General features: G+C 40.9%; 8 protein-coding genes and 1 long non-coding RNA gene across 15 annotated transcripts; 5 read left to right on the forward strand and 4 right to left on the reverse strand.

Annotated features, from left to right (window-relative positions):
* Positions 1–5,255: 5,255 nt before the first annotated feature.
* Positions 5,256–16,797, reverse strand: drap1 (DR1-associated protein 1 (negative cofactor 2 alpha)). Its single transcript, XM_031279515.2, has 7 exons — positions 16,457–16,797; positions 15,711–15,783; positions 15,135–15,228; positions 14,465–14,590; positions 11,895–11,985; positions 10,358–10,446; positions 5,256–6,744 (listed from the first exon to the last, which is right to left on the reverse strand). Exons 1-7 carry the CDS (start codon positions 16,496–16,498, stop codon positions 6,576–6,578), a joined length of 684 nt encoding a protein of 227 aa, XP_031135375.1. The 5' UTR covers positions 16,499–16,797; the 3' UTR covers positions 5,256–6,575.
* Positions 16,798–17,060: 263 nt separating this feature from the next.
* Positions 17,061–19,666, forward strand: c17h11orf68 (chromosome 17 C11orf68 homolog). The gene is made up of 2 exons (XM_031279509.2): positions 17,061–17,326; positions 18,467–19,666. The coding sequence occupies exon 2, from the start codon at positions 18,499–18,501 to the stop codon at positions 19,240–19,242; it is 744 nt and encodes a 247-aa protein (XP_031135369.1). The 5' UTR covers positions 17,061–17,326; positions 18,467–18,498; the 3' UTR covers positions 19,243–19,666.
* Positions 19,667–20,830: 1,164 nt separating this feature from the next.
* Positions 20,831–37,094, reverse strand: rela (v-rel avian reticuloendotheliosis viral oncogene homolog A). Of its 4 annotated transcripts, none has more exons than XM_031279491.2 (11): positions 36,845–37,094; positions 35,070–35,105; positions 34,324–34,469; positions 33,081–33,226; positions 31,237–31,328; positions 29,755–29,889; positions 26,798–26,902; positions 23,975–24,190; positions 23,775–23,855; positions 22,240–22,311; positions 20,831–21,932 (listed from the first exon to the last, which is right to left on the reverse strand). In XM_031279491.2, exons 1-11 carry the CDS (start codon positions 36,849–36,851, stop codon positions 21,079–21,081), a joined length of 1,890 nt encoding a protein of 629 aa, XP_031135351.1. In that variant the 5' UTR covers positions 36,852–37,094; the 3' UTR covers positions 20,831–21,078. The 4 variants fall into 4 exon arrangements, with proteins under 4 accessions (XP_031135351.1, XP_031135350.1, XP_031135349.1 ...); XM_031279490.2 differs by having other exon boundaries at positions 20,831–21,935; XM_031279489.2 differs by having other exon boundaries at positions 22,237–22,311.
* On the reverse strand, positions 31,446–33,074 carry LOC118493547. Its single transcript, XR_004895499.1, has 2 exons — positions 32,452–33,074; positions 31,446–32,408 (listed from the first exon to the last, which is right to left on the reverse strand). It is a non-coding gene; the product is annotated as an uncharacterized LOC118493547 (long non-coding RNA).
* A 2,292-nt stretch (positions 37,095–39,386) lies between the features above and the next one.
* LOC116036060 (serine/threonine-protein phosphatase PP1-beta catalytic subunit) lies at positions 39,387–61,766 on the forward strand. The gene is made up of 8 exons (XM_031279500.2): positions 39,387–39,613; positions 54,491–54,622; positions 54,731–54,961; positions 55,074–55,178; positions 56,390–56,461; positions 59,360–59,511; positions 60,058–60,192; positions 61,195–61,766. Exons 1-8 carry the CDS (start codon positions 39,562–39,564, stop codon positions 61,297–61,299), a joined length of 984 nt encoding a protein of 327 aa, XP_031135360.1. The 5' UTR covers positions 39,387–39,561; the 3' UTR covers positions 61,300–61,766.
* LOC116036058 (equilibrative nucleoside transporter 2) lies at positions 50,905–99,603 on the reverse strand. Of its 3 annotated transcripts, none has more exons than XM_035993752.1 (14): positions 99,336–99,603; positions 86,529–86,585; positions 85,847–85,928; positions 81,284–81,429; positions 77,752–77,891; positions 77,092–77,226; positions 76,722–76,819; positions 76,276–76,345; positions 74,070–74,263; positions 72,304–72,406; positions 72,083–72,168; positions 71,081–71,280; positions 68,237–68,348; positions 50,905–50,955 (listed from the first exon to the last, which is right to left on the reverse strand). In XM_035993752.1, the coding sequence occupies exons 2-13, from the start codon at positions 86,558–86,560 to the stop codon at positions 68,237–68,239; spliced, it is 1,398 nt and encodes a 465-aa protein (XP_035849645.1). In that variant the 5' UTR covers positions 86,561–86,585; positions 99,336–99,603; the 3' UTR covers positions 50,905–50,955. The 3 variants fall into 3 exon arrangements, with proteins under 3 accessions (XP_035849645.1, XP_035849646.1, XP_031135357.1); XM_035993753.1 differs by lacking the exon at positions 50,905–50,955 and adding an exon at positions 52,495–52,513; XM_031279497.2 differs by lacking the exon at positions 50,905–50,955 and having other exon boundaries at positions 67,657–68,348.
* A 6,017-nt stretch (positions 99,604–105,620) lies between these two features.
* LOC116036069 lies at positions 105,621–109,359 on the forward strand. Its single transcript, XM_031279516.2, has 4 exons — positions 105,621–105,753; positions 108,044–108,427; positions 108,508–108,636; positions 109,081–109,359. The coding sequence occupies exons 1-4, from the start codon at positions 105,678–105,680 to the stop codon at positions 109,155–109,157; spliced, it is 666 nt and encodes a 221-aa protein (XP_031135376.1). The 5' UTR covers positions 105,621–105,677; the 3' UTR covers positions 109,158–109,359.
* Positions 109,360–113,216: 3,857 nt separating this feature from the next.
* LOC116036066 lies at positions 113,217–119,044 on the forward strand. Of its 2 annotated transcripts, none has more exons than XM_031279510.2 (5): positions 113,217–113,367; positions 114,412–114,795; positions 115,035–115,139; positions 115,965–116,068; positions 118,798–119,044. In XM_031279510.2, exons 1-5 carry the CDS (start codon positions 113,310–113,312, stop codon positions 118,861–118,863), a joined length of 717 nt encoding a protein of 238 aa, XP_031135370.1. In that variant the 5' UTR covers positions 113,217–113,309; the 3' UTR covers positions 118,864–119,044. The 2 variants fall into 2 exon arrangements, with proteins under 2 accessions (XP_031135370.1, XP_031135371.1); XM_031279511.2 differs by having other exon boundaries at positions 115,044–115,139.
* Positions 119,045–121,749: 2,705 nt separating this feature from the next.
* Positions 121,750–122,839, forward strand: LOC116036071 (protein S100-P). The gene is made up of 2 exons (XM_031279519.2): positions 121,750–122,011; positions 122,589–122,839. The coding sequence occupies exons 1-2, from the start codon at positions 121,874–121,876 to the stop codon at positions 122,727–122,729; spliced, it is 279 nt and encodes a 92-aa protein (XP_031135379.1). The 5' UTR covers positions 121,750–121,873; the 3' UTR covers positions 122,730–122,839.
* The last annotated feature ends 11,271 nt before the right edge of the window (positions 122,840–134,110 follow it).

The raw sequence follows: 134,110 nt of genomic DNA on the forward strand, positions 1-134,110 counted from the left end.
TAGCTCATCCCACTTTGGTGACAGCTAATGGGGATCCTTTTAACAATAAACAATAAACTGGCAACTTGCAATTATTTTATTTTTTTTAAAGAATTTTTTGGGGCTTTTTCACTTTATTAGATAGTGACAGTGGATAGACAGCAAAGTGGAGATGACACGCAGCAAAGGGCCGCAAACTTTTTTTTACAGTACCGTCCCCACAGTAGCTGCTTTGAGCAGTTTTTCAACTACCACGGCAAGTTACTTTATAAGTTATGTTGACATGGTACAGGATAAAGTCTATTCCACGCCAGTTGCTGCCTCATTATGGTGTCACTGGTTTGACGCACCTAATGTGTGGTCAGGATAACACACAGCGACAGTTGCTCAGTAATCACAATACATTAGGGCTGTGGGGACATAGGGCTGTGGGAACATAGGGCTGTGGGGACATAGGGCTGTGGGAACATAGGGCTGTGGGGACATAGGGCTGTGGGAACATAGGGCTGTGGGGACATAGGGCTGTGGGGACATAGGGCTGTGGGAACATAGGGCTGTGGGGACATAGGGCTGTGGGGACATAGGCACGCTCCCATCTAAAGCCCCTGACACACCAAGCCGACCGTTGGTCAATTCATCTGATTGGCTGTTCAGCTTGAAAACGAGGCTCTTGTAACAAGCTTGTAACCCCCCCCCCCCCTAAATTACGCCTATGCTTCCTGTTGAATCAGTTGAGATATTATGCTTTAGTGACATTCGGTCCAAATACTCAAGGACAGTATTCATTAAAGGATGTCCCCATAGTCCAGGAAAGAATGATAACGTGCTGCTGCTAGGTTTCTTTTGTCTGGTGTTACTTTGAACAAAAAAGGAGTTCCAAGTCTCTCCTCCAGCAACACATTTAAAAGCCTTTGGCATGTGGCTGGTTTGATGTTCTTTGTGCAGTTTGATGGGCTACTTACCCGAGTGAGGTGGAAGAGCTGTTGCTGAAATTTCACTGAAGTGGAGTTGGATTCACTGCATACGGATGTACTTAAGATAAGTCAAATGAAGGTCATTTAAAAGTTCCATTCCAAGGAGAATAATTCCACTTTTGAGAATCATATTTCCATTATAAAATCACTAGTTAAGGAGAGTAGTTCTGCAGGTTATCATAATACAAATATACAAACTATTGCTATTCTGTAATGCAGTGTTAATGAAAAGCCCACAAATTTGTCTTCTACTGATATGACTTAGTATAGCCAATACTGCAGCCTATGGAAGTACACAGTACTCATAGAGTCAAAATTATGAGATGACTAGTCCATGTTTTGACTCATTGACATTATTGAGTATTTCATAATTTGGATTAAGTAGGCTAAGAAACAAATGTGGATGTACCATATGCATAGGCATAAAGTACGGGGTACTACGTTCTCAATCTTCAGAAAGTTTTGAACAACACAGCAGATTAAATCATTAAATTATAATAATATTTATATGAATAAAGACATTTGCATGCAGAAAAGGCACAAATTGTTGCAGACAAATTCACCAGAATGCAAGAAAATGCAGCGTTTGATGCTCAACATTTCCTGGGGGGACGACCCAGACACCCCGGTTATAATTTTTGAAATTTTTTTTAATTGGTGGTGAATGGTTTATTTTTCTCTTTTCTTGGTGGAAATGGGCTTCCATACCAGCCATATCCTTCTCAAGTAAAAGATGATTTCAAAGAAAGCCACTCATATTCCAACAGAAACGTGGCGCGCTCATCATAAGCTTGAGCAAATGAGGCCAATAGGCTAATTGATACCCAAATTTATTTTTATTTCCACATCTATCTTGATCTTAAAAGCATTCCTACTGAAGATGTAAATCTTTAAAAACATTCATCATTTCAAAAAGAAAGGCTCAGTCATTAGTCAAACAGGATGACATAGTGCATTTGTTTTTGGACTACTTTCAGCGGCGGATTAATCCACCTTTGGCGCTCTAGTGAGTATGTGTAGCAGCAGGAAGGTGTATGTGGGATTGGGTCAAGCGTGTGTTCATGGCAATACAGGAACATGTCACCCAGGGCAACAGTGGCTCACTGATGCGTTTTCAAAGTTTTTAATTGTATGTTATTACACCGTTTAAACAGGTGATATGAAATACTTGACTATGAAAATACAATCCTTTATTACAGGTAATAGTGACTGTAAGTAAGTTCTCTGTTTCACAGTGAAACTTGAGATAGTGTTAACAGGTGACAATATGAATTTTACAATATTCATTACAGTATTTTTTGAAAAGGCATTAAACAGCTTTGACAAGCATTTCACAGCATAAGTAAGGCAGAAATTGTCTGATAAGTAAAAACTTTTTAAGTAAAAAAGATCCACGTTACACTGTAAAAAGTGCTTAGTTGTATCAACTTAAAATAATGAGTGAACTAGTTGCATGAATTATTTTGAACTCTTTCTGGATTGTTAACGTAAGGATAATAGTTGGGGGTACAAAAATAATTTGTCCCTCCAACTAATTTCCAAGATTTTATAACAACTAATATCAACTGGTAACTTGCAGGACCCCAGGAAGACTAGCTCATCCCACTTTGGTGACAGCTAATGGGGATCCTTTTAACAATAAACAATAAACTGGCAACTTGCAATTATTTTATTTTTTTTAAAGAATTTTTTGGGGCTTTTTCACTTTATTAGATAGTGACAGTGGATAGACAGCAAAGTGGAGATGACACGCAGCAAAGGGCCGCAAACTTTTTTTTACAGTACCGTCCCCACAGTAGCTGCTTTGAGCAGTTTTTCAACTACCACGGCAAGTTACTTTATAAGTTATGTTGACATGGTACAGGATAAAGTCTATTCCACGCCAGTTGCTGCCTCATTATGGTGTCACTGGTTTGACGCACCTAATGTGTGGTCAGGATAACACACAGCGACAGTTGCTCAGTAATCACAATACATTATACCCTTTTTCCACCAAAATTAGAGTGAGTTTTTTAACGCGCGTAAACCAACTAAATAGACGATAGACTCCTTTCCCATTGCCAGTAGACAAGTATGCCTTTTTTTTTTTTTTTTAAGTACACAGTAGAAAGCAGCACAGTGGTTGCTTCTTTAATTTTTTTATTTTTTTTTTTTTTAATATCTGTTACTTATTCAGTCTCTCTTTCAAACTTGGTGCAGACTAATTTGGATCGATGTCCGAGCACTGCTTGGGCGGAAACGGATGAAATTTGTGGCCGAGATGAATTTACCAATGGAGGCGACGCGCAGGAGAAGGGGCGAAAAATGACTGTTTCCACCTGGGGGTCATGTTTCCATCACTGCTGATTAAAGTGGGAGCTGATAAGTACCAAAGAGTACTGCAGTCTTTTGTCCTGGGACTGCATGCTGATTGTAACCTTTCCCACTAAAGACAAAAGCCAGAGGTTAGTGGGTGTAAGTTTTTTTTTTATTGTATTACTTTGATTACGTATACAGTTGAAGTGCAGCTAAACTTGATTACAGTGGTTCCCTGGCTGCAATGGCGCCGACAGAGCATGTGGGGAAGACCAAAAACACTGACCAATCAGAGCAGCCTGGGATTTTCCTGATGGGGGTCTTAAAGAGAAAGGCGCTAAAACGGAGCGTTTCAGACAGAGGGTAAATGTAGGTGCTACTGCAATGGTCAGGAGGAGAGAAAAAAAATTTGTTTTTTGAACATTAAAACATGTAAACATGTTCTAGGATACTCCTGAAATAAAAGTATGAACCTTAAAATGAGCCTAATATGTGATCTTTAATACTGCTTTTACATTGTATTATTGTATATTGTACCGAGGGCCAATTCAAAGTGTGGTGAAGCTGCCTTTAGTTTTTAGTGTGGCTTTAGGAATGTCGGCCCATAAATCAACCACTGTGGTCCACACTAAAATATCTCAACTCTATTGGATGGATTGTCACAAAATCTGTCTGCCGCAGGATGAATTGTGAGGACTTCGGTGATCCCTAACTTTTCATTTAGCACCATCAACAGGTCGAAAAAGCTACTGACATTCCCATCAGCCTCAGCTGTACTTTGTGTTTAGTGCCAATTGACAAACGCTAGAATGCTAACACACTAAGTTAAAACGGTGATGCTGACGTTAACATTCAGCTCAAAGCACAGCCTAGGTACAGCATGGCCATAGACCTAGTTTTTTTTTTTTTTTTTTATTTCTGTTGCCTTTCACTAATGAGGAATGTATCTTAGACACTGAATAATGTGATGTGCTTTTCAAGTAGCCATAGAATGAAAGGCTATTATTCTTGAAAAAGGTCAGGGAATTCCTTTTTTGCCACATTTTTTTTCCAGGTTTCCAAAAGTGCAGAGCGCTTTCAAGTCAGTAGCTTCATGGGAGTGGATGGGAATCAGAGGGCCACCTTTGGCCCCACTGGCAGCTGTGTGGAAACAGTGTGCTTCCTTCTGTTAGCCCTTTGATGGCTGCCCCTACCCTTCCTCCTTCCACGGCCCCATGGCTGCCGTTTGTTTGGACACCAACCTCCTAAAGTCAACCACCTACAACTGCCTCCCACATACACACACACACACACACACACACACACACACACACACACACACACAGAGCTAACCCCACTCTCCCCACAGTCCGCTGAGTCAACGCTTGTGCAGGAAGGATGCAGTTGTTTTTGCGGCCCCGGCTCAGGGTTGCTTGGTCGGTAGGGTGGGGGAGCGTAGATGAGGCGGCTGCATTCACACGACAAAGTGGACTGTTTGAAAAATAAAGAAGGCAGGAGGAAGAGGAAAGGGGGTAGACTCAGGGCCAAGTGTGCCGGCTACTTAGAAAGTAGTGAGTATGATGGTAACAATCGCCCCTCTGTGAAACCTGTACCGTCTTGTACGTCTTGTATCTGATTTAAATGCCAGGAGGAGGCTGCAATGTTGAGGATAAATACCAGCCCTTGTCTTTCAGGTTGCATGAGTCATTGGCCAGCAAGATCCACTCAACGCAAGATGCATCCATGGGAAACTTTTTTTCTATTGCCAAACAGTGTAAGGGGCACAGCATCGAGAGAGGACTACAAAGGGTGTGTTCCGCACCTTTGAAATTGAAAAATGAAAGGGGGAAGAACTTTAAAAATATTTTTGCTTGATGATGCCGCAAGAGTCCGATTTCGTCCTTCCTGCTGGTAAACAAAGAACTGTCTTAAAGGTGAAGAGTGTGGATTCTCTTGATGCGGATAGCATTTCAGGCTGTTCATCTCGGATATGGAAAACACAACAAACCCAAACAAGGGTTGCTTTTAATTGAAATATGAACTTTATTTCACCCATACAAAATAAAAAGAATGTTAAAAGTTTACAATACAGTGTCAACTTCAACTGCCCATTTGGAAACATTTCATACTAAGACTGACACATAAATGGGAGCCCCATCTCTGTTTTGAATTGGATACATTTAAAACAATCTAAAAGGGGGGGGAAGGGGGGTGTTAAAGATAAAGGAGAAAGTTGCTCAAAATTGGAGGGGTGGCCAGAATCGAAACGAGAGGACAAAGGAGATAAACAACTTTAAAAACAAAGTTATGGTCCAAGAGTCACAGTATTCTTCTGATTGGCAATTCAGGGGAAATTTAATGGTCGTAAATCAAAATAAAATAACGTCCAAGGTCCAACTGCCAGTGCGCCTAACCTCTGACAGCGTGAAAAACAACAACAACAAAAAAAAACTAATCGTTAACCTGCTGATATGGTTGACTTTTTCATAGTTCTCTTGATAAAAACGTGAATTAAAAATAGAAATAATTCAAAAAAGCTGTGGCTGGCTAACCTATAGTAAAAATACACCTGCTTCCTTGTTTATGTTACAGCCTGACAATTGGACTGATGAGCAAGTTGTGACAAAGCCGGGAAGTAGGGCTCACATCTTAACAGCAGTATTTCATAGCCAATCAATAACATAGTAATAAAACACTTCATGGGTGAGACAATGACCTCCTTTCCCTTCCACAAGTGCTGATCACCTTCCAAATACTTTTCTGTTGCCCTGAGCTCATCAGTTGTTGTTTTTTTTGCCTGTGTATGAGCATCAAAGGCTATAATAAGGCTTTAACTACCACTTATAGATTTTTTTTTTTCCACAGCCAACATTGAGTGACTAATTGGTTCACTTCATAATTTCTACTACAGAGGATTGAGGAAGTAAAGAAAAGTGCCAAAAGAAAAAGCTACAAGGCAACACAAACCACACCTATCCTGTCTGCGGGAGCTCATGGCAATACACAGCGACGACTGCCATTTTTAATAGTCAAAATAAAACGACTGACTTTTTAAAAAACATCCTTCTTGGATTCTTCTCTACAATAAAAATAAAACCTTAAAAAAAAAAAAACAAAGAAAAAAAAAAACATGTAATATACAACCAGTTTTCTGTGTCCTGCGGCGGTGTGTCTTCCAGGGCTTTGCTGCCAGAAGGCTGCGCCGAAGAGTCTTTCCCTCCTCTGCTCAGAGCAGCTGCAGCGACAACAACTCAAGAAACCGAAAATAATGTTGAAAGAGTGTATGTGTGTGTGTGTGTGTGTGTGTGTGTGTGTGTGTGTGTGTGTGAGTGGCGGAGGAGGAGGGAGCTAGGAGTCATAGTCTTCGTCGTCGTCGTCCTCGTTTCGGTGCGGCTCGGGGGCGGGGGGAGGTGGTGCGACGCTAATCATGGAGGGGTGGGGGGCGAAGGCCATGCCGCCCTGGGGCTGTGCGGGAGCCATGCTGCCCATGTGCATGTACTGGGGGGGCGCGTTTGAGCTGTGGGGGTACGGGCAGAGGTGTAAAACCAGGTGTTAGGGAGTCAATCAAATCCAAATCATTTCTTTATCACTGTCGCTACTGCTAAAAGCTCTCAAGCCTTGGAACAAATGTGACACTGTGACGTTTTTTAATAAAGAAAAAATAATAATACAACATTTTTAACCATTATTATTACCATAGCTTGGTCTCAAATATTGGAAAAGCTAGAGCAGATGACTCAAAAGGCTTGCTAAAGAAGTCCACAAATGTAGTGAAGTTTTGATGCTCCCATTGATTTGACATTCATTCAGCGTAGGGGCTGCCCAAAACGGCTTGGGTGCAGCGCCATTTGGTCGTTATCAAGACCCGTGGTGAGTCCGAGTCTGCTGGGAAACGTAGTTTCTGTTGTGTTTATCTATGACCTCAGAGACCTGGGTGCCGAGTAGTAGAGAGTGCACTCGAGGCAAAGTACGTCCTGAGTTTTCATCTTAGTAATTCAAATCTCCACCACTAATAGTGAAAATATTATTTCATTATTATTCACTGGGTTTTACATTCCATCTCGTGTTATGCATTCGATATTCATCTTTCCTTTATTTATTTTTCATTAAACATTGATTATAGCATTCTGTCGGGTTTTTTTGTGGTGAAGCACTATGTAAAGCTATTATTATCATTAGTATTAATTATATAGAGTATGTAGTATACAAAATAATATCTAGATTTCATTTTATACCAACAGAAAATGATACAATATGTGTGCAAGTGCATGTCAGTCAAACTTTAAAATGTCACTGCCAATATAACACATTTTTTTCAAGGACCCAACAGCTATTTTTTAGGAGTGTTTACAAAGCTGCGGTTTGTTTGTTTTTTCCAGTAGTGAGAGGCTGCTCCATGTCCAGCAGCAACAGCATATAGATTTTATTTCTTGCATATACTATATTTTGCCCCTTTTCCAGTGTCAACAACACTATATACTTAAAACCTGTGGGGAATGCAAAAGAAGTGTGGATTTGGCACAAATCAGACGGTTTTTTTTTAACATTGTTTCTAGTGGGAGAACAGCTCCCTCTCCCTGTTTTCAGCTGTAAGGTAATCCACCAGATTTCTCTATCTGAACAGGTGGCACACCTTTTTTTTTTTAATTCTTAATAGGAGCAGTGGGCTTCCAGTGGCCATACAAACAACTTATTAATCGTGTAAATCTGGCATTATTTGCCATTTGCTATAAAGTGAGACTATTTACATTTTAAAAGAAGAAATAACACATGGAAAGTGGAGATGATAAGCAATAAAAAGGCACTGTTCCTCGCTTCAATCCACTCAGAGGTTTGGCCTATAGAACCTTTCTTGGTCTGGTATGATGGGTAGCTTATGGTCATCTTAGCAGCCTTTTGACAGTTATTATTTTGTAACTCACATATATGCGTTCCATTTAACAAGTCGAGCTTTCATTGTTATCATTAGCTCTAGCCAGGTTAGCCATTGTTAGCAATGCCAGTTCATAGACAAACACATTACATTAGTTTTTTTGTGCGTACAAACAGCGTAGCAACATGTCCACAGATAGAAGATGGACAGGACTGTGTGTATGACTGACTTAGTGAGGCACAGATAAGACAGAGGTGCTTATATCTGTATGTTACTACAGCTTTCACAACTGCACGGGGCAGCCATGTTGGATTTTTAGCTCAGGGTACTCTGAGGGTTGTCCGAGTTCCCGAGCTTGGAAATCCGAGGTCAGGGGGCGTGTTTCCCAACTTTGACCTGGGAAAATCTGACTTCCGAGTACAAATGGAACACACTGATAGCATTTAGCATTTTCTTGCAATGACATGTTTTCTATTCTCTCACAGGCTGCACTAGTGATGGATCTGAAAACTTATTTTGCAGTTTAAAAAGTTAAATATATCAAGGACAAGAAATCTGGTTGGATTATGGTTGGGATATTTTGAAAACTCTTTTCACTCTTTTGCCCTCACAATGTAAATTGGGCTCATACAAAGTGTTTAGTGCTTTATTAAAATACTTTTCCTTTTGGTTCGAGAATAGGGGATGATACTTCCATGAGAAGTTAATTATTGATCTAAACAATGTGCTTTAAATCGCCCTCTCTGTACTGCTGCAGTTTATCTGAGGACATTTCATTCAGACGTGTGCCATGTTGAAAGTGATACCAAAATGTCAGTAGGCGCGACCTGGAAACATTGCTTAATAAAGATTGTAATACTCTAAACTAATTTAAGAAACAATTAAAACTCAACCCAGTATTATCAAACATTATACCATCTTTTCTTATTTTATAACAGTTTTGCAGGAGTTCATTTTTAATTTCAGATTGACCGTTTTTTAAGCATTTCACAAATTGTTGATTAATTTCCGTATTTTACAGTTTATTCATATCATGATTGATTTCCTAATTATTAGTCTTATCCATTTATTCAACATTGAACACTTTACGGGAGTTTATCAGAGTTTCTACAGGTTTCACCAAGACAAATTTAGGACTTTTAAAGACCTTTTTTAAGACCATTATGAATGATATTTACGACCTTTATCACAACATCAACTAAGCCCTTAAGTCAGGTTTAATCAAGCCAAGTATCGCTAAACTTGTACTTTCTCATAGCTGAAGAATAAAATCAGTTTCATGTCTGTGGTACAATCAGAGAGAGACTCGCCAAGAACACGAAAGCTGATTGGCTGCTATATAAGTAGCATGTTGGTCTCATTTGTAGTCGTAATACAGCGAAATTATATTTGGACTAGCTACAGAAAGAACTACAACACCACGGAATTAATAAAAAAACTGAGCATTAGAGATAGCGTTGCGTGGACGTAGGAAAACTAAGACCTGTTTCAAATTATGTAAGACCTAGAACACAATACTACGAACTTAAGACTTTTTAAAAGGACTAAAATTTAATTTTTTAATTTTAGTCCTTTTAAGACCCCACGGAAACCCTGTCAAATGTGTCCCTGATGTTATGTTTTTAAATGAATTGAAAAGGCCTATCTGCTAAATGAATTGTCACAAAGCAGAAAACAGGGCTTTTTTTCTCCGCTCAATTGAAGTTGAGGTTTTGGAGATACGTGGTTTTCACAGGACAGCGACGACAGCATGTACATGCAACAAAGCAAACCTAATCCCCTCCCTTGTCTATGCGTCCTGAAAGGACAAATACAACAACTCGAGACGCACATTGTGAACTGGGAACGGTCTTGAGTGGATCTGGACCAGGGCTGCAAAATATATTGTTTTTTTAATCATCGCGTTATCTACTGGCGCAATAACCACATTGCAAAAGGGTGCGACATGTCGCGAAAGACACTCAGATTTTTTTTGTGTTAGTTGAAAGAAAATATCAGCAGAAAACTGCACTTCAAAATGTAACTGTCATTCTTTTTCTAGTGGAGCCTTTCATATTCAATTCAATGTTCAATTTGTTCAATAAAAGAATGTTGGAAATTAATTCCTTTCATTTGTCTTAAATTCAACAAGCAAGTTGTTGTATTTTAGCAGAATACTGAAAGCAGCAGAAATGCAGAACTGAGAACATTTTAACATCTCTTTACGAATTGCAAGTAATATTGTTATCGCGATATTCAACAACGTTATACGTCATACCTGTGAAACCTGGATGCAGCCTGCTGATTTGTGCTTGACTGAGAGCCGTCCTCCTCGTCCCCGTCTGTCTCGCTGTCTTCAGAGTCATCCTGTTTCCATCACAAGAGACATACCAGTAAGCCTTCTTACCTCCAACACACAAATCATTTAGAAACTGTAGCGAGGTCAATTAGATTATTGGGGCGGAGCTAAGTGCCGTGCCGTGGGAAAATAGCTTCGGGAAGGAACTTGTTTTGGTGGAACGTGTACGTTCAAAGCTTGTTTTAGTCAAACAGAAAACTCAGATTGGAAAGATAGCCCAGTGATTTTCCTGCATAGAGAAGGTTTTGGCACCCCCCAAAAGAGGTTTATGGCCAGCGCCAAAGAAAAATCACCAGCGCCAAAACGTCTGACTTTCAGCAGCCAGCCTCCTTCTCATCCACAGCTGATATATTTTACACATGCGGCTGGCGCTGATAACACCACTAAACTGCATCATTTTGAATGGAACTGAACGCTCCGTTGTGAAGCTAGCGCTAATGGGCTCTCCGCAGAGTTCAGGCTGTACCGGACTCTCCCGGTGATCATGCTGCTCTCGGGGACCAGCTGCGTAGCGAGAAGCCGCTGCTGACGGGCGGTTCACATGCATGCACAAACTGTGGTGGTCCGTTACACTGTAGGCTCAACATCACTGAACTTTTGATCAATGTAATGTAGAAAACATTACACTTCACAACCTTTTGTATTCATAACATGACTGTATTATTGTACAAATTAGCAGTAAAAGCAGTAGATTATGTAAGTCAATCTTACATTTTTCAACTTGGGAGCAAAACGTGCTCTTTGGGGGGAAAAAGTGACCATAAGACTTTGAGGTCAAGTGGAGTCTATCCGGACCCATGTCCCGGATGTGGAAGCCCCTTTACTGGAATACTGAATATAATGACATTCCATTATATTTTGTATTTTGAATTGTTACCTGCCACCAGAATATTGTTATTTCCTTGCCATAAATATAGCCGTTTTACAATAAATTGGTGCTTAAAAATGTATCAGAATGCAGGAATTGAAGTCTTTTACGCTCAAAATTTCCTGGGGGAGGAACCCCAAACCCCCCCCTGCTTAATGTGTCCCCCCCCCCAAACCCCCCCTGCTTAATGTGTCCCCCCCCAAAGGCCCATTCTGAGCCAGGAGAAACACCGTAGTCTAGCTAGCTGTCTGGATTTACCCTGCAGAGATCTGAGGAGCAGTTAACCATAGTCCTCAGAAATCCACCGCAGGTTAGCGCGCAAATGCAAAGAAAGAGTTTGGTGACAGACATCCGGCTGAAAAGACGGACATCCGGCGGAATTTCCGGCGGCACTTGAACAATCCCGGAAGTGGAAGGTCGTGGATATAGACTATTGTTTGTGTGATCATAATTTCTTTTCAAAATAAAATGTACATGCTTTCAAAAAATATTTTTCTGGGCTCAAAATGTCCCATTGTGAGCTCAGGAAAATATAACTCTTTAGAACTGTAGATAGAAATGTGCCTGTGCAGGCAAATAAACTCCCACCTCTTGCTCTGATTCTGTGCCAGACAACTTCTTGTCCTTGCCTTTGGAGCCAGCCCCCCCATTCTTGCGGCCAGACCCTGGTTTTCTACCCCTGGGGGAGAGAAACAAAAAAGGAACAAAACGTTACGTGCATCATTTAGATAAACAGAGACAATTCTGACGCAGGGAATAATGTGTCCAATACTGCTGGTAGAGTTTACTTTAAGTTTACATATACATATACATACATATACACACACATATATACATATACACAGACATATACACACACACACACATATATACATACATACATACATATACATATATATATATATATATATATATATATATAGTTCTGCTCATAAGTATTCATACCCATGATACAGTTGACTAAAAAAAGGAATAAAAAAATCATCTTTTGGAAAATGATCTTAATGCCTTAATTTAAAAAATGAGGAAAGATCCGACCTTTTAAGGACACCAATTTGTTTTGTGAATGAATAATGTATTGTAAATAAATAAATGTTCTTCCTTAAAATACAGGGGCCATAATTATACATACCCCTATGTTAAATTCAAGATCAATTTCCAAAAAATGATTTTTTCCCCCCTCTTTTTAGTCAACTTGACCTTGACCATGGGTATGAATACTTATGAGCAGCACTGTGTGTGTGTGTGTGTGTGTGTGTGTGTGTGTGTGTGTGTGTGTGTATGTGTATGTGTGTATATATATATATATATATATATATATATATATATATATATATATATATATATATATATATACACACACACACACACACACACACACAATACATTAGGAATGTCAAACGATTAATTTTTTTTTAATCTCGATTTTCACTGAATTTCTATAGTTAAGCGTGATTAATCGCATATTTTATCACATGATTAAAATTGTATTATTTTGCATTTCAGAACTGTTTTTAAGTACATATTAACAATGGAAAGCAATTCTTACCAGGGTATCTTGATTGGGAATCAAATGAATGCAAAGAAAGTGACTTTATGAACTTGATTTTAAGATCTGTAATTATTTATTTACTGTAAACAAAAGACAAATGTGTGAAGCGGTCATTATTGCACAATTCCTCCAAGTACCTAACTAAAACACTAAAAATCCCTATCCTTACCAGAGTCAATATAGTGTTTAGTAACTCCTAAATAATGTTGATTACTCACTGACGTCCAGTGATCACCAGTTAATGAGACAGCGTTTGCAGCACTTGCAGCTGTTCCAGTTTGGCTGCTTTCTCCGTGTGGTACAGACTGTGTATGGGTGAAAACTAAACTACTGTCCCCCTCGACGGCAACGAGACCGGTCAACCGTAGTACGTCTTTAAGACCCGAGTCCTCTACGATGCTGACAGTTCTGCAGTTAGTTGCCACCCATTTCGCAAGTGCTGTAGTCATTTTTTTGGATCTGGTTTCATCCACAGGTCGCCAAGTAGCACTCTCCAAAATAGTGCTTTGCCTGAGTGGGTAGCATGCTAGCTGGTAGCATCCCGTTAACTGTACTACTATGCTTAGCTCCGTAGGTGGTAGCTCAAGCTTGACGTGCTTGGATGATATTTTTATTTGGCTTTACACAATGTGCATATGGCTTTCGACTCGTATACGTGCCGTCCGGGAGTTTTGGAAAATAAAAAGCACCATTCAGGATTTCATTACTGCTGTTTATATATATATATATATATATATATATATATATATCTTTAGTCAATTTAAATTTACAGTAGCAGCTGTTCCAGGAAAAGGCAAAGGTAACCTTGCTTGTGTCGATATAAGGACTGTCGTCTTGTTGAGTGATTAATTTCTTCCATGTAATAGTGTGGGTGCATGCACTTATCAGCAATGACTAAGTGTTGAATGGACTAATCAAACTATAAACCAGATTAACGAGTCAAACATAGCTGCGGTACTTGGAGGAATTGTGCAATAATGACAGATTCACACATTTTTCTTTTGTTTACAGTAAATAAATAATTACAAATCTTAAAATCAAGTTCATAAAGTCACTTTCTTTGCATTCATTTGATTCCCAATCAAGATACACTGGTAAGAATTGCTTTCCATTGTTAATATGTACTTAAAAACTGTTCTGAAATGCAAAATAATATAATTTTAATCATGTGATAAAACATGTGATTAAGAAAATGTGTATGTGTGTGTGTATATATATATATATATATATATATATATATAGCTTTAGTTAATTTAAATTTACAGTAGCAGCTGTTCCAGGAAAAGGCAAAGGTAACCTTGCTTGTGTCGATATAAGGACTGTCGTCTTGTTGAGTGATTAATTTCTTCCATGTAATAGTGTGGGTGCATGCACTTATCAGCAATGACTAAGTGTTGAATGGACTAATCAAACTATAAACCAGATTAACGAGTCAAACATAGCTGCATGACACACATCATATTATCCTGGACTAGCCGTTATGTGGAACAGGATCTTGCAGATCTGAGTTTCCTAGAGTCAACTTTTAAGTGTTGACTCTTTAATTCCTTGTAGTCATGGTGCTATACATGGTGTGTGTGTGTGTGTGTGTGTGATAGAGACATACCTGCGTGGGACTTTTTCTCCTCCCCCCTCAGTGTGGTTCTCTTCCCCCTCGCCCTGCATGTCCGGCACCGTTGCCACCAGGTCCTTTAAGAAATCAAACTGTTGCTCCAGCTCAATACACTGCTTTCTGTGGACACACAATTTTAAATCAGTACATTGCGTTCACTGCAGACTTGCGTGCATTCTGAGTAAAAATGCGTGACCTAAGATCAAACAGACAAATAAAGATACATAGGGATGATATGGTCATTTCAACAACATACAGAATCTGTGTGAGTCTGTCTGTGACACAGTATGATTCTCCTGGCGCCTGTGTTTTACTTACAGACAGAAGTACTTTCAGATACAAGGGATTTGGTCATGTGCTGAAAATCCACTCAGCATCACTATGAAACTAATAACACTCACAGGAGTACTCACCACAATATACCTAACGGTATAATAGGGTGCTTTAAACTGGAAATGAATATATAACCTTTCCAGCTACATGTATCCAAAATCAAATGACAACTTTAATATGATTTCCTCTTATTATCCTGCTGCTTGAATTCACATCCGTGGTATGTCAGTGAGAATGAACGGAGCAGAGTGTGACTCCCACACAAGTCCAACTCCAACACAGTGCAATACAGATCAGGGTCCTTATCAAGACAAAAACACAGAAAACTTACAGATGCGATGTTGTCATTGTCTTTGCATTCCTAGACTGGGTGACATGACAGGCCTTTGTAAGCAATGATTCCAAAAAAAGCTCCAGGGCTCTCGCTGACGTCTTGGCTAAGGAAATTATGATGCAGCAGGTCTGTGTCCTTTATTTGAAATACTACCTGATAGAGTGCCAATCCACAACTTGTACACAGAGTCAGGCTTGGGTTGACTAATGCTGTTTGTATTATTATTATTAATGATTCATCTGTCATTATTACTTTTTGATTATTAGTCGAGAAAATGTCAACAAACAATACAAAATGCCCATTCAGCATAAGCGGCTAATCTCCATATTGGAGAAGCCTGAACCAGCAAAGGTTTCACTGATTTTAACGATAACTAACTAAACTCTTGATTTCTGTTGATCGAATCAAGCAATTGTTTCAGCTTTCAGTCAGGCCATTAGTTTCAGGTCCCTTGACTTAATGAATGGTACATTTTAGATCAATTCAACATCATTCTGTGCATTCAAAACAGACAGACAGATGGTCGAAACCTTGGAACTTGTGCACAGTGGAGATATTTGGCAGGAAGGATACAAATGATAACAGGTACTGCTGCAGCCACTTTGCCTATTTCTTCATCTGTCTGCATAATCTTCTTAATCCTTGCCTGTAAGTAGAAAAGCTTTAGCATTTGTGTGTGTGTACAAGTGAGAATTCGTGTGAATACATTGACACAATAGACTTCAAGATAGCTTTATGTGTATCAAAACCCACCGCTCGTTAACCAAATTAACTTGTTACCAAAATACAGTAACGCTGAACTTACAAGACATTTTTGAATCGTCGGTCGCCGGTATCATAAGAGGAGCTTCATAGCATGCATTTTTAAAAACCATTCATTCCCGTTATGTTGATCGGATTTACTATGGCGTGTGCACTGTTAAAACCTCAAAAGTTCGCTAAATGTGCACCCACAAACAACAGGTTTGCTGTTTTTAACGTTCAGCTTCCCTTAGCCTGGCATGCTAAAAACAACGATAATTGGTGGACTCGCTAGCTAGCTAGCTAGCTAACTAACTTATCTCGCACGCTTTAAATGTACCATAGCAAACACTAGGATGCAAAGTAAGTTCGCCAATTAATTTAAACCAACGAGGTTGGTATATTGGTAATACTGTAATTTACATTTTAGAGGCAAAAGGCTTGCGTTTGTTAAGTTAGCTCTCTCGGCTACAAAACAGGCCGAATACCAGTCAAGCTAGCTTGGCAAGTTAGCTTTCCGTCATACAGCTTGCTAACGTTGCTAGTCTCAACACCGGTTCAGCGAAGTTTAAACTTACCGGAGGGAATCTGGCGTTGTATTTCTTCTTTTTGCTGGGCATAATTTAATTACTTGGGTGGCTTACCTAAAATACAATGGGATATTTTCTAGAGTATTATTCTATATCATATATAAACCACCTCCACCGCGCACACACAAGATAGCGATAGCTACCCTGCTAACTCGTTAGCATGTCGTCACTCGTTGTCAGCAGGTCCGCTTGGTTCCGCAGGGTCACAGCGCCGTCAAATTGGAGCAACTTTGTAACGTTACAGAAATATAATGTGAAAATTACGTTAATTTTGATCTAATAATTGTAAGACTATTGCACTTCATAACTACAGAAAATGAGAACAAACCAATTATTAATGCGTGCTTGTATATTTGTGGATACACACCCCGAGGTTCAAGGTATATGCACATTTAAGAATCGTTAAATGCAGAAACGAACGTTAACTTAGCTACACAAATAAACAATGAACCTCATTCTACAGCCGGAATTTACTCCGTGTGCGTCGAATTTATCAAAAGAACAAGTTTAATTTCCTAGGTAACGTTATTACGAGATTTAGCATTATTCTATAGGCAAAGCAATAACGTTACAGTCACACTGTCGGACATTTGAATGGAGTTTGTTATGTCGCTCTTTGATACAGCTTATTTGTGCAATGTGAAAATTCATCACGTCAGTTTTGGCCGCTCTAAGCACCGGTATGAATGGGCTTGGTGGGTACGATGTGTTGTTAACACTCCTGTACAGTAGGTGGCGGTATGCACTTCAAACAGTTTGGAATCCGCCATTCAGACCAAAAGAAGAAGAAGAAAGAACAGGCCTCCCGTCAGGCTGTGCGAAAAAACAACACTGGACAAGAAATCCCAACATCTGCAGGTAACTAAGTCTCAACGTCAGTAGTTTGAGATCAATTTGCGATTATTCCTATCGTCCACATGCCAAAGTATGCATATTATAACGTCAGGTGTGGGTGTGATCAACAGCTGGCTGTAAATAACTGTCTCAAAATGTGTGAAGAAGACGAAAATGAACGAAAGCTAGTCGCTACAATTAAACTGGAGCCAAGCAAGCAAGCAAGCGCGCTTTCTTCGTGTTTAGCGTTAGTGACATGCCAACTGTAAACGATAACGTGCACAAACGACATGGATAGCAACTTTTTTATTGTAAAATATTCGTTGGTAGACGAACGTTAGTTATTGAACAAGCGTCGCTAATGTGGCTTGCACGTTAGTAAACATCCGCAAACGACCCATTTGTCCACTTTCGCCTGGATTTGGAATGACCATGCAGACTAACATGAAGGCTGCACCTTGTTTAAATACACTCAGGGTTCAACGTTAAGGGGTTTTCCCATAGACAGTATATAAGAAGGTTTTTCCACTTGTCCGGTCGCGACATTTTTTTTTGCAGGATGGTAGGGGAAGAACCCGCCCTACTCTCCCTCTGAATGGCTAGTACTCGTTGCCTGCTCTGGTGGGATTGGTTATGTTTAGGCAAGAGGAGTGGGATTGGTTATGGTTAGGGTAACAGGGTTAGCCAATCAGGGATGAGTTCCCTAACGAATATTCATGAGTCTTCCCCTACCATCCTGCAAAAAAAAAAAAAAAAAACTCGCTGTCCGGTCGGGCAATTAAAAATCAATTCTACTTCCCCGAAGTCTATTTTTACTGGCCCCTATAGAAATTGTTTTTTTTTTTTGGAAAAAAACCCGTCAAAAATAGCGTAACTCGCCCCCTCCCCTCTCCTCTACTTTTTTAAAAAGAATCGAAAAAATGTCAAACTTCCGGGGGAAAAGCATCAAAAAACTTAAACAAAAACGTCAAAAAAGCGTTACATTTTTGAAAAAAAAAAAAAACTTTAAAAGACAAGCAACAAGCGTTCTCCGATGGGCGGGGCAAGTGGGTTGTTATATTTACTTGCCTAACGTTGTGTTTTACTTGCCCTGGGCCATTGGGCAACCTTTACTGTTGAACCCTGTACACACTTTAATGCAGAACTCCTTCCTTCTTTCAACAGGATAAGTTCAGTAGCCTCACGCTGACAGCATCATGGAGGAGGAAGGGCCCCCTGCAGAAGGCGCGGTGGAGACCCCCTTTAACGCAGAGACCTACGCCGCCGAGGCCATGGCTGCAGACATGGACCCCTGGATTGTGTTTGACTCGAGAAGAACTCCCAGATCCGAGTTCGATGCCTGGCTGGAGAGCAACTGGCCCTCACGAGTGAACAGATTCGGTGATGAGGAAAATGGTGTTAGCCCTGTGGGCTGGATCGCCGTGCTGGGCCTGAACCACTGCCCCAGCACTGGGGATGTTACGGGTCTCCAGGAGAGCTGGGAGAAACTGTTGGCCAGCGGCCGGCCTGTCAGCTTCCAGACAGTAAAGGAGCTGGCCCTGAACCACGGGGTGCTCACGGGCAAATGGCTGATGCACTTGGACTCTGGTTTCAAGTTGGACCGCGCCTGGGAGTGCGTTGCCAGAGCAGCCCTGGATGGCAAGATCTCCCTCGCTAAAGTCAGTCCCCATAATCCAAAGGGAGAGGGCAAGCAGGTCATCTGTGTCTACAACCAGAACTTCACTGACGAGAGCGAGGTTCTGAGGCTGGACTCCATCATCCGTGCCACAGGAGTCAAATGCCCTCTCACCTACAAGCCCGACGTGTACACATACCTGGGAATCTACCGAAACAACCGCTGGAAACTTGGTCCAACCATATATGAGAGCAAATTTGACCTGGAGTCTGTGCCCCGGCGTTCCCACATTATCAACAAAGTCACCAATCTTGAAGTAACTTAAGCCCGTCAGAACAAGAGGGTAGTTTTGCAGAACGGGTAAATGAAGAGGCACTCGGTGCGGTGATGCCACGAGCCATGTTGTGCTAAAGTGGTTTCAAAGGTTAACTGGTTGAAATTTGACTTCAAAGTTCTTCCGTTTTGGCATAAAAGCACTAAATCTCATTTCAGTTTTGTATTCTCATGCTGTAATATTTCCTAAGTGACTTTTTTTTTTTATTAATTACAATGCATTCATAAGAGTATTTGTATTCTTGATGTTCTGTTCCTGATGGACAGGGTGGCTGAAGAAATCCTTGATTTGTATGCACAGAAGAAAATTTGCATCCAACAAAGAATTTGTTTGGCTTCATTTTTTTTGTGTGTGGTTTATACTGAACCACGCTAAGAGTTGTCAAATAAAATCAACTTTTGAAGACCCATCTTAATATGTTGTGGTTTTTATTGACAAGAAAAGTGTTTTGGAATTTTTTTTGACAGAATGAATCATTTATTACAGCAAAAAGGCATATAGCATAATCTGCTTCCATCACACAAGTATAAAACGGCATCTTTTCATCTCAAAGCATCTTTTACTACAGAGTAAAGCAAGTTGACTTACAGGTCTGAAATGAGTTAAACTGCAGCCATTATTCTATAAAATAACTATAGAAAAACTGATTACAGACCAGAGGAAATTACACAAAAACGAGATATGATACAGCTCCATGAGTGTGAGCTTCTCTGCTATAAGCATGTACTTCTAAATGTTGCTTGTTTGATAATTATATGTAGACCTTCATTTGGTTCATTACTACATTTTGTTGAGACTCAACAAAGGAACCTGCGTAAGAGTCAGTTACTGCTGACCTTCACAACACATTCAAAAAAGTTTCAAAGTAATACACGGGGATATGTAATTACAAGGACGATGGACATCATTTGCATAGACTTACCTCCACATCTTGATTAACACCTACCACTTTGTTTAAAAATCAAAAGGCAGACCAAACGTACATTTCTGAGTGACAATCACAAAAACACTGACCAGAGCTGTTATGAAAGATTTTCAGTGGAGGGAATTACGTTCTCAACAAGCCGTATTACGTTTGTGGGCTTGTTGAGCCGTGCGTTGCCAATGCCGCACGTCGGTTTGAATTATGTTTTTATATTTTTTTATTTGCTCTCACGATCGCTTCCGCTGCCAGGGTTGCAACTGACATAATAGGCTAAAACAACGGCAGTTTATGGAAAGCACAAGTGTAATTATGGTCAGATCTTGGTCCTGACTGATGGGGAAGAGATATTGATAAGCGTTGTGATTTACGCATTCACGGCGTCGGCTATTTTATTTTTTTTTGCCAGCGTTACTTCCTGTGTTAGGAAGCAGCGACTGTATTGCGTTTTTCCTGTAAAACCGTGTCTGTGTTTTTCATATTTATGTAGAATTCTAGTTTGCTCTTCTTACGTAAAGTACGCGAGTACAGGCCTCGGACGTCTTCAGCAATCTGATCAGATTGTCTGTATACTACAAAGTTAATGATTGATGCTAAACAAGGGGTTTAACAAGTGCGACAAAAACAAAATCGGGATATGTTAAGTCCTGTCTTTTATATCATTTGTCGGTCAAACTGTATCTAAAGGCTGGCAAAACCCTCTAATACAATTCCATAAGAGTCTTTGCTGGTGTTTCCACAGTGAGCAGTTTTGCCACATTCTGTCTCTTACAACCCTATTATATCCACCTTTTGTTTCCTTTTTTGTCTTTTATAACAACAAAGGACTTTTAGTTCAGGAGGTAAAAAGGGGCAGATACAAGTGGTCTATGTAAATAAGTCAAAAAAATTCACGTGGATAAGCTTTAAGTCGGGTGTCCCGACACAAACCCAGCTTGGCTTCCACTGTTAAAAATGGAAATTAGACGATCCTCGTCAGCGGACATCAACTCATCAAACTCGTCCAGCACGACGGGCTGCTGTCTGTTGTTGTTGGACGCCATGTCGATCATGCCCTCGTTCTGGAGCAAGTTGACGATGCTGTTGGGGTAATTCATCCAGGTGCTTCCTGGGATGCCGGCGGGGTCAGAAGTGTTGTGGGATGCCACGCTGTGGGCCGCAGTGGAAGAGCTGGGAGGGGCAGCCTGTTGGCACGAAGCCTGAGCCAACATGGAGCTGCCGTTTCCACTCTCGCTCATGAGGGCGGGGTTCAGAAGGTCCTCAAAGTCGTCCATGTTTAGGTTGTCCAGAGCGCCTGGGGCCTGGGCTTCGGAGAAGCTCGGGAACTCTGGGATGTCGTCGTCCGCGAGTGCTGCGTCCACCCGGAACTGAGAGCCGTGCATGGTGAAGGAGCTGCTGGGCTGTGAGGAGGCCGTGCTCCCCTGAGAAGTTGCAGGCTCCTGGGCCATGGCTGAGGACATGTTGGGGAAGAACTCATGAAGGTCTGACAGGTTGACGGTGGAGAAGTCTTGGTTGGCGGTGGGAGCGGCGGTAGAAGAGCAGGAGGGTGCTGCCTGGCTCAGTGTAAAGTTGGACACTGGAGTGGCTTTGGGCTGGGAGCCCAGGTTCAGGCTCTCCATGATCCTCCATGTTTGGTTTGAGGCTGCAGCAGAGCTGGAGGGGGAGGCCTCCATCTTGGGCTGGACTGAGAAGAGCTGGCCTGGTTGATAGGAGTAGGAAGGCTGGCCTTTTGCTCCACTGGCACCAGGGGGCAGCACAGGTGCTGGACACACACACACACACACACACACACACACACACACACACACACACACACACACAAAAACAAGGACATTGAGCTCCGCTACTGAAAATCTTGTAACAATCTTTATGCAGAAAACTACCTACATCATCAGTTTAAGGTTGATTTTAAATAAGATTCATTGAGTACACTCTGCTCTCCCATTCTTTCACCGGCTGTTGGAGGTTATTTTCCTATTATTATAAAAAATTATAATAATAGGAAAATAAGCTTTGTTACTTCACCTCTATATATAAATGTAAGACTATTTAAACAGACTCACCACCTTGGGACGGAGCCTTGGCTGTGACTGTTCTCCTTGCCGGGCTTATGTGCCGTCTATCTTGTGGAATGGACACTGAAATTCAAAACAGACGTGATTATAATACATAGCAACTATAAATCCCTATTACCTGGTTATTAGTCTGGATCAACGGCAGTTCATTCACCGGATAATCGCTGGTTGTCCCTCGCAAAACTCTGTGTATTTCGGGGAACAACAACAAACTTGGAGCTAGGCTACGCGCTGAAAACGGCGAGTTTTGAAAGAAGATGTGGACGGTGCAACAAGGCAGGACTGCTCGGTTCTTTCAGGGAATGACTGTAAAGGTTTACAAGGGATATGTTTAATCTTACGGTAAGGCTGCTCGATTATGGGAAAAAAAAATAAAATCATAATCACGATTACTTACTGACTTTTGGAAAGATGTTGCATTTATTGAACTTAAAAAAAACAGTTAAATACAAAACAGTGAGAAGACCTTGAACTGTGAAATGTTCTTAATACTTTTCCCGTTGAACTTCTTTTGTTTCATTCAATACACAGAACAAAATAAGAGTTTACTTGCAAAATAATCCTTTTTATAAATCATTAGAAGCCAAAATCGTAATTGCGCTTAAAATTTCGATTAATTGCACAGCCCTGTGTTATGTCATGTTATGTTATTTACTCTCTAACTGGGACGTTTACGGACCGACTGACGGGATTGAAGTCATGTTACACACGGTGATACACTGGTGAGAGCAAATGAGGTTTAACCGTGTATCCAGCTAATTTAAATAGCTCACGTTACTGTACTGTGTTAACAGTTCCCTTCATTAAATATTGTTAGGTGGCGTTTTCTTTTATCGGGCTGCAAGTGTTCCACCAAAACAAGTTCCTTCCTGAGACTTTGCAGAGCGACCGTGGCTGTGTCCGGAGCTTAGCGCCGCCCAAGACGATTGTGATTGGTTTAAAGAAATGCAGACAACTCAGAGCGTTTTTTTTCTCCCATCTTGGAGCGTATATTCGGTAGGGTTTCTCCATATGAGGAAAATATGCTTTATGTGATAACGTTGAATATTGCGATAATGATATTACTTGCTATAAATAAACAGATAATAAAGTGTCTTCAGTTCTGCATTTCTGCTGCTTTCAGTATTCTGCTACAATACAACAAATTGCTTGTTGAATTTAAAACAAATGAAAGGAAATCTATCTTTTACGGAACAAATTGAACATTGAATTGAACAAACAGTAAAAGGCACCACTAGTTTAAGCATGTCAGTTGCACATTAAAGTGTAGTTTTCTACTGATACTCTCTTTCAACTAACACAAAAAAAATACTCTACACTGAGTGTCTTTAGCGATGTATCCCAGCCTTTCACGATGTGTTTACTGTGCCAGCTGATATTGTGATGACGATTAAAAAAACAATATATTGTGCAACCCTTAATGCATGGTGTAGTCAGACCTTACTCTGCAGCGCTGTGGAGATAGATCTGGCAATGCGAGACTACCTTATTATACATACTGTATAGCAGTGAGCTTATCAACGTACCACTAGACAGCATGGGCCCCAGCTTCAGGCTCTGGAACATGTCCCCTGTACGCTTCCTCTTCTCACTCAGCCTGTATTCATCTACAAGGGGGCGTTTTTAAAGAAGCAGTTAGAAGGTCTAGTATTTTGAGAGATCTATCAATTTTCTCAGGAAAAGCTTACATGAGTCACTTAGGCGAAATGGGGACATTGCCTCTTACCTGGGTCAGCGGGCAGGTACTGGAAGTCCATTGGCTCGCTGACCTCGCGGTCAGAGGGCCGGCGGAGCTGCATCTTGACTCTAACTGGCTCGGAGAGGTTAGTGTCGCGGTACGGCGGCGTGCGGAACACAATGGCCACCTGCCTGTGGACATCAGCCTGGGAGAAAGTGCCCTTCCCCTCCCAGGAGTCCTGGAAGAAACGCACCTCGATGTCTTCTACAGGGGAACAGACAACGGGACATCTGAGAATGTAAACTCCACTCGGTTACCAGCACAACAACTGAGGGACAAAGCTGCATTTTAATTAAAAAAAATATGTGTGATTAGATCAGATTAGATCGGATAAGAACAAATTGGGAAATTCAAGTGCTACATCAGCAAATATAAGACACACAGCACACATACACAACATACAAGAAATAATAAATAGGATAGAATATAACTATTCAACATAAAAAAAAGAAACAAGAAAGAATGTACAAACGTATGTAAAAGTGGCAAATAAAAATGTACAACCTACTTAAACAGTATTTATAAAGATGTAAGTAAAGCTATCTTTGTGCAAGTTGCACTATTAGAACAGGCATTATGCAACATGACCTCACACAAATTGCAACAGAAACTCTTCCCACTGATTTAGTCTCCGATTTAGATTTATTAAACATTTGTCAGATTTTCTGATACAATTTGTGTGAGACTCATCCCTTTTTTCTCACGAAATGCTAGTACTACATCGGGATGTATATGAATCTCATCTAACAAACAGTGTTCAAAAGTTTAACATTATCTTTGATAGTGAGCATATATTTTTGCCATCTTTGCTTTGCTAAGGGGTTAATTAGAAAGCGATAATGCAGAGAAATTAAAGCAAAAGAAAGAAACTTGAAGTTCACGAGGCGCCGGGCCGGAAAGTGTTGGACTTTATATCAGCATCACAGCCCCCACACAGGAAATCCTTCTGATGAGTATCTCATGATTATCTCACATTTAGAAGTTTGCAGACACAGAAACACAGTGGGAAGCAGTTCATTGTCATTAGACAAATATGGCGTATTAGTATAATATTAGAAAATAGGTCAACTGAGAAGTGGACGCTGGAATACAGGATGAAAGCTTCTGGTTCGGTCAATCAGAGATAATACCACTGCTTTGCATTACACAAAGCAGATATGGTGACAGGCAAGGAAACGTCGCGTGCAACAATGGCGGTGTACAGAAATATCAGTTCAGGCCAGGGTGGTTGATGGAGTGCAGATGGTGTGTTATCTGAGAGCAGAGGTTTTTGAAATGTATTCTTAAAGCTGCATTCTTCTTGTTTTTGACCACAGGACCAAGCTGAAATGATAACTGTATGAAGTGATTGGGGAACATGTTAGCAGACACAGAGCAACATTAGCATTCATTTAGAACACATGTTTCTGGCCACCAGAAGTCCAATATTTACTCGCCTCCTTTTAGCTCTGTTTTGGTATCTACTAGCTTCAGTTGTAACGAAAGAAACTCACCATGACGCACGGTTATTATAGTAAACTAAAACTAAAATAAGCAGTGAAAAATATTTATTAATTTTTTTTTTTTTTTAAGCTGTAGAAAGGAAAGGGGGTAGAGATGGGGGGGGGGAGGACATGCAGAAAAAGGGTTGGAATCTAACCCGGGCAATTGCGGTAAGGACTGAGCCTTGGTAGGCGGGGCACACGCTTAACCAGCTGAGTTACCAAGGCGCCGCATTTAATTTAAATAGAAATTAAAAGCTCCACAGGGTTTCTGCAGGTTTCACCAAGTCAAATTTAAGACTTTTTAAGACCTTTATGAATGATATTTAAGACCTTTATCACAACACCAGCTGAGTCCTAAATTCAGGTTTTTCAAGCCAAGTATCACTAAACTTGCACTTCCTCATAGCTGAAGAATAAAATCAGTTTCATGTCTGCGGTACAATCAGAGACAGACTCAAGAACTCAAGAACACGAAAGCTGATTGGCTGCTATATAAGTTGCATGTTGGTCTCATTTGTAGCGAAATTATATTTGGACTAGCTACAGAAAGAACTACAACACCACGGAATTTAAAAAGAAAGAGCATTAGAGGTAGAACACAATACTTCAGCAAATTTAAGACTTTTTAAGGCCTAATATTTAGATATTGAAACGTTAAGAGTTTTCTAACAGGAGCAGGAAACCCTGCTCCAAGAAGAACTAAACTGAAACTATATTTACTGGTTAAAAACTGATGCAAATCACGTAAATCATCTCAGTTTTAGTTCATGAGCTATAATATGTCTCCACTGAAAAAAGGAGACGGCATGAATTTCTGTCAACTATCGTGACACTGAACCAGAGAAATCGTAACTAACTTAAACTAAAATGATACTGAAAAGTCAAAAATTTAATAAAAAGCAATTGACTGTGTTAGCATAATTTATGAGTTTGGCTATTTCATAATCTCCACTGAGTGAACATAGAAACCCACTGTGTCTGTGAACATAAACGTACACTTTATTGTGAGAGTCTGGGTTCTATTTCTAAAGAGAGAGATATTTTTTTTTAGGGATTTTTCTTTATACAGAACAGCTGAAGAGAGACAGGAGATCGGGGTCGAGAGAGAGGGGATGACATGCAGCAAAGGGCCTCGGGCCGACTCCAACCCGGGCCGCTGGCCAGGACTGAGCCTACATAGTGCGCGCGCTCTACCAGGGAAGCTAGAGGCCGCCTTGGAGCCGGGGCTCTATTTCACTGCACACAATGAATACTTAGTATCAGTATTTCTTCCTAAAACAATGAACCATCAACTTAGGAAGGGACATACTGTACAGGCTTATTGTACCTTTTTGCACTTTGTCACACAGCAGAAAGATTTCATCCCCTCCTTTGCAGCTTCCAGAGTTGCGGTTGACTCGGCAGATCTTTAGCTCAGCTGTGTTTGGGGCCCCTTTAAGACAAAAAAACAAAACAAAAAAACAGCATGTATGAATACATATAAATACAAATAAGTACAACAGCAAGGCTACGGATTAACACCAGACACCTTTTAAATAAGATAATCCTTTATTAGTCCCACAGCAGGGACATTTGCAGCGTTACAGCAGCAAAGGGGAGAGTGCAATAACACAAAGCATCAGTGGAAAAAGCAAGATATAACAAATAACCAGTAGAAAAGCTCAATATAATAAGTAGACAGACATAACGGTTGTATTCACAGCACATTGGAAATGCGGAGGAAATGCGGAGAATGACAAGTCCATATTACGCACAATAAGCAGCCTAAAATTCAATTATTTCCTCTGTATAATTCCCTTTTTCTGGTCTTCTGTTTTATTTATAAATGCACTGGAAGCAGTTCCTTTTTTTTCAGGACTTTTCTGTTGTAACATTTTTATAAAAAGCACTGGAAGCGGATCCTTTTTATTTTTTTTTTTTTAATGGAGGTGCGTTTATGTAGCTTCTGCATTTTCCCCAATTTCACCGCAGTGAAGCAGAAGGCAAAGTGTATCATTTGTGTACTGTATACTAGGGCTGGGATGATATGCTTTAGTCCCTATTGTATTCTTTCACCATACATGGGTGCCGATTCGATTTGTATTGCATTTTTCATTTACTGCGATTCTAGAAGTATTGCGATTCGATAGTATTCAATTTTGCGATTTTTTTTCCTTCTTTAACAAAAACAAAAGTTGAATAATACACTTCTAGAGACAATATATCGTGAGACATTTCTAAAAACTAATTGTTTTCTAAGAAAGAATACACATCACATGCCAGTCAGTCAGTCTGACATTTATTTCATTCATAAAGAAGAACGTCACACAGATTTTCCGTTTTTTTCTGCTTACACTCTGTTTAGCTGGAAACGGATATGATGTAGTCAGGGTTACCGTATAAAAAGAAAATATTAGGGTGAATCATTGGTAAAAAAAAATCCATGAATTAAAATATTCTCGATACATACATACATACATACACAGACCCCACTGTATATTATTCAAAAGTATAATAATTGCATTTATAATGACTGCTGCTCATAAAAAAAAAGTCAACCTGGCTTTAATTTAAGTAGTGGATATCACATTTCAAAAGTGAAACAAAACCAAAATGGAAACAATTATTCACAATAACGACTATTCAAAATAACGACTAATAACGAGCAACTGACAGATCTACCTATTGGATCCTCAACTGAGATACAGCAGAGTGGAGACTCCTGACCTTACACACAACCCTACTAATGTGAATCACCTTCTACCAGAGACAATTGTCTTGATTCTCACACTCAACACGTTTCAACTGCCTGAGAACATACAATAGGGTTGGGCAGTAATACGCTATACCACAGATTCTAAAAATAGCAACGGTATCAGTTTCAATACCGTCATTAAAAAAAATGCAATGCACTTATATAGGAGACAGTGATTAAATATTATATTGTGGTGACCCACAAGTAAGACTGAAAGAGACATTCACCAAGGTACTGTACCTTAATTATGTCAAATGACGACGGTGGTGAAAATGCTGTTGCTGCGGCGGCGCCGGCCGCTGCTGGCAACGCAACTAATGCCGGTGCTATCGTCGCGGCCACCATCAAGTTACCGGACTTTTGGCAGCACAACCTACTTAGTGGTCCCTAATACTGTATCTGAAGTCTCTTTATATATACCTTAGTGGTCCCCTAATACTGTATCTGAAGTCTCTTTTATATAGACCTTAGTGGTCCCCTAATACTGTATCTGAAGTCTCTTTTATATAGACCTTAGTGGTCCCCTAATACTGTATCTGAAGTCTCTTTTATATAGACCTTAGTGGTCCCCTAATACTGTATCTGAAGTCTCTTTTATATAGACCTTAGTGGTCCCCTAATACTGTATCTGAAGTCTCTTTTATATAGACCTTAGTGGTCCCCTAATACTGTATCTGAAGTCTCTTTTATATAGGCCTTAGTGGTCCCCTAATACTGTATCTGAAGTCTCTTTATATAGACCTTAGTGGTCTCCTAATACTGTATCTGAAGTCTCTTTTATATAGACCTTAGTGGTCCCCTAATACTGTATCTGAAGTCTCTTTTATATAGGCCTTAGTGGTCTCCTAATACTGTATCTGAAGTCTCTTTCCTGAAATTCAGCCTTGGTGCAGAATTACAGCCACTAGAGCCAGTCTCACAATGAGCTTTCCTTAGGATGTGCCATTTCTGTGTCTGTAGCTTTAAATGCTATTGAGGAGGAGAGAGGGGGGAGCAAGGTGGAGGTTGGGGGTGTGGCCTTGACCAACTGCCATGCTGGCTCATTTGAAAGCCAAGATGTCTCTCTCTAATGGGCCAAATTCTCTGAGTGGTCAAAGCAGAGAAAGGGGAGGTAACCTTTCCCCTTATGACATCATAAAGGGAAGATTCCAGCTCGGCCCATCTGAGCTTTCATTTTCTCAAAGACAGAGCAGGATACCCAGGGCTCGGTTTACACCTATCGCCATTTCTAGCCACTGGGGGACCATAGGCAGGCTGGGGGAACGCATATTAATGTTAAAAAAAAAACTCATAAAGTGACATTTCCAAGCCATGGGACCTTTAATCTTTTACCATCTTAACATTCTCTGATCCAAGTTCTTAGTCTAATGTGTGTGTGTTTATGTTTGCACCATAGAGTAGCACTTTTACTTACTTAGTACTTATGACAATAAAGTCCATTCTGATTCCGATTCCAATATTAGCATTCAAAAATCTACATCAAGTGAACCCTAATACAGGTATGTTTGTATGTTTGTGCTTGAGTTGACGCATATGTGTTGCCCACTCACTGTTGTCAAAGATGGGCTGCGACACCACAGGGTCCAGTGAGAACAGCTCCCCTGTCGGCAGAGTGATGGAGGCCTGGAAGCAAAGCCGAACCGAGTTCAGGTCAAACTCCTCCTCCCACACCTTCGCCTCGGGAACTGCAGCCAAGACACAGCGGGGGGAAAAGGTGGGGTTCACAATCAGGCAACACAGCCGTCTGGCAAAGCACCGCATCCTGTTACATGCAGGCTATCAGTATTTCAAGATCAGTTGAGGGTGAAGCTAACAACTAGCACTTCCTGTTATTGGGACTGTGTATATAAACTAAAAAAGGCATTCTTGCTCAAAATACTATGGCGGCATATCAGGGACATTGTAGGTAAAAAAATAATTATGGAGCCAGGGAAAGGGGTAATATTCACAGAAATTAAAACTCCCAACAAAGTCGTAAATTTACAATAAAAAAAAACTGCAATATTCTCTGAGATTATAGTGGTACATTGACGAGAAGGAATTTATAAACCAGAAAATAAATAGAATATTAATTGAGATTATGAAGTCATAAATTTGCACAGCAAAGGTAAACGCTAAACTGGCTACAGGTTAAAATACAAATATGTTGTATAGATAGGAGGACAGAGAGCGATACCACTCGCTCCATAAAATGTATCCATGACTGTAGCTAGCTTGACATTAGCCAAAAAGCATCTAGCTAGCTACAGTATTTGACCATTGTCTTGTATAAGAACAGCCATTTCAAGCTAGTTTGTCAGCCTTGCAAGTTAAATAAAGGTAGTGAACATTGTTACTGCAAAGTTAGGAGCGCTAGCAAACAGGTTGGTGCTAGTAGTAATTTTTTAGGAAGAATGGGCATATTTTATTTTGAAAAACAGATGAAATGACATTATTTTTAAACTCTCACTTTTAGAGTAATTGAGCACGTTTGGCTTTAGATTAGATTCTTTCTACTTTATCAGTAACATTTACAACATAAATATCAGTTCATTTAAATAATAGTCTTTTGTTGGAGATGTGGGACAGAGGACGGCCGGTTGCTTCATGTCCTGTGGTCCTGTGATAAGGTCCAGGAATGTTGGACCAGGATACATGATAACCTATGTCAGATTGCAGGGATCCAGGTTCCATTCAGCTCAAGATTATTTGTTCTGGGAGATGGGTCAATCTTAAGTGGGATGGGTAATCACATAAGAAGCTGGGTCCAGACTAGTCTAATGGGATGGAAGAATGAAGGGGTGCTGTCAGTCCAGGAGTGGGCTTGTGAGATGGCTAGGGTGTATATGACGGGCTTACGGTGCTGTCATTTATACATATGTTTATTTGGTTTATTGTCTATTCTCGAGTTGTATGTGTTGTATTATTGTTAAAAAATTTAAATTGTTAATCACACACAAAAAAAGGGACTCTCGCCACACTGCACATTACCTTTTCACACAATGATAGAAGTGCTTTATGTCGCACGCTCTTCTTTCAGCATGACCACTTACTGTTGAAGGGGTTGTTATTGGTCTGCAGCCTACAAGTGATGGCCTCATTCACGTCCTTCTTCTTGACACACTGTATGCCCAGGTTCTGAAAACTGAAAGCAAACGTAGTCTAAGACCGAAACCAAAAGACCGAAACCACTGAAGCAAACGTGTACTTTCTAATTCATTTTATGAACTCTTTTTCATAGAACTCTATTTCTTTTTGTTTGTTTAGTTTTTTTTGTGTGAAACAAAATACTCTGGGACCAACACCTAACTGTGGTCAACGCCCAATTTACAGTTCACACATGGTTTTCTCTCTATTAACCCAAGTTTTAATCTTCTTTGCATCTCCGCATTTAAAAGCCGTATGTAAAAATAATAATGTATAATCATCACTATGAGTTACTGACCACTTCCACCAGTTGAGAGAACTTGACTTCTACTTGACTTCAAGTGCACTACCAACAGAGATATTTTAGACATTCAATAACATCAACTTGTTACCAGCTGTTTAACCTATATTCTATTGTATTAGTTTGTATTATTGTATTTTAAGTTTGAGTATCGTTGGTATCGATTTCGATACCAGTTCCTGAACAATACTTTTTCAGGATACCAACTTTATAAAAATCCATTTTAACAAAAAGAAATTACAACACTACGGTACAAATGGTGGTTTTCCTGCGTGTCTCTACAACGTGTAACGAACAGCCAATCACAAACATTATTTGATCTCGGTAGAAGCATGCTGCATGCTTATTGGCTCACTGACGCTGATGAGAATACTCTTATGGTATTGAAATTTGGTATTGAATGACAAGGCATTTTCGATAGTCCATACTATGGCGGCAATTTGGTCGGTGCCAAAAAATATCAAAGTTCGGTGCCCCGCCCTACACAAAAGGAAATCATATTTTGAGAAAATAATTTTCTCTCTGGCTCAAAATATCCTATGCTCCTATTACTTGCCTGTATCTACTATAATGTGTACAAGAAATCCTTGTAATTTAGACTACCATATAGCTCTTTTCTAACTTTTTATCAATGCAATTATACATTTTTCAATGTGAAAAACAAATGACTAATATAAACAAGTGCACTGGATCACTCTGGAGTACAATACTGGCAGTACACACTGTTTAGATTTCGTCACAGTCGTGATAAAGAAAGACAGACAGACATAGTTCCCTCTGTCCAGATTGACTGCTTAAATGATGTAATAATAAACATTACGTGATTAAAAGTATCTGGTCAGTCACTGTCCTTTGTCCTGCGCTTTTTTCCCCACAGACCCTTAATACTTTCTTTACTCTCTTTCGCATAGGCCTGCTGTAATTATAAATGTAATGTAACTTATTTACATTTTTTACATTGTATTTTAGGATGCCTATGGACAATTGGCTGAGGACTACAGATGGAAATTAGCCGTAGAGGCTAAAGCTGCTCCTTTTACTGTACAGTTAATTAAAGGGGACTGTCCACGACATTATAAACTAATAAAGTGAACTACTTATTTTGAACAGTGGCGAGTTTTGATTGACACACAGAGGATACTAAACTGAAAGACAGCAAAGCAAGCAGAGGTAAAGTCAACTTGTCGTTGGGCGGTTAATGTTTTACCAAGGCGACAGTAAACACGTCATCTCCAACGAAAGATAAAGTCCTTATCGGGGCCCATCTCTAACAAATGCCACCTTGTTTTCATGTGAAACCTCAGTTTCAAGTGAGGTAACTCTGTGTCCCTTTGAACACTGGCAAAAAGTGGCATCGCTTCTCTCGAATTTCTCTCAAGGGCGTGAGAAAGAGAGCATGGTGTCTCTGTCAAGGCACAGTGCGAGCCACACATTCACTCTCCGGCCTACCTGTGTATCCGTCTCTCCTGCAGGTCCGCCTCGTAGTAGCCATGTTTGCAGTCTTTCCCAACCAGTTCGTGGGGGTGAGGCTTGTGCGGCGCGTTCTTCGTCACCAACGAGATGCGAACACGCAGCGGGCCGCTGTAGTTGTGCACCTGTAGGAGGAACATGCCATACATGATTCCAAATATTGTAAGGGCACTCGAGAAGAGTGACGCTTGCTCACAGTCTAGTTAAATGGCTGATCTCACTCACTATGGCAGCCTACTCCTCAAACGGACAAACTTCATCTAATAACTCATAAGTTCTATGCTTCTTCCATTATTTATTTTCTGTTTTTATTATTTATTTTATTTATTGATATCGCTCGCTCGGTTATAACTGTTTGTTTATTGTATTCTCTTGAATATGCCTTTTTGATTGTGAAATTGTGAATAAGTGAATAAAAAAAAAAAAGAAGAGGTAATGTAGCTCCTATTCCACATTTTAGCATACACAACAGCTCATAATACTTGGATTTAAAAATGTTCTGTTATTTCTTATTATGTGTTATCATGGCTGGAATGAATCTCAGCGACGGATCAGCCAGTAGGTTTAAGCGTGATTTATGCTTCTGCATTAAATCTACGTAGGTACGTAGAGACACGGTCCCTACGTCGTAGCCTGACGTGCACCTTTCGAAAAATGTAACTCGGCCATGGCTTTGTAGCGTTGCATCCCTCCTGTAGCCGTTTGTGGCTTCTACAAGCAACGATAATATATTTAGCAAAAAAAAAAAAAGAGAGAGAAAGAATGCTGAAAGGCAATGTGGACGGCGAGGAGCTGGAGTGATCTTTCAGAACGTTTTTTTTTTTTTTTATTTCAAAAAGGAATAGTAAGAATCATATGGGCCCTACTCCATTTTCTTTTTACCCAAACTTCTACCAAAGTAGATTATTATGTAATCTTAACTACATTAGATGGATAACAACTAGGGGTGTGCAAAAAAATCAATTCACATTTGAATCGCGATTCAAGCTCTACCGATTAAAGTTTTTTTTTTTAAACTGTATGTCTACTGCAATCACATGGGAAAAGTAACTACATTTACATACTGTGAATCATTTTTTTTTTTTTTTTTTTTTTTAAAATCGAGAATCGTTTTTGAAATTAATCTTGAGCCTGAAAATGGATATCGAATCGTGACACTTTCTGAATCGTGCACCCCTAATAACAACTAGAAAACATGTTAAATAAGTTGCACCCCTCTCACCTTGATAGCTGGGTGGGTCTTAGTGGTGTCGTTGCTCTTCTCTCCGGGGATGCTGCCAGCCGAACGGCCCTCACACTTATACCTAAACCTCATCCCCCTCTGCTTGGGCTGCTCGATGATCTCTATGTAGGGGGTCGCAGCTTGGACTGATGCACAGGTGGAAGGGAGACAGGAAGAATGGGACTTAAATGCAGCGTCACTGGATTTTGGAAATACTAAATAATACAGTATCCAGACCGGGGCTGGGCAATACATCGACATTATATTGATATGTGAGGCTAGATAATATGGCATTACATTTTGGATATTGTAATATGACACAAGTCTTTTCCTGGTTTTAAAGACTGGATTACAGTAAAGTGATGTCATTTTCTGAACTTACCAGACTGGTCTATCTGTTCTATTATTTGCCTTTACCTACTTAGTCATTATATCTACATTACTGATGATTATTTATCAAAGCTGTCATTGTGTAAATATTATGTGAAAGCACCAATGGTCAACCCTACAACATCGCCGCACTATCGACATCAATGCATTTGGTCAAAAACAAATAATATTTGATTCCACAGGTAATCCAGACTGTGAAACACTGCCTGTCTACCTGAATCAGTGTGTCAACACAGAAATAGCTCTGTCATTGATAATCGGTCAAAGGGCTGAAATGTTTACTTCTGAAAAGTCTGCAAAGTCATCGCACCTGGTTTTTATAGAACACTGATAACTTACGGGAAAGTGTTTCTTACCTGGGTTGAGTGGGGTCAGGCCCCATCCATACACACCTGTGGTGGACAGAAAAACAAGAAAAGACATGTCAACCACTTGCTAGTCGAAGTCTTGGAGCAATTAGTGGTTTACCATCCACAGTACATGACACACGGCATACAGTGGCAGCACCAATGACAAAAACCAAAAGCTGCTTTCAGCACATATTTGTGGTTCAGTAAGAGTTTGTCATGTGTATGCTGTGGTCAGGTCAGGGCGGAAATCTACTGGACACTGCAGCGTCCAAAAGAGGTCAAAGGGCGCTGAGATACAAGGGTTTCCCAGCTAAATATAATTACTCGCCATAAACTGCCCACCAAGCGCGGAAAGAAGAAGTGCAGACTGCAGAGTTAAGCAAACAATGACAGACAGGGTGTGATGTCAGTGTCAAATTACCAGCTGTGTTGCGAGGAGCCTCCATTGTAAGTGAAGATCAGAAGGCAGCGCTCTAGTTTCAGCTACTTGGTTAATAATGAATTGCTGAGATTCACGGCAAGAAGCGAGGTGTGACAAATGATCAGTTGGTCAAAGCTCCACCCGTCAGCTAGTCAGACTTGTTTGAAGTGAAATGTGTAGGATGCTTTCCAAGTTGCAACATGCGTGCTTGCCAGCCTCAGGCTAAACTCATAGAATGACAAAGCATGAAGGCCAATAAGTGTGTAATAATTACACTTTTATTGAGCCTGACGTTGTGAAAGTGAAAGTATATTCTTACCATAAGTTGGCCTTCATAAATCACTAATATCAAACCAGAGACTAAGCTCCTGAGACACTTGAGTGTGAGTCACTTTCACTCGAGTTGCCCTAACTGCTTCCACATGTTGTTGACTTGTTGTGATACGGATTCAGTAGCTCATCAATTTTACTGTCCTCTTCCTATACATATGAATACATCGTGTCTACCAAAAATGACGGTCTATTTTTGGAGGGAAGGTCTGTGAAGTGGGAAAATAAATGTGGAAAACACTTTAATCTCATAATGTATCCAAATCCATTATAGCCATAATAAAATCAGGCTATTTTGTTTTCATTTGCTTGCAAGGCAAACATAATGTAATATAAAATAGACACGTGGGCAGTTTTGAAATTGTCACAAGCTACTCTTCACATCGGCATACATACGTCCCACTAAAGAGACAGTATCTCACCACAACTTGGACGAAAGTATTGTGGGCTATTTCCATAATTTCCGTCCACTAAAAGTCATGCTACAACCGAGGTGGGCGGTTGCTAGCAGCTAGGACCAAATCACAATAGGACAGATTTTTAATTGAAACGAATGCTACCTGGTGGGTTATTTGTTGGCCGAATTCAACACAATGTATTAACACTGACATACAAGAAAACTGGTTATCCCATATTCCACAAATAGACAAATAACCAATAAATTGATACATCTTCGAACGAGGTTTGACATTTTCAGTCACTATGGGGAAATTCATGAGGTGGACTAAACCAACAGGCCTCTTGGCAGCTTTGTTCACGCGTGCCAGGTAAGTAACACACAGAGGAATACATGCAACCAATGTAACATTAACTTTCACTCGAATATGGCAGGGAGAAGTAATAAAAGCACAAAATATACGTCATACTTCCTACTGTACTTTAGCTTACTATCCGGGAACAGCAGACTCCCCCTGTTAGCGCAAACCCAGTGATAGCGGGGTTTTCCCCTGTGCGCAAAACAACTCCCTGTACATTTTCACCTTCTATGTATAAGGAAACAGGCCGAGCAAATAAATCCAGCTCCGCTTACCGTCCATGGCCGTGTCCGGGTCCGACTCACGCTTCTTCCGTCGACACCACTGTTTATTTGTTATTTGTTTTTGTCTTTTCTGCTAAAAAACGCGACAGCGCGGACACCAAAAACTTCTTGACATTGCTGTGCTTTCGCCTCCTTCGCTCCACCCACATCTGTGTACACAGAGCGCAGATAGTAAAGCTGGACAATACAAGGCTTCCGGTAAAAACAGTGCAGAAATAGTGCAACTTTTTTTGTGTGTAATCATGCGGACTTCACTATTTACAAGAAGGCATTGGACTGGTGCACGAAAAGTCCACTTCATTATCTTTATCAAAAGTAGGCTATACATGAATTACTTCTATTTTCCATTGATCTATTTTTCTTATTTATTGAAATAGTTGAACAGTAGTAGAATATCACATCACAGCATAAATATTGTAATTTCAATTAAACAAAAAAGATTGAATCTTTTTGCCTGTATATGCCTTTATGTAGGCTACAATGACATTGAAAATATATTTCTTGTGTCAAAAATATCAATGCTTTTCCTTAAAAACAATGGCCACTGATCTAAAATTCATTGTACCTTACAAAACATATATGTTAGCCTACCATGAAAAAACTACAATGTATTTCATAATTTGTGTATTCATTTAGAGCCATTAAAGGGACAGGAAACATCTGATGATCTTCTGTTCCTTCTGTCTTTTTGAAGCTTTTTTTGTACTTTTATCCATGAGGCTGTGATGTTGTTGTCTCCTTTCTTTTGTTTGAGGTAATATTTCACACGGTCATTTCAGATTGTGTCTACTTTTAGATATTGTGCTAGGATTGTAGGGGCTGTCTTGTGAACTTCAAAAAAATAGTACATCATTTCTTTTAAATTGAAAGTTTTAAACGCATTATTCAGTGAAAAATGAATACATTTATGATGACACTTATACATAAATATGCGTACATTTAGTAGTAATAGCAAAACATTGAATACAATAGTTTATTATTCATTAGTTATATAATACTAACGGTTACATGGGTTTTTACGGCAACTGTGCTATTATTTTGAAGGAAACAGTCGTCTGTTTCCGGTGTTGTCCTCTGGCTAGCTTGACGCAGCTGCACCCCTTTGCTTTCCCTCTGCAGTGCAACTTGCCACCACCCACTCAAAACAGTGCGGAAATACCCAGATGACGCACTTGAAAGCAACAAAAAAAAATAGTTTGTGAGTGGGAGAGGCAATAGCATAACTTATGGCTTTAGTCATAACCTGGAGAGAGTGTAAAGTCTGGATCCTTGGCGGCTGGCCTACGCAAAGATCTGTTTTCCAGGCCTTGTCATTGGCAAAGTAGTGTCAATAAACATGCAGGGCTCCTACCTTATTTTAGTAATTATTATTTGATCTGTACTGTATTTGTCCAACTGAATAAAATCATAAAATAGTCTTAAAAACAATGTATCAAAAACTTCACTCATAAAATTCACATTCTAACCAGAAGAGGGCGCTGTAAGAGAATAAATCTGATAATATGTAGTGACTGGACCTTAAATATGTCTCTTTTTTGTTAGCTTTCCCACAGGTTTCTTCATGTCAAGCTTACTTTTGTGTCAATAAAAGTGGATCATGAATACCAAGAATATCTGATCTGGTTTTCGTATAGTGTAGGCTACCACAAATGAAAGAGGCTTAGATATTAAATTGTTGCAAAAGTGTTCAACTGAGTTTATTAAATATATATCCAATATACTTTTGTAATATATTTGTATTGAAATATTACAGTAACCTGCAAAAGCCCTGGCTGTACTGACGCCTTCAGGTACTGTCGGAAATCCTAATAACGAGTTAAGAAAACAACAACAAAATGCTATTATAAAGGTGGGAATTGTCCATTACATTTTTGTATTGAGTGTCAATGTTGTCCCCCTGTTTGTCTCACAGAAACATGCTGCCACAGTTTGAAGTAATGCAGATAGGTGGTCCGACCCCTTAGTGACTTTTTAAATGCTAAGTGTATGCTGAGAGAGGCCTCTGGTCCTGATGAACTGTGATTCATCCATGTGTTCACTGTACTCACTGATTCTATTCATAATGGGGGGGTAACATTTATCCATCATGTGGATGTTACATTGTATGTTAGCATACTGTTGGTAATATAGTTAAAGTTAAGGATATGAATACTCTGAAATAGTCTGCTAATTGATTTTGCAATGGCTGTATACACAAAGGAAAAAAAAAATATATCCAGAAATTTAAAATGCTACACATGCGTTCCGGCGAGGAAGATAGTGAGACGCGATTGAAAGCTCTAGATTACAGTAGATAGATCTACATTTCAGGGCATGACTATCACTTGTCACAATCACTGGTAATGTCCTTTATGGCTGATTAAAATCTCCCCATTTTTCTCCTTTTTGTGATGGAAGCTAGAGTATCCGAGGGGCATTTAAATGCATCCTAATAGTCCTAAACGGAAAGCTTAGGAAACACTGTTAATGTCCTTTAAGTTCTCTTAATAAATCCATGCCTTTAAGGCTAATTAAAATCTCCCCACATTTTACCTTTTTGTGATGGAAGCTAGAGTATCCGAGGGACCTGTAAATGCATCCTAATATTCCTAAACGGGAGGCCTGTGAGTGCAAGAGTGGGAGGAGGTTGGCGGTGCGTTTCTGTGCAGTGAGGCGGTGCCTGCCCTGCCTGCTCTAGACTGCGGCGGGCTGAGTTGTTAGCTACAGAAATGGCGGAGGGGGAGTTGGACGTCGACTCGCTGATTTCCAGGCTTTTGGAGGGTGAGTTCGGCAGCCGTACTACATTTACATTATCTCTTTGTTTGCGGCTTCAGCCCCTCGAGGATGATTTCGGTTTGGTTTTGACAAGAGTCGACAAGAGAAAGGCCCGCTTCAGAGTATCCCGTTGTAGGAGTGAACAGGACTCGTCCCGTATGTTAGGGATGCAATCATACCTAATGGCACGTGAGACTTTTCATAAATGTTGTCAGTGTTAAAGTGTGAATTCACGATTGAATGGTACCAAAGTTGTAGTTCGAGGACTGTTGTTTGTAGGCTACCCCCCCCCACCCCCCAGTCAGGTCGAGTATGGGAGAGAACACCAGACCAACCTTTTAAACTATCTATAGAAAATGACTGTAGCCTTGATTAATGTCGCAACAACGCTAACGTTACTTGTATTGCACCATTAGAGGTGTCATCACTTTGGCATGTACCACATAAAACACTAGCTAAAAGGCGTTTACTGTAGAAAATCAAAAAAACGGCTCTTCTATAGTTCCCCCAAGCTTTTCACAACAAAGTACACCATGGCGGGCGGGAGCTTGTGGGTGTATATCAGTTGTTGTTGTTGTTGTTGTTGTTGTTGTTGTTTTTGAATTAAGTATGCCGAAAATGTCAGCACAAGTGTCTGTCTCTGAAGACATCTGAAATCCTGGTTCTAGTATGCACATTAATCGTTTGCCCACAATCATAAGCAAAAATGTCAAGTTTTCAAATGGGATTTGGCATAGGATTTCTCAGCTGACAAGAGAAGGCACGTTACATGGTTATTATAGTGTTATGGATTATTGCTGAATGTAATGTTTACACAAGCCACATGCCTTGATGATATGCCACTTTAAATAGACCTGCAGAGTTTGTACCCTGTAAGCATATCAAAACAAAGTTTGTTTCTCCATGTATTTTAGTAATTCCATAGCCAGTGTTTTTGAAAGATACATGTATGAACCAAGTTGCCATTATTTCTGTTAAACAGTGCATATATTTAAGCTTGTATCCCTCAAAGGTCTTAACATGAACTACTGTTGGCAGATAATCTCCTGTTCTTTATTATTACTAAGTAAAAAAAAAAAAAACAAACATTTGATCACCATAGCTACATCAGTGATAAAAGAAGAAGCGTTCTCAGTTTAGCTGCAGATGACAATAAATCAGAAAAATGCCTGTAATGTGTTTCTATCTACTCAGGTAGCTATAAGACGCATGTTTGTAGGGATCGACCAATTATCGGCCCTGGCTGATAATCGGGGGCCGACATTTGGCAATTTGCAGATGATCTGTATCTGTGTTTTATTTGACCGATAACCGATTTAAAGTTAATGACTTAAAAAGGGCGCTACTTTGGCTCCGCTACAGCTGTTAGCAGTCTGCAACACCTGCAAGCAAACTGTTTAAAAACTTCAGGAAGCTATTTTAGTTTCTTATTATTCATTTTTTGACTGTGTATTAAGTTTTTAAAGTTTCAGTTTTATTCAATAATTGCTTAAAGCATTTAAACAAACTTTTGTGTGTTAATTTTGACTAAAAGATCTTCATTTTTACTGTACCGTAACATCATTTTCGGTTTCAAATATCTGTTCCATTAACTACTAATAATTGGTACCGGTGTTACACCGAAATCTGTGACCCATTGAGATCGGTGTCCCCCTACCTCAACCTGAACCAAACCCCTGTCCCTAACCTTAACCACGGAAGGGGGCACTACGCTTTTAACAGGAGGGACACAGATCACGACGGGTCACAGATTTCGGTGCAACACCGGCATTGGCCTCGAAAAACCAGTATGGATTCGGTCGACGCCTACACGTTTGGATATAGTTTGGGTCGTTTGAGACTGCAAAAAGACACCTCAGTCCTTTTGAAGAAAGTGGTGCTGCTACACCATTGTTATGTGTTGGGTATCGGTGGACTCTTATCAGAGCTAAATAAGGGCTCCTGACAGACCGTAACGGAGCTGCTCCGTCTTCTCTGTCTTTCTCTTGCCTTTCAGTCCCTTGAGACAGTTGTCCCTCTGTGTCTTCAGTAATCATGTGGACAGCCGAGGGCAGCGGTGAACAAACACTCATGATCGATTTGTCGGTCACACGCAGATTCATTCGGTGGCCTAAAAAAAAACAATGTGTGTGTGTGTGTGTGTGTGTGAGCTGTACAGTAACAGTAATGTGAGCCTGTATCATCAGCTAGGCAAGGCATTACTGTAGCTAGTTAGCCGGCTGTATATTTAGTTGCTTTGTTTTTTGTGCCGCGGCGAGGAAACCTCAGTGGAGGAAATTGAAGGGATCTGGCCCTAAAGGCTTCCAGATGTGAGCTGTGAACACATCCGACCATCCATCTTCTTTCGGCCACTTTCTCTTTCCCTTGTTTTTTTCTCTGGAATACCTTTTTAGTGTGAGCAATGTATAATCACCTTTTTTCTGCAAAAGTTCTCAAATGCTAAATGTTGTATAAACACAAGCCGTTCAAGAACTTAAAATAAAATGTGCTTAAACTGACAGAAAGTATTTGACAGAACAATGTCCACATTTAATCGTCTGTTCTGGAGCTCTTTTGACCACAACATATTTTAATCTCCATCAGCGGGTGCACTTTGACACGGTAGGTGTTCAGATGTTGCATTATTCTTAACACTTTTATTGTTCATGTTTGCAAACATTTAGATTAAAGTCAGCAAATTGTCTGATCAAAGTGCGTCGGTTAATGGTTATTTTCAATATTGATTAATCTGACAGTTCAGTCGTTTCGTCTATAGAATCTCAGGAAAAAAATGTCTGTCACGATATGCTAAATCTCAAGTTGACATTTGAATAGTTTCTCGCAAGAGTAGTGTTATTCATCTCTTCTGTGAACAAAAGGTGTAATCAACCTGTACCATATCAGGTAGCTAATATTTCCTGTTAAATATGAGGACAACAAAGGCTCACTGGGACACTAGGTCACATATTTGGACCATACACAGGCAGACAGACACACTCAGTCTAGAGCTGGGTGATATGGGAAAAAAAATCAGATATCACGATATTCTTGACCAAATACCTCGATGGCGATATTGTAGGGTTGACAATTTGTGTGTTATTTATAATACTAGATTTTTGATAAATGATCATCAGTAATGTGGATATAATGACTAAGTAGGTAAAGGCAAATAATAGAACAGCTGGAACAGTCTGGTGAGTTCAGAAATGACATCACTTTACTGTAATGCAGCCTTTAAAACCAGGAAAAGACAACACTTATGCCATATTACAATATCCAAAATCTAAGACGATATCTAACTCGTATCACGATATTGATATAATATTGATATATTGCCCCGCCCTAACTCATAAGGGCTGTATTTTATTTTAAGACTTGACCTTTCGACAACACAAAGACCTCCTAACAGGCTTTTCTTTACTGATAAATCCTGGTTATTTATCATATCTTATTGTACTTAACCCGATCCCATCTACAGTCTGCTTATGTATTTAGACCTTTACTAAATGGCTTTTTCCCTGGCTTTCAGGTCAAGAAGCTCAGAAGGTTTTCACTTTGCCACACCAGGGAGTACTTTTTTCATTCTGCAGGGAAAAAAGGGAGCTTCTCCTTAAAGAATGAGATCCGTATCCACTTTAATAGGAGGTTAAGCTCTCACTTTTTCAATGAGCTTTGGTGCCAGTCGGGAATGTACATACTCATGCACACAGACGCACCTACGGAGAGCTCTGTGATCTCTTATTAAATGTCAACCGGGACAGCTGTCCCTGGTAGAAATGAGCCTACCCTTTAGGTGACACACACCGGGGGAGAGTGTAAAAAGGGCAATACGGTAGTAGGATCTAAAGACATGCTAGCAGCTGTGTTAGGGCTTTGGTTTGAGCTAAATGCTATTGTCGGCAGGGCTGTGACGGTGTAGTTTTTTTCTTACCGCTGTGAAGAAGCAACATATCACCGCTGTATGGCTGTTAATTGCAACCCCCTTACGGGTAGGATTGGGCATCGAGAACCGATTCCTACTTGGAATCGTTTCAAAAATTGGACCCTACGCCGTAGCCTGACGTGCACCTCTCAAAAAATGTAACTACACGTTGCGGCGCCGCAGACCACAACAACTGTGATTGGTCCGCTCGGCCGTGGTTCTCCTTCTCCGTAAACAACATGAAATCAAGGAGAGGGTTAACTTCTCCTGCTCCAGATTTCCCACCGTGGTCAGAAAGAACAGGGGAGACACTTTGTTTCTCTCACTATGACTCTAGAGTCGCTACTCGCTCTGAAGATCATCACTGTCACTCACTCGCTCTTCCACACACTCCCCAGACACGCATGCCAGCCCTGCTGTTCTCTTAAAGATATTGATGCACACACCAACGCACACGTATAAACTTCAGGCCACTTACGTAGGCTACGGAGAAAGCTCTGCGTAGAACCTCGCAGAACCAACAATCACCCTTAAAGGGTAACTACCGTTTTTTTTCAACCTGGACCCTATGTTCCTATGTTTTTGTGTCTAAGTGACTGATGGGAACAACAATCTTTGACATTGGTCCAGTATTAAGCAAGATCGCTGCAGTCGGCAGCGGTGAAACAAGCTCCAATATAAGTTAATGGGGCAGTTGTCCAGCTTGTATTTACCTACACAAAAGTGCTCGTTTTACCACTGACAGGCTCAGATTAATATTCTAAGTGTCTGACAACATTCTCTCTGTTGCATTATTTTGCAGATACACTGTGAGAACAGTGTCACAGAACTAGCTGTGAAAAACTCGGGCATTGTGTAGGCAAGAGATTAAGGCTGCAACTTACGATTATTTTCATTGCCGATTATTTTCTCGATCAGCTGATTAGTTGTTTGGTCTATAAAATATCAGAAAATTGTGAAAAAATGTGGATCAGTGTTCCCCAAAGCCCAAGATGACCTCCTCAAATGTCTTGTTTTGTCCACAACTCAAAACATATTCAGTTTACTGTCACAGAGGAGAGACGAAACTACAACATATTCACATTTAACAAGGTGGAATCTGAGATTTTTTACCTTTTTTTTCCCATTAAAAAATGACCCAAACTAATTTAATTAATTGATTTCTCAAAATAGTTGGCAATTCATTTAATAGTATAATAATCAATTCATCTTACACTAGTTACACTAGAGTGTGAGTGTGTGGACATCCAAAGACACACACCAACACACACCCATAGGGTGCGCGTGTCCTCCAGCAGTTGTTTGATGGAGGGGTTGACACGCGTTGTATAGCCGACAGGCTAAACCTGATCAACTGACAACATGGTTTACAATCACCGAAGCCTCCGCGCTGCGCCTCTCTGGTTTCATTTGTCACTCTGAGTACAATGACTCGTCATTCGCTGTCTTGTGACCAGTCTTGTGAGTCAGAGCTGAAAAGGTAAGCAACACAATGGTGTGTAGATGAACTTACCAAAGCCATTTGTCTGTATAAATATACAGTATAATGGCATTTGTATGTCTGTGTGTTAATATTCTGTAGTCAGAGGGGCTCCACTTGTCTAGTCCTGTCACTGGTTCACATCGGGCCTAGACGCCCTGTCCCAGTGGACTCTAACACAGTAACATGAAGCCTACTGTAATGGGATTCATTGCATATCAGGTGGCTCAAAGTTTATTTTTAAAAGTACTGGGGGTATTCATGACTGCCTCTTCCAGTGTGGAGCTGATTAAGAAAACCTCATTAATTGGCGGTTAGGTGTCTAATCACCGGGGTGTGATGGCCTGTCACAATCCATACTGTCATGGCAACATTACATAGTGTGGGAAATTAATATGTCGTCTGTTGTAGGGCTGCAACTAGTCAATTAATCCGTTGATCATTTTCTCTTTTAATAGTTTGGTCTATAAAATGTCAGAAAATGGTGAAAAATGTGGATCGGTGTTTCCCAGAGCCCAAGAAGACATCTTCAAATGTTGTTTAGTCCACAACTCAAAGATATTCAGTTTACTGTCACAGAGGAGAGAAGAAACTTAAACATATTCACACTTAACAAGCTGGAATCAAAGAAATATTTTCATAAAAAAATGACTCATTCCGATTAATCGATGATCAAAATAGTTGGCGATTAATATAGTAGTTGACAACTAATCGATTAGTCAATCTAACGCAAAGATATCCTTGACTGCCTGGAGTCGATTTCAGTACTTAATACTTAAAAGTACTAATACTTAGGTGTCTAATCACCGGGGTGTGATGGCCTGTCGCTGTGGTGAGAAACGATCAATACCGTCACGGCCACATTACACATCACTGCACGGCACTGTGGGAAATTAATCTGTCGTCTGTTGTTTTAGTTCAACTCTCAGTAGCGTGTTTGAGATTTTTCAATATTTCACAGCAGAATCACTCCGGTTGGTTCCGGCACATTTGAGCTGACGTCGCAGTTTTCACAGTATTCATAAAAAAACAAGCAGACAGCAGCAGCATGCCTCAGCAGTTTCCTTCCCTGTGTTTTTCTGTTTGTTTGTTGAGTTCTCCATTAACGGCTCCCTCCCTCCCTCTCCTCCTCATTAGTGTTTACTGGTGCTGCTGCGCTCCAGCAAAGCAGCGATTACAGCTTTCCCAACATGCCCATGCTAAGCCCACGCCGTCCCAGGCTTTAGTGACAACAGGCCCTCTGTCTGGCCTGCCAGCACAGGTGGCCAGTAGGCTTTATGCGGCACAATCCACACCACACAACTTGGAAAGTTATATTTTGGAGCCATTTTGGTTTATGGGCAAAGACGCCAGCCAAGTTGTAACCCAGTATGGGTACATGAAATCTCTCTAAAGGGCATTTCTCTATTTAGGAGCTGTCCAGTTTGTGGTTATTTCCTGAGATGGAATCGTCACTGACTGTGGAACTGCACACGTTTTTAGACAATCTGCATCCACTTTCCACACACTTTATGTAAGAAACGCATGATGAAGGCATAGGGTCAATCAAATATAAAGACTGATAGTTTATGTTAGGGTGTAACAGTACACAAGTTCCATGATTCCGTAAGTACCTGGGTTGTGCCGTCACGTCTAGTGTTTACACAAGTAAAAGAAAAAAGAAAAAAATTTAATTGATTTTTGAAAATTGTATGCTGCTAATATGTCAGTAATGTACCGTCATTATTGCAGAAGACTTAAAACCTGCATATCTGCAAATATAAAGTAAAGGGGGAAAAATAAGTCCAGTAAGATAATAAAATAGTAATAAAATAAATCGACATTAGCCATCATAAGCTACTGGTCATACCACCTAGTGAGGCTGTCGCAGTAAAACCCCTGAACTGGTGTTGAATCAAAAAGGGGAATTGTATTGCTTATAAATGATGAACTTTTCATTCGTGAGTGTTAGCTTGTGTAATTTCTGTAAGGTTACAGTTTCACTTTAATAGTGTACGATGATGTATCCCAGAGGTTTTGCCATTTAGTAGGTGTGTGTGTGTGTGTGTGTGTGTTCCTGACACATTTCAGACTAAAGACCAGTTAATTGCCGGCTTGTCCAATTGGGAAAAGCTGTTTTTTTTTTGGGTCAGTGGTTAGGGTAAGTCTCCGGGAATGGAATGTAAGTTAATGTAGTGTCCCCCAAAAGTGACCTAAGTAAATGTGTGTGTGAGAGAGTGTGTGAAAGGGGGTGGCGTGTTTTCAAAATAAGAGTAGATGTCCTGAAGCCTCTGATTGGTCAGGATTTCTCAACATTTTAGGATCTTTTTTTTTTTGCTATAGGTAAGATGTCAAAGGCTGAACTGAAAGAGTTGACAAAGTATTCTGCTCTCATAATACATGGCACGTTGGTATCACCCTCCTTGTTTTCGTCGGCCGTGGGGGGCTGCTGCTGAGTTGCGTGGTGTGTTCAGGCTGCTGGCGTGGCATTCTGTTATGGAAACAACAATGGAGGAGCCTGTGTGGCGGGGAGTGTTCACCCCCTGGCACCAATCGTGGCACAGAGCTCACCCAGGCTATTCAGCTGGCTGGCGAGGCTTTTCCGATAAACCCTCTCTCCCCTGTCCTTCTATTCACCCCCCCCCCCGACTCAAGCTTCACTTTCTCCCTACATTTCTCTCGTTTGCTTCTCCTCTCCATCTTTCCCACACTTTATGTTTATTTCTCCCCCAGTCTCTCTCAATTTCATCCCTTCTTTTAGCCCCACAAAGACAGCCATTCACACATGGCACTTAAAGGCGGACAAAACGTCCTCTGAAAATGCGAAGCCTGCACAGACAAATGCCATCACAGTTGGGACTTCTGCCTTAAGATTCTCGCCCGCTCTCCTCGCCGGAGTTGCTTTGTGCTTCTCGTTCACTGAGGGGTCAGTGTTTTCCATCGTCCCTGTGTGGGAGAGGGTTAGACGGAGGAGGGGAGCATTGGCCTCGCGCCCACTTGGAAAGAATAGAGACTAAAAAAGGCCTGACAGGGCATCTTTTTTGGTGCAGCAGTGACTGAAACATGCACGTCATACCTGCTTAAAACGCCTGGCTCTGCTTGACCCACTACAAGTTATTTGCATATGTTTGTTTCCGTGACTCTGCAGTTCCCCTCAGCTCTACAGCGCGTTTCAGCATCTTTTAGCTCATTGTTTTGGTATTCTGGCCCTGCAACGTATGCCTACCACCTTACACCAAACGATTGAGATGACGGGAGCACCCCAAATCTGGCAAGACTCTCCCCATTTCATTCCGATATTGGAAAATAGTCTGCGACAGTGGAATCGCTTGAAAAGTCGTTTGGTGGTATGCGAGCTGCCTGATCGGATAGTGATCAGATATATTACCTGTGCGAGTATATTCCCACAATAGGTGCATCCAAAATGGCACTTGGTGCAAGAGATTGAGCCTTCTTCCTTTCTTTATATTTTCTTTTCTTTATGACATGATATGATGACAAAAGTGGCATTAAAAAGACAAGTGTAACCACGGCCAAAGACACAAAATAGTGCAGTTAAAATATAGTAGGGCTACTATCGATTATCTTCATTGTCGATTAATCTGTTGATTATTTTCTTGATGAATTAAATAGTCGTTTGGTCTATAAAATGTCAGAAAATTGTGAAAAATATCGATCAGTGTTTTCCCAAAGCCCAAGGTGACGTCCTCAAATGTCTTGTTTTGTCCCCTCATTAAAGATATTCAGTTTACCGTCACAGAGGAGTGAAGAAACTAGAACATATTCACACTTAACAAAATGGAATCAGAGAATCTGTTTTCATAAAAAATGACTCAAATCGATTATGAAAATAGCTGGCGATTAATTTAACAGTTGACAACTAATCGATTCATCTGTGCAGCTCTGAAATACAGGAATAAAATAGAACATATAAATAAATAATACTGTGGTAGACCAGTGTACAGTAATAGTGTTGATGTGAATGGGCTTACGCAGCTCTTTGGCATCGCTGTGGACCTCCACTCGCTCCGTTCTCTCTCTGTCCTATAACAACAGAGCCTTCAAGTGCTCCCCCTTTGTCCTGACTGACTCGCTCACTTCCTCCTTCCTCCATACGGTAGCGCCCATATATGGTAATGCCTTCAAGAAGAAATCTGTCTGTAATTCACGTATGTGTGTCTCTCTCGCTCTCTCTTTCTCTGGCTCTAACACACTGGTCAAGTGAACTGTGCTCTTTGAAATAAATGGAAAAATAGTTTACCTTCTTGACCCTTGGCAAGTAGTTTGCAATCACTTCACTTTACTTCAGTCATAAGTTAGTTAGAAACTAGACAACATGTTAGTTTGATTGTGTGTTCAGAGCGTTTAAACTTGTCTAAAACAACTCTGGTGTGGTTCAACGTGCAGCACAATGGTGGGTTGGGCAGAAACCAAGATCCTCCCAAATATTTAGTGAATTAACTTGGCAACTGGCAGCAGGCAGCTGAACTCAGGGAACACTGGCTCATTTGTCCTTAGAAAGATCAACCATTGTGACATAGGATAGTGGGCAGTGTTGGGCGGTAGTGCATTAAGACGGTATTAACTGGCTATTACTGCTTCCATGGTTCGGAGTACACCACCTTGGGAAATAATCATTATTAGCTGAAGCCCTAATTTTCTTTTCTCAGCACTTGCGTTATAGGTACAGTAGGATATTGGTTCAGTTGTTGCATAAATAGCAGGGTGTCCTAAATTCGATAGTGATTGGTTCAGCGTTAGATCTGTTGAAATGTGATTCCCTGTGCATGCTTTCCCAGTGAGGTATCATGTTAGTCATAGTCCTATAGACCAAGGTCCATCATTTACTTGTTAGATTTTGATGCATCTTGCAGAGGCTCTAACCAGGGTGTATCCCAGGCTGCACTGAAGCGCCGTACAGCCAGAGCTGTTTAGGTCTGAGGGGTCTGTGATCTGTCTGGAATGCAAAGACAACTCTGGGAGGGCGGGGGGGATGGGAGCTGCGCTCTGACGTCAGCACGGTTCACAAGGCAAGGCAGAGGAGGTCCATTGCCCGGAGTATAGCCTCAGTCAAGAATGCAACTAAACGATAAAGACATGAAGAGGAGAGGAAGGGGAGGGGAAGGGGGGGGTGAAAGGAGAAATAGAGAGAATAGTTGCTTGCAGTGTTGTGATCTAGCTGGAGAAGGGACACAGCGTTCAGTCTGAAGAGGTCAGAGGGTGACCAGACCCAAAAGCTAAAAGCTTAGGCAGACCCACACGTGCACCTGACCAAATTAGGAGAAAGGACTCGGAACATAGAGAGCTTTCTCAAAGAAGAGCTTTTCACTCATCTTTCATAGGAACCAGCTGGGAGATACGCGTGGAACACCAGTCTCAACAGCTGGTTTAGCCAGAGACCTGATTCTTTCATGCTGCTACTACTGAAAAAAGCAGTGACGCTAACTGCTAAACGCTGTGCATCTGTTTGGGTCGTCTGGCCATGTGTAATGCTTTTAGCCATTTGCTATGCCTTGAACCATTGTTTTTAGGAGAGTTGGAGTACAGCACAGTGTGTCAATCTAGCATGTTTACCCAAAGACCAAACTGCATGCTACAAAATACAAACTACAGTAACTTTTCTACACACATAGGCACACATTCATGCTCGTACTTTGCTCATATTCTTGCTGCAAATAATAAAGGGCTATTCCAGTGATATGGGATTGCACTTAAAGTTAGGGGACTTGTGAGACAGATTAAAAAGGATTTTCTTTCAGATGAGGATCCTACAATCCATAATACAACCTGAAGTTCTCACACATTTCTTTTTGCCAACCAGTTAAAACCATTCAAAACAGAATCTGAAAATCCATCTAAAACACAACTGTCACAGCAAGTTAGCTGGTGTGTCGCTACCTGTTGCTGTTGCTCCTGTTGTGTGTATATATATATATATATATAGCGTGTGTGTGTGTGTGTGTGTGTGTGTGTGTGTGTGTGTGTGTGATGGTACCATGGTGATTTAACTTTTGAAAGTTATTCTTAATAGTTACAAGGGCTCAACGCTAACTTTTTAAAGTGGTTGCTGCCTTGGCAACCAGGCATCAGCTTTTGGTTGCCTATATTTGCCTAATTAATTTCTAATGTTGTATGTACATTTTACTAATGAAACAATGAGAGAATGGCTTGCAATATAATTTCCCATCCCTCTCAAATAGGGGTGCAACGGATCACAAAACTCACGGATCGGATCACGGTTTTGAGTCACAGATCGGATTAATTGTCGGACTAGCACAAAAAAAGGGGGAATATAACAATAACTTTTAACAATAATTACTTCTTTCACCAGTAAGATGCTGTTAAAAGACAAAAACAGATGAGAAAAGGGTATTTTGCAATAACTTTGAATGCACCACGAGGTTTACCAGTTTTAAGTAAACGCAAAATTTTGTCTTTTTTTTTATTTTGTTTTTCAGACAACAGCAGTGACCAGTGCTAGTCTGTGTCTTTTAGCTCATAGCTTTAACGGCAGACTGTTGGACGTCCTGCTGTTGGAATCCTCAGTGAAATACAGTCACACTACACTGTTTAACTGTCAGCATTTTAGCAGTGTTTAATCCAGTTACTACTGTAGCTAACGGTAGGCTAACGTTACCTGCTGCCAAGTGTAACGTGCTATTAGCGTTTACTAGCATGACATGCAGCGATGCTTCAGTTGCCTCTAACGTCTGTTTTGGAGCATCAGAGAGCAGCGCAGACATTTAGGTGGCACCGAAATGAGGCACCGAAATCCATGTTGCTATTTCATCCGATAGATACTGGGCACCGGTGCAATATTAGCACCGGATTTTAACATGCGCTGTTAACGTGAACAGAAAATTGTGTTGCCTGTATGTTTTCACGACAAACGTGCATGTGTGGAAAGCGGTCGAACAACAGCTGAAATGTGTTGCGCACGAACGTAGCTAGTGTTTCAACTTTACAGAGACAACCTAATAAAATATTGACTTCTTTAGAAATGAGATTTCCAGTTTTGTAAGTTTTGATATATATATATATATATATATATATATATACACTAATATTAAACCGGTGGTTGCCAAAGGGGGCAATCACAGGCCACGAACTGGTTGTTAATTGACTCAATCTGGTTGCAAAGGGCAACCCTTACTATCGAGCCCTGGAAACAATTTTAATTATAACATTTTCCCTATATTTTAGGCCTAAATCTGTAGTATCTTCTGTGCACGTGGCAGCAGGCCTCGTGTAGTCTCTGTTGTCTGTGGCTGAGATGCCACAGCAGCAGCAGCAACACCACCTTCCAGGCTTGAAATTGGTCTGGGTTGCCATGGTGATCAGATGTGGTACAACCATGGATGTATTAAGAGAACTACAACCTCCTGTTCCCCCTCTCTCTATCGTTATCTCTCCCTTCCTCTTCACTGGGGAAGCTGCAGTGCAGTGGTGACAGAGTGAAGGATGCTGGGATACCTCCCCACAAGCCCGTAGTGGTACGATCTGAAGTCAAGGTCACTGTGTGTGTGTGTGTGTGTGTGTGTGTGTGTTTTCCTGGCTCCGTCTTAACTTTACCATATGATGTAAGTGGATCTTCCCAGGCAGTGAGACTGTCCTATATTAAGCCTGTTTCCACCAAGCAGTTCGGTTCAGTTCCTCATGCAGTAGAACTGTTATTTTTGCGTTCCTTTGTCAAAAGTTGTGGATGGAACAAATAGAACCCGTCCATCCGTCCCGTTTTTTTCCCTATCCCTCTGTTGAAGGGTACCCAGCATTCTGATCCGATTCTTAAAGGTGGAGCCAGAAACACTGCAGTCCGCGATTGGTGCAGACATTCCTCTGCCTCATTGGTGAATACAGGGAAATACAGAGAGAGGTGGATGAAGCAGTGAGGAATAATAATTATAACAGCGCAACAACCCCGCTTACATTTAGGAGTCTGTGATGGAAACAGAACAGATCTCCATGGGGGTTCCATGCGGTTCTAAAGCTACTATAGCAAAAGTCTTTGATGGAAACGTGGCTTTAGGCCTTGCTGCCTGTCAGCTGAGCCGGCACAGACCTGCAAACACACCATCCCAGAGCTGAAAGGGAGGGGTGTGAAATCACCCTCTTGACAGTCGACACACATTTCAGTGGACACACAGACACTTCTTGGCGCTCACTCTGGGATATGTTGTGCATAAAGACCAATAATACGCAGTGTTTATAAATATTTCCAATCCAAACCACTGGAGGATTTTCAAGAGCATGATTATCCTACGTTTTTGCAGCTAGTTATTCGAGCCGGTGAAATCGTACCTTTGCACAGTCTAAATATAGCCATGGTCTTCCTGTTCAGGTGGGGCGTGTGTGATGGCAGGTTGTGTCTGGTGAGGTAGACGGACAGAGCAAGTCTTTATCGCCTAAGGTCTCCAGGCAGAAATAGCAGAGTCATGTTGCACACACTGTTGTCATTTTAAACCTGGATGTTAAATAGCTTCAGAGCTGCAGGAATCACATAGCAACACTAGGGCTGGATACCGAATTCAGTACTTTTTAGGCACCGACTGGATTGCCTCTAAAGTACCAAGTATCAAAAAATGCCTCGTCATTCAATACCCAATTTCAAAACCTAAGGAGTGAATCTCATCAGAGTCAGTGAGCCAATAAGCATGCAGCATGCTTCTATACTAAGACCTATAATCTTAGTCTATTTTATTTACCTATTAAGTGGCGTTTGACGCCTGCTAGGATTTCCATCATGCTGCTGCGGTGTCATCTGACAGCTCTGGCCCACTTCTGGGGTTCACCAAGCAGAGTTGTCTGTGATGCTGCTACTCATCAACACTCTGGGAATATACAGTATAGGGCAGTGGCAGAACATGGAAATACTGCAGGAGAAGTTCAAAAGGCAGCTGTATGGGGTTTACAGATGCCATACTTTATGTCTGGTCATGTTCATAGTCCTAATGTTGACTTATTCTTTCATTGGGGTATTTCCTCATGTAAAAACTTTAAGACTGTAGTGGGCAGAATGTTGTCTTGTATGTTCTGTATTTATTGAATGCATGTTTCATCATACAGCCACATGACTAATTGACAAATGAAGTAAAGAATCAGCTAACCTCATTTATCAAGTTTTTCATTTTTCTGACTTTACAGTCTTGTGTCCATTTAATGGAGAAAGATCCCATCCCTACATGGATCTACATGCTTCTTGACCACAGTGACCCCCCGCCCCCCCCCATTCTCTTTGCCTCAGTTACACAACAGGAAGTGGTCTCTGAAACACAGCCAACAACATCAACAATGCCCACACAGCCATCTCCAGCCTGTTGACTAAACCCGATCTCCTATTCAGTATTTAGTGTGAAGTCACCCAATGGAAGATGATGTGTGCAGTTTTGTGACAATCAACAGGATAAAAAAAACAAAAATCAGGGAACAGCTTATGCCTGAAAGCCTGGATCACTTTGTTGATGATGCTCATGCCTCTTTAAAACACACACAGTTAGTCTTTAACTCTATTCCATTCCTCCTCCAGTGCGAGGATGTCGTCCAGGGAAGATTGTCCAGATGACGGAGGCAGAGGTGCGCGGCCTCTGCATCAAGTCCCGGGAGATCTTCCTCAGTCAGCCAATCCTTCTGGAGCTGGAGGCTCCGCTCAAAATCTGTGGTCAGTAACCTCCCGCTTGGCCTTGTTCTCCCAAACTGTAGGATGTCTTTTCGTTAACCTCCTGCTCCTCCTTCCTCCACCCATCACTGCCCCCGCTCCGTCCTCCAGGCGATATCCACGGACAGTACACAGACCTGCTGAGGCTCTTTGAGTATGGCGGCTTCCCTCCAGAGGCCAACTACCTGTTCCTGGGCGACTACGTGGACAGAGGGAAGCAGTCCCTGGAGACCATCTGCCTGCTGCTGGCGTACAAGATCAAATACCCCGAGAACTTCTTCCTGCTGCGGGGCAACCACGAGTGTGCCTCCATCAACCGCATCTACGGCTTCTACGACGAGTGTGAGTGCTCCCTGCTCTCCTAAAGTGATACAGAAGCCGAGGGTTGGGTTTTCTGTATTTTCGGTATCTTTGCCATGAGGCCTACTGACTCACTATCTTGTTGGGGTTGCAGGTAAACGCAGATTCAACATCAAGCTGTGGAAGACGTTCACCGACTGCTTCAACTGCCTGCCCATTGCTGCCATAGTGGACGAAAAGATCTTCTGCTGTCACGGAGGTATTCATGTTGACAAACTGGTGATCATTACCATGTATCCCGTTGGTAGTTTGCAGGGTGCGATTTGTAAAAATAAGCAGGGGGGGGGGCAGTGTCTGGGAGTCACAGGACATAGTACAGGACAGTGTCTGACTGTCCCGGGTCAGTAATGGAGTCACAGGACAGTGTCTGACTGTCCCGGGACACTCCTCAGGACACTACTAACAGGACAGGACAGTTTTTGCTGCCACTGCTGCTGGGATGCTTTTTGATCATGCACAACGAAATAAAACATGTAAGAATTAAATCCCCCTTCCAATACCATGGATATAGTGCCACTCGGCCAGGCATGCCAAAACACTTTTTTCAATTTATGAACTTCAATATTCAATGGAAAATAATCTCAAAATGAAATAGCACAATGAGGTGTCCACATAAAATACAGCGCTTTCAAGCAGGAAAGGCGAAAACAAAATACTTTTGTTTTTGGTGCCTAAACTTAACTGTCAGCGCCGCATGACGTTCACCTTTTCTGGCTAAACTCCACTACCACGGCCCCTGAAAGGACCGTCATCTGGCGGTGCCTGTAGCCGGCTCACAGTCACCTATTGGCGGCTAAACAACTGCCATTGGTAGCCGGCGTCCCGGAGCTCTGTAGCGGCTAAATACAACCAGCAACTGCTGCTCAGATTTTATCGTTCTATGGCACTATAGACTGTTCACGTTACAGCGCTTTACTTAGTTTGAAATATTTTTATTTTAGGTATATAATAAATGGTCTATTAGTGAAGTAGCATTGATCAATTTGAGGGGGAAGGGGGGTACATTTTGTCTCCACCGGGGATACAAATAATTCAGCAGAGGCAGGGATATGTAGAACAGAAAGGGGGAAATCCCACGCATCTCCCCCAGAAAATCACCCTGGTAGTTTGTACTGGGAGCACTTTATTCAGACATCAGTGTTCGTGTTTTGATATCTGCCCTAAGGGCTCACTGTCAAGTCAACTGTCAAAACCTATTTGTCATTGTTAACGTGTGATGTGGAGTATGACAGATAAAGTTCAGGAACCTTTTTATAAGCTTTCGGTATTTTTGGTTGACTAATCTGACATTAAGTAAATGGGTCAACGCTCATGGGGTTACTGATGTGTGTTAACACCTGGCCAGACACAGGTGGGAATTTCTGCAGAGATTTACACGGTGACGGTTTTGTGTCATCGTGTTGCCCACAGGTCTCTCTCCCGACCTGCAGTCTATGGAGCAGATCAGACGCATCATGAGACCCACAGACGTGCCCGACACAGGTTGGTCAACACACACACACACACACACACTTCTTAAGTACTTCTTCCTCCACTGTGCGACTACAATAAAAACATTTAATTTGTTGCACTTGGGTTTTTAGTTAATTTAGGTTGACTTTAAAGGGTAACTACCATGTTTTTCAACCTGGACCCTATTTTCCCATGTTTTTGTGTGTAAGTGACTGATGGGAACAACAATCTTTGAAATTGGTCCAGTATTAAGCGTGAACGCTGTAACTGGCAGCCACAGACTGGGCTGCTATGTAACCCTATAGTTACATAGCCTATAATGTGCATCGTCAATTTGGTCCACTAAAAGTGCTTTATTTTGCCACTGACAGGCTCAGATTAATATTCTAAGTGTCTGACAACATTATGGAAAGGAACCCTACAGATATAGGCCTTTTTAAAACCTCTTTAAGACCTTTCTGTTTAACCAGAAACAGCTCTGAGGTCACTAGCGCTAAACCCACCAGACTCCATTTAAAAAAACAATACTTTTAGCGTGTATAGAGCCAACATATTGTCACATGTAAATAGGTAAACTATGTGTTTTATTTGAATCAAAACTAGATTTGTGATGGTTGGAAAAGTGGAAAGACGACCCAAAACGTCTTTTCATAATTTTATTTTGTTTCTGCCGACTTTGAATGAAGTGGATTTTACGATGCTAAAATGACTGTTTATTTACATGGAGTCTGGTGGGTTTGGCGAACGTAATTTCGTGGATGTTTTTATATTTAAAAAAAGGATCTTACTCTTTAACAGAAAGGTCGACCTCCTTAGAAATCCTTTCCATAATGTTGTCAGACACTTAGAATATTAATCTGAGCCTGCCAGTGGTAAAACAAGCACTTTTGTGAAGGTAAATACAAGCTGCACAATTGCCCTATTAACTTACATTGGAGCTTATTTCACCGCTGCGGACTGCAGCGATCGCGCTTAATACTGGACCAATGTCAAAGATTGTTGTTCCCATCAGTCACTTAGACACAAAAACATAGGAGAATAGGGTCCAGGTTGTAGTGTTGTACGGTAGTAACCCTTTAAGGGTTGCAACTGACAATTGTTTTCGTTACAATAATCTGGCAATTATTTTTTTGATTAATCATTCGGTCAACAAATTATCAGAATATAGTGAAAAATGCCCATCCGCATTTTCTAAAGGTGACCTCTTCAAGTAGCTTGTTTTGTCCGACCATCACAGGAACATTGAACAAGATATTCAGTTTACTATCACATATGAAAAGCATCAACTTATCACAACTTATAAGCTCTTACTTAAGAATGTTTGGCATTTTTGGTTTATAAATGACATGACATGTAATTTATTATCAAAATAGTTACAGATTTAAAAAAAAAAAAAAAAAAATGTGTCGATCAACTAATTGATTTTGGCTTTAATTGATAGACAAGTGAACCAGAGCTTTTACGTTAGGATTGGCCCGATCCCATCCACAGGAGCATTTTTTATGGATTTATGGGCTATTCAAAGCCCAATCCACTTGCAATCCTTTGTATGCGCCAGATACGCAAACTGTCAAAAACACCTTTTTACATTAAATATTGATAGCTTAAGTTCAAAACAAATCTAGGTCCTTAGTTATTAAGCTTCTCAGGGTGGGAAATCGGCCCTAACTGGCCATACATTCTCAGAGTGACGCAGGTTTGTTCCCACTTTTAGCCCAGTAAGTAAAAGAATTTATCAACTTTCCTAACTTAGGAAATGACTCCTATATCTGCTGATATTTAAGAGACTTGCAAGCACATTCTGTGGGAGGAGAGATGTTTATTTATGACAATGAGGTTATTTGAAGATACTGTGATTCCATTCCTTGTAGCCTCAGCTGATAATGGATTTGTGCTCTTCTGTAAGTCCTAGTAAACCAGTGGAAGTGAGAGTCTTTGCCCCCTCATCAGTAAACCTGGTCCTTCTTGTCCTTATAAGGCAACCAGTGTTCAGATCCTAGCAGCCGCTGTCTCTCAGATCCTCTTATGGTCTTTCAAGGAGACTATGAGTGTGTGGAGGTGAAGAATGTTTGTGTATAAATATATAGGGCAACCTTGGTGTTTTATTAGCCAGCATACTGTATGTTTATGTGACATAAAGGGGACTTCCAGAAGTTTGAGAGAGGCTTGATCAACAGCAGAGCACACTGTTTAATGCTGGGACTCAGATTTGAGGTCTAACATGATGAATCACATCTCATTATCTTGTGTGAATGCAGCCATTAACACCTCTCTGGACAGCAAGTGTCGGTGAGCTATAGTTAATATTGTGTAGAGCTGACTATTTCGATAATTGATTAAAAATTCTCCAATTCCAGCATCTTAAAAGTGAATATGTTCTAGTTTCTTCCCTCCTCTGTGACAGTAAACTGAATATCTTTGAGTTGTGGACAAAACAAGACAATTGAGGACGTATTTGGCAGATATGCTGACTTTGAGACACAGCAGTTCTCTCAGAACCAGAGAGTTTACATATTTAGGCCTGTGAAACAGGTTGTTGTGAGTCGGCCGTGTGGTAGCTGCTTTTTAAAATGTATTCATTGTTTTGCTTGATTTGCCAAACTCTACGATGGCTGAGGAACTTTTTTTGCTGACTTTTTTAAGGCTTTATGTCGACCAAACTGTATGTGAGATAGCTATACGAGACACGCAATAAAACAGTCAAAGATCTTTTACTTTTTTGGATTAAAAGCATGTCAATAAACTCTACATGTCTGGCCCTTGGTGTGGCCCTTAGTGAAATTGAGCTTGACACCCCTGCTCTGGATCATACATAAAACAAAATCATAGACCAAACAACTAATCAATTAATAGAGAAAATAATTGACAGATGAATCAACTATGAAAATAATTGTTAGTTGCCTTAATATTGTGTATTTTTCCTCCCAGGCCTCCTGTGTGACCTGCTGTGGTCTGACCCCGATAAGGACGTCCAGGGCTGGGGAGAAAACGACCGCGGCGTCTCCTTCACCTTTGGCGCCGATGTGGTCAGCAAGTTCCTCAACCGCCACGACCTGGACCTCATCTGCAGAGCCCACCAGGTACCACACACACACACACACACACACACCCTCTCACTAGCTCACCATTTAAACACATAGAACAGGGACTAAACGGATTCATCAGGCTTCCTGGAAACATCCATCCAGTTGTGGTTTAACACAGCCACATAGGGCCGCACAATATATCGGGGTTTTTTTGGGGGTTTTTTATCGTCATCGCGATACCAACTGGCACAATATACACATATCGCTAAAGGCTGGGACACATCGCGAAAGACACTCAGAGACCTTTTTGTGTTAGTTGAAGGAAAATGTCGGGAAAACTGCACTCTGTCATTCTTTTTTTAGTGCTGCCTTTCATGTTCAATTCAAAATTCAATTTGTTCAATAAATGAATGTTGGAAAGGATTTCCTTTCATTTGTCTTAAATTCAACAAGCAATTTGTTGTATTTTAGCAGCCACGTGTTTAAATGTGACATATTGGCATTGAAGTGCTGAACTGCTGAAAGAAGCCCATATATCAGAGGATGGTGTCTACTGTATGGAAGAACTGAGTGATGGTTCTGTGTGTCTGACGCCCCCAGGTGGTGGAAGATGGTTATGAGTTCTTTGCCAAGCGGCAGCTGGTGACTCTGTTCTCAGCTCCCAACTACTGTGGCGAGTTTGACAACGCTGGCGGCATGATGAGCGTGGATGAAACCCTGATGTGCTCCTTCCAGGTATGACGTTACCACAAAGTACTGACATGGTTGTGTTCAAGTAATCGGGCACTGAAACTCCAAATGCAGCAAATAGCGCCACTTATTGACTGTATGTGTAGGCTTTATGTGTAAAGGTAAATATGTGTATATATAAAGATAAAGATGTGATGCCAAAATGAACTGTAAGATGATGAAGACGATAACAGTCTTGAGAAATGCATATTGTTAGCATGTTGTCTTCTCTCAAATATTTGGCTATAGCCACGATATTATTTGAAATTGCCAAAAAAAAAAAAAAGATACAAGACCCCGAATTAGTTGCAATTACGTTGAGTTATCCTTGTCAAATCAACCATTCAATTAGCTTATTTTCATCAAGCATTCCCAAAACCTCTGGAGCCCTCCTAAATATCAGCACAGATAGGAGGGATTTCCTAAGTTTAGAAAGTTGTGAAAAAGATCAAGGCTAGGTAGCTTAAAGTGGGATAAAAAATGCATCACCAGGGTTTTTCCCGGGTCATTTTAAGGATTAGGTGCGGCACCCGAGCCGTTTTGGGCAGCACCTAAGACGAATGAATGTAACTGAAAGACTTTCCTCAGATCTAACGACTGTAGTCGGTCTTCTTTAGCAAGTTTTGTCTTTACACTTGTTGAGTGTTTTTTTTATGTATTATCTGCTCTAGCTTTTCCAACGTTATAGAAAATTAACGTTATGGTACAGATATGGTAATAATAATGCTCCAAAATGTGAAAAAAAGACACAAAACTACCACAAAGGGACAGAAACTGACTACAAAGAGACGCCAAATGACCCAGAGACGCAAAACAACCCCAAAGAAAACAGAAATGACCAAAAAGAGACACAACACAGCTACAAAGAGACACAAAATGTATGGGGACATTGCATTTTTCAAAATTGAAAAATGTGACATTTTCTTGGGGAAGGACGCCTAAAACATAAACACACTACCGATTGATATTTTATCATTTAAAAGCTGTTATTCACGTGTCTGCTCCTAGATCCTGAAGCCGTCTGAGAAGAAAGCCAAGTATCAGTACGGAGGGATGAACTCGGGTCGGCCCATCACTCCCCCCCGCACAGCCCAACCCCCAAAGAAACGATGAAGAAGGACGGAGGGAGGAAGAGAACAAGAGAGGGATGATTGTCTCCTGTTGGCTTTTCACAACCCCCAAAAATATAAGTAAAAGCAACACTTGGCGGAGAGGGGGAAACAAAATGAACACAAACTATTTTAAAGGACACACCCATACCTGTCTTTCTTTTCTTATGTCCCTCTGAACCGCTGTCACACCCTCCTCTTCTTCTTCCTCAACGCTTTTTTTCTTCTCGCTGCATCTGTGTAACATTTTTAAAAACAGTGTTCAATGAAAAACACAATACAAGGGTGTCATTCTGTAGCATATCAGTCATTTTGTCTTTTTGTGTCTTTTTTGTCCTTTTTATTTTCTTGACAACAGAATGACAACTAGTTTAGTGTGCCACATCTCCCCGCTCCCCCCGCCTGTACAGACACAACAGGCAATAATGACGACTGCTGGGTTTTCAATAAATAATACAAGAAATGAATCCATCTGAATGTTCTGCGTGGTTCTTCCAGTTCAATGGGACACAAACCTGACAGAGAGAGCAGGGGGGAGGGGGGGGGAGGCTCTGTGGTTTTAAGACTGGAGGCAACCTGTTGCAAACTATCTTGCATTATAGTTTCATTTTGTAAAAGTGTAACACTGTTTTAGCAGAATATTACAACAATTTCCATCCTATGTTATTAAACCGGTCAGTTTCTCAACAGTTTTTTTTTTTTTTTTTTTCTCCAAACTTTGCCATCCACACATCAATCTCTGCCATTTTTTTCTCTCCATTTTACAGAAGGGTGGAAACAAGTGTTTAAAGTGTATTACCGCCACCTAGTGGTAGCTATTAAGGAAACCTTGTGACACTTGTGATGTTCTTGCATCACCTCGTTTGTTCTCCACAGCTATGAGCATGTGTTTGTCATTGTTTAAATTACGAAGACGGAAAAGTACTTAAATGTGTATGGCACACACTAATTAGTTTGATCTAAATTGAAGTTGCATTCATTAATTTTTAAGTAATTAAGTAATACGGAAGTAATGAATAAAACTACTGGATCGGCCCTCAGTCACTCATAGGAGAGGTGACCATGATTTCCACTTTATTGCACTGCTCAAGAGAACTTGATCCAATATATATTCCTGTTTGTAAACAGCTTCCCTGTCAAACATATGTATTTATTTAATTAAAAAATCAAAATATCAGATCGAGAGATCTCTCTCTGCAGCAGTGCACCCCGCACACACAGACAGACACACACAGAGAGACAGGCAGACAGACACAGAGAGACTGACAGAGACAGACAGAGAGAGACACACACACACACAGACAGACAGGCAGACTGACACAGAGAAACAGGCAGACAGACAGAGAGAGGCAGACTGACACAGAGAGACAGGCACACAGAGAGACAGACACACACACACACACACACACAGGCAGACACACACACAGAGAGACAGGCACACAGAGAGAGAGACAGACACACACACACACACACACACACACAGGCAGACACACACACAGAGAGACAGACACACACACACACACACACACACACACACACACACACACACACACACACAGGCAGACACACACACAGAGAGACAGACACACACACAGAGAGACACACACAGAGAGACAGGCAGACAGCAGTCCCTTCCAGCTCCTACCCCAGAAAGCTGTTCTTGTCTTGTGTGGAGGTGAGTGGTGATGAACAAAAAGACTAAGCAGCCAGTGCCTCGAGTTTACAGCTAATTAGCCAAAAGACTAAACAAATAGTTAACTTGTGTCTTGCTGACATGCATGAGCTACTAGCTTATGAAATAAGTTAGCTAAGGTTTGGCTGAGGCATCATGGCCATACAGGCTGATGTCCTCTACTTAATGGAGATACTCCAGGTGAACGGCTAAAATCTGTGTCAAATAACGTCATCACAATTGAGTGAGTTAAGAGTCTTTCCCCCTTAACTGTTAGGTTTAAATATGTAGATTAATTTAGAAGAAATCTGCAGATGCAGCCTAACACAAATAGCATCGAAATGTGTATTTTGGAAGCCTTATTTATTAGAATAAAATAAGACATGGAAGCAAAATAGACCGAAATCTCAAAATTGACCACAACATGAAAAAAGTGTCCTGCATTAAACAGTAACTTCATCCTTTTGATTGTAGGCTCCTCCCTCATCTAATAAGTGTTTTTTCATTATTGGTGCAGTTGTTTTTACTGTAAAATTAAAATTGCAGCGATAGCCTTTTTCAGTTTATTGTGAAGTGTTATTTATTCCAATAACCCCAAAAGAATTCAAATGATTTATTGTCATTTGCAAAATAAACAAAACCATATGTCCCTCTGCTTGGTGCAGTCACTTATTCTAAATATATACTTGAAACTAGTAGCATAGAAAACATGCACACAGTGGCAGTCTCCTTTGCGGTTTGTGATTAACCTGGTGAATACTAAAAAGTCTCTGTGTGAACTGATTATTTTGTTGAGTATTTCTTTAAATCTATTAAACAAGTGCGTAAATAAGAAATAGGTAAGGTAGTCAGAGTTGTGTTAATATATTTAACATTTTGTTTACATTTCAAATAAATAAGTATTTATTAACTATGGACCTTTTTCACAGCAGACATTTTGACTTGTCATAGTAGGAAAAGCACAGCTGAAATTGATAACCTTAACAATGGCTAAATTCCATCAAGTGTCCCAGTAAGCTATTTCAATGAGTCCGCATGCACAATACCAGGGCCTCTCCTAAGTGGAATGCAGCCATCATTAATGGTTTTATACACCTGTGCTTTTCCTACTACGACATGTCAACATGTCTGCAGTGAAAAATGTCTATTGGGCCTTTTTTCTTTTCTTGAGCCCCTGCTGCCCAAAATGTTAGTGCACGTCCCTGCCTAAATGAGTTAAGCCGTGTTGAAGAACAGGGCCCAGCTATCCTACTGGGACACAGAACAGTAGGGGGATATTTTTCTGGTCTATCATTTGAAATGGCCTACTCGCAAGTCGCAACGTACACTAACGTTAAGTTACCTACACCACAAATAAACAACAATGTAAGCTGAATGGCGATTAATGACCGTTAAACCCATAGCAATATAAAATGTCCAACGTGTAAAACGTACATACATGTAGCTACACATAAACTTGTTACCTCTGCCTTCGTGACTTTATCGGCCTCCGACACACCTAAGGAACGAGCCGTTGTTTGCAGTTTCCCCTCAAGTGCATCTATGCTAGCTAGTCTACAGCAAAGCAATGACTGTAAATGTAAAATATCATTTTATAGTCTGTGGTCTACAGAGGTAGCTATGTTTGCTACAATTAGCATGTTTGCTAACGTCATTTTCCCGCCGTATACTACCTAAAGTCTGACAGACATTCTTTTCAAAACGCTTGTTTGCTCACGTGGCTGGCGGCTTAGAAACGGGAAGGTCTCGCACCAAGAGGACAGACATTTTCACACATACTTCTTTTTAGGAGCCGTTTAATCATTTTTCAGTCCAGTCAAAGATTCTCTATAACTATCACTCGCACTCTACGCGGGGTCGTTGGGGTTGCCAGGTAGTACGACATTTCCTACAGCAGGGCTCTCAAGTTTTGAAGACAAGAGTGACAGTAAGATTTCTGCTCATGTTCAAAACTTTGTGCACATTCAAAATATATCTGTGTTCTCTGAGATTTGGGTCGTGATATTTTTGAGAAAAATTAAGTTATAATAGTCACTATATTTCAGAAAATAATCTACCTGCACCATAGTCTGCTGTGCATTACGTGATTGCTCTGCTGATACGGTAGATCTCAGACCGTCTGACAGACTCAGAGCCCTGTTTGAGACTCTGGTCTCTGAATGAGCGAACGTTTAGTGAAGATACAATAGTGCGATTTTCTGATTGGCTATTGTGTAGGCGCTTTCTTTTTTTTGATTGGCTGGTAAGTGGCAGGCTCAACAAAGAACTCCAGGGGAGACTCGCTTGATTCCTGCCGGTTCCATAGTGAGAGCGGCGCGCCAGAGAAATTTTGGGCGCTGCGGCATATTACATACATTATAGTTTTTCCGCGTGAGAAATACAATGTGTGGCGGGAGTATGTGACAAAAGACTGAAAGGAGTGACTCACGCTTAATGCGTGACACTTGAGAGCCCTGCTACAGTCTGGACCATAGACTGTTAATTTTAACTAATATACAGTCTATGGTCTGGACATATCACAAAACTGTAAAACACATTTGAGTCATATCAGTATGAAATCTGGAGATTAGCGGGACAAATTACAATCGGGAGCAGGCTGGGAGAAAGGGTAAATCGGAAGTGTTGGAGTCGGTGCTAAAGTGAGGCCACTCCAGTTCTATAATGACCATTTCCAACAAACACAGCAAGTTGAAACCATCCATTTATTCAGTCAACTCTAGAAAGATACATTATGCACATGCATAGGCATGAATTCCGTCAAGAGACACGATCCTGTGTCTTTCAGCATACGTTTGTATGGAGCACAAGTGAACTGCACATATATTGATCCCATTAAGTATTAATGCTGTGGCTGCATCATATCAGAGAAAACACAACAGGATGACTTGTTGGTGCTTTGAATGCATTGGCCCCAGACTCTGGTTTTGTTGCTAATGAATGTCATTTTTCTGCTGTTCTGTTCTCAATGTTGCCACATCCGCAATTAGCAGCACAGACTAATTACCCCAAGGAGGCAGACAGCAGTATTTACAGTCAATCCACCATGATGTGAACACAACATTTTAGACCTTTTAAACTGGGTTTCATCGTTATTTAGGCTGATTATGACGGTTACATACCGTTATAACCTGCAACTTTGTACTGTACACTGGTAATTACCCAAACCCACATTCTTTAGACAAGAAGTTTAGAAGTACAAAGAACATTTTACGTAAACAAAAACTGTTTAAATTCTTCTGACCCGCATTGGTTTCCTAATCTTAAAACTATGACATGGAAATACACTTAAGGATCCCGGTGTTAAATCGCTTCAATGTGGCCATGCTGCGTTGACATTCTCTAGGAAAATATGGTTCATTTCAGCTTCCTACTGAAAACATTTTTTTCAGGTTTAAGAGCATCAACAGTATTTGTACTTCTGGATTGTCAACGAGACAAATAAAAAGTCAAATACTTGTAGTTGCCATGAATGCAGCACAAATCAAGTGACGCTTTAAAAATAACACGGTCCTATTAATGTAGCTCCTTTCATTAGGACTCAGCCATTGGTGCATTTTAAGCAGCAGCTGTCACAACTCAAATCTTCTCCACATACATGCATACATGACATCTTGTACAGTTAAACACTCAATTTTAACTTCAAAAAAAACTTTGAGAAAAACAATGCCAACAAAGTATAGGTTTGAAACAATGTACGTCATTGGAGCATGGCACATTGGTAACAATGTCTAAAATAAATCCAGACCTATTTGACATATGGCCAATACAATACAATACAATATATGTACAATACAAAACTGAAGAATATCATTAACTCCTATTCCATTTTTCACAAGATTAGCTTTTTAATGGCTTACAGCAACAGCAGCATCACTACATTGACGCATTTAGTTCAAAACAAAACAAACTTAAAAACAGCTTATAGCTGACAGAAGTTAAAAATTGGAAATCAACTGAAAGAAAACCGGCTTCTTGTAGCCAAGAGTTGCATCATCACTTGGCAGCCCGGGGGCCATGTCTGCCAGTAGAAGAATGTGGTCATGCTCACATAACCTGTTAACCTGAACTCTGACCTCCGTTTCCTGTCAGTCAGCAGGATCCTATGACCTCACAATCAGCACAACAGTCTCGTATGATTAGCACTGAGCTTTTTCAGCAAAGGAATGAAGCCCTGAAGGACTCGAGTCTTTTGACCAGTAGATGGCAGGAGGGAGAGAGAGAGAGAGAGAGAGAGAGAGAGAGAGAGAGAGAGAGAGAGAGAGAGAGAGAGAGAGAGAGAGAGAGAGAGAGAGAGAGAGAGAGAGAGAGAGAAACTGATGCTGCAGTATTACTGCACTGGGAGGTGGAGAAACAAATGAACAGGAATTGGAAAAAAATGTCTCATGCGGTCAATTTGAAACCCTTTGTGGTCGTTTTGTGTCTCTTTGCGGTCGATTGTGTCTATATGGTCATTTGATTGACTATCTAAAAACAAAAAACATTTTTTTTTTTTTTTTTTTTTTTAATCTGTCGCTTCAAACAGAGGCTCTGACTCTGGGGCCCCTGAGCGCTTGGGCCCCTCGGCCTTTGCCCAGTCGGTCCGTTTAGTAATCCATACATACGTTAGGCAGCTCATTACATACAACAACTTCCCATTTTTACAGTACAATATTACAAAGAATGTTCCGTTTGTTCTACTTCTGTGGCATTTCATTAGAAAATACTAAATAATCACAGGAAGAAAAATCCCTAATGTAATCAATCTAACAAAAAAGTCAATATTCATGCCATCAATCAAATGAAAACATACAGGATTATGTCCTAAAACTATTTACTTAAAACAAACTGAAATTAAACATACATAAATCTAAAAATGTAGACACACTAAAAAAAACTCCCAACAAAATCAATCCTAAGAGAGAGACGATATCTGTTCCAAACTGTGTGTTCAGGTTAGCAGCAGTAACATAAACACACACAGCAGTCAGACTAACGGACACTATTTCCCTTATTCCTACTTTCAAAAAGGGGAACCTCGTCAGCCATTTATGCCCAATACTACTTCAAGAGCTGTTTTTACAGCGTCACCCAGGGTGCTCGGTTGTCAAGGCTGTTGTTCCGTAACACACATACACAGCACCTGACAGTTGAATGGGTGGGGGGGGGACAGAAGGTCATCCAGAAGGGGCACAGCAGAACGAAGAAGGAAAAAAAATGAAAAGAAACAAAACAAAAAAACTCCCAAGTGGAAATCCTCCACAGTGTCTATGCCGTGCTGTATGTGTGTGAACTAGACCAGAGCTCGGAGAGGGAAGGACAGGGCGGCTCCCATGGACAGACCCAGGGCTAGGAAGAAAGTCATCAGGGCTCCGGCAGTCTCTGCATCCTTCGGCTCCACCAACCTGAGGACAGAGCAGGGGGGAAGTGGGGGGGGGGGATCAGCCGCGTGTCTGCTGCTTTGGTTGAGCCTCGGCTAGGTTTTGTGTCACAGTTACGCTGTGTTGCCATGGAGACCCAGCTAGAACAAGGAGTGATTTTTGAACACCTTGGGCCCTATTTTAACGATCTAACCGCATGGCGTGAAGTGTCCAAATCCACTCTTGCTAGTTTGACGGCGGAAAAAAGGGTCCGTGCGCCGGGCGCATGGTTCAAAAGGGTTGTACTTAGTGTCTTCATTAATCATAGGTGTGTTTTGGGCGTAACATGCAACCAACCAATCAGAGATCATCTCCCATTCCATTTAAAAGCCAGGCGTGTTTGGACCTTGGAGCATTGCTATTACGATGGGAGGATTTGCACCGTCATATTTTTATTTGTAATCTTCTGCATGTTTGTGTGCTTCCCTGTGTGTGTGTAACAAGCATAGTGTGCACGCACTGTGCATAAGCCTATGCGCATTTTACTAATGTGAAGTTAAAATAACAATGAAATGCTGCGCTATTGACTTTAGACCAGGTTTTTTTTTTTTTGGTCAATGCCGCGATCACTTCCCGCTGCCTCAAGATAGCAATATGCCCAGAATGCACCTGAACACACCTCCCTGTAAGACCAGCACGCCCATGGGCGCACAGATGGGCGAAGGTGCATTTGCTATTTAAACGACGTGGGCGCTGGACGGGAAATTGACAACTGCGTCAGTCTTAAACTAGCAAAGACACTTGCGTCCGGCTTTGCACTGCGCTGCGCCGGGTGCAAGATAGGGCCCTAGGTCTTCATGTCTCATGCGGGCAACTTGAAACCCTTTGTGGTCGTTTTGTGTCGCTTTGCGTCTACATGGTCATTCAATTCACTTTCAAACCAGAAATGTTATCCGTCACTTCAAACAGAGGCTCTGTAAAACCCTGTTTGATAGTACAATGTATTTGCATTATCAGTGTTTTCCCTGGCTTGTGGAAGACTTAAGTGCACGTATTTTCGGCTGGGGGGGTTTAGGCGTCCTTCCTCAATCTCAAGAAAATGTCACATTTTTCAATTTTGAAAAATGCAATGTCCCCATTCATTGTGTGTCTCTTTGTAGCTGTGTTGTGTCTCTTTGTGGTAATTTCTGTTTTCTTTGGGGTTGTTTTGGGTCTCTGTGGTCATTTGGTGTCTCTGTAGTCAGTCGGTGTTCTCTGGTGGTAGTTTTGAGTCTCTTTTTTTCACATTTTGGAGCATTATTCTCACCATATCTGTGTCTAAAACGTTGGAAAAGCTAGAGCAGATAATAAATAAAAACACTTAAAAGACAAAACTTGCTAAAGAAGTCTAACTACAACCATTAGGAAATTATCTGAGGAAAGTCTTTTAGTTACATTAATTCGTCTTAGGTGCTGCCCAAAACAGCTTGGGTGCTGCACCTAATCCTTAAAACGGCCTGAGAAAATCCCTGATTATGTAATTACCTCTCTGTAGAGTAGTTTTCATTGTTAGTGGCGGAGTGCGCCATTCCAACACAGGATTAAAACTGCTTGTTTTTATGGACTGTCCCACAGCTGTATCAGAACTGTATTAAGCTACAGCAAATGTTCCCCCAACCTTTCCTTCTGCTGCTTCACATATAAAGCATTCAACTGGCAAAACGGGTTGGCTTTTATTGTGAAGCAGTCACGGGGAACTTAATGTATGTGTAACTGAGGTTAGTGCTAAAAATGCACCAACAAAAAAATAAAAATTATTAGTTTTAAATAGGTCAGGGAGTAATAGCACAATGATCTGGATCTGTGCCTGAAATGACAGGACGCATTTTTTGATTCATAACCTACAAACACTTAAGCTGAAAGGTCTTACCAAGAACTTTTCTCTCAGTGTGATGCTATGAGTTATGCATCGTGTGCCAGACTATACACTCACCTAAAGGACTATTAGGAACACCATACTAATACCGTGTTTGACCCCCTTTCGCCTTCAGAACTGCCTTAATTCTTTGTGGCATTGATTCAACAAGGTGCTGGAAGCATTCTTTAGAAATGTTGGCCCATATTGATAGGACAGCATCCCCCACACCATTACACCACCACCACCACATCAACTGAGCCCTAAATTCAGTTTTAATCAAGCCAAGCATCGCTAAACTTGCACCTCGCCATAGCTGAAGAATAAAATCTGTTTCATGTCTGTGGTACAATCAGAGAGAGACTCGCTCCAAAAACACAAAAGCTGATTGGCTGCTATATAAGTTGCATGTTGGTCTCATTTGTAGTCATAATACAGCGAAATTATATTTGGACTAGCTACAGAAAGAACTACAACACCACGGAATTAAAAAAGAAAGAGCATTAGAGGTAGAGTAACATGGACGTAGGAAAATTAAGACCTGTTTCAAATTATTTAAGACCTAGGACATAATACTTCAGCGAATTTAAGACTTTTTAAAGGCCTAACATTTAGATTTTGAAATACTTTGAAGACTTTTTACGACGACGTGGAAACCCTGTTCTTAAAGTGTCTGTGGATTTCATTATTCTACGCACCTAGGCGTGCAGTAAATGATACGCTATACTACATAGCTAAATATATTTAAAACCTCTGCTGTTGGAGCATCCTTGAACACAATATGATGAGTTGAAACAGCCTAACATGACAAACACATATGACGACAACAGTGATATTGTTTTGTTGTGGTCATATCTGTTCAGCATTGAGCGTTTGGACTCACTGTGGTGCGTAGGACATGGAAAGGCAGACAAAGTAGCCACTGGACAGAGAGAAGAGAGCCATGATGACAGAGAAAGCAGCGTCGTGGCTGAAGTAGACGGGGAGGAAGGAGCGACTCTGGACGTTGCAGAGCATCAGCAGAGGGATGAACACCACCCTGGAGACGACTAGCACCGGGAACAGACGAGACTCTTTACGGGGCTGCAGAAGGAGACCAGAAAGATACACTGTATGAAAAGATGTAATGGCATCAGGTAGAAAGAGGGAGAGTAAGAAGTGGATTTGGAACAGGTGGGGATATAAAAAACATTATTTTGGCCAAAGGCAAACTGTCAGATAACAACAAACACTCCTGTGTGTACAATAGAAATATTGCATGAAGTGGATACAGAAAATTACAGCAGGAAGTGATATACATGAGGGCTGCACGAGATGAGGAAAATATGTGATAACGTTGAATGTGGTGATAACGATATTACTCGCTATAAATAAAGTGTCGTCAGTTCTGTCTCTTTGTTGCTTTCGGTATTCTGCTGAAACACAACACATCTCTGGTTGAATTTAAAACAGACAAAAGAAAATCATTCCCAGCATTCTTTTATTGAACAAATTGAACATTGAATATAAAAGGTAAAGTGTATAAAGTTTAAGTCTAAAGTTTTCTACTCGTATTTTCTTTCAACTAACACAAAAAATGTCAGTGTCTTTCGCGATAAGTCCCAGCCTTTCGCGATGGTTTTATTGCGCAAGTTGATGTCGCGATAACGATTAAAAAAAAACGATATATTGACAACCCTAAACTAGTATACATCACAATTTAGGCTCAATCTTGTACTTCATGTATAGTTTAGTTGGTTAGATTATTACACTAAAGGGTAACTTAAATGAAGCAAACAATTGGCATAATACCACGTGGGTCTCGGCAGGGACAATAATATAAATAATATAATATAGATTTACAAAGAGTAAATGTGTCTTGAAGTGATCTTATCAGCCTACTCACCCAACATATCAAGGTGGTGACGGTCCGACCGAACCAGTCGTTGATGTTGAAAATCAAGAAGCAGCACACTGAGATGAAGAAGCGCTCTGAAGAGGGAATGGACGGCAAGAGAAACGGGACAATCACGAGGGGATTGAGAGATATGCGGTACACATGCAGTTAAGTGTGTGTTGAATGCAGCAGTGAGCTAATCATGAAGTGGAACTGAGGAAAGCTCATACCCCATTTCCCTGGGAATGAGGTCCTGACATCTGCAGTGACGGCAGGGAAGACGGACAGAGTGACTGTGAACACAAACGTCACGCAGAACGCCATCACCCAGATCTACAAAAAAATAAAAGAAAACTATTTCATACATCTAATGGGACTGAAGTGCTATTTTAAGAGTAAATCACAATTAAAGCCCAGTTCAGACCAAAGATTCGCAACTAGATGAAACCATTTTAGAACGTTGCGGGGAAAAGGTGCAGTGGTCTGAACCGGCCCCGTCTCAGCTGGACTCAAGCCAGCTGATGGCGTCACTGCGACTCAGCTGGTCAGGTCTCCAGAAGCTGGTTTTAGAAGCAAAAGGGACGTCCCCTGTTTCAACAGCCAATAGAGAAGTCAGCTGGTCAAGTCAGCTACAAACTCTAGAAATAAAATTATCCATAATCCATTTTATTTCTATGTCACAAACTGCCAGCTGGTCGAAACAGCAGAGTTTTGGACGGAGGCTCAACGATCGCCCCCTGTGCGGTTCCTCCCACAGATGGTGGGCCCATGGGATGGAGAGGGAGGTGTCACGTTGCTTCTTCGGGCCCGGCCGGGCTCCATGGGAAACCCGGCCACCAGGCGCTCGCTGACGAGCCCTCCATCTGGGCCTGGCTCCAGACTTCCTTTGTAATCCATTCTTAATCCTGCATTACAAAATATCTATCTCTGATTACAATGGCGTTGTGCCATTTGGCAAATGCCTTGTACCTCTTATGCAATGTAAGAATATTAATTCATTATTAAGTGTTAATCTGTTTTTGGACATTTTCAAGAGTCGTTGCTATAGAGAGGATACACCGTCTCGTGGCATTGGTGTGAACTGGCAGGTTTTAGAACGTTGCAGACCAGCGTGTTGCAAGCGTCAACTTGTCTCGTCGCGAATCTTTGGTCTTATATGGGCTTTAAAGGAACACGGCGACTTATTGGGACTTTGTCTTATTCACCGTCTCCCCCAGAGTTAGATAAGTCCATACATACCCTTCTCATCTCCGTGCGTGTTGTAACTCTGTCTGACGCACCCACCGCTAGCCTAGCTTAGCACAGATCCTGGAGGTAACCGGCTCCATCTAGCCTCCTGCTCCCAATAAGTGACAAAATAACGCCAATATTTTCCTATTTACATGATGTGATTTGTATAGTCACAGGGTGTACAAGACACACAGACATCTTCTAACCGTATATAAACTGGGAACTATATTCTCAGAAGGCGAAGCACTGCTACTTCTGCTACTTGGGTGGAGTGATTTACTCGCAGCACCTGAGGAGCCCCGTGGTGAGGAGCAGAGAGTAACAACGGTGCTTTTCAGGTGTTGCGCTAATCACTCCGCCCGAGTAGCACTGCTTCGCCTTCTGAGAATATAATTCCCAGTATGTATACAGTTAGAAGATGGCTGTGTCTCATGTGACCTTGTTATTTGTACACGCTGTGACTATACAAATCACAACATGTAAATAGGAAAATATTGGCGTTATTTTGTCACTTATTGGGAGCAGTAGGCTAGATGGAGCCGGTTACCTCCAGGATCTGTGCTAAGCTAGGCTAGCGGTGGGTGCGTCAGACAGAGTTACGACACGCACAGAGATGAGAAGGGTATGTATGGACTTATCTAACTCTGGGGGAGACGGTGAATAAGACAAAGTCCCAATAAGTCGGCGTGTTCCTTTAAATGTCAAAAAACATTTTTTTCTCATGTAAATGGAATTATCTAAGTCACTGTCAAACCACTGGGTTCACCTTTTTGAAGACCTCTAAGACCGAGGCCTTAGCTTGTCCCTTCTCCACCTGCTCCATTGACAGGAAGGCGTGCTCCGGCCCGTCTGGAGCGGGCTCCCTCTCAGCCTCGGCTGCACTGCCGTCCATGGTTGGTTGGCTGGTCACTGTGCCGTTAGCATGGCCATTCAGCTTGCCGTTCTCCACTGTGCTTCTCTCTGCAATTGAACATAATCAAATTATTCCACTGTTCCATTTCCACATGTAACAGGTCATTGTTCAACATGTGCTCGAAGGAAATATTTCAAATATGACATATGATTTAGTGAGATATTTGAGTTGAGCATTGATATGGGAAATTACTAACTTGTTGTTTTGTTAATGGTGAATTACAGATTTGTTGTTCCATTGCTTGAACCTTTCACAGTTTCTGCCTTCAGCACAAATGTTTCAAAGTAGATGATGTGTTAGTGCTCTTTGACCTTGGAACGCCACAAGTTGCTATTCCCTGATAGTCAGAACTGGTTCAGACCAGACTCCCCCACACAGAAACCAAGCAAAGACAGCATAATGTCCCATTCTGTTTTCTTTATATATGTTGCCTTTAGGAGATATTATAGGCAAGCACAACCTGTCCCGCACTAAACTCCCTGCTTAGTTGTATTAATGATATTAAGTTGTGGCTTTCACAAAACTTTCTTAATTTGAACGAAGACAAAACTGAGTATTATTTTCAGTACTTCAGGCACGCAAAATGGTCCAGCTTTGAGTTTGGGAGATCTGGCATCATACACTAGGTCAACTGTCAAAAATGTGGGGGTTACTTTTGATTGCAGCATGAAATTTGACAAGCAGATCAGTAATGTTGTTAGAATGAGCTTTTTCCAGCTTCGTCTCCTAGCTAAAGTTAAGCCTTTCCTGAACAGTCACGATCTAGAAAAGGCGATTCATGCCTTTATTAGTTCAAGGTTGGATTACCGTAATGCTCTTTATGTTGGTCTGAATCAGACCTCCATCTCACGCCTTCAACTTGTTCAAAATGCTGCTGCTCGCTTTATAACAAATGCATCTAGACGTGCACACATCACTCCTGTTCTCTACACCCTACATTGGCTCCCTGTGCGTTTGTTTTCAAGGCCTTAAATGGCCTGGCCCCGGAGTATTTGTCCGAAATTTTAACTTTGCGGGAGCACAACCGGTCATTGCGGTCTTCAAATCAGCTGGTTTTAGAAGTCCCAAGGTCAAGGTATAAACGGTGGGGTGATCAGGCTTTTGCAGTTGCTGCCCCGAGACTCTGGAACAAGTTACCCCCTGATATTCACACTATTACGGATATAGCTCTTTTTAGGTCCAACCTCAAAGCCTATTTGTTTAGACTGGCTTTTAATACGTAGTAGTGGTGTGACAATTTCACTCTCCTGTTTCTTTGTAACCTTTTTTGATTTTACTGTGTTATATGTTTCATTCTTTTTATTGTATATGTTGTTTTATACTTGATTCCTGATGTAAAGCAATTTGGATACCTGCTGGTTGCTGTAAAGCGCTATATAAATACATTTTGATTGATTGATTGATTGACTGATTGATTGATTGATTGACTAGAGAAAGGCAGAGAGTTGTGTGTTTGAGAGAGGGAGAGAGCGAGTGGAAGAGAAGGTGGACTATTGCACACAATGTTTCTGTGAGTTATAAATAACTTTGGCTACGTGGAATGCAGCTTTGTCAGTTTTTGAGCTGCCTGTGGGGCAACTCGCTCATCATGCTCCATTACACACAGACGTCAGGTCGGCTCTGTGAGTACCTCCGCTGTCGGCTTAAAAGCGCGACAACTCTGTCCACCCATTCCGTCTTTGTAGCTTTCACACAGATGGCGAGTTGGCTTAAAGGCGCAACAGTCCTGGTTTGAACAGGCTGTGTGAAAGGGGCTTCTGAGTCTAACAGGCTCTGTCTTTGTCTGGGCACTGACAGGACTCTAACTGGATTAATAGAGGGTCAACTCACTTAACAAGATAATGTTCCACCAAATTGAGTTAATTCAACCAGACTCAGTGGAAAAGCAAACAGATGCTCTCTCACTGTCAGACAAATGTTTGATGATCTCAATTGTACAAGAGCTTGCACTTCAAAATTTGAACAGATGACGAAGGGTGTCCCTGTGGTGCCAACTTGGGAGACAAATTACATCAATTCCAAGGGTGTGTAAAGGAGTTTGTTGAAGCAAAAATCCCACCTTTCAGCAACTCGTCTGTGGTGTCTGCCTCATACTTGCTGCCTTTGTTCAGATAATACTGGGCAAACTCCTGCATGGAAACACCAGACAACACAAATTAGGCCTTTCAGCTGAATTATGCTTTTGGCTAATACATATAACTGATGTAATTAAAGAAAGTTTTGCAATTTGGCAGCCCCGAATGCAACCAAGAGGTCTTCCGTTTCACATCTGAGGATTCACAACATTTTCCAAATTAATACATTTGCTAACATTGCTATTTAGCTTGAATTAAAATGTCACTTTGTGCTTAAGTTTTCCCCCAATTATATAAGCAAACGCGATCTTAAATATTTTGATTTGTATATACTAATGGTCAGTGGTCACCAAAGAGATGATAGCCCAGTTTAGGCGGGGTTAAATGGATTGTGGGTAATGTAGTCATGCAGAGCTGGGAGCTGACTGACTAGGCGGGGCAGCAGCAGGTAGCTGAAGAGTGTGACCAGTGTCCCCACACATGGCGTGATGAAGTAACCCAACGCTGCCGTCTCAGAGTCTGCATCACCTGGGTGACAAACAGAAGTTCATAATTAGGAATTCTGGGAGGGAGACATATCGGATAAATGAAAACACTATTCGGAACATGAGCGGATGAGTGGTGCTGTTGTGTGGCGTCATGCTGATTTGACTGGCTCCACATCCACTTTGAATGTCCTCTGTTACTAGGCAACTGGGGATTAGGCGCCCGGCACGTTTGTGTGTGTGTGTGTGTGTGTGTGTGTGTGTGTGTGTGTGTGTGTGTGTGTGTGTGTGTGTGTGTGTATGTGGGTGGCTCACTGGCTATGGCAAGCAGCATGGCGATGGCAGCGAAAGTCCCGGCGAGGCCCTGGCCGCTCATGAAGACGGTGCTGTACTTCTGAGGCAGCAGACCCACCAGGCCAAACAGACTGCCCTGCAGCACGGCGCCAAACGCTGCCGAGACAAAGCACCATTTAACTCAACACGATTTCACTCAAATTTACACACGTACACACTACTCTTAGCCTTTCAGTCAGGCTTTTACACACATGAATGAATGAATGCCTTTATTGCCATTGCATATTCACATACAAAGAAAATGTCCTGTCTCTCATAAAAGAAAAAATGTTCCCATTCACACATTCTCATACTCACACATTATGATACAAAAATAGCTGTTAAAAGAGGTACAAATATGATAAGATAAAGTGCTGTAAGATTGGATAAAGTCCATATGCAGTTATTCACATTGTTAAAATGATTGTGGTGGTGGGAAGGAGGGGGATTGGGGGGGTGAGAGTTCAGTTTGTGTATGGCTGTGGGGTGAAAACTGTTCCTCAGTCTGGAGGTGCGTCTTCCAGAGGGCAGCAGCGTGAACAGATGCTGGAAAGGGTGAGTGTTGTCTTTTACAACCCTGCAGGCTCTACTGTGGCAGCGAGGCCTGAAAATACATACACACACACAGTCCCACTGACTTACAGTTGATAAACCAGATAGTAGCCATGGTGATAGAGAAGAAGCGGTCCTCCTCCATGGGCACTTTGACCAGCACTGCTGTGAAGATGAAGAGCAGCAGGATAAAAACCAGGCTGCCTGCGATGCGCATCGCCGCCGATATCCTGAAACCAGAAACATCAGTCATTTAATCATCTACATCAAACTGGATGCGAAATACACCACGGTGGAGTATTTTGGCACGAGACACGGTCATATATGCGACTTTGTAATGGCAAATACCTCAAGTTTAGGATTCACAACTAATCCTTAGGGTTGAGTACTGAAAACCGGTGCTAATATGCACTGGTGCCAAAACAACCAGTATCTACCGGACCGGATAGCAACGCGGATTTTGGTGCCTCATTTCAGTGTCACTTAAATGCCTGGGCTTCTCTCTGATGTTCAGAAACGGCCGTTACAGGCAACAGAAGCATCGCTGCACGTGATGCTAGTTAAGACTACACTTGACAGCAGGTACAGTGGCATGGTTTTATTTCAGTTAGCCTAATAGCTGGTTTGATTTGCATTGAGGAGATGATTTTATGGAAAGTAAGTACCCCATGACAATCTCTAGGTATGGTGAAGGGTATGTGATGATGTGGGGCTATTTTAATTCCAAAGGCCAAGGGAACTTCATCAGGATGCATAGTATCCTGGATCCATAAAATAACTGGCCTTTAAAAATAAAAATCTGCCTGCCTCTATGGGAATTTAACATAGGGGTGTACTTACTTATCCATCCATCCATCTTCTTCCGCTTATCCGGTAACGGGTCGCGGGGGTAGCAGCTCCAGCAGGGGACCCCAAACTTCCCTTTCCCAAGCCACATTAACCAGCTCCGACTGGGGGATCCCGAGGCGTTCCCAGGCCAGGTTGGAGATATAATCCCTCCACCTAGTCCTGGGTCTTCCCCGAGGCCTCCTCCCAGCTGGACGTGCCTGGAAAACCTCCCTAGGGAGGCGCCCAGGGGGCATCCTTACCAGATGCCCGAACCACCTCAACTGGCTCCTTTCGACGCGAAGGAGCAGCGGCTCTACTCCGAGCTCCTCACGGATGACTGAGCTTCTCACCCTATCTCTAAGGGAGACGCCAGCCACCCTCCTGAGGAAACCCATTTCGGCCGCTTGTACCCTGGATCTCGTTCTTTCGGTCATGACCCAGCCTTCATGACCATAGGTGAGGGTAGGAACGAAAACTGACCGGTAGATTGAGAGCTTTGCCTTCTGGCTCAGCTCTCTTTTCGTCACAACGGTGCGATAAATTGAGTGTAATACCGCACCCGCTGCGCCGATTCTCCGACCAATCTCCCGCTCCATTGTTCCCTCACTCGCGAACAAGACTCCAAGGTACTTGAACTCCTTCACTTGGGGTAAAGACTCATTCCCTACCTGGAGAAGGCACTCCATCGGTTTCCTGCTGAGAACCATGGCCTCAGATTTAGAGGTGCTGATCCTCATCCCAGCCGCTTCACACTCGGCTGCGAACCGATCCAGTGAGTGCTGAAGGTCACAGGCCGACGATGCCATCAGGACCACATCATCTGCAAAAAGCAGCGATGAGATCCCCAGCTCACCAAACTGCAACCCCTCTCCACCCCGACTACGCCTCGATATCCTGTCCATAAATACTACATACAGGATTGGTGACAAAGCGCAGCCCTGGCGGAGGCCAACTCTCACCTGAAACGAGTCCGACTTACTGCCGAGAACCCGGACACAGCTCTCGCTTTGGTCGTACAGAGATTGGATGGCCCTGAGAAGGGACCCCCTCACCCCATACTCCCGCAGCACCTCCCACAGTGTCTCCCGGGGGACTCGGTCATATGCCTTCTCCAGATCCACAAAGCACATGTAGACCGGTTGGGCATACTCCCAGGCTCCCTCCAGGATCCTTGCGAGAGTAAAGATCTGGTCCGTTGTTCCACGACCAGGACGGAATCCGCATTGTTCCTCTTCAACCTGAGGTTCGACTATCGACCGAACCCTCCTTTCCAGCACCTTGGAGTAGACTTTACCGGGGAGGCTGAGAAGTGTGATACCCCTGTAATTGGCACACACCCTCTGGTCCCCCTTTTTGAAAAGGGGAACCACCACCCCGGTCTGCCACTCCTTAGGCACCGTCCCCGACTTCCACGCAATGTTGAAGAGGCGTGTCAACCAAGACAACCCCTCCACACCCAGAGCTTTAAGCATTTCTGGACGGATCTCATCAATCCCTGGGGCTTTGCCACTGTGGAGTTGTTTAACTACCTCAGCAACTTCCACCAGGGAAATTGACGACAATCCCCCATCATCCTCCAGCTCTGCCTCTACCATAGAGGGCGTATTAGTCGGATTTAGGAGTTCCTCAAAGTGCTCCTTCCACCGCCCTATTACCTTACTGTGTACTTACTTATGCCCCCTGTATTTTAAGGAAGAACATTTATTTATTTATGATACATTATTCATTCACAAAGAAAATTGGTGTCCTTAAAGGTTGGAGTTTTCCTCATTTTTTTTTAATTAAGGCATTAAGATCAATTTCCAAAAGATGATTTTTTTATTCCTCTTTTTAGTCAACTTAAGCATGGGTGTATTCACTTATGCTTAACACTGTAATGTTAACGTTAGCCTACCATTAGCTAGCAGCTGGATTAAACACGGTTAAAATGCTGACAGCTAACGGTGTAAAGTGTGACTGTATTTCACTGTAGAGGATTCCAACAGCGGGACGTCCAACAGACAAAAAACAAAAAACAACACAGACGGTGCATTTACTTGAAAGTAGTAAGCCTTGTGGTGCATTCAAAGTTATTGGAAAATACAGTGGTTGTTTTTGTCATTTTAACAGCAACTTTCTGGTGAAGTAAGTTATTATTACATTTTTAATAAATCATTACATTTTGACCACATGGCCTTAGCAGTAAACAAGCCATTCTTTAATGTCTAGCTATCTACATTACCGGTCAAAAGTTTGGGGTCACTTAGAAATGTCCATTCCACTCCATTACAGACAGAATACCAGCTGAGATCAGTTGCATTGTTTTTTTAACCAGGGCAGCAGTTTTCAGATTACATTATGTGTTTACATAATTGGAAAAGGATTCTCGACTGTTGTAGAAAGAAGTGGCTGATCTTTAATGCAATATATACATTGCCCATTATCAGCAACCATTCATCCAATGTTCCAAAGGCACATTCTGTTAACTAATCTGATATCATTTTAAAAGGCCAACTGAGAAAACACTGGAGAACCCTTTTGCAATTATGTAAGCACATAATGTAATCTGAAAACTGCTGCCCTGAAAAAACAATGCAACTGATCTCAGCTGGTATTCTGTCTATAATGGAGTGGAATGGAAATTTCTAAGTAAACCCAAACTTTTGACCGGTAGTGTATCTAATTAGATTAATTACTTTTGGAAAAAATTGACATCCTTCTGCATCTTAATTTCTTCTAGACAGCTTTGGCACGTTGCCCAGTACAGATATGAACATCCTCTGACAGCGAGTTGACGTCTAACCCTGTCACTGACCTCTGGTAGAGGAAGGAGTTGAGCAGGGTGAACACCAGCAGGGGCAGCTGGGAGAGCAGGGTCATCCAGTTGTTGAAGTAGTACTCCTTGCGGACCACCATGGTGCCGTTGCTCCATTCTGTCGTGTTTAGGCGACCTTGGAAATACTGCAAACCCAGAAGAAAAAAAAAAAAAGATGTTGGATTACCACTGTTGAATTGTCCTGCACATCTATAGTACTGTTTATCTTTACGTGCAAACATATACTATATCGTCCAACAATGGAAAGTGTATTCAGCGTCTCCTTAACGCTCCATTCTTTTAAAATTTACAACGTTTACATAGTTTGTTTGTCCCCCAATTGAGCCGAGCGGTATCGCACATTCATGGTGAACTCAAAATAACTCCCAGAATCCTCTAGTCATATGTCAAGTCATTCCCCTGTTATTTTTTTTTAAACGAGTACAGGAATAGTTAAATCCTTCATCATTTTAAAGCTGCACTAATCAGGGCTTGACATTAACTTTTTGAGACACTTGTCCTTTGGACAAGTACATTTACGTTTCACTTGTCCATGCACAAAAGTCACTTGTCCGGAAAAAGATTTATCATTTTATAAAAAAAATTGCTAATGCAGAATTCAAACAAACCGTTGAAAGCATCCAAACACTATCAGCATTAATACAATTCAGTTGAAACAGTAGAAACAAACATGTTTCAAGAATAGATTTCCCCTTTCAACAAGAAAAAAGGATCTCCAGACTCCATAATACAAAGTTATACTTTGCACACCGGTGTGCAGAAGTTAATATATTCAGATTCTAAGTCAATATTTTTCTCATTACTTTCAGATTCCTAGTCAATATTCTGAGTTACAAAGTCAATATATTGAGATACTAAGTTATTGAGATTCTAAGTCAATATTTTAAAGTTTCGCATTATTTTCAGATTTCTAGTCAATATTCTAAGTTAATAAGTCAATATATTGAGATACTTAGTCGATACTTTGAGATATTGAGTCAATATATTGAGATTGTAAGTCAATATTTTAAATGTTCTCATTGCTTTGAGATTCTTAGTCAATATTTTGAGATAAGTCAATATATTGCGATACTAAGCAAATATATTGAGATTCTAAGTCAATATTTTAAATTTTCTCATTACTTTGAGATTCTTCGTTTATACTCTGAGATACTGTCAATATATTGAGATACTAAGTCAATATTTTGACCAGAGGTAAAATAATTTTGTAGACAAAACAATGGATTTTGCCACTAAATGTTGGTGTTAAAAAAAATAAAAAGGTGTAGCTACTTCACAGTTGATTAGCTGATATTTAATCCGGCAAGTCGCGGAGCTGAGGTTTTACAATATTTGACGGACAAACGAGCAGTGGAGTAGTAACGTTACGTGGCAGAGAGCCAGTTGCTAAATGAGTCATGAATTAACTTCATGCTTCATCCACACAAAGCACATTGCTATCACCATGAGTGACAACTGTATTCGGCTCGTTTTCTGTGAACGATGTGGCGAGGAGGTAACGTTAAGGTGGAGTTAACAAGCTAATGTTAGCCAACTAACACCGGCTGGCTCGCCGTGCTTTCATGCTGCATCGCTTACAGAGAATGAGCAGGTCAGCGGGCCGCTAACGTTAGCGGCCCGCTGACCTGCTGCGCCGGATTGTGGGGAAATAATGTATTAATTTCAAATCGGTAACATAGACGTAATGAGTGGCACATGACGTGAAGTAACATGGCATTTTATTTTGTTTGAGTTTTAACTTGTCCAGTGGGGCAAGTACATTTTTCTTCCACAAGCCTTAATGTCGAGCCCTGCTAATCATTTCTTTTTATCAAAAATGGGTGATGACTGAGTGTTATGTGAAAGATGTTTTAGCGCCTGTCAGCTCATTGTTTTGGTTTGACATCCCGCAACTTTATTTCTCCAAATACAGTAGGCAAACAATTTCAGTGAAAAAGTTGTGATGAACCCACTGTACACTACATGGCTGAGAACCAAACAGCAGAGAGACATTTTTAGCATCTAGCTGGTGGACATAGTGAAGCATTTAGCAGAGCCAGAGAAAATGGTTCTCTGTTGTTAGAAACCCAAACAATCCAGTGAAACAATCCATATGGTTACCCAAAGTCATAGGATTGACTGCGTTGTTTTGGTTAGGCCTATTCAAATGATGAAAGTTTAGAGTGTATAAAAGATTAAAACAATATGATGGAAGTATACGCCACTTACATGCTCTATTACGCTCGTAAGTTGTTGCAGCAATTTGTGGGTTGATAGCATTTGTTACACAAAGAATTGGTAAAAATGGTCAAAAATCCCTCCAAAATATCACATTAAGACACCAAGACCTTGAGGAACACTATAGAAAAATTCATGCTGTGATTTGTTATCAAAAACCTTTGACATTTTGGCGATTTCCGCAAGAATTGCATTTTTCAGTGATCGGATGGCAAGCACTTTTGTTCTGGAAACTGCTCAGAAGCCACTTTATTGTCAAATAGGGCTGAACGATTAATTGCATTTGCGATAATATCACGATATGTTAAAACGCGATTTCCTAATCGCAAAGGCTGCGATTTGGTCACATGACTCGCGAGAGCAAATCAGTCTGCACTCCGCAGAGAAAGCATCAACTTAGCATGCTAACGCTACACTGTACCTTGAGCTGATTTCTGTCATTCAAACAACTCTGAGTTGTAGTTTAAAACTTTTACAGCCATTTTAATAAAATGAAGGGTTTTATTCTGGTTCGAGTCCATACGTGCAGTTAATGGATACAGACACGCAGAACTGAAGGCTCGGTTGGCAACTAGCTCTGATTAGCGGTTAGCTCCGGTTAGCTCCGTTTTAAAGATATGAGTGGAGGAGCTGCCACTGAGAGGGGTAACAACCAGACTCTGATAAATGACGTTCGGGGAGCTTTCACAGCAGCGTGGCCGCGGTGTTTCAACAGTTTTATTAGTACAGTTAATCCCACGGCAAGAACACCAGCAACTAGCTAACGTAAGGATAGCCTCTCTGAACAAGTGCACACGGCAGCACGCAACTTCACGAGGGGGAGGGGCTGGAGGCAGCTCCTCTCTGTGCACTGTAAAAAAAAAAATACACTGTTGTGTGTGTGTGTGTGTGTATATACTATAATTTTACTTTTTTAACTGTCTAGTATGTAATTGTGTGTTGTTCATACTATAAAATGATTTATTGTTTGTCTTTGTTGAATAATACAGAAGACAAAGCTTAAAAAAATAATCGAAATCGCAATATTTGGGGGAAAAAATCGCAATTAGATTATTTTCAAAAATCGTTCAGCCCTATTGTCAAAATATCTAGGAAACTTCTGTTATAAAGTTTCATGACACAACAGGTCATTTTATACAGTGAGGTCAAGTTTCAGATATGGTCTCACTACAATGAAATAGCTACTATGGGGATTAACATCATCATCATCACACATACATAGAATTGGGTTTATTGCATCCACAGGTCTAAAGCCCGAGACCGATAATCGGCCGTCGGACAGTCTGGCGAGGTCAGTGACTCGAGTCTGTTCGGTGTGTTCCATGCCGTCGTCCGTCGGCCTTCATTTTGGCCGATTTGACATGTTGAATCGGAAGGCGGGCACTGCCGGCAGTCGGACTCAAAAGACCAATCTGATTGGTGGAGTGCTAACCCGGAAACGAGGAGCAGGATGAGCGTAACTAGAGTCAGTCCAACTGCCTTTTCTGCCGAGGGTCGGCCGTCTGGTTGGTAGGTCACGACCTTAAAATGTCCAGTCATACCTAATTTATGCAATTCCAAGACCCCAGTATGCAGAATTATTCACACACACCATTTTGATAATAAGTGAAAATAACATGTTTGTACTGCATGAAAAAAAACTGCATGGGATTATCATTAAATTGGCATGTCTGTACAGAGGAAACTCGTGGGTACCCACAGAACCCATTTTCATTCAGATATCTTAAGGTGAGTTATTAAGCCCCCTTCCCCACAAAGAAGCATGACATGGTTGGTACCAGTATCTTCACCCGCTACAGCCTCTTAAAGACAGTAATGTCAGCCAAGATTATGTGTCAGTTCAACTGTCTTTAGCCCTGTTCACATGGGATTTGTATCATCTGGGGACCTTGTGTGATTTAGAAATTCCAAATCACAGAGATGTCGATTCACACGGGACTAATATTATCACAGGACCTCGGTGTTCAGCGGTATATGGTAGGTCATTTCCGGGGAATTTTTACTTTACAAATTACCGCAAAGGACCTGCCGCATTTCGCCAAACACAGAGGTCACGTGATAATAATAGGCCCGTGTGAATCGACATCTCTGTGATTTGGGGTTGTATTGGCTGCGTTGACATGTATAAATGAAAGTTTTGACATCATATGTGGGGTATAATGTCAGTACATTTGAGTGAAATACAGACTTTGCCTAACCCGTGCGAATGCGCCACATAAACAACATACATGGGTGGGTGACTTCTAAATCACATGAGGTCCCCTGGTAATACTAGTCCCGTGCAAATAAGGCTTTAGAGGGATTAAGTAATTTCCATGTTTTTACCAATGAGGCAGTCATGAAGAAGTTCCATGGTAGCAATGTTCCCAGGCCCAGAAAGAAGAAACAGATCCCCACCAGGCAGCCCCTGCAGATGGAGGAAAAGGGTGATACTTGAAAAAGGGTTTACAGTACACAGCTGCAGCACGGGCCATTTAACAAATAAACATTCTGTAATTTTCCCGAGCTGAATTTAAACTGCCTTCACATAAAAAAAGAGATTCTCGTGCGTGTGAAACGATGCAGCATGTAAACCAGCATTACCCATTTGATCCCATTATATATCAGCCTCACCGTTCCCTCTCCTCCAGCTTTAACAGGGTTGTATTAAGTTGCAGGAAATGCAAACTCAACATGTCCTACTACTGCTGCATCACATTAAAAAGCATTCAACTGGCGACCAATGGGATGGACTTTATTCTGTCGCAGACAAGAGAAAACACAATGGGCCCTACCTTGCACCCAAAGCCCGACGCAAGTGTCTTTGCCAGTTTAAGACCAACGCAGTTGTCAATTTCCCGTCCAGCGCCCACGTCGTTTAAATAGCAAATGCACACATCATTGTCTGGTCAGCAACAATTCCATTTTAAAAGCCACAGAAGAAACTGTGGTCTTGAGAAAAACATCTCTGATTCATGGTCGAGAGCAAACAGCGGCAAGTGAGAGTTTCCATCCAGTTCTAACTCACCGGTCCTGAGGAGCATCTATCCGTCCCTTCATCCTGATGTAGGAGGTTCTGGTGAAACTGCAAGGGCAACAGGAGAGAACAAGTGTCATAGAGATGCAGGAATGCATTCACATTCTGGCAAGAGGCTGGGAGAAGCTGGTTAGAGGCTGTCTAAAAACCGTGTCCAGAGAAATGCTTCAGTCCAGAGAAATGCTTCAGTCCAGAGGTCGGATGTGTCGGGGAATTACGGAGTCACGCTGCATTAACCTTTAAGTAGGGCCAGTGCTGGAAGAAGTATTCAGATTAAGTAAAAGTACTAATACCACACAGTTAAAATACTCTTGTTACAGGTAAAGGTCCTGCATTGAAAATGTTACTTAAGTTGAAGTGTGTTAGTATCATCAGGAAAATGTACTTAAAGTAGTACAAGTAAAAGAAGTCAATGCAGAAAAGTCCTCCCATTGTAGAAAGTGTAAAGGATCCAAACAGTTGTGTGTTTAACGGTCCAATCATTTCAGCTGGACTTGTATGCCGTTATATTGTTGGCTAGTTTAATTTAGAATAAAACATTCTATTTTATAAAATACATGCGTTCTGTGTTTTAAAATCTTGAATAGTAAAGTAACTAGTAACTAAAGCTGTCAGATTAATGTAGTGGAGTAAAAGGTACAACTGAAATGTAGTGAAGTAGAAGCTGAAAGTGGCCTGAAAAGAAGTACAAGTACCTCCAATTTGTACTTCAGTAAGCACTTGAGTAAATGTACTTAGTTACATTCCGCCAATGAGTAGGGCTGGGCAATTCATCAACATTGTATTTCCAATTACAATTTGGGCTTCCAACGATGACGAAGATAATCAAGATCAAACGATTTTTGTGTTACGTTGTGTAGGGCTGAACGATTAATTGCATTTGCGATAATATCGCGATATGTTAAAACGCGATTTCCTAATCGCAAAGGCTGCGATTTGGTCACATGACTCGCGAGAGCAAATCAGTCTGCACTCCGCAGAGAAAGCATCAACTTAGCACGCTAACGCTACACTGTACCTTGAGCTGATTTCTGTCATTCAAACAACTCTGAGTTGTAGTTTAAAACTTTTACAGCCATTTTAATAAAATGAAGGGTTTTATTCTGGTTCGAGTCCATACGTGCAGTTAATGGATACAGGAACGCAGAACTGAAGGGTTGGCAACTAGCTCTGATTAGCGGTTAGCTCCGGTTAGCGGTTAGCTCCGTTATAAATATATGGAGTGGAGGAGCTGCCACTGAGAGGGGTACCAACCAGACTCTGATAAATGACGTTCGGGGAGCTTTCACAGCAGCGTGGCCGCGGTGTTTCAACAGTTTTATTAGTACAGTTAATCCCACGGCAAGAACACCAGCAACTAGCTAACGCAACGATAGCCTCTCTGAACAAGTGCACACGGCAGCACGCAACTTCACGAGGGGGAGGGGCTGGAGGCAGCTCCTCTCTGTGCACTGTAAAAAATTACACTGTTGTGTGTGTGTGTGTGTGTGTGTGTGTGTGTGTACAGTGAGGAAAATAAGTATTTGAACACCCTGCTATTTTGCAAGTTCTCCCACTTAGAAATCATGGAGGGGTCTGAAATTGTCATCGTAGGTGCATGTCCACTGTGAGAGACATAATCTTAAAAAAAAAAAAATCCAGAAATCACAATGTATGATTTTTTAACTATGTATTTGTATGATACAGCTGCAAATAAGTATTTGAACACCTGAGAAAATCAATGTTAATATTTGGTACAGTAGCCTTTGTTTGCAATTACAGAGGTCAAACGTTTCCTGTAGTTTTTCACCAGGTTTGCACACACTGCAGGAGGGATTTTGGCCCACTCCTCCACACAGATCTTCTCTAGATCAGTCAGGTTTGTGGGCTGTCGCTGAGAAACACGGAGTTTGAGCTCCCTCCAAAGATTCTCTATTGGGTTTAGGTCTGGAGACTGGCTAGGCCACGCCAGAACCTTGATATGCTTCTTACAGAGCCACTCCTTGGTTATCCTGGCTGTGTGCTTCGGGTCATTGTCATGTTGGAAGACCCAGCCTCGACCCATCTTCAATGCTCTAACTGAGGGAAGGAGGTTGTTGCCCAAAATCTCGCAATACATGGCCCCGGTCATCCTCGCCTTAATACAGTGCAGTCGCCCTGTCCCATGTGCAGAAAAACACCCCCAAAGCATGATGCTACCACCCCCATGCTTCACAGTAGGGATGGTGTTCTTGGGATGGTACTCATCATTCTTCTTCCTCCAAACACAGTTAGTGGAATTATGACCAAAAAGTTCTATTTTGGTCTCATCTGACCACATGACTTTCTCCCATGACTCCTCTGGATCATCCAAATGGTCATTGGCAAACTTAAGACGGGCCTTGACATGTGCTGGTTTAAGCAGGGGAACCTTCCGTGCCATGCATGATTTTAAACCATGACGTCTGAGTGTATTACCAACAGTAACCTTGGAAACGGTGGTCCCAGCTCTTTTCAGGTCATTGACCAGCGCCTCCCGTGTAGTTCTGGGCTGATTTCTCACCTTTCTTAGGATCATTGAGACCCCACGAGGTGAGATCTTGCATGGAGCCCCAGTCCGAGGGAGAATGACAGTCATGTTTAGCTTCTTCCATTTTCTAATAATTGCTCCAACAGTGGACCTTTTTACACCAAGCTGCTTGGCAATTTCCCCGTAGCCCTTTCCAGCCTTGTGGAGGTGTACAATTTTGTCTCTAGTGTCTTTGGACAGCTCTTTGGTCTTGGCCATGTTAGTAGTTGGATTCTTACTGATTGTATGGGGTGGACAGGTGTCTTTATGCAGCTAACGACCTCAAACAGGTGCATCTAATTTAGGATAATAAATGGAGTGGAGGTGGACATTTTAAAGGCAGACTAACAGGTCTTTGAGGGTCAGAATTCTAGCTGATAGACAGGTGTTCAAATACTTATTTGCAGCTGTATCATACAAATAAATAGTTAAAAAATCATATATTGTGATTTCTGGATTTTTTTTTTAAGATTATGTCTCTCACAGTGGACATGCACCCACGATGACAATTTCAGACCCCTCCATGATTTCTAAGTGGGAGAACTTGCAAAATAGCAGGGTGTTCAAATACTTATTTTCCTCACTGTATATACTATATTTTTACTTGTTTAACTGTCTAGTGTGTAATTGTGTGTTCATACTATAAAATGATTTATTGTTTGTCTTTGTTGAATAATACAGAAGACAAAGAGCTTAAAAAAATAATCGAAATCGTAATATTTGGGGAAAAAAATCGCAATTTGATTATTTTCAAAAATCGTTCAGCCCTAACGTTGTGCTTTGCTCTCGTTTTGTCTTGTGTAATAAAACCAGCGCACCCCTTGCCTTCACAGATATGTGCGTTTTCACACTTCCCTCAAAGCCCAAACTGGCAACCAGCCAGGCTGTGGCATGTTTAGCTCACCTCGAGTTAAGGTGACGGGAACAGAGCCTTTGGTCAACAAGAAAGGTGAAAGCAATGCAGGTGTTTGGACTAGGGCTGAACGATTTTTGAAAATAATCTAATTGCGATTTTTTTCCCAAATATTGCGATTTCGATTCGATTATTTTAATTTTTTGGTTTCCATTTGGTTGTCAGTGCGTGGTATACTTCCTCAAGCTTGCCAGTCAACCCCTCCTCCGCCTACAGACAAAAGCAGGGAGGTGTGACACACAGACATTGGTAACCCGAGGCAGCTGCTCCCTTCTGAGCGGGGCATTACAACAGGCTGTGAAATTATACAGTTGAGTCAAAATCCTTTACCTGTCCTTCATTTTCCATGGATCACATGGCGTGCACACAATGTTATGATCACAAGTTCAAATAAAAATCAGTCTCGGTAAAAAGTCATTACAGTCTAACAAGAAAACAATGTCAGGCAGCTGAGCAGCACTAATTAGAGCTAGCTAGTAAATCATGGACAAAGCAATGTGGACATTCAGGTGATAAAAAAATGTATCGTAGATCATAGAGAGGATGGTAGGGGATAAGACTCAAGACGGTCACAGACAGTTACAGTGCTTAGCTAGAATTGAATTATAACTGACTGCCTACTGCTTCAAAGCTCTCTCTAATATTGCTCTGTTTCTCTGACTAAAAATAGTCTGTGTTGTGGACAAAAACACTTTGCATTATGTCCTAACTGATAGGAAGTGGTCTGGACTCTGTGTGTTCATACCAAGGGAAACATGGCAAACATCCGTGGCTTAAAACAGGAATTTCAACTGGTATAATCTCACTAAGAGCCGGATATGAGATACTTAAAGTATGACGAGTATTACCAGAAGTATCCATTCTTTCAAAACACAATTCAACCACATGTCATTCTCCCAACTGTTTTTGTAACTGAAGAAGAAGATTACTTTGTTAATCCCCGAGGGAAAATGACACACATTACACACAAACAGGCCTGAAATACATGCAAATACATGCACTGTGTCCAGTGTACCCATGCTATACACATGCTTTAATAGAGAAATGTCAGAGCGAGGGCGCTGTCTGTGGACAGGTACCTCGGTGCCTTGCTCAAGAGCACCTCGGCAGTGCCCAGGAGGTGAACTGGCACCTCTCCAGCTACCAGTCCACATTCTGTACTTGGTACTGGGGACTAGAACTGGAACCCAAGCCATGTCCCGACTAGTCTATATCCATGACGTTCCACTTCCGGGATTGTTCAGGTGCCGCTGGAAATTTCGCCGGATTTCACTCTTTTCGGCTGGATGTCCGCTACCTTCCGCTTCCTTCGTGTTGGAATTCTAACCTCTGGATGAATTTCTGAGGACTATGGTTAACTGCTCCTCAGATCTCTGCAGGGTAAATCCAGACAGCTAGCTAGACTATCTGTCCAATCTGAGTTTTCTGTTGCACAACTAAAACAACCTTTGAACGTACACGTTCCACCAAAACAAGTTCCTTCCAGAGGCTATTTAGCAGAGGCGCCGTGGCTCCGTCCGGCGCTTAGCACCGCCCAAGACGATTGTGATTGGTTTAAAGAAATGCCAATAAACCAGAGCCTGTTTTTCTCCCATCCCGGAATACTGTGTGGACTAGCCAGACCCTCCTCCGCAGCGCTGTGGAGGAAGGTCCGGCAATGCGAGACTAGATCCCCAAAGACTGAGCTACTGCCACCTCTGATAAGATAAGACTTTATTGATCCCTTTGGCTTTTGCAGCAGCACAAGGACAGAAGTTGTTCAGATAAATAGAGAAAGTAAAAAAAAAAAGTTCTTGAGATTAAGTAAGCGTTCTGCATAAAGCAGATAAATGCTGTCTTTTGGATATAAAAGCATTATTATCAGCAGTGTGTAGGTCTTTGGTGAGGTCATAAAATCAGTAGCCTGGTCCTACCAGACTCTGGTACTCTGTTGAAGTTTAAAACTATTGGATCTGCCCAGAGCCACTCTGGATCTGCCATAACCAATCGCTAACGTTTGGTCGTGACATCGGCTTAGCATCGCTAGCGTTCGCCTTAGCCAACTCCTTCACCACTAACGGAGCGAGCTGGAAAATCAAACTGTTCCCGACCCCCGTGGGGTCATGCCTATTTTCACAAATAAGAGGAACGTGAAACCAAATCCTCTAAACGATTCCAATAAAGAAACGATGGAATCGTAATTTTTTGAAACGATTCCAAGTAGGAATCGGTTCTCGATGCCCAACCCTAGTCCTAGCAACACCAAACACTGTCTCTTTTTCATTCAGGAAAAAAAAACCTTATTCATCTCCTGACAGCTAACTACTTACTGTAAATTCAATATTGCTCAGTCGACTCTAATTTATATTTTCCAATAAACACTCACTTATAGTAATTGAGTAACACACAACCACACGCTCAGCTATTTCTTTGCAGAGGCACAAATCACACTCTTGAAAAGCATTTACTTTCCTGGGCATTTCTGCTGATAGTGTACAAAACTCCCAATATTAAAATGCAACAGAACAACATGCAGACCGCAGAAAACTATTACACACACTACATTATCTTCTATGTCTACACACACACACACACACACACACACACACACACAAACACACCCAGGCAGGTGTTTGGTAGTTGACGGTACGGCTGCAACAAACGATTATTTTCATAGTCGATTAATCTGTCGATTATTTTCTCGATTAATCGATTAGTTGTTTGATCTATAAAAATGTCAAAACATGATGAAAAATGTGGATCAGTGTTTCCCAAAGCCTAAGAGGACGTCCTCAAATGTCTTGTTTTGTCCCAATCTCAAAGATATTAAGCTTACTGTAACAGAGAAGTGAAGAAACTAGAAGATATTCACATTCAACAAACTGAAATCAGAGAAATCTTATTTTTTTTAATAAAAAAATGACAAACGATTAATCGATTATCAAAATAGTTGGCGATTAATTTAATAGTTGACAACTAATCGATTAATCGTTGCACCTCTAGTTGACAGGTGAGTTCAAGCAGATCTAATCTCTTAAAAAGGTGCACTGTGAGTTCCTGCATGGTTTCAGAGCGATTTCATTTTTGTCTCAAATGGTAGGCATCTCTCCTTGATCCGCTAGCTGCCTGCCCCCTGAACACACCGTCTCGGGAGACAACACAGGGGTCGTAAACGCGTCAGACAAACACTAGAGGCACAGGCTGTGCACCAAAATACAACAAACCAGCTATCCAGCAGCTACTCTGAGATACAACTCATGCTACTCAACCAACTCTACTCACTGTCTCCTCCTTACCATTATGTGCATGCGCACTAACCCCCACCCCCCGGGCTTTTTCACAGTGTGTTCAGGGGGCAGGCAGCTAGCGGATCAAGGAGAGATGCCTACGATTTGAATCAAAAATGTAAATACAAATCCATGAGACCTGTGGCTATCTGCTGCTTAATTCCTCGCCATACCGGTTAACACTTCAAAAAGGTGGCAGTCAAACCCTGGAAGGCTTCACTTCCACTAATGAGTCACAGGAGATAACTGGTCTGAGTCACACCGGCTAGTGATTATCAGATGGAAGGTGCCCTGTAGGCAGGTGTTTCCTAGTTAACTGTCTCAATAGTGTAGGCTACTACACTGTAAGTGGGAACGTGATGACTAGCACAGACACAACACAGACTGACACCATGGCTGAATATGAATATTATATATATATATAATTCAATTCAATTTCAATTCAATTTTATTTATAGTATCAAATCATAACAAGAGATATCTCGAGACACTTTACAGATAGAGTAGGTCTAGACCAAACTCTGTACTTTACGAAGCCCCAACTATTACAGTGGTTGCCTCAAGAGCAAGCATTAGCAGTAGCTATTGCGACAGTGGCAAGGAAAAACTCCCTTTTTTTGTTAGGAAGAAACCTCGGACAGACCCAGACTCTTGGTAGGCGGTGTCTGACGGCACCAGTTGGGGGAGTGGTGAATGGTGGCAATAATAGTCATAATAAAGATAGTGAAGCAGTGATCACAATGGTAGTCATAGTAGTTCATGTCATAGTAGGGCACAGCAGGGCGTTACGGGGTGTAGTGTGGCACAGCAGCCTGGGTGGACGCGGTTGGACGCGGCAGGACGCAGTCGGACACTGCGGGGAAACGCAGAGCGTAGCAGGGTGTAGTAAGTCCATAGCGTCAGCTGCACCCAGGACCCCGGTGTAGGTGCCACCCAATTCCAAGGCGATGTTCTGGGTGAAGAAGAAGCAAAGGAGGAGAGGAGCCTGGTAGCTGAAGGCTCTGGCTCCCATTCTACTTTTAGAGACTCTAGGAACCACAAGTAGCTCTGAGTTCTGGGAGCGCAGTGCTCTAGTGGGACAATAAGGTACTAAAAGCTCTTCTATGTATGATGGTGCTTGACCATTTAGTGCTTTGTAGGTCAGGAGAAGGATTTTAAATTCAATCCTGGATTTTACAGGAAGCCAATGCAGAGAAGCTAATACAGGAGAAATGTGATCTCTTTTGTTAGTTCTTGTCAGAACACGTGCTGCAGCATTCTGGATCAGCTGGAGGGTCTTGAGGGACTTATTTGAGCAGCCTGATAGTAAAGAATTACAGTAGTCCAGCCGGGAAGTTACGAATGCATGGACTAGTTTTTCAGCATCGTTTTGAGACAGGATGTTCCTGATTTTGGCAATGTTACGAAGATGGAAAAAGGCTGTTCTAGAGGTTTGTTTTAAGTGGGCGTTAAAGGATAGATCCTGGTCAAAAATGACTCCTAGATTTCTGACAGTAGTGCTGGAGGCCAGGGCAATACCATCTATGGTAGCTATATATTTAGATAATGAAGTTCGGTGGTGCTTGGGTCCCAGCACAATAACTTCCGTTTTGTTTGTGTTCAACATCAGAAAATTGTGGGTCATCCAGGATTTTATATCTTTAATGCACGCTTGAAGTTTAGCTAACTGACCGCTTTCGTCTGGCTTGATTGACAGATATAATTGGGTGTCGTCTGCGTAACAGTGAAAGTTAATTGAGTGTTTCCTAATAATATTGCCTAGAGGAAGCATATATAAAGAGAATAGAATTGGTCCAAGCACTGAGCCTTGAGGAACGCCATGGCTAACTTTAGCGTATTTGGATGGTTTATCGTTAATATTAACAAATTGGGATCGCTCAGAAAAATAGGACTTAAACCAGCTTAGTGCGATTCCTTTAATGCCAACTAAATGTTCCAGTCTCTGTAAGAGGATGGTATGGTCAATAGTGTCGAATGCAGCACTAAGATCTAATAAGACAAGTACGGAGACAAGTCCTTTGTCAGCAGCAGTTAGAAGGTCGTTAGTGATTTTCACCAGTGCCGTCTCTGTGCTATGATGCTTTCTAAATCCTGACTGAAAGTCTTCAAATAGACTATTTCTATGCAGAAAGTCACACAATTGATTAGCGACTACCTTCTCAAGGATTTTGGAGAGAAACGGGAGGTTAGATATAGGTCTATAGTTGGCTAAGACCTCAGGATCGAGGGTGGGTTTTTTCAGAATAGGTTTTATCACAGCTACTTTAAAAGACTGCGGTACGTGACCCGTTAATAAGGACATATTGATCGTATCTAGTAATGTGGTGTTGACCACGGGTAGTGCTTCTTTAAGTAGCTTCGTTGGAATGGGGTCTAAGAGACAGGTAGTTGGCTTAGCTGAAGAGACCCTTAACATTAATTGTTGGAGGTCTAAAGGATAAAAGCCGTCTAAATAAGTATCAGGTCTTATCGTTCTCTCTAGCCCTCCTGCGCCCAATGGTGAGTCGTTGGAAGCTGTGGGCAGAAGGTGATGAATTTTTTCTCTAATTGTTATAATTTTATCATTAAAAAAGGTCATGAAGTCATCACTGCTCAGAGCTATAGGAATAGATGGCTCAATAGAGCTGTGACTATCTGTCAGCCTGGCTACAGTGCTGAAAAGAAACCTTGGGTTGTTCTTATTTTCTTCTATTAGTGTTGAGTAATAGTCTGATCTGGCATTTCTGAGGGCCCTCCTATAATTTTTTAGACTATCTTGCCAATCCACACGAGATTCTTCCAGTTTGGTGGAACGCCATTTACTTTCAAGTTTTCGTGAGATTTGTTTTAATTTGCGAGTTTGGGAGTTATACCAAGGTGCTAGTTTCCTTTCCTTCATCATCTTCTTTTTGAGAGGAGCAACCGAGTCTAAAGTAGTCCGTAGGCAGGCCGTAGCAGCGTCTACAAAGTTATCAAGTTGGGAGGGACTAGAGTTAACATAACAGTCCTCTGTTATATTAAGGCATGACATTGAGTTAAGTGCTGTTGGAATAGCTTCCTTAAATTTAGCTATAGCACTGTCAGATAAGCATCTAGTGTAGAAACTTTTATTTAATTTCGTATAGTCTGGTAGTAGGAATTCGAAAGTTATTAAAAAATGGTCTGATAATAAAGGATTCTGCGGAAATACTATTAAATCGTCAATTTTGATGCCATATTCTAGCACAAGGTCGAGGGTGTGGTTAAAACAGTGCGTGGCCTTATGCACCCTCTGACTGAAACCAATAGAATCTAGCAGTGAATTGAAAGCAGTACTAAGGCTATTGCTCTCAATGTCCACATGGATATTAAAATCACCTACAATAAGTACTTTGTCTGATTGAAGGACTACGCATGATAAAAACTCTGAGAATTCAGATAAAAACTCAGAATATGGACCTGGTGCTCGGGTAAACAACAACGAATATAATTGGCTGTACTGTTTTCCATGTTGGGTGTTGAAGATTAAGAACAAGGCTTTCAAACGAGTTATAATTTAGTTTAGGTTTAGGATTAATTAACAGGCTCGAGTCAAATATGGCTGCAACTCCCCCTCCTCGGCCTGAGCCTCGTGGAATTTGGGTATTATTATGACTGGGAGGAGTGGCTTCGTTTAAACTAACATATTCGTCATGGCCCAGCCAGGTTTCGGTGAGGCAGAATAAATCAATGTGGTTATCTGATATCAATTCGTTTACCAATAATGCTTTCGATGACAGAGATCTAATATTTAATAGTCCACATTTGATTTTCCTATTCTGTTCTATCGTTGCAGTGGTTGTTTTAATTCCAATTAGGTTGTTTAGTATAGCACCTCTTTTGTTAGCGTTTGGTTTAAACGGTCTCAGTCGGGGGACAGACACGGTGGTTATGGGATTATGAATGGGTGATTGCTCTGAAGGGAGCACAGAGGGGCGTGTAGCGCTGTATCTCTGATTATTGACTTTGGGAGAGTGTGTCTGGTCAGTGTGCTTGTGGGAGTGTTTACGGGATGTAAACAGTCAATCAGAGGTCTGGGTATGCAGGGCGTGGTGCAAATTTCCACGTAGCATCTGGCTTCCGCGTGTATTGGGATGAATCCCATCCCTGCTGAACAGGGAGCCACGTTCCCAAAACAGATTGAAGTTGTCAATAAAACCTATCCTGTGAATACTGCATGTGAGCTGGAGCCAGGTGTTAAGGGAGAGTAGTCTGCTAAAGAGGCCTGATCCACGACCTAGAGATGGGAGTGGGCCCGAAATAAAAACCGACTTCCCAGTGCTTTTTAAAGCCTCAATGAGAGTGGTAAAGTCTCGCCTTGTGCGCTCACACTCCTGAATCCGAGTGGACATGTCGTTATGTCCACAATGGACCACGATGCGTTTGATAGAGGTCGGAAATGAGGGTATCAGGTCCATAACTTTAGCCAGGATGTCTGCAACTTTGGCTCCGGGAAAACAGTGTGTGACAGCATTATGAAACCGTAGGTCTCTAGTGATGGAGTCCCCGATAATTACTGTGGTTAGGGGGAAGAGCGGACGAGGAGTGGGGGGGTGTGGGTAGCCGGTGACGGGAGCAAAACAGTCAGTGTCGGTTTCAGATGGGCAGGGAAAAGAAGAGGAAGATTGCTTACCGTTCGGTTGTGGAGATTGTTTTTGAGGAACGTTGTCATTTGGCCGATCCAGGCAGTGTAGGCCACCGGACCGTCTGACTACCGCATCCGGGCAATCGTCTTCCGTGACGACGGCTGGTCAGTCTGCTTTGAAGCGGGGCGAGCCCGGTGAGCCGCACTGGCCACCACCGGCTCCGACTCCGACAAGGCATTGAAGCGGTTGGAGAGGCTGAGGGCAGGAGGCGATGGAGCCCTACCCGAGGCTCTCTTTCGGCCGCAAACCACCTCAGTCCAGGGTGGCTTGATAACCGGTGTCGAGCAGGACGATGGGCGTGGGCAGGCAGCTGGGTCCCATGGCGCGGTATCCTGGAAGGCCGCCGAGAGAGATGCGATCCGGAGCGACTGATTATGAGCCACGTCCAAGCAGGCGGTTAACAAAGCATCTTTGGTTTTTAAGTCCTCGGAAAGCCGACGAACATCTTCCCTGAGGTCAGCAATTTCTTTGTTTGTATTATTGAACAACGAGGAAATCCTGAGGGGGAGTGGGGACTCGCCAGGTGTAGAGGTTGCCATGAAGCTAGCGTTAGTTTAGCCGGTAGGCCTAGTCTTGATAAATTAGCGTGAGGCTAATACTTACTTACACGTAAAAATGTATCTTTGGTTTTAAAAACACTTTATTAGTATAATAAAAACTAGGCGATAGAGCCGACTGTTAGGTAGGAGGTTGAAGGCAGCTGCCGGCTGCCTCGTCCCCGCCGATATACACACACATACATACATACATACATACATACACACACACGTGCAGTTTAGTGTCCCAAAATATTTTCCCAAATGATGAGGGTCTTATTCGAGACAGGTTGCCCTAACCCTAACACTTGTTAATTGGGTTGTCTTCCCTTCAACCTTGAAAAAAGTTTTTGCTTTTTCCAACGTTTTAAATTTAAAAATTTTTCTTCTACACATTTTCAGCGCTTATTTCTACGTCCCATATTTTCTGATATAAAACTAAATTTAAAACGGGTCAAAATGACCCGAGGTCAACACAAGGGTTTTAAACAGGTGGTTTAGCAGGTTCATAATTAAGGACATTGTATTGGGAATTTGGGACACTAAACTGCACGTATACCACACACAACAACAACAAAAACATGGCTACGTTTACGATACACTTCCCGTTCTGCGAAAAAGCAGAACAGCAAAGACCATAAAGAAATAGTAGTAAATGAAACCATTAAGTAGCCTATTCATTCTAGTATTAAAATCACTGTCGTTTATGGTGCAGTACTTTACACTCACTCTGACATCCACATTTGTAGTTTAACGTTACTGGAGAAAGAGGATGAAACTACAGTCTCATCACCCAGTCGACAGTGAATTAGCTCTTTCTTAGAAGATGATGGAAATAACATTTCAGGTTAAAACACAGCGTCGCCTGTGTAACACTGTCGTGTTAACATAACGGCAGTGCGGACAGACTCACCTTTGAAAATGTTGGTCTTGTCACTGTATTTCCATGATGTTCCCACGGTAAATCCAAGCACGTGTGATATTAAAATGGTCCAAAAATGATTAAACGGGGAACAAATTAATAACGTTAGCTGTGAGTATTCGTCGGCCATACACGTGGCGGTAACGTACAAATGGCTACGGTAGTAATACCTAATACGCACCAAGCAGCTCAGTGACCTATCGTCGTCATCTTCAAAGCTGCAAAGCTAGCTTAGCACCCCTAAAAAACAACAGAATACTTCCGGGGTCATGTCAAATTTTGTTTCGTCTTCGCGGGCATTTGACAGCAGGCTGTGTCCATAGACTGTTATGGCTGTATCCCATCTGTATTCGTCTCTACAGCTACAGTTTGTTTGGTGTAAATGTTATACATGTAACACTTTTTGATTGGTTGGATGGACAGCATACAGTTTGTAGCATTTTGTATTTAGGTTTTCGTTTTTTTAGTGTCATTCTAACTTTTATTTTGCTTGTTACTGATATTTTATCATTATTTTTGCATAATTATTATTCTCCCATACAGTACTTTCTGGGGATGTTATTTACTGGTGTCTTGTGCCCTCTGCTGGTACAATCTGGGAACTGAACTCTGCAGTATCAGGACTTGGAAGTCACTGGTACTGGGTCTAACTGTCAAATATTATAATTTCATCTAATTACAGTTACAGGAATATAAACACAATGTAGGTCAACTTGGTACATAGAAACTACATACATACATGTAATCACAGTAGGGAGCTTACAGTTCCTCAGGGAAATATGAATGGAGTTTGTATACAGCATGTGCCAAGTTATCATTATAATAGGAGTGAATGGGCCACCACGGATTTTAATGTATTATGTCACTCATAAAAACTCATATTCATATAATCAGAATGAAGTTGTGCGAAATGAGGAAACGCATACAGAGTTCCTCCGAATAACATACTGATCCAAAACAGAACAGTGTTCTGTGACAGAAACCATGCCACCGAAAAAGAACCCAGCACAAGCCGAGGAGGTTGACGATATTAAGCGGTCACTTGATATGCTGACGGAAGAGGTTTCCGCTATTAGACAACAGCAGAAGACCATCATGAGCTTGGTGGAGGAAGTGAAGGCTCATATTATGCTTTTTGGCTTTTCCCTTTACCTTTATTGTGTTATATATATTTTTGTGCACCCCAAAGGGACTTACCATCTCCAACAGAAAACACTGTTCACAAACTGCTCCAAACAGCTCTATTGTAGTCCAGCCTTTACTTCAGAGACAAACGTGGTCACTTTGGAACACACGTTATAATGCTCGCCTAGCTGCTAGCATGGCACGCCCTCATACTCTGCTTCTGACTGGCTAGTAGTCCTTACCTAGGTACTGTCAGGGCACGCCCTCATACTCTGCTTCTGACTGGCTAGTAGTCCTTACCTAGCTACTGTCAGGGCACGCCCTCATACTCTGCTTCTGACTGGCTAGTAGTCCTTACCTAGGTACTGTCAGGGCACGCCCTCATACTCTGCTTCTGACTGGCTAGTAGTCCTTACCTAGCTACTGTCAGGGCACGCCCTCATACTCTGCTTCTGACTGGCTAGTAGTCCTTACCTAGGTACTGTCAGGGCACGCCCTCATACTCTGCTTCTGACTGGCCAGTAGTGCTTACCTAGGTACTGTCAGGGCACGCCCTCATACTCTGCTTCTGACTGGCTAGTAGTCCTTACCTAGCTACTGTCAGGGCACGCCCTCATACTCTGCTTCTGACTGGCTAGTAGTCCTTACCTAGGTACTGTCAGGGCACGCCCTCATACTCTGCTTCTGACTGGCTAGTAGTCCTTACCTAGCTACTGTCAGGGCACGCCCTCATACTCTGCTTCTGACTGGTTAGTAGTCCTTACCTAGCTACTGAGCATGTGTGACTCCCAACAAAGATGGAACAGAAGTGAGATGTCTCACTCTGTAGCTAAAACAGAGAGCTCAACACACAGGGTGAAAAGAGGAGCTGCAGCAATGTGTAGTACAACAAAAATATGGTGTCTTTTGAAAATTAAACCACATAAACCTATTGTGGTACAACCTCTAAATACAATTATGAACCTGAAAATGAGTATAATATGAGCACTTTAAGGCTACAAAACATCGAGAAGGAAAAGCAGATTATGCAGCTGGAAAATCGGGTGGCTGATCTGGAACAATATACCAGAATAAATTACATCATAGTCACCGGTTTAGAGATCAAACACCGATCATATGCCTGGGCGGCGACGTATGCCAGGATGCTACATCGGTGGAGCAACAGGTGACGGCATTCCTCCACTCTAAGGGGATAGAGTTGGACAGGGGCTACATTGAGGCCAGTTACACTCCTAGGGCAGCAGTTTTCAGATTACATTATGTGCTTACATAATTGCAAAAGGGTTCTCCAGTGTTTTCTCAGTTGGCCTTTTAAAATGATATCAGATTAGTAAACACAATGTGCCTTTGGAACATTGGATGAATGGTTGCTGATAATGGGCAATGTAGATATTGCATTAAAGATCAGCCACTTCTTTCTACAACAGTCAAGAACCCTTTTGCAATTATGTAAACACATAATGTAATCTGAAAACTGCTGCCCTGGTTAAAAAAACAATGCAACTGATCTCAGCTGGTATTCTGTCGAGTGGAATGGACATTTCTAAGTGACCCCAAACTTTTGACCGGTAGTGTATATATATTTTATTTTTGTTCGAAATAAAAATAAATGAAATGAAAAAAGTTATATACAGATTGTTTTGGGTAAGCAAACAAACAAATCATGTAATATGATGATGCCATTTCTATTCATCCACACCTTATCCCATCCGTATATCTGTATATATTTTTTTACATATCTGTACTGTATGTAATAAGGGTGTTTATAATGTACATATCATATTATTACTCTTATTATATTTTTCTTATAATATAAGTCTTATAATACTTTTTGTATATTTTTCCTATGTATATTTAATGTGTGTGAATTTTTTTAAACTGCTGTAACAAGGGAATGTCCCCAGTGTGGGATCAATAAAATCTATCTTATCTTATCTTAATAATAATAATAATAATAATAATAATAATAATAATAATAATAATAATAATAATAATAATAATAATAATAAGTAGGCTAAGTCATTGCTGTGACACAGCAATCCCACTAAATAAGAGTCTGTGCAAGCTAATTGGATGCTGACTGGAGTCAGTACACCAAAATCTGACTTACACTGACTCTACAACAGCTGAAAGACCCAAAGTAGAACTGTGTCTGTGAATTAGCGTTGCTAGAATGGTTTGTTCATCTGTTAACTGCATGTCACAAACCAGAAGACCTCCGGGCTGCAAAAGGGCCGTGTCAGTTTGTGGTTGAGGGTCTTCCTGTTTTTCTCTCATCTTGGTGACAGTCCAAAGCAGTGCATGTGCCCATTTCTGATCAGTAGACCTTATAGCAAAATGCCACATAAAGCAGGGCTGACTGTGCCACGCAAACTGTTGTCTCTGTCCAGAGATTGCTGGTTTAATTTCCCCATTGCAGTGCCCTGTACCGCTTAACTGCCCCAGTGGAAGGGCACCTTCATTATGTATCTGCCTGCTGCACACAGAGCAGCACATGAAATGAGTCAACGCTACTTAAAATCCATATGGTGATATAATATGTAAACAAAAACTGGCCTTCAGTATGGACTCCTGATCGACCTTGTTTTGTCTCTCCCCAGCAAAGTTATAATGTTCAAGATTTTCATGAAATCAGACCCCGTGTTTGATTCTATTTATGGTCTGCATTTTTTTTTCAGTAATAGCCATTCAATGTAGTTACATTCTGTAATCACATCTCTATTAGTTGCGCGTTGGATTAAAATGACCCTGAATGAACAGTGAGCTGAATGGTGCTAAAAAGCTCCGTTGAGATGATTGGGAGTTGCAGAGTTGATGATAAATCCAACCGTTTCTCCCATGAGACCAGGTTGGATAATTCCATATGTCACTACGAGTGACTACTTCTCAGATTACACATCATCATTTGATCAGTTGGTAAAGCTTTACCCACACATGTCCCCACTTATGTTGCATGATTACAGGGCCCACACACAGATATTCACTTGTCTTTCCAAGTAAATTAAGTTTAGCAAGGTTCACTATCAATCATCAATCAATCAATCAAATTTTAATAGCAAAGATAAGTTGGCTTCTTTGTGAAAAAATATATATTTACACATTGAAGATAAGCTTACTATAGGTTACTATGGTAGCCATACAGTTAAGCTTAAGGAAAAATGAACCTAGGGGTTAATAACACACGTGTACCGAGTCGACCGTTCTCTGGGATATGTTTTCATGCTAATCGAATGTGACCAGTTTTAGTGCAAACCGCTAATTAGCTTACCACTAGTCGTCGGGGCACGCAAAAGTAAAAAGAAATTGCTATTTCTATACCACTAACAAGGCTCTGTTCCGTTCACGTATACAGGCAGGCGCCATCTTGGGAAAACAGTCACGACCAGTCAAACGAACGCCGTGCAACCAGCAACCAGTAATATAGCTCAAGCACGGTGTTGGTAGTTCGATTGATCGTGACATTTTTTCCAAGATGGCGCCTGCCTGTATATATGAACGTACAGTCTTTATAAACTATCTTTTTAATAAACTGTCTGTACACTTACAAAGTTCTTAATGCTTCGGTTAACATGTAGCGACCCTCATTATGCTACCGTGGAAGTGTGGTGCTATTTAGAGCCTTGTTAGTAGTGTAGAAATAGCGATTTTTTTTTTTTTTGCTTTTGTGTGCTGCGTCGCTAGTCGTACTTCCGACGACTAGCGTTAAGCTAATTAGCGGTTTGAGCTAAAACTGGTCACATTCGATTAGCATGAAAACATATCCCAGAGAACAGTCAACTCGGTACACATGCGTTATTAACCCCTAGGTTCATTTTGCGCCGGATTTATCTTTTAACATTAAAAGATGATGCATCAATAGTATCCATTTCTTTTCATCCATTCTGCCCAGTTTAATATGCAACTCAATTGCATACAATATATGCGGTATGGGTCCCTACTCTCTCTTTCAGCTTAGGGGTCCCTGGCCTAAAAGACGCTGAAGACCCCTGAGTGAGGAAGGTGTGAGTGAGCAAACGTATCCTGTCAGTGAGTGGAGGAGTATTCCCTTTGAGACAAAACTCAGATAGACAGATGAGGTAATATGATCAATGACACAGAAATGATTATATATTGATTATATATGTATTGCAACTAGGGATCGACCGATACTGGTTTTTCAGTTAGTAGTTAATGAAACCGATAACCGATATTTGGAACCGATATGCATATACAGTGAAAATAAAAATCTTTAAATCCAAATTAAGATTTTGGAATGTTACAAACTCCAACACAAAACTTTGTTTAAATGCTTTAAGCAATTATTTCATAAATGAGAAACTTTCAACATAACACCCAGTAACAGATAGTCAGAGAGTGTTGTGGGGGGGACATTAAGTCAGACTCAGTGGTGAGAGAAACCGGAGCAGAGGGACAGACACAGAGCTGGAGCCGAGCCAAATAATCTGTAAACTGCCAATAAAACGGCCCGATAATCAGCCAGGGCTGATAATCTGTCTATCCCTAATTGTAACATGTATAGTGTCTTCCACTTTACTAATTAGACCATGCTAAACCAGTATAATTATAGTTACTGTATATTAAAGTGTAAATTAATCTGCATGGAGTGAACGTCAGCAATCTCTGGCGTCGTCATGGAGTCCTTGTCTGTCAATGTATTCTGTACTGATGGAACCCTCCCCTCGCCATTCTTATATAGTTTGATGAACTACATGCATTTGTTATATTTATATATATTCATAGCTGAGTAAAAAACATAAGGGACTGGGCCAGAGTTCAAATGAGGGCTGAATTCGGAGTCACAGCTGATGCTAAATGTGTCCGTTCAAAACTAAACAGTCCTAAAATTTGAGCATCAATACAACCCGTTAACTGCCTTTTTATTTTATATTTCTTTTATTAAAAGATGTTTTTTTTTTCTTGACATATGTCTGTACAGTATTATAAATAACAGGACATGTGTGAGCCATTGTAGAGCAGACAAGGATACAATATTTCTTCCAGCTTCACAGAGAGGGTTAGGTTTAGACAATTTTATTTTATTTATTAAATATTACTGTCTTGAACTCATCTAGAGGGGGAAGGAACAGAGGATGTGGTATCACACAATTGTCTTCAAAGATCTTGAATAACCTCTGAAATACAGATGATGCCTGTTATGTGTCGTTTGGAGTGTGTGTTCGGTGTGATCAACTCTAAAGCTCTAAAGAGATGCGTCTCAGTATAAGGATAAAGCTTCTACTGAGCAGTCTGTTCCTCGCCTCTCTCCGGGCCCGCTCATCTGGCAGTAAGTAATAATACACCGAGTCTGCAACCAGCTCAGAATTAGCTTTTTTATTGCAGTATCCTAGTGTTGTAATGTAACTTTGTTACTGTACTTCAGTAGAATTTTCACCTATCTGTACTTTACTTTATTTATATTTCTGGAAACTTATACTTTTAGGGAATGTTTCTGTACGTTGGAGGGAAAGATTCTTCCTCGCAAAAAATGTTTCTGTCTCTCTCTTTGTTGATGTCAGACTTTGAATTTAATGTTTAAGAAGGACGTGGGAACCCTGAATATTATGCTTCGCTAAGAAGCCACAATAAAGCTCATAATCAAAGTATTTTTTTTTATTTTACGTTTCCTTCTAATAATTAAGTACATCTAATATCATAAAATGACTTTTGATACTTGAGTTCAGATACTTTAAGACTTCTACTCAAGTAGTGTTCTAAAAGGTGACTTTAACCCTCGTGTTCTCTTCCCGTCGACCATGCAACTTTTAGTTTTTCTGATTCAAAATTTAAAATCAAAACCTCAAGACACCTTTGTCACTTTTTCCGATGTTTTGGTTGATTTTTTTCCTGCACTTTTTGGAACTTTTTTGTTGTTTTTTCCGACATTTTTTGTCACTTTTTTATTTATTTATTTATTTTTATCAATTTTTTTCTTCAAATGTTATAAAATTGACTAAAACACCCAAATTAAATAAATGTAGTGAACTGATCATTTATTTTACCCGTGAAGATCATTGTACAGAACCATCCATGTTATTTCCTTTTGACAATTTGTTTGATAGAAAACCCAAATTTATGATATAGAAACTTTCTGAAAATGGGTCAAATTTGACCTGAGGACAACAGGAGGGTTACCTTCTACCAAAGTCATTTTCTGGTAAGCTACTTTTAGTATTTAGTATATAAGTATTGCTTTCAAGTACTTTATACAAGACGGCAGTATCAAATGCTTACTTAGTGAATCATTACATTTGGGCAAAACATGCTATTGGTCGTTCAGAATGATAAAATATATGATAAAGTCACTATATTGAAGTAACTGTGTGTATGTGGAGGTGTGGGGCAACACGTATACAACTAATATAATATTTAATGTAACTCTACACACAAGGACAATAAGTAATGCCTGACAAGTGAACATACAAAGTCAAATGCAACAAAACTGAATGATTTAGATTCATTTTTTGTGTAGAGGTAGAATTTGTCGAGATTCTTTGTGTCAAGAGTGGGGGGGGTAATGATTGTAGAAGAAAATGTCATTTTAAAACTCAGTGTATTATGCACACACTGTTAAAGCATATATATATTTCCATATGTGGTGTTAGATCATGAAAATCCCTAAGAAATGATTTAAAATGTGTGTGTTTATTTTATAAAATGTACAGGGATCAAATCATTGGATCATGTTAACTTCATGAGTAATATTTAAGTTTTGTCGAGTGTGATTTGATAACACGTTAGTGCAGTCAAAACCATAAATGGATTAACGCAGCTTTAAACTGCTCACAGATACAAACACTCAAAGGTCAAAACTATGGCAACACATTTCTTATGATTATCAATCAATCAATAAATCAATACATTTTGATGTCACATGAAATTGTACAAAGTACTATTCCAGTGAAAACATTAGCTCATTCATCATAAAGCAGAATGTGCTAATCAGATTGGCACACAGAGAAAGAGTCACCTGATTAAATGGCACCAACATTATTATATTATAATTATATTATATTATGTTGTTATATTATATGATGTTGATTCTGGCCCAGTGTTAAAGCGCCTCAACTGATCAAGCAAATAAACACCAGGTTACCCAATGTATTTTACTTTCTTTGTAGTAAGTTAATTATCATTTCTGTTTGTAGAAAACACACTAATAAATGTGTAACAAGAAATGGAAATTGGCAAAAAAAACTGACCACTCTTTCTTTATTTTTGATGCTGCCTAATTGCTCATTTCTTATACTGCACTGTGACTTTGATTTTCGTATTCTATCTTTTTTTATATCTTGTTGCTGAAAATGTGCTTTACAAATAAAGCTGCCTTACCTCACCTTGCCTTTATTATTGGTGTGGCATTACCACTTTACTTGGATGTTGACTAGCACAAAAATCTGATTAAGTCGCTATGAATGTATTTTGAATGTCTATGTAGCGCATATCCTCTCATTTTGTTGAAAAGGGCCCAAAACTCACTACGCACTACATTTACTTTCTGCTTCAGCTTCTGAAATGATGTAAGGTTGTGTGATGAACTACCTAATGATGTATCCCTCTGTCTCTTCATACTGTAGGTGTTTCATCAGGCACACATGTTGTTACCCAGACTACTGATGTCTCTGTCACGGAGGGGGGGGCAGTCAACATCACCTGCTGCTGGACACGCCAGCTCGGACGAGTGGGAGTAAATTGGCTGAAGAATCATATAAATGAGATTATAAATGAGACTGCAATAATTCAGACTGAAATTTTCAGCTGGAAGAATCACTCTCAAGGATCTCTGCAAAAGGAAACATCTAACTGCTCACACTTGATCTTAACGAATGTCACAAGAGAGGATTCTGGGAGATACATCTGCAAGGTGGTTGTGGAGATACCATCTTTAAATGTGGTTTCTGGAGATGGCACGGTCATCACAGTTAGAGATAACACCTCCACAAAGAACAACACAGCAGAAGGTAGGTGACGGCTGCACCCAAAGCGTTTGGACACCATGTAGGCGTAGTCTGAGCATGTTTCCTCTGTGGTTGTATTTCAGGTTCTCAGAGGGAGGAAGTGGAAGGAAGGAAGGAAGTGTTCATTTATATCTACAGGTGCCTGCCCATCATTTTCCCCGTCATATGCTTCCTCTTCTTCTACATTTTCTTCTACAAGGCTCACACACCAGGTACAACATCACTGTCACTTCATTATAGAGCTGCAAAGATGAACCGATTAATCGATTAGTTGTCAACTATTGAATTAACCGCCAAATGTTTGGATAATCGATTAACCGATATGAGTCATGAAAATTCTCTGATTCCAGCTTGTTAAATGTGAATATGTTCTAGTTTCTTCTCTCCTCTGTGACAGTAAACTGAATATGTTTGAGTTGTGGACTAAACAAGACATTTGAAGACATCTTCTTGGGCTTTTGGGAAACACTGATCCAAATTTTTTGCCATTTTCTGACAACTAATTGGTTAATAGAGAAAATAATCAACAGATAAATCAACAATGAAAATAATCATTAGCTGCAGCCCTATTCCAAGTGTCTAGATCGTGCAGCAGCAGCATATTTATGTCACAGTACTGTAAACTATGACTTATTGTTGGTGCATTCATGTTTCAGCTGCTGCTGGAGATAAAGTCACAGGAGAAAACCAAGAAGAAGAGGAGATGGATGAGATAAATACTGAAGCAGAGTGAAGATAAGACAGGAGGATTTGCATTGTCTCGACTAGGACACAGAAGCAGCGTGTCACCCTGTTTGAGTGGCTGGTGTTAAGGATAAAACATTTACATTACATTTAGTTCTCCAACTGTCTTCATGATTTTGTAACCAGAACACAACACATGTTGAGGATGACTCATTTTCACTTCTGCCACCTAAAAAGAGGAAACAGTTTGCTGATGTTCCTATTTTTAATATACCCTTTTTTGAAGTAGAGTTCACAGAGTGAATGTGCGATATATTTTCCCAGTAATAGAACTTTTGCTCCATTGATTGGCCGGTCCAGTCAGAGAGACTGAGGGAAAATGACACAAAGTTGAAGTTATTTTAAAACCTAAAAGAAGCCCTTTAATTACCACTGTGTTCTTAAACTCATGTCATTAAAACAATGTGAAAACAATTACAGGACAACTATCATTTTCATCCAAATTTAAAAACAAACAGGATTTACTGTATCAATGCTGCACTTCAGTAATCTATGGGACAAGTATTCAGATCGTAAAAGTACTAATACCACACTGTAAAATATACTCTGTTACAAGTAAAAGTCCTGCATTGAAAATGTTGTTTAAGTAAAAGTATGTAAGTATCATCAGGAAAAATGTACTTAAAGTAGGCCTACTCAATGCAGAAAAATCCTCCCATTGTAGAAAGCGTAAAGGATCCAACCAGTTGTGTGTTTAATGGTCTAATCATTTCAGCTGGACTTGTAGGCCGTTATATTGTTGGGTAGTTTACTTTAGAATAAAACATCACATTTTATAAACTACATGTGCTTTGTGTGCAAAAATCTTAATGTGTAAAGTAACTAGTAACTAAAGCTGTCAGATGAATGTAGTGGAGTAAAAAGTACAATATTTCTCTCTGAAATGTAGTGGAGTAGAAGTAGAAAGTGGCATGAAAAGAAAAGACAGAAGTAAAGTACAAGTAGCTCAACATTTGTACTTAAGTACAGTACTTGGGTAAATGTACTTAGTTACATTCCACCACTTGTAAGAGGTAAGCTAGAGCCCTTCTGTGAAGGATCTGATACAAAGTTGAGACTCTGGGGACTCCTAGTGCTAGTTCTATAGAATACACTCTGCCGTTTCTAACCTCCCTGGACCCTTCCATGGAGCTGACCCCTGGACACAGATTAATGGTACAACCCATTTACTGTAAGGAAAAACAGGTAAACGGCAACTATTTCCACCAGGATCACCTCCATGTCCTACAAACCCAAATGGTAATGAACTAACTATAAAGAAAGTTAAACATATCAGGTAAACTTAGGACTAAGTTCAGGGATAGAAAATGGAGTCAGGCCACCATTTCTGAAACCTGATAGATAGAACACAGGTCTAGGCCAAGACACCCTCACCATCATTCTAATTTCAATGGCTCTGGAACAGCCTCCCATTTCACATTAAGTCATGTTCCACAATTAAAAAAAATGTTATCCAAATTCAAAAACCTACATTTTTTGTCTTGCTTTCAGTTCAGTCTGAGGCTGAGGTTAAAAACATTTAACTGTGTCGGGCTTGGGTCGGGCTCGGACATAAATATCCTAATGCCTGTCGGCACAGGCCGGGTTCGGAGAGAAAAATGCGGCCCGATCCGCACTCTAATGCGAACTAACCCCCAACCATCTTGTCAGTGATTGGCTATAACATGGTTTGTTGTATTTTGGTGCACAGCCTGTGCCTCTAGTGTTTGTTTGATGTTTACGACCCCTGTGTTGTCTCCCGAGACGGTGTGTTCAGGGGACAGGCAGCTAGCGGATCAAGGAGAGATGCCTACCATTTGAATCAAAAATGAAATTGCGTTGAAACCATGCAGGAACTCACAGTGCACCTTTAATGTGTTGTTGATTTTACTCCTCCTCTCCTATCTTCCTTTTGTTTATGATCGCTAAACAACAGTGGTCACAGCTGGAGCCACATGTGCAAAACTCTAACCACAGCAGTCTGTACAGCAGCAGGTCATGTGGATCAAACTCTAGTTCATTTTTCAAAACTCTACACACTTACAGTATACCATGGTGTTACAGTTTTTCTTGATTGCTTTGACTTGCTTAAAGAAACTGAGATCCACTCGGTTTTCATCATCACTGTCTCAGCAGAGCAGAAGACACCTCTTGCAAATGTGTTAACCCTTTCTCATTGGATTGACACATTTTCCCCACCCTTTTGCAGAACAGTTAACACGGATGTCATTCAAGCAGTCCAAACTCCATTGTTTTAGCTATGGTAACCAACCAGAAACCATTTGTTCCTAACTATTAGAAACTACCTCCATCAGTATGAAATCACTGAAGCACCTGTTTGACACTCCTTCACACAAATCTTCAACTAGCAATCAGTCTGCAGGCCTTAAAGGTGCAGCGTCTGTGTTGTTTTTTGCCAACATGGATGGAAGAGGTCTAAGACAGAAGAGACTGAGTATCAATAGTGGCTATTTCTTATACTCTACAGTAATAGAGGTTTATACTTTATTGTAATAGATTTTAGTTTTATTGTCTTAACTTCTTATACTCTAATAAAAATTATTTTGGTTTACATGTATTATATGTAATATTTACAGTATTTCAGTTTTCAGCCACAGTTTGAAAATAAGAATCAATGGAATCAATAAAATGTGCATCAAAGCATTTCTGATTCTGGATCCAAATCTTTGCAAGAAGGCAAATTTGACAACAAATGTCACTGGCATGAAAGCTGCGTACAGTAATTGGCTACAGTGACAAGCAATGGTGCACTGATTCCCACTGAGTGCTGTATTTTATATTTTGTTGTCCACTGTGTAATGGTTGATTGGAAGAGCTCATACACTTGTTTACAAGTTGTGTTGTTTGAAGGCAAAATTTTCTTTTGTTGCATATTTTAAATGTTTTGGCACGGTTAGAGCCTTTTGCAAACAAAATGTGTCATTTTGACCATGAGTGCCACTGTTTCGGCCTGTGTGTTAACTGTTTTGAAAATGTGGAGTTTGAGTTGACTGCTGTGTCAAAGCAATCAAGAAAAACTGTAACCACAACCTGCACAACACTGTGGCTCTACAGCACTTTGTTCACATGCTAACACACTGCTGTCCAAACTGTTAACAACACATTCAAAACAGAATGGATTTCAGCCCAGTGCATTTCAAACACTGCTGATTGCAATTTCAGCCAAAGGCCTAAGCAGGTCTCTTGTTTTAGACTTGTTATGGATCACATACTGTGTAATATATATACAGTATATATATATATATATATATATATATACCGTTTGAGAGAAAACAATGAACCGATAAAAGAGCAAAGACATCAATATGTCCAGGTTAGATATTTGAGGTTACATACACAGCTATAAACTAGCTTTACGACAGTAAAACTGGGCACTTGCAGAAAGTAATGGAGGTGGAAGCAATGCAAACACCACAGTCATTTGTATTTATGTAGAGATGATGCAGGTGCATGGCAAGAGAGGACATCCAATGTGATGATCAAAACGTGTGGCCTGATGCTGGAGGGGGGCAGGATTAGCCCTACTATTCTTTGTTACTATTACAGTACGTGCCTTTAGTATTGTGTAGATATACATCTATTGAAGCAAACTGCTGATTTTCATTCCCTCTTGTTTACATCAAAAAACTGGTTATGCTATGAAATACAAGATACAAGATTTTCCCTGGAAATATGGATTTGTGTGAAATCACTCAAATTGTGGGTGTTTGATGCTAGTGTTTTTACTCTAGTGTGTGTGTGTCTAGTCTGAGTGACAGTGTGTGTTGTCTCAGTGAGGATTGTTCGTAGTGTTTGGCTGCACTGAGCCTGTTTTGAGATGTGTGAGGAGCTGTGTTTTGGTTTTAGGATTAAATTTAGCAGGTAATGTAAACTTTTTAGCTCAGGTGACTGTTGGTGATGCAGACTCTGGTTAGAGTTATGCACATGTGGCTTCAGTTGTGCCCACTGTCGTTTAGCAATCGAAAAAAAAAGCATACAGAAGCTGCCTTCTATCTGAAACAGGAAGGAACAAAAGCTGTGTGTGTGTGTGTGTGTGTGTGTGTGTGTGTGTGGGCGTGCGTGCGTGTGTGCGTGTGTGAATGACTTAGAGAAGTTGTGAAGAGATGAGTGTCTGTTATCAGTGGAGAAGCTGTGTGTGAAGATGAAGCTCCTACTCAGCAGTCTGCTACTTGCCTCTCTCTGTGCCCTCTCGTCTTGGAGTGAGTAAAAACACGATTAACTTAACCTTTAACATCGCATCTGTTTCACGGACACATGCAATGGTTGAAATGCCAGCTCAAAATATCAAAACTATGACTTTTGGTTTTTCCTATTACTGTATGTATTGATCATGTCTATGATCAAAACAAGTAACATAAATGCAGATAGAATTCTCGGCTGTATTATCTTGTTCCTCTCGATACCGTATGGGAGCTCAGAGTATATGCTACATATACAGTGTTTTCATTAGGTTTAGACTTAGACTTTAGACTTCTCTTTATTGATCCTTTTGGGATGACTCCCGCAAGGAAATTAGATTTCCAGCAGCAGATTTTAGCAGCTTACAAAAAGGTTTGTGGGAGACTTAGATGAACGTATTTGGTGGGCGGTTTTAGGGGTCCTCTGTTAAGATTATGTTTTTACAGAAAAAAAAATGCAACTTCACATAACTTTGGACCATTCTTATTTTCATATCTGTGTCTAAAACGCTGGAAAAGCTAGAGCACTCGAAAAGCTTAAAGACAAAACTCGCTAGAGAAGGCCACTGGTGACCGACTACAATCACCGGATCTTGATGTTACATAAGTGATGTGGTTGGTTTTGATTTTTCATTGGTATGGCAATGGTGGTGCCCAAAACGGCTTAGGTGCTGCGCCTAAACCTTATAATGGTAGGAAAAACCCTGGTGTATGCTAACATTAGCATTTGGAATGTCTTTGTCTTTTGGAATAATATACGTTACAACGGTTTACATTTTTCACACTGATAAATGTGTAATGAGAAATAGAAATCAGTTACAAAAAGTGAACACTCTTTCTTTACTGTCGGTGTGGCATCACCACTTTATTTGGTTGTTGACTTGAGTTCCATCACTCTGATCTATTTTGAATGATGTCTATGTAGCACATATCCTCTCATTTAGATGAAAAGCGCCAAAACATGTACTACTCACTACATTTACTTTCTGCTTTAGCTTCTGAAATGATGTAAGGTTGTGTGATGAACTACCTAATGATGTATCCCTCTGTCTCTTCATACTGTAGGTGTTTCATCAGACACACATGTTGTTACCCAGACTACTGATGTCTCTGTCACGGAGGGGGAGGCAGTCAACATCACCTGCTGCTGGACACGCCAGCTCGGACGAGTGGGAGTAAATTGGCTGAAGAATCATATAAATGAGACTATAAATGAGACTGCAATAATTCAGACTGAAATTTTCAGCTGGAAGAATCACTCTCAAGGATCTCTGCAAAAGGAAACATCTAACTGCTCCCACTTGATCTTAACGAATGTCACAAGAGAGGATTCTGGGAGATACATCTGCAAGGTGTCTGTGGAGATACCATCTTTAAGTGTGGTTTTTGGAGATGGCACGGTCATCACAGTTAGAGATAACACCTCCACAAAGAACAACGCAGCAGAAGGTAGATGACAAAACAGCTGGACAGTGTTGTATTAAGGGTTTAACTAATATCTTGGTTTGCCGATGGCTGGGGCTAACAATGTTGTGTATTCAGAATGGGATCTGGTCTGTTCAGAAGAAGAAAAAAAAATCCTTTCTAAACCTGCACTGCACACAAATCACATTTTCTGTTAAAAAAAGAAATCCTGTTAATTGTCATCGTAATATTTGTATTTCATGTTTTCTCACAAGGACACCGAGATCCCACCAGTGGTCTACCGCTCCCCGTGGTCATTACCCTGGCTGTGGTGGCTCCGCTGCTCCTTATCACTCTCGCGTGTTTCTGCACTCTGCGTAGGATACAAGGTACAAAGGAAGACGTATTATTAACCATATTATTCAAGCATCAGAAACTCAATTTATGCATCGTCCCAAATTTAGCATATTTGTATATATTTACCTACCTTCAGTGGTATCTACTTTTTGCTCAATTTGACTTGGAGTCTTCTGCCTCTCTTTAAATAATTTTGTGGGTGATGTTCACAGCGTTGAAAAATGACATTTAAAAATGAACAGCATTTATGTTATGTAACGTAATTAATATGATGGATTTAGTTCTAGACGACACAATTGATACAAGATGAAATCATAAGCAACAGAGTGTTTTTGGCACTGTCTACACGTTTACAGATATCTTAAAAAAGAAGCTATTTCTCTCTCTCATTTTTTTCACATTTTGGCCTCAAGTCCACATGCAAACTGAGACACTACAACAACTTTTGAAAATAGCTTCAAAGGTGCAGATTTTTAAAAACTCTCGTTACTAAAGATGAGAATATAGAGTTTCATGAGAAATAGAGTGGTTTCCTGCCACAGTCCAAACACAATGGGATACTTCCATAGGCTTTAGGCCCCCCCATTACTGTGACCACGGATAAGCTGGAATAGAAAATGGAAGGTAGTATGGCATGTAAGTAGTAGTAGTAGTAGTAGTATTGTGGTTGTAGTAACAGAAGTACTAGAGCAACTTGTAGCAGAAGTTAACAGTGGTAGAGACAACAGCAGCGACCGCAAAATCAAAATGAAGTATTTTGATTATAGCTGGAGTAATTTTGTGCAACAAGCCTATTAATCGTGTGTGTGTGTGTGTGTGTGTGTGTGTGTGTGTGTGTGTGTGTGTGTGGTCCACAGGTTCACAAGCAGCCAGGGTGATCTACGAGGTTCCCCACATTGACTCGGAGGAGGTAGAAATGGACAAAACCAGCACGGGCTCCTCCAGAGGTTCTTCTCAGTGGGTGAGTCTAATGGCGTCAAGTTCTACGCCTACACTTAAAGGACAAATCCAGCGCAAAATGAACCAAGGGGTGCTTCAGTTTACATGTAGCGACCCTCATTATGCTACCTTGGAAGTGTGGTGCTATTTTGAGCCTTGTTAGTGGTATAGAAGTAGCAATTTCTTGTTACTTTACCCATGCCCCGATGACTAGCGTTATAAGCTAATTAGCGGTTTGCGCTAAAACTGGTCACATTCGATTAGCATGAAAACAGATCCCAGAGAACGGTCGACTCGGTACACGTGTTATTAACCCCTAGGTTAATTTTGCGCCAGATTTGTCCTTTAATGATGTGTGTAGAGTAACGTTGCCAAAACTATCGATACCTTGATACTTTTTCAATACCACACGTTTAACCCTCTGTGGTCTAAGGGCATTTTTATTCTCCTTTTAAGGGTATTTGCGTATAACCTGTTCCCCATGTGTGTTTCATATCAAAATGTTCAGAACAAACTGTATAGTGACGCCCAAAATTGTGTGTCTAAAGAGATAATTTGGCCCTAAAGTGGAAATATTTCTCAAATCTCTTGTGAAAACATACCTACACTCCATTGTTGTGGTGCTTGAAATGAGTTCACAAAAGGTCTCGGCGTAATATAAAATAAAAATAAATGTCTAAAATGAAATTTTGTAATATTGCTTTTTGAGTAGGAGTGTTGTCAAACAGCGCTTGGACTCGCCAGTGCGTCTTTTGTCCTCCGAGGTTTAAAACAATATAATCTATGTTAATTAAACATTCAGTAGAAGATCCTGTTATGAACTTTAGTGAAAAGAACCCACACACACATACAGCAGCCTTAGCCATTCTTGTGACCTTAGTTTTAGTGGGTATCCTTTCAAACCAAATTCAAATTTGGGTTTCTTTCAACCAAAAAAGCTTCAAAAACGTGGGAAAAAAACAACAAAAAAGTCAAAAAGCGCAGATTTTTTTTATAAAAACATCGGTGAAAGTGACAAAAAGCTTGGAAAAAAGTGACAAAAACGTGGGGAAAGTGACAAAAGTGTCGAGAAAAGACGACCAAATAGTTTAAATTTTAAATTTAGACCCAGAAAAACAAAAGTTGCATGATCGACGGGAAGACAACACAAGGGTTAAGCTAAGCTGTTAGACACTTTTGTGTGGTGAATGGTGTAAAATATGCACATGTAGCCCTATTCTCAAAAGGCACATCAATATGATTTTATAGACAAAGAAAGCTATATTAAATTACATATCCACTATTGGTTACCGATGTGATGTTGCTATGTTATGCATAAACCAACATTGACAGGTTTGACGACATTTTCAGCCCACGTAGTAGGGTAGTGGTTAACAAAGACGAGGCTGGGCGTGACAGGTGAGCAGGTGAGGGTGGCAGCGCCAAAGGGACCAAAAAAACCCAGAAATGTCAGTCAAGCAGGGCAAAAGGCAACGAGCAAAAGACTAACAAGCAGGATGCAAAAATGCTAGACGGCCTTGTAGCTACCCCTGAGGGGCTAATACTGCAGCGGGAGGAGGTAGGAATCAGTGCCTGAGACTTACAGGTGGTTGATCGAGCAGGCAGGTAGTGGGAAACAGACTGACCACGCCCAGCCTCTCTCAACGGCACACACAGGCGAGACAACACATAGAAAAAAGACGACAAACACAGGGAAGAACAAAGGTAAGGGCCAAAGCTGCCGATCCTAACAGTGTATACACAACACATACTTAGTGTCTGCACACCCTTAGATCCCCATGAGTCACATAGTCTGTGGCTGTGGAATGTTGTAATGCAGTGCCCTATATACAATAAAACAGCCTTGCTGAGACTTCTACTTTAGTTGTTTCCGGTCACTAGTCTAGATTTTTTTCGAGGTTGTATTTTGCAGCGTTGTGTTAGACTTCATTTTGTTATAAGGTGCTTTTTTTTAACCCTTGTGTTGTGTCTATTTTGCCTGTTTTATAAAGCATAATGTATACATCTTTTGAGGCAACTTCATTCCAACTTATCACCGCTAGTTTTACACTTATGTTTGCAATTCATGGTCAATAAACCTCATTTCTATTAAATTATGCCTAATTTTGAGTTAAAAAACCCAGAAATTATGAATTACTTTAGCTAATACTTAAAATCAGAGGAACGTATGTTGATGCATAATTACAGCAGTTTCGTGTATGGAACTATCCATGTTATTTTTGGGCAATTTGGTTGAAAGAAACCCATATTTTTGATACAGAAACTTTGAAAACGGGTCAAATTTGACCCAAAGGACAACACAAGGGTTAATACTTTTTCCACCCCATTGACATATATGGAGAAGCAATATAATGCAGAGAGGCAACACTGCAATCTACAGGCTTGATAAACTGGCATTTCAAATTAAAAAAAAAGTTGAACTCGAGTGCACCTGAATTTTGTCGTCATATCACCTTGCAGCGTTGAAGACGTTTCTGTTTTTCTATTCTCTCAGTTTCGAAATACGATGCCTACGTTTTAAACCTTGACAGCGTTACATAAAAGCAGAAACTTCCATCATTGAGACATTATTAGGAAATATAACTGACATCCTGTGTCTGACTAATTATGCCTATTGCCTCACACCTACTCAGTTGGTTTGTTTTACACAGTAGCAAAGGTCTTTTGACACATGCTGATATACTGCTACACAACACTGATATAGTATAGTGTGTCTAACTGTTTGTTTTTTTTTATCTCTGTCTCTCTCAGTGTCAGGTACCAGTGTATGAATCCTTCGATTACTTTGAACGTGTCCAGACCAAAGAAAGCGGATGAGGATCTATCTGCTGAGGGGCATTTTCCTCATCTTCCAGTATTTTCTGTCTTCACTTTTCAGCCTGAATATATACACAGTAATGTATCCATTTGCCTTTACCTGACTTATGTAAATGATTCCAGATGAGTGTAAATATTTTATATTTTTCTATAAACTCTATAAAGTCTTATCCGTCTCTGTCGTCTAAGTTCATTTCAATGATGACCAAGTGTGTGTGTGTGTGTGTGTGTGTGTGTGTGTGTGTGTGCATTTAGACAGGTTTACTTGACGTATCATTGCTTTCGCGTTTGGCTTGAGCATACTACGAGCTAGTCAGTGGTCTATGTGAGTGGTATTGGTTCTGCAGAAAAGATGCTGGTATCTCTTTAGATCACACAAAGTTCGCTGAGTGGAAACTGTGGTCGCTGCATAATAGGTCAATGGCAGGAAGTAGAAACAGCCCCTGTGACGGTGGAAATAGTTTCTCCCCGGCCTTGTTGTATGCATTCTCATCACACAAACTGATACAGAGCTTTAGGTTCCAGATAGGCTCCAATGCGAGACTACTGAGCAACTGACTCTTACTGTAAATACATTTAGCTGAGGCAGTGTTTTACTGCTGTATTTTGTGCGTGTGTGTGTGTGTGTGTGTGTGTGTGTGTGTGTGTGTGTGTGTGTGTGTGTGTGTGTGTGTGTGTGTGGTAGAACACTGTTAGCATTATTGAGAGCAGAATTACATTCAAAGTTAGCAGGAGTTGCTAATACCAGACACATGAACAAACTTGTGTGAAAAAAGTGCACACATTGTCATTGTACACGTGAAGAGTAGGCAGGCCTACATAAGTGAAGTTAGTTTGGTCCGCTGGTGCGGTTCGTTTGGGCAGGTGAGAACGCGGCATTTGCACTCGGATGCACACCAAAATAAAATAGAAAATGAAATAAAAAATATGGTTTTATATACAGTGTGATATGCAGTGTGGGTTATTACACATTATTTGAATATTGCCCAATAGTGGTATTCATATTCAATGAGTAATAGATACTGGACAATGAGAGTAATGATATTTCACAGTATATAGATATTGCACAGTATTATCAATATTATCAGTAGTATTAAATATTAAATATATAAAAGTGGACCAAACAACATACCGAGACCTCCTTGATGAAGTGGTCTCGGTACGCTTTCAATCTAACTCTGGAGTGGTTTGTTTGTGGTGAGAACGTGATCCAACCTCTTACCCCAGGAAGAATAGCTGCTACATTGTTAGCAGCTAATGGGGATCTGGATAAAGGAATAACTATCCTATGTATATAGAAAATTAGCCCTTTTTATAACTGAGCACTCTAGTTCTCCCGTCAGATGTCTTCTGACTATCCAGAATACTAAAAGTGTTTGCCTGGGGCAATGTTTGGATCAAACATTCCACAGACTTGCATCACTTTGCGCTTCTTCTCCTCTGTGCTAGCGTGTATGGTAGGCAGTAACTGGGGCAGTTTGTTTAAATAGGATTTAAACTTTAGTTTTTTGCCCATGCAATTATTTTATCATTCCAGGCAGATAGTAAAAATACCTTTTAACAAACATCATGCTAGTAACCAGTGGTGAAAGAATGTAACTAAGTATAGGCCTACTTTCTATAGACCATGACTAACTCCAGACATTGGTGAATTACACAACAAAAAGCCTTACCCAAAACCGGTTTCAAACTGACAAAGAGTATTAAAAGCAAGAGAAAGGCATTCCTTCACTCATGGGAACAAACTAAACTGCACCTCTTTGTGCAAACAAGCTTTATCGTATACTCACTGATGTACAAAAAGGTGTTAACCACCACACAATGTGACTCCTTCCCATGCGTTCACACTATTTATTTCACTTGCAAACATTCACCCTTTGCACATACAAATTCCCAACATCAATGGGATACAGTAATACTATACATTTATTTTGCTATCATGCACATAAATTGGATCTTCGAAAACCTTATTTATTCTGCTTTTATAACACTGCAATATTTTTCTTGTCCGCCTATGCACCAACTGTCTATATTTGAATATCACATTGCACTTTTCAGCTTTTTTTGCACTTCTGGTTGGACGCAAACTGCATTTCGCTGTCTTTGTACTTCTACTCTGCACAATGACAATAAAGTTGAATCTAATCTAATCTAATAAAAACCTAAAACAGGACTGAACCCATTGTTTTGAGCCACTGAATGCTGTTACAACATGTGAAGTGATACTCCACATTGTTGAAGATATGTGTGGAAAGCATTGTTTGGGGAACGTTGCTAACATTTCATTAACATTTCAATGTCACTCCGTATTCATACGTAAAACTTCTTAAATGTTTTTATAATGTTTCTTTCTCATTGTGTTTGATGTGATCTTTTTCCGCCAGACCAAGTGACCAGATAAAATGCATCTCTACAGTTTATATTCTGTTTACTGTATACTGAGCACTGTTTCCAGGAAACCAGGCCATAAAACAGAAACACACTCGCTCATATACCTTTATGCAGTTTCCTCTCGTGGTTCATGTCCACCCTTACGCAGCATCATAGACAACCACCGACTCTAGGGCATGCAGAGACAATGGGTTTAAATGGGTTTCCATATCAGCAAAGTGTCAACCAGCATAGGGTTAATACCTTGCAGTTACTTTGTTTCATTTAAAAAAAACAAATCCCCATAATCTACTGTGGTTCAGTTAATGGAAAGACCTCACCTTGAATCAACATGCTATTGAATTACGCCCAAAAGGGCATGTGAGGTAATATGTACACTGGGCGTTCTGCATTTAAACCTATGTTGACAGTTTGGTGGTGGCTCACCCACTTAATACAATTAAGCCAGTACAACCTGTTATTTTGAAATACTTCCCCCAACCCATTTTTCAAAAAGGTATAAAGGTGGCCTTTCTCCCTTTGCCATCACAACACATTCACTGCTCTGTCAATCGGTGTTGGACTTTTTGTTTGCAATTTTTTTCTCCTTACCGTATCAACCACCTCTCAAGCAGCCAACATGAGCCAGCTAGAGACAGCCATGGCCATACTGATGAAGGTCTTTGACCAATATGCTGCTGCCGATGGCAAGACCGGCTCCCTGAGCAAAGCCGAGGTGAAGACTTTGCTGGAGAAGGAGCTGCCTCAACTAATTAAGGTACCGTACGTATGCCTGTGGGGGAGGAATAACTGTGCTTAGCATGAGCAGGACGTAGTGACAGCACTGATTTAAATTGGCTCATATTTTATATGTATCCACTACACGCAAAGCACAAGCTCAGAGCTCAGTTACAAAAGAAGCAGCCAATACTGGAAATGTGTATTTACTTAGGGTGTCAGGCCCCAAGGAAAGTTAATTAAACAAGCCGATTTAACTTTGTGTTTTTACGTCAAATTTGTATTAGCTTCTTGGCCGAGAAATGTTTGTGGCTACCGGTTTGTACAGGTTTGTGAACAGCTTCCAGCCACAACTTTTCAAATGATGACATTTTGCAGCTGCCCAATTTTTCAGTGTTTTGTTGAGAGGTATTTTGCATTTTTTGAGCAGTTTAAAAATTCTCTCCCGTCATTGTGACATGCCTCATGTTTAACTTATTACCATTTATGTGCCCAAAGACCCATCTTTGAGCTTGAAAGTCTACTTAATATGTCTGGAAAAAAGAAACTGACCCTCATAACGAAGCATTTTTACAGTATCTAACAATATAAATGTTGTTTTGTTGGTGTGTGTGCAGGCAGCAAAGAACAAAGAAGATGTAGACAAGCTGATAAAAAGTCTGGATTTCAACGGAGACGCTGAGGTGGACTTTGAGGAATTCGTGGTGCTGGTAGCTGCTCTCACCTGTTCCTGTCACGGCCGCCAAAGCAAGAAGTGAGCAGGGTGGCCGCGCCCTGGGGTGGGGCCAAATGGCAGCAACAACGACATACAAACCATGTAGTTACTGCTTTTCTGTTACAGCTCAATAAAAGGATTTACGTACTTGTGCATGGCTTGTGTACATGTCTTGTGTGACTAATGAAATCAGAAGCAATAGGAAGATACTTTTAGGTCATAAAGGAATTGATCACATAAACCACTACTGCCTTTGGAATGGCAATAGTATGGTAAGAAAACTATAAGATAGATATAACAGAAATGCAAATCATAAACATCTATGGTAATCTATCTTAAAATAAGGCTGGTTTTATTTCCTTAACCCTCCTGTGTCCTCGGGTCCAATTTGACCCATTTTCAAAAAGTTTCTTCATCAGAAATTTGGGTTTCTTTCAACCAAACGTGGCTGGTTCCATACAAAAAAAAGTAAAAATAAATTATCAGTTCACTACTTTCATTGAATTTGGGTGTTTTATTAAATTTTATAGCATTTGACGGAAATAATTAATAAAAGAACGTTGAAAAAAGTGCCAAAAATGTCGGAAAAAGTGACAAAAACATGGGTGAAAGCAAGAAAAGTGTTGAAAAAGACGACCAAAAAGTTGAAGAAAAAAAAAAACGTTTTCATTTTAAATGTTGAACCAGAAAAACAAAAACATTGCATGGTCGACAGGCAGCAACACACATTTTGGAGACCTTCTAATAGGTTTTTGTGACAAAATAATAGATACACATAAAACACACAAAAAACATTTACAACACAAAAACATGACTTTAAAAAAAGAGGGAAAATCTATAGCAGCAGACAGAAAAGGTTTACAATATAACTTTGTGAAACAAAGAATGAAATGATTAATGAATGAATTTCCCCTTGGGGATAAAATAAAGTATCTATCTATCTATCTATCTATCTATCTATCTATCTATCTATCTATCTATCTATCTGGGGTGAAGTCAAGTCCCCATACAGACCAAAGTATGGTGGACTGGTAGCTGGAGAAGTGCCATTTCACCTCCTGGGCACAGCCAATGTGCTCTTGAGCAAGGCACCGAACCCCCAACTGCTCGGGGGCCTTTCCATGGGCAGCCCCCTCACTCTGACATCTCTCCATTTAGTGCATGTATACTGAGCATGTGTGTGTAATTCAGGCCTGTGTGTAATAACAACAGAGTGGAAACATTGTCATTTCCCCTTGCGGGATTAATAATCTATCTATACATGTATGTATTAGTGTGGTGAGACGGAGTACGAGATAGAAAATAGTTTTGAAAGCGCTGTAGCCGGCGGTCAAACGGCCTCTCATGTTAGAACACTCATCTTCCTGTCTAACTAGGTCAAGTTAATCTGCCTATGTACACAGTGTGCCATATATGTCTTAGAGGCGAAAAGCAAGGTGTCACACGTGTCAAGGCAGGTTTTTGACTTCACCTGCAGGATGTGTTTATGGTTGATAAAACACTGCCAGCCTTGGTTTGATGAAACCATCTCAAGCTTAAAACAAAAAAACGAAACTGAGCAGATGGCAGAATGTGACTGAGTAGGCTACATTTACTCAAGTACTGTACGTATAAGTACAAATTGAAGGTACTTGACTTGAGTCTTTTCTTTTCATGCCACTTTCTACTTCTACTCCGCTATGTTTAAGAGAGAAATATTGAACTTTTTACTCCACTACATTCAGTGGTGTAGTCTAATGTATTGTAGTGGGTATACTGTACTGTAAATACTGTATATATTGGCCAGAATCTGCCTTTTTTTGGGGGGAGGGGCATAATCATAGTGGGGGGGTCTGGGTGTCCTCCCCGAGGGAAGTTATGAGCATCAACAACTTAATTTCCTGTATTCGGATACACTTTTATGCACCAATTTACGGTGGAAATACCTTCATTTAGCCTATGTGAAGAAGAAAAACACAGATAAGAATTCAAAATATATCAAAAATATAATGGAAAGTATGTTGTTGCGTGTCATTGGGCATTTTTAAGTGGGTATATGGAAATCCTGGAGCTTTCTTAGTGGGTTGCACACAAAACACATGTAGTTTATAAAATCTGATGTTTTATTATAAAGTAGACTAGCCAACAATATAACGGCCTACAAGTCCAGCTGAAATGATTAGACCACCGTCCTTTACACTTTCTAAAATGGGAGGATTTCTTTGCATTGAGTACTTTTACTTTTTAAAGTTGTACAAATTTACTGATGATACTTACTTACTTTTACATAAGTAACATTTTCAATGCAGGACTTTTAGAGACTTTTAGAGAGTACAGAGTATTTTTCTTTTTACATTATTTTGTCAGTAAAGGATCTGAATACTTCTGACTGTACACTGACTGTACACGAGTTTCAGCACACAGCTCCCCTGTAACTTCATCATCGGAGATCATCTTGCTCTGCCAGAAACATGCAGCAATGTCGAGCGAGGTTTCAGAGCAGTGGCTTTGAATCTGATACGACGGTATGAGCCGCGCACAAACAGCTTGTTGCACACATCTCAGCGGTCACACGCACGGCTAGTGTTATGGAAATGAACACAAAAACAACAGGATCTTTCTAAAGACCATGGCTAACTCGAGACATTGGGGAACTACACAACAGTTGGTATTTGGCCTGCGTTGTGTTTACACCTGACTAGTCTGAGGAAGTGGTGGAATGTAACTAAGAACATTTACTTATACTGTAATAGAATACTATATATATACTGTAAATGTTGAGCTACTTGTACTTCACTTGAGTCTTTTCTTTTCATGCCACTTTCTACTTCTACTCTGCTACATTTCAGAGAGAAATATTGTACTTTTTACTCCACTACATTCATCTGATACAGCTTTAGTTACTCTACAAAGAAGGAATTTGGCATTCAAGACATATGAAACGATCGATTGACAAAATATGAATTGGCAGCTATTTTGATTATTCAGTCATTGAAACATTTCACGGTTCCATGAGCAGTTTTTAAAAGATTATTTTTTTGGCCTTTATTGGATTGGGCAGCAGAAGGCAGGAAATGGGAGAGAGTATGAGGATCTGTCGCTTTTTTGAAGTTTGTACTATTGGTTGGGCAAAACGGGCATTGTGAAGGTGTCACTATGGGCTCGGGTATTTGTGACGGCATGTCCCAATTACTTAATTTTTTACCAATGTGTATATATATATATATATATATATATATATATATGTATATACAACAAGAAAATTTGCTGATTCATCCATAAAGGAAAATAATCTCACAGTTGCAGTCTGCCTAAACCAACTCCAACAGTAAAATCCGGCTTTTACATGAATTTAGGAGTGATAATAATCCACTGATAGGCTATATAACATATAATACGTAGTATAATACCATAGTAAAGCTTCTGAATGCTTCCTCCACCACTGGTCTGCCTTTTACCCCCCCCTGTATCTGTGATACTTCCTGTCTTTAGGTCAAGTCAATACTCTATTAGCCCCCCAGGGAGACCTGGCCCAGTGACACACTTTCTCTAGCCAGAGCTGTTGTGTAACTACACAACACCTCTACTGCCCTCTAGTGGCAGCAGATGAACTCACCCTTTTGAAGTCTGTAATTAGCTCTGCAATAATTATTTTTGTTATTCTACTTTTGCCATATTGAGTTTATTTCATGCCCTCTTACTCTTTATTATGTGCAAATGTAGAGTGTGTTGTGTGTGGACATTGGATAGGAAGCTATGGATGAAATGACTTTGGTATTGGTGCCATGTCATTCTGTGTGTGATGGGCCACTTAGTGGCATGACAGGTGAATAAAACATCATTCATCATTCATGTACAAGAAGTACAGAGGGTCATTAGAGTCATTAGGACCATCATCAGTCACCATGGTTTCCCCATGCCCAGTGGGCAGTGGGCCAACCTTAAGATGCCCCCCAACAAGACTAAGTCACTGGGAATTATTTAGGAATGGGGCGGCTCGGTTGGAAACTTAGACGTAGTCATATTTTCAAATCTCCAGTTAGCTTTTTTTTTTTTTTTTTATCAATTTTTTATTGAGAAAAGCACAAGATGAACAACATTACACATCACAGTTTTAGCCCTTTCTTTTATTTTATTTTCTTTAGCCCCCCTATCCCTTAACACACTGTTTCTCAAATGGGGGTACGTCTACCCATAGGGGTACTTTGGAGGACTGCAGGGGGTACGTGAGATATTTAACAAAATGTTTAATAGTTACAAGGCTGTTGTCCAGAACATTGTTCCTCTTTATGTAGACTTTTTTTTTTCCTACCAAAAATGTGACATTTGTGTCGCCTTCTTTGGACCTAATCTTGCCTTCCTTCCTTCTACTGTCCTACTTTTTCCAAGTTTCTCGCTTTTTTCTTCTTATGTCACTGTTTTTAAAGTTTTTGATACTATTTTGACCTATTCTTGCCTTGCTTCCTTCCTTCTTTCTACCATCTTTTTCCAAGTTTTTGTCTCAGTTTCTCATTCGCATTTAAATGTTTTTTTCAGTTACAAGGCTGTTGTTTAGTAAATCTATTGCTGACATCGCTGTACTGTTCCTGTTTATATATACTTTTTTTTCTACCGAAAATTATTAGCGCTGGTCAGGGGGGGAAACCCTGGTTACTACTGCCACCCTGAACAAGCCTCTGTATCTGGATTCATGACCTCCCTTGTCTATGGGACTGCAGTTTATTTGACTGTGCAGGACGAGTGTGAGGCCTCGCAGCAGGGCTGTTTGTGGAGCGCGGCTGGCCTGTAATCGGCTTGCGAGGTCATTAAGCTCAGACTCTCCTCTCCCCACTTCCCCTCTGGCACTGGCGCTCTCCCTCTCTCTCTATGTCCGGGGCATTATAATGGCTTATGGGGATTAGGTATCCAGAGTGGAGGAGGATGTAGCTCTGGAGTCAGGAGATTCAGGTGGAAAGAAAAAGTGTGGCGGGGTTGAGGAGTTTACTGTCTTTTGTGGTGCATGTGATCTTGTTTGCATGTGATGTTTGTTTGCCCTATTATTAGCACTGTGTATTGGCAAGAATCTGGCGATACGTATCATGATACAGGGGTCACGATTCAATATATTGCAATACTGCAAGATGATATATTGTCTGTAAAGGGGAGACTCGTAGGTACCCATTGAACCCCTTTTTATCCAGATAGCTTAAGATGAGCGGACAGGGGATCCCTGTGAAAACAGCCATGCAATATTTGCCCTCGTCAAAATTTAGACTAAGTTTGGAGCGTTATTAAGCATCTTCTTGACAATCATGACACGGTTAGTAGAAATATTAACGTAGTCTGTGTGAGGTCACCCATAGGTTTCTGAAGAGCCAAAATGAAGCTCAAAGTGGGCGGCTCCCTGTCACTCACCCTCAATTATTTCATGCATGAATATATAATTTTACCGGGTGAGTTATAAAAAACAGATGTCATGAAGGGTGAACTTAGCTATAGACACGAAAACCAATTTTTGTACCAGACTGTAAACTTGTGAACTTTAATTCTGCTGTAAAGTTGGGCGTTTTAACATTGGGATCTATGAGGATTGACTCCCTTTTGGAGCCAGCCTCAAGTGGCCACTCGGTGTATTGCAGTTTTCGGTGCTTCCACGTTGGCTTCATATTTCAGCCCCTTGGTTGGTACAGAAAAATACTTCGCACATCTACAGTGTGAGACAGGTGTGTAGGAGGGGGACAAGTAGGTCAAGAGTTGCAAAAAAAAACTCCCGCACATCAAAAAATATAAGGTTTTAATAACAGGCAACGTTTCGTTACTGGACCATCTTCATGGTCTTAGGTTATCTAGTTTTATATGATCCCAATACAATCACTCTAGCTTTTAAATTAATCTCGCTACAGCCTCTTAAAGATGGTCATGTCATCCTAGACCACTGGCTGTCCTGTGGGTCTCAGAGGGTTGAAAAAAGAATGGTAGTGTTTTCAGAATCACAACATTATCACAAACGTAATATCGTGATACTCAAGTTCATCAATATTTTCTTACACCCCTATTTATCATGTTCTTACTGCTTTATTGGCAATAAATAATGGACACAGAAGCACAAATGTATTACATTTTTATAGCGTATATGATAAATTGCCACCCTTTCTATATGTCTGTATGTGGGATGTGGTCAAAAACTCTTTGCATTTACCTTGCATTTAGAATAGTAACCACACATATGTGGCCCCAAAGTCAAGAATACATTGCCATGCTCAAGCCTTTATGAATCTCAAACGGTCTGTCAATGCAAGATGTTTGTGGTTAGAGGTTTACACATACACACACACACACACACACACACACACACACACACACACACACACACACTCGGTCCATGTGTTTAAAGCCGTAATGAATACCCCATTCTGCTCTAAAGCAACACTTCTCTAGTCATATGAGCTGCCAGGGTGTCCAGCTCATCTTGTGGGCTGACTTTCAGCAGGAAAAACACCATAAACACACTGCTGCTCCTTGTCTCCAAACTCTCACCCAGTGAGTATTCTTGTTCCGGCAGACGTCATGGGGCGTCACTAGGCTTTACTGATGGCCTGCAGTACGTCCGAAGGCTACTTGAGTTTGTTTAAATACTGATTATGTCAACTTTCAGCTTTTGATGTGCCATCAATTAAAGCTTTAGTGCGTAACTTTATTATAATAATGAATGTCGTCGGCGACTTTCGCACGCAGAAGATAATTACCTCTCCTGAAGAGTCTGTCATGTTTTTTTAATCCTCCGTGTCCTCCTTGGTTACTAGCAACTGCGTGGAGGAGGGTGGTGGTGGGGGTGTGCGATCACGGAAGGCTTGTATCATGTGGATGCACCAACAGTCATTACTTAGAATTCCTCATTGGGGCAACAGAAACTAGGCACTATAGCTTTAAGAGGAAATAACTATTAACATATAGTAAACATTTCCCGCAGGAGTTGGTGGAGACCAAAGTAGAGCTAAAGTGAGAGTGAATATTGGACTTACTAAATGCAGGTTTAACTCTAAATAAACTACACATAGGTGAACCTTACAATTAATTCTTGTTGATTTCCTTCATTAAATCTGTTTGCTTAAAGGTAAATTTGTCGTGTGTTCAGGAAATAATGGACCCAAATGCAGAGAGATCAGGCAGGCAGGCAGGAGGAGATCGAGTAGGATTTATTTTAGCAAAAACAAAAAACCACAGCAACAAAAGGAGTCCTCAAGCAGTAGGCAAAAAACATCCAAGGAACAGAAAAACTAGAACAGGGAATCCGGAAGGCAAAACTGAAGACAGCACAGGACACAAACTGACAGGGAAAAGACACAAAACGATCTGACACCAGACAAAGGGAACACAGGGGCTAAATAAACCAAGTAACGAGAAGACGCAAGACAGGTGACACCAGGGCTGGGGAACAGGTGGAGCACATCAGACAATCACACAGGCGGGAAAACACAAAGTAAAGCTAGATAAGACAAGACAAAAAACAGACTATCAAAATAAAACAGGAAACCAGAACAACAGACAGGAAACATGAAATAAACTAAACACAGAGACTTGACACAACAAGATAAGACACAACAGAAATATGCAAAACAAGAAACATACAGAAATCTACAAACAAGACAAAAGAAATATCCAAACAGGTAATAAATCTACAAACACAGGGAATATAAACAAATAAACAATAAAGACAACAGAAATGAACAAATAGGTAACAGAAATAACCCAAAACCATAACAGAATTGTGCAAGAGGAGCTCAGTATTACTGAATGTTGTTGACATTTTGTAGAGTATATTTTATATAAAACATATTTGTACGTATTCCTATTCTTAAAAATAATCAATGGTAATAAAGAAAACACTCTTAGGTTGTTTTGTCCAACCCTTTAAACAAGATCGCACATCGCAACATCTCAACGACTATCGAATGCGTCCCATACCACGCATTCCTTTCACCTTAGAGTCACAGAGGCTATTTCTGTCAAACAGGACGCTGCTATCTGTCTGCTTTGAAGACTAAAGTCCTGTCTCCTGATTTATGAACACAGCAGCACCAAATAGTCACCTTTCAAACAATAAGTGTAAATTACCGATAAGATTTGCTTGAGGCTTTAAAGTCTGATAGTGAGGGGAAAGAAAACACAAAACAGCCCTCATTCATACCAGACAGTGAGTCACCTGTGACATACACACATAAGATAAGCAGGCTTAAGGTGCTATGGGCTCCTTGCGCAGGATCAGTTTAGCTTATTAGCTCCATCATTCCAATTTTTTGAAACCTGGACTAATAATACGTCTTTTATCACTATGGCCACATCATGGCCCAAGGTGTGACTGCTTCACGTGTTCCCTTGAAATGTGGAGGAGTGAGTTTAGGGCCACACGAGAACATGTGACACTGGAGCTGATCTGTTTAATGCCATTTCATTTTCACATCTGAGCTTTAAGATGAAACCATATAAGGATACAAATAAATCCAGAGATGTTATGGTAAATAATCACTATTAGACATTTCCAAGAGTGTTTAAGGTAACGTATCGTTATTCAAATTTACAGTACCTAACCTTTCTTTTACAGTAACACTTACTGTAAAATTATATTACAACTGATTTTATATTACTGTAACATCACTGTAAAAGCCTAGGTTAACTGTACAGTCATTTACTGTAATTTATTAAATTATTGTTAAATTTCAGATTTTATGAAATGTTTGTTTAACTTATATCATACATAAGTACTGCCATTCAATCCAGACAGACACAATGCAAAATATCAAATAATTTATTTAAAACATTGCAACGGTCAAAATCCAGGGATGTAATGGTAAATAATTACAGTTATGATTAAATTTGGCTCATGTTAGGTTCAATTAGTGGTCATCAAGACAAACAACTACCAACAGCTCCAATATAACAATATATAACAATCACCTTTACTACTCACAGTTAATTTGCATCAATTCTAGCTGCTAAATGCACACTATAAATTGACCTCATTCACACAAACACTTAAATACAGTGCTATTTTCGGTCTGGATGCCCGGGAAGTTGTCATTACGCGGGATGTTTTGTCTTTGTGTTAAAGGATAAGGTTTATGTTATTGCGACATTTTCTTCTTTTTAGAAAATTCAATGAAAAGACCCAAACCAACGATGGGGTATTCCGTCTCTTTATACCGTTTGTGACTCTCAGCTCCAAGCCCATTGGTTCCTACTGAAGACGTTAAGCTTCAAAAACAGCTCACAAATATATATATATATATATATATATATATATATATATCTTCATTTATCTTCAATCTTCATTTAAAAAAAGGTTCAGCAATGTGCACTGTTTCTATCGGAAAAAAAACTAGCTGTTAGAATAATTATATTATCAAATGATAGACAGGTCCACTGAAGATATATTAAAGTTCATTTTACTTGAGAACCCAACAAGGAGGCAGTTTCCGCACTACAGAATAGTACAGACAATGACCTAATGAAAAGCTCTCTACAGCTGCTTTTTATAATACCAAGTGAAATGTAATAAATCATGATACAGAGTAGATGTCGTCAATTGTTATCTTGTCAGAGTCGATGACATCTCCCCTATCTGGTCTGGGAGGGCATGTATGCCCTCAGGAACACACCGTGCTTAGACAAGGACAAAACAGTGGCTCCCATGTTATCTTGTGAGTTCAAGCAGTGTTTTGGCTTCTTAACAATATCCACACACATCCACAATTAATTTAACAGAGAGAGAGAATATAATATTATTATATGCAAACAGTTTAACAAATAACAATAGGGAAAGTATGTATCATAATTTCCCTAACAGTAGCCTAATAAACTGAATTAAACTCAACCTGTCAGTGTGAAGTCGTTGGGATGAACGGTTGTCCGTAAAATCGAAGCAGAGACAGACAGACAGGCAGACAGACAGGCAGGCAGGCAGGCAGGCAGACAGACAGATGGACGGACAGACAGACAGACAGACAGACAGACAGACAGACAGACAGACAGACTTCTTCCATTTCAGTTGGAAATGTTGTTTTGCTGTTGTAACTGTATTCTGCAAATGGAAATATATGGTTACATTTACTTTAGATTGGTTTCAGCTCCTTTAAATCTCCTATAAAGTGTTTTGTCTGTTAATCAGGCTCTGATCAAAGAGAGAGACAAATAATCAAAACAGTTTGAGCTCTGTTTGACTGGGAGCACTTTGTGGTGCTGTTGAAACTATCAGCGATCAATTCATTGCTGCAGAAGTGCAGACAGCAGACAGGTCAACAGAGAGCTGTTGCTATTTGCATTGAGAGCACATTCATGCCTGCACTTTGCTGATAACAGGCTCTCTGTGCAGAGACAGCAGCCGCATGATGTAATCCACGTTTTCCTACTTTTACAGCCACTTGCCTGTGATGTAAGTAACGTTTCTGCACTGTCCTGGTGCAAACAGGCCTTCTCTTTGTTTTATTCTCGTATTCGAACACACACACACACACACACACAGTGAAACACATGACAGGGAGACGTTGTTCTTTATCGTCAGCAGCCCAAGTCCTTCAGCACGACACATTTACACATTGTCAGAGCAATAATCTCGACCTCACATCACCGCCAGCCAGCACATACAGTGTCTGAATTCATTCAAAGCTCTTAGCACCCATAGAAATCCTTGAATGCTCCACAAAGGTTTTCTCCCACTGCATGAGGTTTCAGCAGTCAGATGGACATTTAAAAATCCTGGACATCCTCCAGGGTTTGGATAATTTATTATCAAGGGGAGATACTGCAGATGAAGAGGGAAAATATAGATGTTCGAATCCGACAGCGGCTCTTGCGATCCCCCTCTCTCTCCCCTATCCTGTCTTCAAGCTATCCTATCAAATAAAGGCCATAAAAGCCCAGAACATAATCTTTCAAAATATATATATATATGCAAATGAGGCTTCATCTTGTTAAATATGCACTGTGCATATATTTCCAGAACAGAAATGTGTACTTTGGATAAAGTCAGGTACAAAAGTCTTGTTTCATTTTGTTGAGAGTCTAAAGTTATACAGAGAGAATTTCTGGATATCACTCCATAAAAACGTTAGGCATGAAATGGTATAGGTATAAAATGTTACATAAAGAATAATATATGAACAAACTCCTCCTTCAGAAAACCTTTAGAATATAGATAGGAATGAAAGTGGAAAGTTTGGTGTCTACTGAAGTAGAGATGTCTGGCTCAGAGTCTGAACAAAACTCTTTTTTAGAAACCTTTAAAGATATGTATATTGTTTTTTATTGTAAAACTCCATACATTTTGCAAGACGCTACAGGTGAACAGGGTAAAACATTGAACAAACTTCCCGACCGAGTCAAGACCAAGACCAGAGTGTATCGAGACTGAGTCACCACCAAGACCAGAGTGTATCGAGACTAAGTCAAGACCAAGACCAGAGTGTATCG

Source organism: Sander lucioperca, chromosome 17, assembly GCF_008315115.2.
Source record: "Sander lucioperca isolate FBNREF2018 chromosome 17, SLUC_FBN_1.2, whole genome shotgun sequence".
NCBI classification, from domain to species: Eukaryota; Metazoa; Chordata; class Actinopteri; order Perciformes; family Percidae; genus Sander; species Sander lucioperca.

Excerpts from the sequence above, each read along its gene's own strand:
- drap1 (XM_031279515.2), bottom strand. The coding sequence starts at position 16,498 with ATGCCCAGCAAAAAGAAGAAATACAACGCCAGATTCCCTCCG. Across the intron at positions 14,591-15,134 it reads ACAATGACAACATCGCATCT|AAAGCAGTGTATTGAGCTGG; the intron begins GTAAGTTTTCTG and ends GTGTGTCCACAG. Across the intron at positions 11,986-14,464 it reads GGAGAAAAAGTCCCACGCAG|GGGTAGAAAACCAGGGTCTG; the intron begins GTATGTCTCTAT and ends TCTCTCCCCCAG.
- c17h11orf68 (XM_031279509.2), top strand. The coding sequence starts at position 18,499 with ATGGAGGAGGAAGGGCCCCCTGCAGAAGGCGCGGTGGAGACCCCCTTT.
- rela (XM_031279487.2), bottom strand. Across the intron at positions 33,227-34,323 it reads AGACCCACCCAGCTATCAAG|GTGCACAACTACAGCGGCCC; the intron begins GTGAGAGGGGTG and ends TTCCTCCTACAG. Across the intron at positions 29,890-31,236 it reads CAATAACAACCCCTTCAACA|TTCCCGAGGCGAAGGTGTGG; the intron begins GTAAGTGGTCAT and ends TCTTGGCTGCAG.
- LOC116036060 (XM_031279500.2), top strand. The coding sequence starts at position 39,562 with ATGGCGGAGGGGGAGTTGGACGTCGACTCGCTGATTTCCAGGCTTTTG. Across the intron at positions 39,614-54,490 it reads GATTTCCAGGCTTTTGGAGG|TGCGAGGATGTCGTCCAGGG; the intron begins GTGAGTTCGGCA and ends TTCCTCCTCCAG. Across the intron at positions 56,462-59,359 it reads CACAGACGTGCCCGACACAG|GCCTCCTGTGTGACCTGCTG; the intron begins GTTGGTCAACAC and ends TTTTCCTCCCAG.
- LOC116036058 (XM_035993752.1), bottom strand. The coding sequence starts at position 86,560 with ATGAAGGGACGGATAGATGCTCCTCAGGACCG. Across the intron at positions 85,929-86,528 it reads ATAGATGCTCCTCAGGACCG|GGGCTGCCTGGTGGGGATCT; the intron begins GTGAGTTAGAAC and ends CTCCATCTGCAG. Across the intron at positions 76,820-77,091 it reads CATGCTGCTTGCCATAGCCA|GTGATGCAGACTCTGAGACG; the intron begins GTGAGCCACCCA and ends TTTGTCACCCAG.
- LOC116036069 (XM_031279516.2), top strand. The coding sequence starts at position 105,678 with ATGCGTCTCAGTATAAGGATAAAGCTTCTACTGAGCAGTCTGTTCCTC. Across the intron at positions 108,428-108,507 it reads AAAGAACAACACAGCAGAAG|GTTCTCAGAGGGAGGAAGTG; the intron begins GTAGGTGACGGC and ends GTTGTATTTCAG. Across the intron at positions 108,637-109,080 it reads CTACAAGGCTCACACACCAG|CTGCTGCTGGAGATAAAGTC; the intron begins GTACAACATCAC and ends TTCATGTTTCAG.
- LOC116036066 (XM_031279510.2), top strand. The coding sequence starts at position 113,310 with ATGAAGCTCCTACTCAGCAGTCTGCTACTTGCCTCTCTCTGTGCCCTC. Across the intron at positions 114,796-115,034 it reads AAAGAACAACGCAGCAGAAG|ATCCCACCAGTGGTCTACCG; the intron begins GTAGATGACAAA and ends AAGGACACCGAG. Across the intron at positions 115,140-115,964 it reads CACTCTGCGTAGGATACAAG|GTTCACAAGCAGCCAGGGTG; the intron begins GTACAAAGGAAG and ends TGTGGTCCACAG.
- LOC116036071 (XM_031279519.2), top strand. The coding sequence starts at position 121,874 with ATGAGCCAGCTAGAGACAGCCATGGCCATACTGATGAAGGTCTTTGAC. Across the intron at positions 122,012-122,588 it reads AGCTGCCTCAACTAATTAAG|GCAGCAAAGAACAAAGAAGA; the intron begins GTACCGTACGTA and ends GTGTGTGTGCAG.